At 33.1% G+C, this 144179-nt stretch overlaps 2 protein-coding genes across 4 annotated transcripts; one reads left to right on the top strand and one right to left on the bottom strand.

The window, feature by feature from the left end:
• Positions 1-36916: 36916 nt before the first annotated feature.
• On the top strand, positions 36917-141935 carry LOC132748929 (protein MON2 homolog). Its single transcript, XM_060738600.1, has 16 exons — positions 36917-36979; positions 101012-101122; positions 102688-102863; positions 103381-103543; positions 104033-104305; positions 105212-105413; positions 105795-106390; positions 106897-107040; positions 109117-109245; positions 133024-133141; positions 135125-135191; positions 137105-137165; positions 138421-138547; positions 139047-139251; positions 139553-139635; positions 140266-141935. The coding sequence occupies exons 1-16, from the start codon at positions 36932-36934 to the stop codon at positions 140424-140426; spliced, it is 2664 nt and encodes an 887-aa protein (XP_060594583.1). The 5' UTR covers positions 36917-36931; the 3' UTR covers positions 140427-141935.
• On the bottom strand, positions 117667-125345 carry LOC132748930 (thyrotroph embryonic factor-like). Of its 3 annotated transcripts, none has more exons than XM_060738601.1 (2): positions 125104-125345; positions 117667-119610 (listed from the first exon to the last, which is right to left on the bottom strand). In XM_060738601.1, exon 2 carries the CDS (start codon positions 119522-119524, stop codon positions 118745-118747), a length of 780 nt encoding a protein of 259 aa, XP_060594584.1. In that variant the 5' UTR covers positions 119525-119610; positions 125104-125345; the 3' UTR covers positions 117667-118744. The 3 variants fall into 3 exon arrangements, with proteins under 3 accessions (XP_060594584.1, XP_060594586.1, XP_060594585.1); XM_060738603.1 differs by lacking the exon at positions 125104-125345 and adding an exon at positions 124892-125019; XM_060738602.1 differs by lacking the exon at positions 125104-125345 and adding an exon at positions 120741-121164.
• Positions 141936-144179: the final 2244 nt, after the last annotated feature.

Raw genomic sequence — 144179 nt, 5'->3', positions numbered from 1 at the left:
GTGTAATAATATGTGTCAACAGGAAACTTTGAATACTTACCGTATTGTAAGACAAGGGGCATTATTCCTACCCCAATGAATTTGGAGTTATATGCCCCTTTTAACTTAGTATTTAGTTAAATACACTTCAGCCTCATTAAAACGCTCATGTTGGGGTCCAATGTCTCAACACCGCGTTCTAACGAGGCTCTCATTAGAACGCTCATTGCGAAATTACCGCATCACCCCACCCACTGCATGTATATTTAACGCTGATTTTTTTACTTACTGTTCAATGAATATCGACATTATCTTTTTCTGAAACCATTCAATGATGTAAACATATATTATATTCACAAATAATACTAATTATATTTAAAAGAAAGGAAAAACTTTCGAAAGAAAATTATAAATCATGAATGTAGTGTAAAACAGGTAGCCATTACTGTAATGACGTTTTATTAACTAGGGGACACAACTAAAGCTGGACTGTAAATGACACTGTAATTTACAGTCCAGCTTTAGTTGTGTCCCCTAGTAAATCAAACGCCAATTACCACCTGTTCATGGCCGCTCTATTACAGTTGCAGGATTTTAAATTGATTTGGGCTTGTGGGTTATTTAATTCAGCGAGGTTTTACATGTCAAATATGTGTGTGTGAATTTTTAGTTTATTTTCATACTCACCACCGAATGCCAAACGTAACAGTTATTGATAAAATGAATTTGTTGAGATTTTGAAACAATTTGATGCAATGACTGATGGACAGGCTAAAACAACAAAAAGCGGAATAAACGCTTACCTGGGCATGTTTTTACACCTTTTGGCGATCATAAATGTTCCTAAATAAACAATTGTTTATTGTACCTTGCTTATCAAATTTTGAGCAAGCAGTTGCCCCTATTAGCGCCGCTATTAAATCTTAAGTCTACTTTAAAAAAAAAAATTTGGTGGGGGGGGGGGGGCGGAAGTTTTTTTTTTGTTGTTTTTTTTTGGGAGCCAAGGTCTATGAGCGCTCTACTGAGAGATTAGCGTTATAGCTGAAAGAGCGAGTTATCAGGCTACAGTGTTAGTACTTTTAACTTGGAATTTTTGTCAAAATTGCTTAAGTAAAATAATTTAAAAATAGCAAGGGTATCAACACAAACCTTTGAATACTTGATTATCATGACCAAGTGCAGTTTTGAGACAAGGGGCATGAACCTGAAAGCAATATTTTCAGAAGTCATGCCCCCTTTTGACTAAGAATATTTGTCAATGGTTATTGATTGAAAATTTCATGCGTAATTACATTGTACTCATTCTTGGAGTACTTGCAAATGGGGGCAATTATGCAACTTTTGGAAAAGCAGCTTTAAGTAGATTTAACAGTTGTACTAATATTATACCAGTAATTTAGGAAGTAAGCCTTATTGTGTGTTGAAAGTACAAAGTTTACTTGTATACAAGTAGACAATTTTTTGTATACAACATTGACTGTCCTTAGCAGTATAAATAAATGGCCATACATGAAAATATCACTATTTTTTTTAGGTCTAGTAAACTAATTGCTTAGGTCTTGTATATACTCTTAATTAGCAGTAATTAGTTTTATATTGCCCCTATGTATTGGTCTGTTTTATCCTGATATACATAAAATAAACAAAAGTGTCTCAGTGGGAGGTATAGAAACTATTAGCTAATTGCCTTGCCATTCTAGAACCTTTAAATTAGAAACATTGTGTATACCTAATGTGTCCATAAATTTCCCTAAGCATGGACAGTTTATTCCAAAAACAAACTAATTTGATGCAGAAGGCTTATCAGCAAGAGAAGATAAAGTTTCAAGTGTTGATAAACAAAACTTCAATATGCTGAATGTTCTTGAAAGTCAAGTAACAGAATATCAGGATTTTACAACGGCTGCAAATACAAACATGATATTTTGAAAAGTAGTTACGAAAACTCATATTTTCATTTAGCCCTTTTTATACGCCCATTTAAAAACGGGTCATATTATAGTTTCCCCACTCAGGCGGGCGGCTGGGCGGGCAGCGTTCAATATTTGTCCAGAGCATATCTCCTTCACCCATGGAGGAATTATAATGAAACTTCATAGAAATGTTCACCACTATGAAATGCAGTGTCCCTTGCATGAACCTGGTCTCTAGGTCAAAGGTCAAGGTCACACTTAGAGGTCATTGGAAAAAACTTCTACATGCATAGAGGAAATTCAATATAACTTGGCACAAATGTTCACTATTGTGAGGCTGACTGTCGCGCACAAAATTTAGGTCCCTGTGGTTAAGGTCAAGGTCACACATTGGGGTCAAAGTTCAGATAAAAAAATCACTAGAAATGATAATATATCCAGATATTTTCCAGATAGTGCCCAGAGCATATCTCCTATATGCATATCTTTAATGCCCACATCTCTCTGACAAAAGCTTCTGTGATGAGCTTATATTGCGACAATGGTGCCCTTAATTTTCTCATTATAGAGTAGGAACTCAGACAACTTCATTGATATAGCAGCATAAGGATTTCATCTTAAGAACTCAATTCATTTATAATAGACGCATGGGAATGTAATCATTTGAAACAAGCCATTATGAACGAAAAATTCATAAAATGTTAAAAATTATATTTTATTACCAAACTTATATAATTATAATTTTTTGTAATCTATCTGAAAGCTGTTAACAATTTGTGTTCATGAATAAATACCAAGCCTAATCTGTGTTCTTGAATGTCATCATGAACAAATCTGATTCCTGTTCTTGAATATTGTGATATTGTTGTTGTTTTTTTGTTGTCAGTAAATAATAAAATTGAGTTGATTTTATTATCTTATCATAGGTTAATGCACTTTCTGTTAGAACTGATTAATTGAATTCGATGTTGTTTTTGTTGTTTTCAAACTTGTATCAAACTAATTTAGCAAAAGCCTTCGAAATGAGTTAAAAATGCATTTAATGTAAATACGCTATTTACTTGCCCTGGTAAGTGTTAGGGGTAAGATAAGATTATTCAATAAGTTGTCAGATAGGGAAAATAGATTTTCTGCATAGAAAAAAACCTGCCAAACATTTGCATGAGCAAAGTAGGTGCAGATTGATTAAAGTAATCAGTCTTTTGGGTGCTTTTTTATTCTCTACAAATATTGAAATAACCGTCTGGCTTTTTGCGATGTCATTTCACGGTACATTCAACTTTCGACGGCTTTGTCTATACAGTCTACCAGAATTCTTCTGCATGAAGTAAAAGATGACACTGTTAAGTTAGATTAATATTTGTTGATAATAAATTATCTTTTCCTTTGTCATGGAATATTATCGATCATTATCATTGCCCCTTGTGGCTGAGGGATTGCCTTTAAAGATCCCTGCATGATCCTAAGACGATCAGATAACTAGAGTCTATGTATCTTTTAGTTTTGACCCCTGACATTTCTTTGAAGTTTGTAACGCCAAAATCATCTTTCCTGTTTTGGCACCATATGACCTAAACTTTGTTGGTGCGCCTTAAAACCAAACACAATTATTATTTATATCCTTACATATGCTTTATTATAAATATTCTCAGTGGTATGTAACATACATATTGTTCTTGTCTCCTAGACTAATAACAGTGAAACTTAAGTGTGATAAACTTAAAACACGCCCACTCGTTGACTTCAAGCCACTTGCCCCTCTCTGCTGTGTGTTCAAATCCTACCAAGGACTTTTGATTCTTTCATTTGAGGAAGCATCCAGCACATTTATACAAATTGGTCTGGTTCTACTCATTATGAATAAAATTATTATAAACTGATACCCTTATAACTGTAAAAAAATATTTGATTTCATCATGTCTTTTTCGATTATTATTATTATGTAATACATGTATACAAGAAATAGTATGAAACACTGGCTTACATCTCATATAGGAATGAGGGGAGGAGCGGTATGTCTGCCTCTCAACCCAGGGATCATGAGTTCAAGCTCTACTCCGGTCATGATCATGTTTTCAGTACTGGTATTAAAGTTCCAGGAAGGCGACTCTGAAATGATTTAATTATAAGATGCAAGAACATGTTTCACAATCGAGCTAAAACAAAAAATAAATGTTAAAACCAGACAGGAATATCAATTTTTAGACCTTTTGGTAAATGTTTAACGGAAACTAAATGGTTGAGCTATGTTACCACGTACCTTACAGTTACCGTCAAGCCAATGTACTGACATTGAGTATGTAATATTTTTACAGGCTTAAATTGATTTCCATACATTCTGCTGAAATTGCCGTTATCATTAAGTCTAAAATCCCCCATTTTTCTCATTTGTTAAATGACAACCAGTAAGCTTTGCTGTACTTCTATAATAATATCTATAGAATAATCTAACAATATCAGACATATATCTTTGGTAAGTAACCGTCTCCAAAGATATAGTCAGTTAGTAATTTTATGAAGTAATAGATCTGTCTCTGTCAATAAGCCTTCATTGTCACGTAATGTTGTAATTGTCTCACGATGGTCTTGGCAGAATTCTGAAGAAATCTGTCTATTTCTGACACATTTGTGAATGAAAATGAAGTACTTTGTTTCTCTGGGGACGTGCCCAGACAACACATGTCAAAAAGGTTTAATCTCATAGGAGTCCTTCTTTTTTTTTTCATCATTCTTTGCATGTTTACGTTTGGAATTTTATTGTAGTTATCTTTCATTTGTGGTTTTCATACCTTGAATTATAGTCCATATTTGTTTGAGCATTTTTTTTTTCTAGGAGAGTATGAAATAGAAAAAAAGTTATAGAAATAATATTGGGTAGACAAGGACGATTCCAGTGAGATAAAATTATAATGGTAAATTGTAAAAAAGTCGCCTACTCATGAATACAAACAATCGGAGCTTTTGGATCTAAGACAAAACATTTTGACAAATCTGTAACTTCAATTTGTTAATACAAATTATATCAGTGATTTAGTTGCTATTGACCTCAAAACCTGTGATGATTAAAGAAAACTTATCATGGCTGTGCAAATATACATACATTTTCCTCCCAGGACATTTACCCCACCCCACACCCCTCTTTCTCCCCTCCCCCTCACACACCCAGTCCAAAAAATTCCCTAATTGGACATAATTGCTCCCACCCCCCAGTTGAGATAGAAGTAAACGTGTGCCTTTATGCGTCACACCCACCCAACATCCCTTGCCTGGCTCTTTGACAAGACCATATAAACATCTTTTACAATATGTTTCTTTAATTCTAGAGAAGTAGAAACGCTTATATTAAGAAAAATAGTTTGCTGTCTGCTGTTTATATTCCAGGCATTAAATGTCTTACAATTCCATAAAGACATTATACTTAAAGGCAGTGTTAATGCTATTCATTACCTAGAAATTTATTGCAGAAAATGATCTCTTTTCATTCCTGAAAATCTGCAATCATCCATTTATTGATAGGTAATTCAGTTTTATTGGCCACAGTATGCACCTTCCATCTTGAAATATTACAAAGTTTTAGCTCTGTCAGGACAACATAAAAATATTTCAAGGATATTGAAGATGGCTGATTTAGGGGTAAAGAACAAATTTTCTTTTAACAATTTTCAGCTTGTCTGTTTCGAAGACATTAGATATAGCTTGATACCTTTTATCTCATAGTATTTTCTGTGCAATGAATTTTATGATGACTTTTGAAAACTTCATGTGAAATTAATATTTTAGATATAAAAAGATTGTAGCATGATACTAAGAGTATATAAACAACATTTGAGCTGCGTCATGACAAAACCAACATAGTGGGTTTGCGACCAGCATGGATCCAGACCAGCCTGTGCATCCGCACAGTCTGATCAGGATCCATGCTGTTCGCTTACCAATTCTATTACAAGTGATAGCGAACAGCATGGATCCTGATCAGACTGCGCGGATGCGCAGGCTGGTCTGGATCCATACTGGTGGCAAACGCACTATGTTGGTTTTGTCGTGATGCGGCTCATTTTTAGCTCAGTTTTTCTGAAAATAGCGAGAGCTAATTTACTTATTCCCAGGGTATCCCGGATCGGCATTGCACTTTGTTTAAATTATTGCATACAAGTTTTAAATTATTGCATACAAGTTGATATCTCCAAAACAACTGAAGGGAAAGGGTTGTGATTATCTAATATGATAGGCACAGATCCTATAAATTTCTGTTACCTTTTTACAGAGTGATGCCCCTTTTCTTATTGTCAAACACACAATAGTTGAGTGTGTGTTTTACTGGCAGCTCTTGCTGTCTTTACTGGAAGGTCTTGTTTATAAGATTACAGAAATTATATGTATATGTTTATACAAAGTTTATCTGTTTGGAATAGCTAACACAATTTCTTTATTTCCAGTTTTTTTTCATGTGGTTCCTTGATATAAGGTTGTATCATTGATGCATTATTAGCAATTAAACCATGTTTAACCATTTGAATAGTGAATAAAAAAAACCACCAGCTGCCTTATGTCCGGTTGCCACAATAACTCACTTAGGACATTGCTCTTACATAATTCACCTGCATGCTGAGTTGTAAACCATTTTGTTAATTATAACAAATTAATCTGCCGGGTTGCTGCCCTATATAATATTATAGGAGATGCAAGAAATGCATTTTATCAATTGGAATCAATATTACTGGAAGAAAAGGAAGTCTAATTTTGATTAATTGAATATGGTGTTTTTCCCTAAATTAATTATTGATGATCTAATATTTGTAATGCACCAGTTAATTTTAACCCATGCCCCCTACCTCCATTTAAGAAGCTCTTGACACTAATTAGTCAATATAGTAGCTTTGTGCAGATGCACCATAGTAGTGAATTTGTTTAGGCGGTATTTTACCATATGACTCTACACAGGGCATTGCTTTACAAAGGGTTTGATATTCTAAAGGTTTAAGTTTCCCAATTATTTGCTGGCCATTCAAACTATTAAATTTGTGTGATCAAAGATACCTCCCATCCAAAGATACCTTCTTTCAAGAGTCAACCATAAACATTATGGAAGCAATATCATTAATTTTAGTAAATAAATTTTATAAAATTATTTTATTAGATATAGTTATACATTTTATACACGTTCACAAGTGTTTTTTGTACAATTCATTTTTGTCTACAATAAACAAATGACATTAAGTTTGTATGATCAAAGATACCTCCCATCCATAGCCCTCCCAAGAACAAAAAAAGACCTATTTCTCATAAAATAAAAATAATTTTATAGCATATTTGTTTTCTATATTATTGCATATTAGAAAAGAAAGAACTGCATTGTATTTAAGTAACAAAGGAAATAATTCTTTATAGAAACTGTCTGTGTTGTATGAACCATTAATATTCCTGTTGTGCGAACGATTTCCGCTTGAATACTTGAGTGCACTAAGGCAGAATTTGATACCGCAATCACTTTGATACCTGTTTTTCTCTGAGAGCCTTTGATGCCTGTATTGTAAGCGAACATCAAATAAGCAACAAACAATTAAACACAAAACTCTATCATTCTTGCAAGAAGTTACACAAGGTATTTGAAGTGCACATCTGCCGTGATAATAGGGTTCTACAAATTTTATGACCAGAATTGTTCTACAATTTGCATGAACTTGGCATAAATGTTGTGTTTGGACTGACATAAAGTCATGCTCTGATTGAGAGCACCATATACCATATTTAGTAGATTTTAAATATTTATTATTGAGAAAGTGTGAGATATAAAAACATTCTTATTTCTAAATTCTTGAAATGGACTTGTCAAGCTTGCAATCTGCATGGACAAAACCATTAATCATTTTAGGGGATTATTTCAAAATAAGTACTTACTGAATAATGCAAACCATAATCAGAGAGCAGGCAATAATTATGGTAAAATAAATTCTTTCTTATATGATTACATAATTATTTATTTAAATATTTAAAATGTAGAATACTGACAGGAAGCTGTTCTCTTAGTGATTTTTTATCAATTATTGTCTCTGAGCATTATATGTTGTCCCACTGATAAATGAATTTGACAAATTAGATGACAATTTAATAAAGTGATAAGAGATGTTTTTTAGAGATTTCAAATTAATATTTCTTATCTTGTCTCTCTAAAGTGTAATTTAAAGAATTGAAATAAATTTAGTTACTTATAATGATTTAGTCGGCCATCTTTTTTGGTGACCTGTGGCCGTTTAAGTAAAGAGCAGTGCATTGAGGGTTATCTTCAGTTCCCCTGGTTTAGCTCAGTAGGAAAAGCAACAGGACTGGTATTATCACAGACATTGAGTCTGTCTGTCATTTGCCTCTTATGGGAAACAGACAAAAGCCATACCCTCTAAAAGTGACAAGATGGACAAAAGCCCTCCCATGAAAATGACAGGGCAGACTAAAGCCTTCCCATGATTTAAATGACTGGGTGGACAAAAGCCCTCCCTTGAATTTAACAATATGGACAAAAACCCTCCCCTGAAATTAACAATTGGGACAAAGGCCCTCTCGTGAAATTAACAATACAGACAACCCTCTCGATTGTCAGATTATTGGTTAATTGGTCACTTGCAGAGAAATATTATAACCAAATAATGGAATTGGTCTGATATTTTTTCCAAATACTGCTAGCTGGCAATTACAAATGCTAGCAAATTGAACCTGCATTGAAGAGAGAAAAAAACAAAAACAAAAAAAACATGAAGAATTTACTCAGATATCTTATTTTGTAAGTTATGCATGTAGAGAGATATTAAAACTTCAGTTTGATGCACATCTTGTGAAACAAAATAATGCACGAGATTTATGCACAATTAAATATGTCATCTTATCAGGAAGATTATTTCTGTGTGGATTTCTAAAAATGCTTCATTTTCATTAAAATATTTGGAATAACTACATAGCTCAATCAGATTAGGTTGATGAAATTTAATCAACAGTGGTCTTAATAGATTAATGCCAAAAATTGGCATATTTGTGAAAAAACTGAAATATTTTTTTAAAAATCTGTCTTCTCGAAAATTTGTCTTCTCCAAAAGTGCAAAACCTTCCAAGTTTTGATATTTAGCATTGTGCCCCATTAAAGCTGCATGCCTCCAGATGAGCCAAAATATACTATATACTAAGAAAATCAAACTTGAGAAAAATGTACTTAGATTTAAAAAAAAAGGTAAAAAGATTCAAGATATAAATTTTATAAAAAAAATATTTTTTAATAGATATACTGTATATTATCTGTTTTATAACTTTTAAAATCGAACAAAAACAAAAAAAAAATGTCAGTTTTTACTTCTCTAGTATATTGCATCCTGCTGATAATTAAATGTGTTTGGTTTCTCAAGATTTTCTGCCATTGGATAAAGACAGAATTTAGTTCCTTGATGAATTGACAAATTAAATTTTGATTTTCTCTTTTCAAGATGTGGATTTTTTTTGATTTTTTTTTATAGCTGATGAATTCAATCACTCAGAAAGTGTTTTTTTAACGATTAACTTTTGTTTATTCAAATAATCAACTTTTTCTTTCAAAGAAATGTGTTTAGAGGGGAAAAAGCAACAACAAAAAGGGAGGGATAAAAGAAACAAGGGGGAAAAAAGGAAAAAAAAACAAGAAGGAAAAAAAAAACAAGAAAAAATCAAGATATTTTTTTCTTTTTTTATCGTAGAACTTATTTCTGGTCTTTTTGTAAGGAAATAGCAGTAGATTGGCAGGTAATAATACCATTTACTTCTCTTAGCATGACTGCAAATGAGGTAAGATATTATAAGAAAATGTTACCCGCAGTTACAGGAAATAGATTTCTTTTGAAAACACTGACTGTCCTTGGGGCATTTCTGGAGTGATATTTTTTGTTGCCAATATTAAATGGCCAGTCTAGTCAGTACTATATTTGGAGTTGGAAAAATATGTTTTTAATCAAGACATGCAAATGACAAATATAACTACATTATTAATTCCAAGGAGACATTAGACAATATGAATGTCACTCATCTTTACATGTAGCTGATACCATTATATTTGATTATAAACGCTTCCCTGATTCGGAGTGGGTGGGGGTTGCATTACATTTTCCCAAAACGGGGGATGTTAATTAAAGTAAAATAAAAAATTATTAAAATCGTCAAAATATGAGGAATTTTAAATTACTGATTTTGAGTTATCTTCTGCCAGTTAAGAGTTATACTGGAAGCATATTTGTTGCTGTGTTATTAAATTTGGATTTATAATGAACAAGTCAACTTTATGATATTTCCTAAACAAAAAACAACCCTGAACCCAATATTTATTAGTCCTTGCAATCAGACTCATCTGCACTTTCATGCAGTCTGCCCTACTGTTCACTAACCTTGAATTAAAAAATTTTGTCTAAAAACACCAGAAGTCTTCTTTCACAAGAAAAGGGGTGTGACTGTAAAAGCTAACCAAAACTGTAATATAACTCTGGAAATAAGGCAAAAAAAATCTCTAATACAATATAAATACATAAAATTGTCTTCAACCTGCTTTTATATTCCAGACATGAAAATGATCGGCAATTTCTGAGACATTTATGCTTCAATTACAGCCCATAAAACTATCATTTCCTTGAAATGGAATATAGTCAATTACCTCTTTTATTCCTGAAAATTTGAAATTAAGATTTGAATCAAAACGGATCTTTAATATAACTCGCTGATCTACTGCTGGCAGCAACAAGACAGACCTGTAAAAGAATCGGGCTAGAATCATATCTGTACAAAGACATGCAATACGATAGTTGTAGGCTATGTAAAATAAAATTGATAGAAATCTTGTAAATCCAAAATATGACAGAGCTCCTTGGGACTGAGGGGTTGCTTTTAATGCATGATCAAGGCATAAGAATTGCAGTCAAAGTTTATCCCTGTGTGATTGAAAGTCAGGCAAATAACTGGAGTCTATGCATCACTAAACTCCAACAGGAGAGGTGGTTTTGAATTTTTTTACACCCAAGGCAGCCAAAGTCATTATTCTGTCCCATATTCAGGCACCGTATGACGTTAGAGTATACTGTGTTGGTGCCTTGTAAAACCAAAGAAACAAAAATGAGATTCATCCAAACTTATTTAAATTTGGTATAATTATATCGATAAAGCTTTGAAGCTTTGATGGTAAAAGTTTGTTTGTAACAAGGGATTAGATTTTCCAATTTTAAACCACATTTGCCAAGCCATTAATTTTGTTATATCGCACAAGCCCACACAGCCTTTACTTTTGAATATTTAAATCAGACAGACTAAGTTTTGCAGTATGCTGTGGCCAGACGCCCTTTTCTAGGTCTGACCACTCGGGGAATTAGCTTTAAATCTTAACTTCACAATTGCTTTTGAAATTCATAAAAACTTTGATATAACTTTATATAACAACAAACTTTAATTTCCACATTCAGTTTCTTTTATTCCATATGATTCACTAAATCTTTTACACCAGTCCACCTTATTATTAACTATCAATTATCTATTACAATATCAAATTAAATCCTTTTATTCACTTCTAATCTTTCTACTCAATGTATTTTCTTTTCTTATCCTAACCTTCTTAACCTAGACTTAAACCTCAAAACTGACCTAACTTTCCCCCCCAAATCTGTATGTCCAAAATTCTATCCAAACCAAAGTATCTGCCCCCTTTTTGAATTTATCCAATCAAATAATATATTTTTTATCTTTAATCTGTCTATCATAATTAATATTACATTATCACATGTGCATTTGACCAGCTTCTAAGTTTTTACATCAAAGGATTTCACACCTACGTGATATTGCTTTGGGAAGCTGAAGAAGCAGACCAAAACTAATTTCAGTCTATCCCCCTCAGCTTTCCAAAGAACCAAAATATGTTATTAGATCACATATTAGCATAATATTAGGTTGATCAAAAACATAAAACAAAATATTGCCTGGCTACATTATCTCGCCACCCAGCTAAGTTTGCTCTGTCAAACTTTATACATAAACATATAAACATATCAATGAACATTTAACAATAAGACAAGTAAATACAATTTAAAATACTACTAAGCAATTTACATATAAATATACAGATAAGGTGGACTGGAAAACTTCAATGTTTCAAAGTATATAAAACACAATTTAAAATGCAATACAATGTATATAATCATTATGCAATCAACACAGTTATCAATGTAATTATAGGAAATAGTATGCTCTTTTTAAAGTCTTGATATTCTTAATTAACCACAGGAGATCTTTATATAATTATGTTCATAATTTCCATGTAAATCCATTGCTCTGATATCATGTCACCACAAAACTTCCATTTATTTCCATTTCATTTTAGTTCTTTTTGTCTGGTAAACACTTGCTTGTTTGATTTTAGTCTTATTTCCTTTGCATAAAGATAATTGTATTTACAGTTAAACACACATGTTTTTCACATTTTCACTTCAACACTGTCATTTCACTGTCATCTTTGTCATTGTAATCAATTAAAACACTTAAATCACTCATATAATTTTTCAATCACATATTGCATAAACTTATGATGATTCAACCATATTTTTCAATCATGTCATCGCAATAAACTTAATTCAATTAAACACCTGTAGCATTAAACATACAAACTTCTGTATTTACCACAAAGCATTTTGTAAACTTAATTTATGACTGTAAAGCTTGAAAGATGTGAAAAATAGCAAACTTAAAAAAATAAGTTTATACAAAAAATGTAACAATAACATCTTCTTTTTGCTTTACATATAAAAATATACAATAATCATATACATAAATGTAATACTCAAAAAATTTTTGGGACTTGACTATTTTAAGCTTCGCACAGCTCAACAGTAACAAAGATTCATAAACTCACATTTTATCTCCCTTAAATAAATGCCTTTTTGTCCATCATTATCCCCAAGTAAAATTATACAAATTCTAATAGACTATGATAATACAGCCAGTTCATCAATTAGACTTACACATCTATTTTTCTCTAAATCACCTCAACTCTATACCTATGTATATAACATTATATTGGACATCAAAGTCACAATAACCTCCGAATTTGTATTCTAATATTAACAAGGGTATCACATTTACGTATACCAATAAAGAACAAAGTTGAAAATAGTAAGAAAGGTTATATTCAGATTTACCATGCCAGTATAAATGTTGCCAACAAAAAAAATCGAAACATAAAAAAATTGTGCGCATATAGAATTTGAATTTAGTTACACATGACATAGAAATTTATATGAGCCAGACTTAACCATTTAACACAATGCCTAAATGGAAATTGCAGTGAAAGGACATCACATTTTTATTCACCCCCAACAACAAGAATCTTAATAAAGTTACCAACAATGCTCTCATAACTACTTTAAGCAGTTTGATAATTATATAAACTCCCTCTTTTTTTTTATACTATATTTTGCTATTTTTATATTTTTATTTTTTTTACTACAATTATATCTCTCATACCACTCTTAATTCTCACATACTGGGTCGCTTTCGCACCGTGCCTGAGAACGTGTACTTAATGTGAAAATTCTTTCTCACATCTTCTGGCAAATCTCCACTATAGCGCCACTCGGTTCGTGTTCTCCCAGTTTCATTACGGTATCTTACCAAATATACCAATCTACCTCTGTGATAACTTGCCTTAACAATTTTCTCCAAATCAACGTTATCTAAATTTGAAACATCAGGTATATCTTGATCATTAACTGATGAAGACAGGGGCTCTGTCTCATCCTTTTCTTGGTCATCCATCTCCAGCTGTTGTATTCTGTCTGGCAACCCTGATGGATTTGTCGGTCTTAGAGCTGGATTGGTGTAGGGTCTCAACCTATTTGCATGTACAACACTTTTGACAGCTTGATGCGTGGCTAAATTTCGTAGACGAAAATTGACTTCACTTAACTTTTCAGAAATGTAGTATGGCCCAGTCCATTTTCTTATCAACTTTGGTGACTTCCCAGGTTCTGTCTTTGGGTTATACAGCCATACATTGTCTCGAACCATAAATTTTGGCGTTGCTGCTGTCTTATCATAATACCTTTTAAACTTTTGTTGAGCTTTTAGTGTATTTTCCTTCACCAGCTCCCGACATACTTTCTGATTTTCGATAATACGTCTCAAGTGTTGTTCATGAGTTGTTCCAGAAGTGACAGTTGGAATAAGTGCTGTATCAAGGGGAAGCCTGCATTCACGACCGAACATTATATAGAAAGGGGAGTAACCTGTAGAATCTATAGCAGGACTGACTCTATAGCTCATCATAATACTTGGAAGAAGTTGGGCCCAATTAGTCTGTTTGTCATTACAGTAAACCCGCAACTTTTGCAATATGACAGAATTCATCCTTTCGGCAGTAGAATTTGTTGCTGGATGATAACTACTAGTGCTAATTTTACTAATTTGAAATATATTACAAAGTTCCTTCATTAACTTTGACATAAAATTTGACCCCCTGTCAGTCAAAATAGAATTCGGACAACCAAAGCGACAAATAATTTCATCATACACTTTCCAAGCTACAGTTTTTGCCTCCATGTCTTTCAAAGGGAATGCTTCACACCATTTACTGAATGAATCAACAATCAAAAGAACATATTTAAAACCATCAGCTGTTGTCGGCAATGGCCCTAGAATATCTAAATGCAATCTTGAAAATACTTCACCTATAGGCAATGGCTTTAAGTAAGCCTTATGTTGATGAACATACCTTTTCGACATTTGACAAGGCTCACAAGACTGACAATATTTCTTAATGTCATTATAAATTGATGGCCAGAAAAAATTTTATACGTATAGCTTCGTAGGTTTTCTCAATACCATAATGTCCTCCTGTCAAAGCATCGTGATACTGCTTAAGTAATACATCCCTGTATTTAAAAGGTACTGCAAGCTGTTTCTTGACATCCACCAATTTTCGACTTCTAGCTCTTGGATGATACATGTGATAAAGGACACCATCTTCTATTTCATAATGCTCTGCTTCTGCAACCAATCTTCTAGCAGCTGCCACATCCTCTGGAACTTTTTGTTGCTCCTTATACTCAAACATAGGTCTGAAGTCTGGATCTTGTATTTGCTCTTGCCTCAACTGTGCAGCAGACAAATTGCAGACTTCTTGAATAAGATTGGCAGGATTTAAATTTTCATAGTCATCCATGGCATCTAACATCCCAGAAAGGGTATCTCTTTCTTTACTTGGGGTCACCATGTTGACCTTTGCTGTGACGACTTCTTGGTACTCTAGTTTATACTCCATGGTTGTTGACGTGCATTCTATGGAACAAACCTGAGGGTGGATATGAATGTTGTCGCAGTCCATGTCTTTGTCTTCTTTCACTTGCTCAACATCATATTCTCGGCGACTCAATCCATCAGCATTGGAGTGAAGCTTTCCTGCTTTATATTCTACCTCATAATTGTAACCTTGTAAGTATACAGCCCATCTCCCAAGTCTACCACTAGCCTTATTATCTTTCAAAGATTTTAACGCAATATGATCTGTTACAACAGTAAACTTGCGGTCAGTCAGATATGTATGATAATATCGAATACCCTCAACTAAAGCTAAGCCTTCCAAATCTGAAATACCCCAGTTTTTCTCAGCAGGACGAAGTGATCTCCCACCATACGAAATGACATGTTCACGACCATGCTCATCCTTTTGACCCAATATATAAGAGATAGAAATACCACTAGCATCCGTGTAAAGAATGAACTCTTTTTCAAAATCAGGAAATACCAAAATAGGAGCTTCTGTTAGTTTTCCCTTTAGAGTGTCAAAAGCATTCTGGCACTGCTCAGTCCAGATAAATTTTGAATCTTTCCGCAAAAGATTATGCAAAGGCTTTGCAATACAGGAATACTTCTCAATAAAACGTCGATAATAATTTGCAAGACCACAAAAAGAGCGGACCTCAGTCTGATTGGTTGGTGTCTTAAAATCCCGAACTACCTTGACCTTATCTTTATCAACACAAATACCCTGTTTAGAGAAAATATGCCCAAGAAATTTTACTTCCTTAGCTGCAAAGAAACATTTACTTGGTTTAAGCCTCAAGGATGCCTTTCTGAACCTATTAAAAACTTCAGACAAGTGCTCTAAATGTTCATCAAAATCCCGTGAGAAGAGTAAACAGTCATCAATATAAGTTAATGCATACATGTAATTTATACCTCGTAGAACCTCGTGCATTACCGAACTGAAAGCAGAACTACTGTTTATAAGCCCGAATGGTAAACGATTGAATTCCCAAACACCCTGATGTGTAACAAAACCTGTGCGATCCTTCGTGGCGGGGTCCAAACCAATTTGAAAAAAACCTTGAGCCATATCCAAAACACTAAAGATAGTAGGTTTCTTCTCCCCTACTGCATCAGTAACATCATCAATTTAAGGTATAGGAAAAGGTTCAAATTTAATAGATTTATTTGCAGCCCTGTAATCTACAGCAAAACGATATTCACCTGAAGATTTCTTAACAAAGAACCACAGGACTCTTGCCATTGTGTAGTAGAAGGACTTATAATACCATTTCTTTCCATATCTTCACACTGCTCCTCAATAACTTGCTTCTGGGCTGGCGACACCCTATAAGGCCTCTTTCTAACAGGAGGGGCATTCCCAGTGTCAATCTTATGAGGGAAAATTGTACAATGACCCAACTCGGCTGTATTAGAAGCAAACACATCTCTATTCTTACCAAGAAAAAACAAGCAACTTGTATTTTTGTTCATCAGTCAAGTCAGAATTAGTAAGATCAATGCCTATGGACCTAGCAATCTCAATGTATTCACTGTCTGATTTCTCATTCATTTGCATTTTCTCACCAGTATGCAACTCATTCTCACAAATATTCATCAACACTAATTCGTTCAACTCTCGCTACTGGTTCATTTGGCCTTAAATACATCACTTCACTTGTTGGATTTAAAATTTGTATAAAAGTTCTATTACCCTGGACATTTGAGATTGACCTAGCCCCTATAACCTGAACCTTGCTTGGTAAAGTTCTTATAGGCTGAAATAACAGATAAGCCATTTTGATTTTGCCCTTTCACTTTTAACTTTTGCTATTACACAAGATCTAGCTGGCACTGAAATTTTATTGACAAGTCTTGCTAGACTGGACTTAGATGGAGCCCCAAACATTTTTACAGCTATCAAACCCTTCTGAATGCTTTAAAATGTTTTCACCAAAATCAACTGTAGCATTTTGCTCAGTAAGGAAATCTTTTCCTAGAATAAACAGACTGATTTAACTTTTTAAAGACATAAAATGTTTGTACTAAAGTTAATCTGCATATAGATATAGGAACAACAACCTTGCCTATGATTTTCATAGATGAGCCATTGGCACATTGGGCACTTGGTAAATCTGAATGTAAAAGATCAAATTGATTACTCAGACCACTTCTTTTATACATATCATAGGTTAAACAGCAAATTGATGAACCACTGTCTATCATACCAGAAGTAGAAAAATTTCCTAATCTTACATCAATTAAATTTTTCTCATCTCCAATTTTATATGTTTTCCCTATAGATATATTCTTATCCTTTTTCTTCTTACCCATGTTTTGCCCATCCCCCAATTTTTGTGAGACGGCTCGCACCCCTAACTCTTAAAACATTGACTTTTAACATGACCCATCTTATTGCAGGTAAAGCAACGTTTATTGCGATAACAAGAAAAAGAAACATGGCCAAACCTTCCACATGTGTGACACTTTAGTCCATCTTTTCCTTGCTGACGCCCTCTGTATGGTCCTGTCTTTGTTGCCTGGCTCTGAAAATTTCCTCCCTGCTCCTTGGATTGTACGTCACGGTATGTTGTTTGTCACGATAATCCTTTTGGAATGGATACTTCACTTAATGTTTCAACATCAGATGCATGTAAAGTGTCCAGTTTCTTCGCAAATTCGATCAGCTCATTGATACTGGTTATATCTCGAATAATTATTTGTTGTTTAAGTTTATTGTCCAAACCAAATATCACTCTGTCAATAATTTCATCCTCTGTTTTTTTAAGTAACCTCCCTAACGTCTCCACCTCTTCTATGTATACAGATACATCTCTTGCCATCTTGTTTTATTTCATAAATTTTGCATACAAGTTAACTCTGTCAGTCTTATGGGAAAACCTGCTTTTAAAAGATTGTTTTAAAAGTTCAAACGATTCTTTCGTTTCTCTATTTAAATTTAGATACCAAGCTTCAGCACTTTGGTTCAGAGTTAAACAAAACTGAACGCACTTTTCTTCGTTGCTCCAATTATTTAATTGTCCAATTTTCTCGAATTTCTCCAAAAAAAAGTCTACATTATCATTTTGTTCAAATTTTGGTGTTGCTATCAATTGTTTATTTCTTGACATTATAATTTAATAAAAGTTCTAAGAATACCCGGATTCTCCACCATTATGTGGCCAGACGCCCTTTTCTAGGTCTGACCACTCGGGGAATTAGCTTTAAATCTTAACTTCACAATTGCTTTTGAAATTCATAAAAACTTTGATATAACTTTATATAACAACAAACTTTAATTTCCACATTCAGTTTCTTTTATTCCATATGATTCACTAAATCTTTTACACCAGTCCACCTTATTATTAACTATCAATTATCTATTACAATATCAAATTAAATCCTTTTATTCACTTCTAATCTTTCTACTCAATGTATTTTCTTTTCTTATCCTAACCTTCTTAACCTAGACTTAAACCTCAAAACTGACCTAACTTTCCCCCCCAAATCTGTATGTCCAAAATTCTATCCAAACCAAAGTATCTGCCCCCTTTTTGAATTTATCCAATCAATAATATATTTTTTATCTTTAATCTGTCTATCATAATTAATATTACATTATCACATGTGCATTTGACCAGCTTCTAAGTTTTTGGTGTAGGGTCTCAACCTATTTGCATGTACAACACTTTTGACAGCTTGATGCGTGGCTAAATTTCGTAGACGAAAATTGACTTCACTTAACTTTTCAGAAATGTAGTATGGCCCAGTCCATTTTCTTATCAACTTTGGTGACTTCCCAGGTTCTGTCTTTGGGTTATACAGCCATACATTGTCTCGAACCATAAATTTTGGCGTTGCTGCTGTCTTATCATAATACCTTTTAACTTTTGTTGAGCTTTTAGTGTATTTTCCTTCACCAGCTCCCCGACATACTTTCTGATTTTCGATAATACGTCTCAAGTGTTGTTCATGAGTTTGTTCCAGAAGTGACAGTTGAATAAGTGCTGTATCAAGGGGAAGCCTGCATTCACGACCGAACATTATATAGAAAGGGGAGTAACCTGTAGAATCTATAGCAGGACTGACTCTATAGCTCATCATAATACTTGAAGAAGTTGGGCCCAATTAGTCTGTTTGTCATTACAGTAAACCCGCAACTTTTGCAATATGACAGAATTCATCCTTTCGGCAGTAGAATTTGTTGCTGGATGATAACTACTAGTGCTAATTTTACTAATTTTTGAAATATATTACAAAGTTCCTTCATTAACTTTTGACATAAAATTTGACCCCCTGTCAGTCAAAATAGAATTCGGACAACCAAAGCGACAAATAATTTCATCATACACTTTCCAAGCTACAGTTTTTGCCTCCATGTCTTTCAAAGGGAATGCTTCACACCATTTACTGAAATGAATCAACAATCAAAAGAACATATTTAAAACCATCAGCTGTTGTCGGCAATGGCCCTAGAATATCTAAATGCAATCTTGAAAATACTTCACCTATAGGCAATGGCTTTAAGTAAGCCTTATGTTGATGAACATACCTTTTCGACATTTGACAAGGCTCACAAGACTGACAATATTTCTTAATGTCATTATAAATTGATGGCCAGAAATTTTTTTATACGTATAGCTTCGTAGGTTTTCTCAATACCATAATGTCCTCCTGTCAAAGCATCATGATACTGCTTAAATAATACATCCCTGTTTTTAAAAGGTACTGCAAGCTGTTTCTTGACATCCACTAATTTTCTACCTCTAGCCCTTGGATGATACATGTGATAAAGGACACCATCTTCTATTTCATAGTGCTCTGCTTCTGCAACCACTCTTCTAGCAGCTGCCACATCCTCTGGAACTTTTTGTTGCTCCTTATACTCAAACATAAGTCTGAAGTCTGGATCTTGTATTTGCTCTTGCCTCAACTGTGCAGCAGACAAATTGCAGACTTCTTGAATAAGATTGGCAGGATTTAAATTTTCATAGTCATCCATGGCATCTAACATCCCAGAAAGGGTATCTCTTTCTTTACTTGGGTGTCACCATGTTGACCTTTGCTGTGACGACTTCTTGGTACTCTAGTTTATACTCCATGGTTGTTGACGTGCATTCTATGGAACAAACCTGGAGGGTGGATATGAATGTTGTCGCAGTCCATGTCTTTGTCTTCTTCACTTGCTCAACATCATATTCTCGGCGACTCAATCCATCAGCATTGGAGTGAAGCTTTCCTGCTTTATATTCTACCTCATAATTGTAACCTTGTAAGTATACAGCCCATCTCCCAAGTCTACCACTAGCCTTATTATCTTTCAAAAGATTTTAACGCAATATGATCTGTTACAACAGTAAACTTGCGGTCAGTCAGATATGTATGATAATATCGAATACCCTCAACTAAAGCTAAGCCTTCCAAATCTGAAATACCCCAGTTTTTTCTCAGCAGGACGAAGTGATCTCCCACCATACGAAATGACATGTTCACGACCATGCTCATCCTTTTCTGACCCAATATATAAGAGATAGAAATACCACTAGCATCCGTGTAAAGAATGAACTCTTTTTCAAAAATCAGGAAATACCAAAATAGGAGCTTCTGTTAGTTTTCCCTTTAGAGTGTCAAAAGCATTCTGGCACTGCTCCAGTCCAGATAAATTTTGAATCTTTCCGCAAAAGATTATGCAAAGGCTTTGCAATACAGGAATACTTCTCAATAAAACGTCGATAATAATTTGCAAGACCACAAAAAGAGCGGACCTCAGTCTGATTGGTTGGTGTCACTTAAAATCCCGAACTACCTTGACCTTATCTTTATCAACACAAATACCCTGTTTAGAGAAAATATGCCCAAGAAAATTTTACTTCCTTAGCTGCAAAGAAAACATTTACTTGGTTTAAGCCTCAAGGATGCCTTTCTGAAACCTATTAAAAACTTCAGACAAGTGCTCTAAATGTTCATCAAAATCCCGTGAGAAGAGTAAACAGTCATCAATATAAGTTAATGCATACATGTAATTTATACCTCGTAGAACCTCGTGCCATTACCGAACTGAAAGCAGAACTACTGTTTATAAGCCCGAATGGTAAACGATTGAATTCCCAAACACCCTGATGTGTAACAAAACCTGTGCGATCCTTCGTGGCGGGGTCCAAACCAATTTGAAAAAAACCTTGAGCCATATCCAAAACACTAAAGATAGTAGGTTTCTTCTCCCCTACTGCATCAGTAACATCATCAATTTAAGGTATAGGAAAAGGTTCAAATTTAATAGATTTATTTGCAGCCCTGTAATCTACAGCAAAACGATATTCACCTGAAGATTTCTTAACAAGAACCACAGGGACTCTGCCATTGTGTAGTAGGAAGGACTTATAATACCATTTCTTTCCATATCTTCACACTGCTCCTCAATAACTTGCTTCTGGCTGGCGACACCCTATAAGGCCTCTTTCTAACAGGAGGGGCATTCCCAGTGTCAATCTTATGAGGGAAAATTGTACAATGACCCAAACTCGGCTGTATTAGAAGCAAACACATCTCTATTCTTACCAAGAAAAACAAGCAACTTTGTATTTTTGTTCATCAGTCAAGTCAGAATTAGTAAGATCAATGCCTATGGACCTAGCAATCTCAATGTATTCACTGTCTTCTGGATTTCTCATTCATTTGCATTTTTCTCACCAGTATGCAACTCATTCTCACAAATATCATCAACACTAATTCGTTCAACTCTCGCTACTGGTTCATTTGGCCTTAAATACATCACTTCACTTGTTGGATTTAAAATTTGTATAAAAGTTCTATTACCCTGGACATTTGAGATTGACCTAGCCCCTATAACCTGAACCTTGCTTGGTAAAGTTCTTATAGGCTGAATAACAGATAAGCCATTTTGATTTTGCCCTTTCACTTTTACTTTTGCTATTACACAAGATCTAGCTGGCACTGAAATTTTATTGACAAGTCTTGCTAGACTGGACTTAGATGGAGCCCCAAACATTTTTACAGCTATCAAACCCTTCTGAATGCTTAAAATGTTTTCACCAAAATCAACTGTAGCATTTTGCTCAGTAAGGAAATCTTTTCCATAGAATAACAGACTGATTTAACTTTTTAAAGACATAAAATGTTTGTACTAAAGTTAATCTGCATATAGATATAGGAACAACAACCTTGCCTATGATTTTCATAGATGAGCCATTGGCACATTGGGCACTTGGTAAATCTGAATGTAAAAGATCAAATTGATTACTCAGACCACTTCTTTTATACATATCATAGGTTAAACAGCAAATTGATGAAACCACTGTCTATCATACCAGAAGTAGAAAAAAATTTCCTAATCTTACATCAATTAAATTTTTCTCATCTCCAATTTTATATGTTTTCCCTATAGATATATTCTTATCCTTTTTCTTCTTACCATGTTTTGCCCATCCCCCAATTTTTGTGAGACGGGCTCGCACCCCTAACTCTTAAAACATTGACTTTTAACATGACCCATCTTATTGCAGGTAAAGCAACGTTTATTGCGATAACAAGAAAAAGAAACATGGCCAAACCTTCCACATGTGTGACACTTTAGTCCATCTTTTCCTTGCTGACGCCCTCTGTATGGTCCTGGTCTTTGTTGCCTGGCTCTGAAATTTTCCTCCCTGCTCCTTGGATTGTACGTCACGGTATGTTGTTTGTCACGATAATCCTTTGGAATGGATACTTCACTTAATGTTTCAACATCAGATGCATGTAAAGTGTCCAGTTTCTTCGCAAATTCGATCAGCTCATTGATACTGGTTATATCTCGAATAATTATTTGTTGTTTAAGTTTATTGTCCAAACCAAATATCACTCTGTCAATAATTTCATCCTCTGTTTTTTTAAGTAACCTCCCTAACGTCTCCACCTCTTCTATGTATACAGATACATCTCTGCCATCTTGTTTTATTTTCATAAATTTTGCATACAAGTTAACTCTGTCAGTCTTATGGGAAAAAACCTGCTTTTAAAAGATTGTTTTAAAAAGTTCAAACGATTCTTTCGTTTCTCTATTTAAATTTAGATACCAAAGCTTCAGCACTTTGGTTCAGAGTTAAACAAAACTGAACGCACTTTTCTTCGTTGCTCCAAATTATTTAATTGTCCAATTTTCTCGAATTTCTCCAAAAAAAAAGTCTACATTATCATTTTGTTCAAATTTTGGTGTTGCTATCAATTGTTTATTTCTTGACATTATAATTTAATAAAAGTTCTAAGAATACCCGGATTCTCCACCATTATGTGGCCAGACGCCCTTTTCTAGGTCTGACCACTCGGGGAATTAGCTTTAAATCTTAACTTCACAATTGCTTTTGAAATTCATAAAAAACTTTGATATAACTTTATATAACAACAAACTTTAATTTCCACATTCAGTTTCTTTTATTCCATATGATTCACTAAATCTTTTACACCAGTCCACCTTATTATTAAACTATCAATTTATCTATTACAATATATCAAATTAAATCCTTTTATTCACTTCTAATCTTTCTACTCAATGTATTTTCTTTTCTTATCCTAACCTTCTTAACCTAGACTTAAACCTCAAAACTGACCTAACTTTCCCCCCCAAATCTGTATGTCCAAAATTCTATCCAAACCAAAGTATCTGCCCCCTTTTTGAATTTATCCAATCAAATAATATATTTTTTATCTTTAATCTGTCTATCATAATTAATATTACATTATCACATGTGCATTTGACCAGCTTCTAAGTTTTTGGTGTAGGGTCTCAACCTATTTGCATGTACAACACTTTTGACAGCTTGATGCGTGGCTAAATTTCGTAGACGAAAATTGACTTCACTTAACTTTTCAGAAATGTAGTATGGCCCAGTCCATTTTCTTATCAAGACTTTGGTGACTTCCCAGGTTCTGTCTTTGGGTTATACAGCCATACATTGTCTCGAACCATAAATTTTTGGCGTTGCTTGCTGTCTTATCATAATTACCTTTTAAACTTTTGTTGAGCTTTTAGTGTATTTTCCTTCACCAGCTCCCGACATACTTTCTGATTTTCGATAATATACGTCTCAAGTGTTGTTCATGAGTTGTTCCAGAAGTGACAGTTTGGAATAAGTGCTGTATCAAGGGGAAGCCTGCATTCACGACCGAACATTATATAGAAAGGGGAGTAACCTGTAGAATCTATAGCAGGACTGACTCTATAGCTTCATCATAAATACTTGGAAGAAGTTGGGCCCAATTAGTCTGTTTGTCATTACAGTAAACCCGCAACTTTTTGCAATATGACAGAATTCATCCTTTCGGCAGTAGAATTTGTTGCTGGATGATAACTACTAGTGCTAATTTTACTAATTTGAAATATATTACAAAGTTCCTTCATTAACTTTGACATAAAATTTGACCCCCTGTCAGTCAAAAATAGAATTCGGACAACCAAAGCGACAAATAATTTCATCATACACTTTCCAAGCTACAGTTTTTGCCTCCATGTCTTTCAAAGGTAATGCTTCACACCATTTACTGAATGAATTCAACAATCAAAAGAAACATATTTAAAACCATCAGCTGTTGTCGGCAATGGCCCTAGAATATCTAAATGCAATCTTGAAAAAATACTTTCACCTATAGGCAATGGCTTTAAGTAAGCCTTATGTTGATGAACATACCATTTCGACATTTGACAAGGCTCACAAGACTGACAATATTTTCTTAATGTCATTATAAATTGATGGCCAGAAAAAAATTTTATACGTATAGCTTCGTAGGTTTTCTCAATACCATAATGTCCTCCTGTCAAAGCATCGTGATACTGCTTAAGTAATACATCCCTGTATTTAAAAGGTACTGCTAGCTGTTTCTTGACATCCACCAATTTTCGACCTCTCGCCCTTGGATGATACATGTGATAAAGGACACCATCTTCTATTTCATAGTGCTCTGCTTCTGCAACCAATCTTCTAGCAGCTGCCACATCCTCTGGAACTTTTTGTTGCTCCTTATACTCAAACATAAAGTCTGAAGTCTGGATCTTGTATTTGCTCTTGCTCTCAACTGTGCAGCAGAACAAATTGCAGACTTCTTGAATAAGATTGGCAGGATTTAAATTTTCATAGTCATCCATGGCATCTAACATCCCAGAAAGGGGTATCTCTTTCTTTACTTGGGTCACCCATGTTGACCTTTGCTGTGACGACTTCTTGGTACTCTAGTTTTATACTCCATGGTTGTTGACGTGCATTCTATGGAACAAACCTGAGGGTGGATATGAATTGTTGTCGCAGTCCATGTCTTTTGTCTTCTTTTCACTTGCTCAACATCATATTCTCTGGACTCAATCCATCAGCATTGGAGTGAAGCTTTCCTGCTTTATATTTCTACCTCATAATTGTAACCTTGTAAGTATTACAGCCCATCTCCCAAGTCTACCACTAGCCTTATTATCTTTCAAAGATTTTAACGCAATATGATCTGTTACAACAGTAAAACTTGCGGTCAGTCAGATATGTATGATAATATCGAATACCCTCAACTAAAGCTAAGCCTTCCAAAATCTGAAAAATACCCCAGTTTTTCTCAGCAGGACGAAAGTGATCTCCCACCATTACGAAAATGACATGTTCACGACCATGCTCATCCTTTTGACCCAATATATAAGAGATAGAAATACCACTAGCATCCGTGTAAAGAATGAACTCTTTTTCAAAATCAGGAAATACCAAAATAGGAGCTTTCTGTTAGTTTTCCCTTTAGAGTGTCAAAAGCATTCTGGGCACTGCTCAGTCCAGATAAATTTTGAATCTTTCCGCAAAAGATTATGCAAAGGCTTTGCAATACAGGAATACTTCTCAATAAAACGTCGATAATAATTTTGCAAGACCACAAAAAGAGCGGACCTCAGTCTGCATTGGTTTGGTGTCTTTAAAATCACCCGAACTACCTTGACCTTATCTTTATCAACACAAATACCCTGTTTAGAGAAAATATGCCCAAGAAATTTTACTTCCTTAGCTGCAAAGAAAACATTTTACTTGGTTTAAGCCTCAAGGATGCCTTTCTGAACCTATTAAAAACTTCGACAAGTGCTCTTCTAAATGTTCATCAAAAATCCCGTGAGAAGAGTAAACAGTCATCAATATAAGTTAATGCATACATGTAATTTATAACCTCGTAGAATCCTCGTTGCATTACCGAATCTGAAAGCAGAACTACTGTTTTATAAGCCCGAATGGTAAACGATTGAAATTTCCCAAACACCCTGATGTGTAACAAAACCTGTGCGATCCTTTCGTGGCGGGGTCCAAACCAAATTGAAAAAAAACCTTGAGCCAATATCCAAACACTAAAGATAGTAGGTTTCTTTCTCCCCTACTTGCATCAGTAACATCACTCAATTTAAGGTAATAGGAAAAGGTCAAATTTAATAGATTTATTTGCCAGCCCTGCTAATCTACAGCAAAAACGATATTCACCTGAAAGATTTCTTAACAAGAACCAACAGGACTCTGCCATTTGTGTAGTAGAAGGACTTTATAATTACCATTTCTTTCCATATCTTCCACACTTGCTCCTCAATAACTTGCTTCTGGGCTGGCGACACCCTATAAGGCCTCTTCTCTAACCAGCGAGGGGCATTCCAGTGTCAATCTTATGAGGGAAAAATTGTACAATGACCCCAACTCGGCTGTAATTAGAAGCAGAAACACAATCTCTATTCTTACCAAGAAAACAAGCAACTTGTATTTTTGTTCATCAGTCAAGTCAGGAATTAGTAAGATCAATGCCTATGGGACCCCTTTAGCAATCTCCAATGTATTCACTGTCTGATTTCTCATTCATTTGCATTTTTCTCACCACCCCCCCCCCCCCCCCCCCCCCCCCCCCCCCCCCCCCCCCCCCCCCCCCCCCCCCCCCCCCCCCCCCCCCCCCCCCCCCCCTGTATGCAACTCATTCTCACAAATATCATCAACACTAATTCGTTCAAACTCTCGCTACTGGTTTCATTTGGCCTTAAATACATCACTTTCACTATGTTGGATTTAAAAATTTGTATAAAAGTTCTATTACCCTGGACATTTTGAGATTGACCTAGCCCCTATACCTGAACCTTGCTTGGTAAAAGTTTCTTATAGGCTTGAATAACAGATAAGCCATTTTGATTTTGCCCTTTCACTTTACTTTCTGCTATTACACAAGATCTAGCTGGCACTGAAATTTTTATTGACAAGTCTTGCTAGACTGGACTTAGATGGAAGCCCCAAACATTTTTACAAGCTATCAAAGCCCTTCTGAAATGGCTTAAATGTTTTCACCAAAATCAACTGTAGGCATTTTTTGCTCCAGTAAGGAAAATCTTTTCCTAGAATAACAGACTGATTTAACTTTTTAAAGACATAAAATGTTTGTACTAAAGTTAATCTGCATATAGATATAGGAACAACAACCTTGCCTATGATTTTCATAGATGAGCCATTGGCACATTGGGCACTTGGTAAATCTGAATGTAAAGATCAAATTGATTTACTCAGACCACTTCTTTCTATACATATCATAGGTTAAACAGCAAAATTGATGAAACCACTGTCTATCATACCCAGAAGTAGAAGAAAATTTCCTAATCTTTTACATTCAATTTAAATTTTTCTCATCTCCAATTTTATGTTTTCCCTATAGATATATTCTTATCCTTTTTTCTTCTTACCATGTTTTGCCCATCCCCCAATTTTTGTGAGACTGGCTCGCACCCCTAACTCTTAAAACATTGACTTTTAAAATGACCCATCTTTATTGCAGGTAAAGCAACGTTTATTGCGATAACAAGAACAAAGAAAACATGGGCCAAAACCCTTCCACATGTGTGACACTTTAGTTCCATCTTTTTCGCTTTGCTGAGCGCCCTCTGCTATGGTCCTGGTCTTTTGATTGCCTGGCTTTCTGAAATTTTCTCCCTGCTCCTTGGATTGTACGTCACGGTATGTTGTTTGTCACTATAATCCTTTGGAATGGGATACTTCACTTAATGTTTCAACATCAGATGCATTGATAAAGTGTCTTCCAGTTTCTTCGCAAAATTCGATCAGCTCATTGATACTGGTTATATCTCGAATAATTATTTGTTGTTTAAGTTTTATTGTTCCAAAAACCAAATATCACTCTGTCAATAATTTCATCCTCTGTTTTTTTAAGTAAGTAACCTCCCTAACGTCTCCACCCTCTTCTATGTTATACAGATTACATCTCTGCCATCTTGTTTTATTTTCACTAAATTTTTGCATTACAATGTTAAACCTCTGTCTAGTCTTATGGGAAAACCTGCTTTTTAAAAATTGTTTTAAAATGTTCAAACGATTCTTTCGTTTCTCTATTTAAATTTAAGATACCAAGCTTCAGCATTTTGGTTTCAGAGCTTAACAAAAAACTTGAACGCACTTTTCTTTCGTTGCTCCAATTATTAATTGTCTTCCCAAATTTTTCTCGAATTTCTCCCCAAAAAAAAGTCTACATTATCATTTTGTTCAAATTTTGGTGTTGCTATCAATTGTTTATTTCTTGACATTATAATTTAATAAAAGTTCTAAGAATACCCGGATTCTCCACCATTATGTGGCCAGACGCCCTTTTCTAGGTCTGACCACTCGGGGAATTAGCTTTAAATCTTAAACTTCACAATTGCTTTTGAAATTCATAAAAACTTTTGATATAACTTTATATAACAACAAACTTTTAATTTCCACATTCAGTTTCTTTTATTCATATTGATTCACTAAATCTTTTACACCAGTCCACCTTATTATTAACTATCAATTATCTTATTACAATATCAAATTAAATCCTTTTATTCACTTCTAATCTTTCTACTCAATGTATTTTCTTTTCTTTATCCTAACCTTCTTAACCTAGAACTATATAAACCTCAAAACTGACCTAACTTTCCCCCCCAAATCTGTATGTCCAAAATTCTATCCAAACCAAAGTATCTGCCCCCTTTTTGAATTTATCCAATCAAATAATATATTTTTTATCTTTAATCTGTCTATCATAATTAATATTACATTATCACATGTGCATTTGACCAGCTTCTAAGTTTTTGGTGTAGGGTCTCAACCTATTTGCATGTACAACACTTTTGACAGCTTGATGCGTGGCTTAAATTTCGTAGACGGAAAATTTGAACGTCACTTAATTTTCAGAAATGTAGTATGGCCCAGTCCATTTTCTTATCAACTTGGTGACTTCCCAGGTTCTGTCTTTGGGTTATACACCATACATGTCTCGAAGACCATAAATTTTGGCGTTGCTGCCTGTCTTCATCATAATTACCTTTTTAAACTTTTGTTGAGCTTTTAGTGTATTTTCCTTCACCAGCTCCCGGACATACTTTCTGATTTTCTCGATAATACGTCTCAAGTGTTGTTCATGAGTTGTTCCAGAAGTGACAGTTGGAATAAGTGCTGTTATCAAGGGAAGCCTGCATTCACGACATCCGAACATTATATATAAAGGGGAGTAACCTTGTAGAATCTATAGCAGGACTGAACTCTATAGCTCATCATAATACTTGGAAGAAGTTGGGCCCAATTAGTCTGTTTGTCATTACAGTAAAACCGCGCAACTTTGCAATATGACAGAATTCATCTTTCGGAGTAGAATTTGTTGCTGGATTGATAACTACTAGTGCTAATTTTTACTAATTTGAAATTATATTACAAAGTTCCTTCATTAACTTTGACATAAAATTTGACCCCCTGTCAGTCAAAAAATAGAATTCGGACAACCAAAGCGACCAAATAATTCATCATACACTTTCCAAGCTACAGTTTTTGCCTCCATGTCTTTCAAAGGGAATGCTTCACACCATTTACTGAATGAATCAACAATTCAAAAGAACATATTTAAAACCCATCAGCTGTTGTCGGCAATGGCCCTAGAATATCTAAATGCAATCTTGAAAATACTTCACCTATAGGCAATGGCTTTAAGTAAGCCTTTATGTTGATGAACATACCTTTTCGACATTTGACAAGGCTCACAGACTGACAATATATTCTTAATGTCATTATAAATTGATGGCCAGAAAAAATTTTTATACGTATAGCTTCGTAGGTTTTCTCAATACCATAATGTCCTCCTGTCAAAGCATCGTGATACTGCTTAAAGTAATACATCCCTGTATTTAAAAGGTACTGACTATGCTGTTTCTTGACATCCACCAATTTTCGACCTCTCGCCTTGGATGATACATGTGATAAAGGACACCATCTTCTATTTCATAGTGCTCTGCTTTCTGCAACCAATTCTGTCTAGCAGCTGCCACATCCTCTGAACTTTTTTGTTGCTCCTTATACTTTCAAACATAGTTTTGAAGTCTGGATCTTGTATTTGCTCTTGCCTCAACTGTGCAGCAGACAAAATTGCAGGACTTCTTTGAATGAAGCATTGGCCAGGATGTTAAATTTTCATAGTCATCGCATGGCATCTAACATCCCAGAAAGGTGTATCTCTTTCTTTACTTGGGGTCACCATGTTTGACCTTTGCTGTGACGGACTTCTTGGTACTCTAGTTTTATACTCCATGGTTTGTTGACGTGCATTCTATGGAACAAACCTGAGGGTGGATATGAATGTTGTCGCAGTCCATGTCTTTGTCTTCTTTTCACTTGCTCAACATCATTATTCTCGGCGACTCAATCCATCAGCATTGGAGTGAAGCTTCCTGCTTTATATTCTACCTCATAATTGTAAACCTTGTAAGTATACAGCCCATCTCCCAAGTCTACCACTAGCCTTATTATCTTTCAAAGATTTTAACGCAATATGATCTGTTACAACAGTAAACTTTGCGGTCAGTCAGATATGTATGATAATATCGAATACCCTCAACTAAGCTAAGCCTTCCCCAAATTCTGAAATACCCCAGTTTTTCTCAGCAGGACGAAGTGATTTCTCCCCACCATACGAAATGACATGTTCCACGAACCATGCTCATCCTTTTGACCCAATATATAAGAGATAGAAATACCACTAGCATCCGTGTAAAGATATGAACTCTTTTTTCAAAAATCAGGAAATACCAAAATAGGAGCTTCTGTTAGTTTTTCCTTTAGAGTGTCAAAAGCATTCTGGCACTGCTCAGTCCAGATAAATTTTGAATCTTTCCGCAAAAGATTATGCAAAGGCTTTGCAATACAGGAATACTTCTCAATAAAAACGTCGATAATAATTTGCAAGACCACAAAAAGAGCGGACCTCAGTCTGATTGGTTGGTGTCTTAAAATCCCGAACTACCTTGACCTTATCTTTATCAACACAAATACCCTGTTTTAGAGAAAATATGCCCAAAGAAATTTTACTTCCTTAGCTGCAAAGAAACATTTACTTGGTTTAAGCCTCAAGGATGCCTTTCTGAACCTATTAAAAACTTCAGACAAGTGCTCTAAATGTTCATCAAAAAATCCGTGAGAAGAGTAAACAGTCATCAATATAAGTTAATGCATACATGTAATTTATACCTCGTAGAACCTCGTGCATTACCGAACTGAAAGCAGAACTACTGTTTATAAGCCCGAATTGGTAAACGATTGAATTCCCAAACACCCTGATGTGTAACAAAACCTGTGCGATCCTTCGTGGCGGGGTCCAAACCAATTTGAAAAAAACCTTGAGCCATATCCAAAACACTAAAGATAGTAGGTTTCTTCTCCCCTACTGCATCAGTAACATCATCAATTTAAGGTATAGGAAAAGGTTCAAATTTAATAGATTTATTTGCAGCCCTGTAATCTACAGCAAAACGATATTCACCTGAAGATTTCTTAACAAGAACCACAGGACTCTGCCATTGTGTAGTATAGAAGGACTTATAATACCATTTCTTTCCATATCTTCACACTGCTCCTCAATAACTTGCTTCTGGGCTGGCGACACCCTATAAGGCCTCTTTCTAAACAGGAGGGGCATTCCCAGTGTCAATCTTATGAGGGAAAATTGTACAATGACCCAACTCGGCTGTATTAGAAGCAAACACATCTTCTATTCTACCAAGAAAAAACAAGCAACTTGTATTTTTGTTTCATCAGTCAAGTCAGAATTAGTAAGATCAATGCCTATGGCGACCTAGCAATCTCAATGTATTCACTGTCTGATTTCTCATTCATTTGCATTTTCTCACCAGTATGCAACTCATTCTCACAAATATCATCAACACTAATTTCGTTCAACTCTCGCTACTGGTTCATTTGGCCTTAAATACATCACTTCACTTGTTGGATTTAAAATTTGCTATAAAAGTTCTATTACCCTGGACATTTGAGATTGACCTAGCCCTATAACCTGAACCTTGCTTGGTAAAGTTCTATAGGCTGAATAACAGATAAAGCCATTTTGATTTTGCCCTTTCACTTTTTACTTTTGCTATTACACAAGATCCTAGCTGGCACTGAAATTTTATTTGACAAGTCTTGCTAGAACTGGACTTAGATGGAGCCCCAAACATTTTTACAGCTATCAAAAACCCTTCTGAATGCTTAAAATGTTTTCACCAAAATCAACTGTAGCATTTTGCTCTAGTAAGGAAATCTTTTCCTAGAATAACAGACTGATTTAAACTTTTTAAAGACATAAAATGTTTGTACTAAAGTTAATCTGCATATAGATATAGGAACAACAACCTTGCCTATGATTTTCATAGATGAGCCATTGGCACATTGGGCACTTGGTAAATCTGAATGTAAAAGATCAAATTGATTACTCAGACCACTTCTTTTATACATATCATAGGTTTAAACAGCAAATTGATGAACCACTGTCTATCATACCAGAAGTAGAAAAATTTCCTAATCTTACATCAATTAAATTTTTCTCATCTCCAATTTTAATATGTTTTTCCCTATAGATATATTCTTATCCTTTTTCTTCTTACCCATGTTTTGCCCATCCCCCAATTTTTTAGTGAGACGGGCTCGCACCCCTAACTCTTTAAAAAACATTTTTTTTTTGGGGGGGGGGGGGAAACTTTTCAACATGATCCCATCTTATTTGGCAGGTAAAAGCAACGTTTATTGCGATAACAAGAAAAAGAAAAACCATGGCCCAATAAACCTTCCACATGCTGTGACACTTTAGTCCATCTTTTCCTTGCTGACGCCCTCTGTATGGTCCTGGTCTTTGTTGCCTGGCTCTGAAATTTTCCTCCCTGCTCCTTGGATTGTACGTCACGGTATGTTGTTTGTCACGATAATCCTTTGGAATGGATACTTCACTTAATGTTTCAACATCAGATGCATGTAAAGTGTCCAGTTTCTTCGCAAATTCGATCAGCTCATTGATACTGGTTATATCTCGAATAATTATTTGTTGTTTAAAGTTTATTGTCCAAACCAAATATCACTCTGTCAATAATTTCATCCTCTGTTTTTTTTTAAGTAACCTCCCTAACGTCTCCACCTCTTTCTTGTATACAGATAATCTCTGCCATCTTTGTTTTATTTTCATAAATTTTGCATACAAGTTAACTCTGTCAGTCTTATGGGAAAAACCTGCTTTTAAAAGATTGTTTTAAAAGTTCAAACGATTCTTTCGTTTCTCTATTTAAATTTAGATACCAAGCTTTCAGCACTTTGGTTCAGAGTTAAACAAAACTGAACGCACTTTTCTTCGTTTGCTCCAATTATTTAATTGGTCCAATTTTCTTCGAATTTCTCCAAAAAAAAGTCTACATTATCATTTTTTCAAATTTTGGTGTTGCTATCAATTGTTTATTTCTTGACATTATAATTTAATAAAAGTTCTAAGAATACCCGGATTCTCCACCATTATGTGGCCAGACGCCCTTTTCTAGGTCTGACCACTCGGGAATTAGCTTTAAAATCTTAACTTCACAATTGCTTTTGAAATTCATAAAAACTTTGATATAACTTTATATAACAAAACAAACTTTAATTTCCACATTCAGTTTCTTTTATTCCATATGATTCACTAAATCTTTTACACCAGTCCACCTTATTATTAACTATCAATTATCTATTACAATATCAAATTAAATCCTTTTATTCACTTCTAATCTTTCTACTCAATGTATTTTCTTTTCTTATCCTAACCTTCTTAACCTAGACTTAAACCTCAAAACTGACCTAACTTTTCCCCCAAATCTGTATGTCCAAAATTCTATCCAAACCAAAGTATCTGCCCCCTTTTGAATTTATCCAATCAAATAATATATTTTTTATCTTTAATCTGTCTATCATAATTAATATTACATTATCACATGTGCATTTGACCAGCTTCTAAGTTTTTACATCAAAGGATTTCACACCTAAGTGATATTGCTTTGGGAAGCTGAAGAAGCAGACCAAAACTAATTTCAGTCTATCCCCCTCAGCTTTCCAAAGAACCAAAATATGTTATTAGATCACATATTAGCATAATATTAGGTTGATCAAAAACATAAAACAAAATATTGCCGGCTACAATGCCACAATATTTACCAAAATAAATTTTGTACAATTTCCCTCCCCCCCCCAAAAAAAAAAAAAAAAAAAAAAAAAAAGATTTATTTTAATAAAATATTAATAAATTCTAACTTAAATTTCTTATTCTGCAAGTCATGCATGCTTAAAAATTCTTGAAACTTCAACTTACCAAATCATGACAATAAAGTTTACAGAGTTAATTGCTCCATTATAAAGTCCCAAACATGTGTTTTGCTTATTTCAAGAACTGTTAAATATTCATTAAAATGTTTAAAATTCCGAAAATTCAAGACCTAATTAAAATGAATTGGTCTGTTATACCATAAATAATCATGTTGTTATGTAATTTAGTATTATATGCAAGGACAAACGAAGAAAGATTTTTATATGGATATTGTTTGTGTGAGATACATGATATTATATATATGTATATCTATAAATACCATAATATAAAATGTTCTAGAACAAAATGTTATTATTCATCATATAAATGTTCATACTACATCACTTAGAACTTTTATCAACAATATTTTTTTTTTTTCAAGAAATATATTAGTAAGATATCAAAATGATACATTTCTTGTGTTCAAAATTCATGTTTTAAACTAAGAAGATTATTCATCTGTGCTAATATTTTCATATTATTTTCTCAAGAAACTAAAAAAGATTACTATTATGTCAATATTCACTTATCATTTAACTAAAAAAGATTTCATTTATGTCAAAATTCACATGAATTTATTTTATATAAAAGTTCTCGCCAGAGAGAAGGAAGAAGAGATATATTATGATAGATTCACCATTTCATTTTTCAAGAATCTGCACTTTGTTCTATACATGCACTCATTGTATTACCTTTATTTACAGGAGCATTGTTACTTCAGTTACAGATTGTGTAAAAAAGATAGGAATCTGTAAATAAGATAATCTAAATGTTTTGTCTTTAGGAAGAGTAGAACAAAGGCAAAACAAACAAAAAAACCTTGTTAACAAAGTAGATAAGTGATTTAACATCTGTAAGAACAACAGACTTTGTTGTAATTATAAATGATGTAAAATGTTATGTGTAATCTAATGAATTTAACAGTTTATTAAAAAATAGAATCATAAATTTAGCTTTCTGATGACCAGTGGTCCTCACTCGGGTGCTGAGTGACTTGACTGAAGTTTTGTATCTTTTATGTCTACATTTATGAATATCTTTTACCACTCACTAAAGCCCCGCTCTGATTGGCCGGTTTAAACCTTGACATCACAAGTCCAATTAATGAAGTGTAGAAAGCATAACGACATGTAGATAGGAGCATACGTTGCTCTTGTTTATGAGTATATAATAATTATATATCTATTTAAATGTAATTTGTTGTTTGTATTTATTGCATATTTATTTTTTTATATTTTCAGGTAAGAGTTTCATATCAGGCTGGTGGTATGTACATTTTGATTCAGCAAAAATCTATTGCTGTAATATATCGTTTTTGTCTATAAATACAGGTTTTATTTTTATGAAATGGTATGAAAATATTTCATCAGTGGCTGTGGTCGCAAAACCTGAGTGAAATATGATAATTTTCATATCACAAAATGAAAATAAATCCTGTATTTATAGAAAAGACTTGATTTTTTGACAACTTCTTTAATTTTTTGTATTTGTTGAATTTAGAAGAAATTTAGAAGACTGAATTCCAACCAGACACCAGTGAAAATGTGGAAAATAATTATGATTCACATGAAGTATAAGTATCTAACTTGTTAAAACATCTCCTGTTTCTTTGAAGGAATATATAGATCCAAAGGGTTTTGATGTATATGATTCCAGAGATTTTCTGCCATTGATTAAATTCAAGATACCAAACTGTTGTGGGGTTTGTTTTATGCCTAGATAACATTAACAAATACAATTTTGATTTCTCTGGTACTAATTTTTTTTACAACAAAAAACACTTTCCAAACAAAAATCTTTCATGCCAATCTTGTTGTGTTTTTTTTTTCTGCCAAGATAAAGTTGACAAATACAATTTTGATTTGTTTTTACTGACATTTTTTTTTACTATTACTTAAAGACCTTTCAAACAAAAGATACCAAAGTGTTTTTTATGCCTTAGATAACATTGACAAATATAATTTTGATTACGCTTCAACAGTTATTTTTTTGTTTGAAGAAATAGAATTTTATTTGTACTTTTTGCCTGTCTTGGATCATTCCTAAATCCTTTATGTAGATAACCATCATTTTGTTGTACGTCTTTGATTTGAAAACAGTTCTGGTAATTCATCATGTGTTGGACTGACAATCTCTATAACTATGTTTTTAATGGGATAAAGGTTTGTTGATGTTGATGTGGGATTTTGTTCTGTTTTATATTAGAAAAAAAAAAAGAGTTTTGAAGCATTAATTTTTTTGTGGGTTTTTTGTTTTGAAGCATTTTTGTTTTGTCAGGAATACTTGAAATGTTGTTCCAATACTTTCATGTTTAAGTATAGGGGTTCAATATTCCCTGTGAGTTTGTAGATAAGACAAGATAGTTTGAAATATTGTCACATAAGGAAAATAAGTGTGATAATTGTAGTGCAATATGAGTACAAATTGCAGAAAATTTAGTTCACTGTTGAGAAATGGATAAATAATTTTTTCAAAGTATAATGCTTTAAAAATAAATCTTTAAAAAAATGGTTTTGAAAAAGTGTCTTATAAATTACAAGAATAACTGTAAGAAAGATTTCCTTACTAATAATCCATCATTATAGATTGAAATTTAGTTTCCTCAGTAAAGATGTAGTATGGAAATTTTCAGTGGAACATACTGTAGTTTCTTGTTTGACCTTCATGCCATCTTAAACTACCTTCTTTCCTTCCTTCAACCATTTTGTGTCCTTTCTTCCATCAACCCATATAGCATCCTGACCTCCCTTCCATCCTACTGTCCTTTCTTCTCTTCTTGCCTTCTGAACTTCCTTTCATCCTTCTGTCCTTCCTTCTTGCCTTCTGACCTTCTTTTCATCCTTCTGTCCTTTCTTCTTGCCTTTTGACCTTCCTAAATCCATCCTTCTGTCCTTTCTTCTTGCCTTCTGACCTTCCTTCCATCCTTCTGTCCTTTATTCTTGCCTTTTGACCTTCTTTTCATCCCTCTGTCTTTTCTTCTAGCCTTCTGTTCTTCCTTCCTTCACTCACCTTCCTTCCCTAACTGTCCTTCCTTCCACCACTCTGTCATACCCTCCATCTTTCTGTCATGCAGTCTGTCAATCTTTCGTGCCAATTGTCAATCTGTACTTTCATCCATTCTAAACTCTGTCCTGACTTCTGTCATATAGCACCCTTTTATTGGTTGAGTATCAAATATTTGGAGCATTGGTACCAGTGCTATGGTTAAAAAGTACCCTTGCTAGGGATTTCAGGTCATTTGGGTCAAGGTTATTGTCCTGAGGCTAATAATAAATTTTGCAACTTTTTCTCATAGTGATGTTAGGTTTCCTGCTTTTTTCAAATAAACAACAGGAACATCAGTTGGTATTACAAATATTCTATGTTTTGTTATTATAGGACTAGGTGGTTTATGACTTTAACCAGACATATTTGTGTACTTTTGGCATTTATGTACTTTTGACTGTGTTTGTCAAACTGTGATCTGGCAATAAAGACAAAATTGTGTCTTAGAAAAATGTCAAATTTTACATGCTGTGATTCTGAATTCAATATTGGACAAGTCCAATACACAAATTCAGTGGGATAAGAGTCAGAATTTGCACACAAAAAATATGTATATGTTTAATTTAATAATATTTTATTTTATACATATATTCGTGTAAGGTTACATGATTAATACAAATTATAACAACATACCGGGCAACAGCCCTACCTAAATCATCAATGTTTTTATATATCCTTTAGAATTTATTCCGAAACTAATTTTATGCAATTATTTTTTAATTGAAAAAAAAAATTGTTTTTAACTTATTTATATACAAGTGCACAAGACCAAGCAGTTTTTTTTTTTTTTGGAAAGAAATATAAAAAGTAGTGTAAATATGACTTGTTGGATTTCTTATGGTGTTGAATTGGCCAGCCCTGACTTTTAGGCCCTAACAATGTAGTTATCCTCAAGACTATGGATAATTCTGTTACAGATTCTTTTATAGTGAATGTGCGTATTCCTATGATATTCCAAAGGTGAAGGCACTCCAAAAAAGTACATATAAATCCTGTTTGGAAGATATTAAGATTATCTGAAACATGCCTGCAATATTATATTGAATGCACTCTGAGGGAGAGAGACAAGTTTTGAAATGATATTGTGGGGAAAATTTATGACATTAGAAAACTTGCAGGCCCGGATATGTTGTCTCCATCATGTCTAATTAAGTAGCATGATGTGTTTCAAATTGGGTTTTAGATGAAATTTTATTGGGTAATAAAAGATATTGTTTCCTCTCCATACAATGAGAAGAAAATCACACTTTGTTTTGATGAGATTGCTATATTAAGCTCTGTTTTGATTGTTGTTTTCTTGCATTTATGCCGCACATTTGAATCATATATGTCAGTTCTGATTTTAGTCATCTCAATACAAGTCAGTTTCTGTTTCAATATATTTGTGCTGATGTGACACAATTTAGATTAAAATTGAAGAGGAAACTTTTTTTTTTTTTTACTTGCCCGACTAAAAAATGTTGGATTGGGGCTGTGTCCGTCCCTGAACATGCTTCTTTCCGTAGTTGATCTAGAGAATTTTTCTTGACCATGATGCTTATTGTGATACAACATTTGAAGATTATAAATGACACATTCTGCCTACACCAAGTTCTATACTGTTGGCTGACCAACTTTGTAATGAACAGTTTCCAAACAAGTCTGTGTAAAAAATCAGCAGGTCAGCTTTGGCTATCCCTCTTAAAACTTTATTAGATTATTAACAGCTAAAATGAATCTAGAAGTTATCATCCGAATATTATTCACCAGACAAACTAAATTACACAAGGAGACATTGGAACGGTATAGACCCTTACAGAACTGTCTAAAATAGCCATATCTCAATCAAAAGCTCAGTCTTTGTATCATGATGAAATATCAATATTGTTTTACCTTTCCAGACATGTTTTGTTTATACTGACAATAAAAGCGACATAAATAAATAAAACATGTTGATTTAGCATTAAGAACTATCCATATATCATTTGTGTAGCATCACAACAAGTTAATATATATACTGTTTTGGCATGTCTCGGTTGACTTATGGGACGAAGAAAAACAACATGAGATAATATACAGTTCATATCAGATTGCTTACTCACTCACTGTCAAAAAAAGCATAGCAGCAGTAAAAAAAAGGAAAAAAGAATTGTTTTCAGATATTTAAACTACTTTTCCTGTATATATGACCTGTTGTACAATACTGTGGACATTATAATCTGGCCTATTATGTATTGTTGTGAGCATTTTAATCATCTGACCTGTTGTATATTGTTGTGAATTATCATCTGGCCTATTGTATATTGTTGTTGGCATTATCATATGGCCTATTGTATATTGTTGTGAGCACTATCATATGTCTATTGTATATTTTTGTGAGCACTATCATCTGGCCTATTGTATATTGGTTTGAGTTATCATCTGGCCTATTTTACAATGCTGTGAGAGCTATAATCTGTAATCTATAATTATTGTTTTGACTATTATCACAATCATGGTCTTTAGTATAATGCTGTGAAAGGTATCATATGGCCCTATCGTACAATGACATGAGCCTATTGTATAATGCCATAAGAATTTTCATCTGGCCTATTGTATCTTTCAAGATTGACATAACTGTTCATTATTTTTTAGGGAAATTTGTAAAATATATGCTTTTCTAAATAGTGGTCTGTGCTGACCATGACTAGACGGCTGGCTTGTGGTCTGCACTGATCAAATAGGATAAAACCCATTGCCTTCAGCAGGCTAACAGACCTCAATAGATAAACAGTTTCAATAAGATGGACCATTTCATAGTTTATTCACTATGCCAGTAAGATTTAAGCTCGAAAACAACTTACAGCCTTGATTTATTCTATTTCTGTATAAATCCTAATTTAAATTTAATTTAAGAAATTTAAGGGAACAATTTTGGAATACAAAACAGTTGAAAGGTGATATATCACTCCTAGGCATATAAGACCTATCAGCTCAGCTTCAGAGAGATCATTGCGCAATCTTCTGAAGACAGTTTGATAGTTGGGTTTTATGGTGAGATAAAATTGACAGATTTAGCTTTAATTTGTCTTCCTCTGATTTGCCAATTTGCTCTTACTGATAAGATTCTTCAGCTGTTCTGCTGTGATTAGTTTTTATTTGAAATGAATAATCACATATTTATCATCATCTGCCAAAAAAAAAAAAAAAAAAAAAAAAATCATCAACCTGAAATTGTTTGTTTCCTATTTTTTCTGTTTCCATTGCACATAAACAATGAGGAAGCTATAAATGCTGAGCTGGGTAAGTAATGGTCTTAAAGTGACTTTTAACAGAATTTTAGGTGACCTGTTAATTAATCAGTGGTCATAATATTTGTTTCCTGAACATTAAATTGATGGTAGGCCAACATAGTTAAGAATTTTAATTTTTTTTTCTTGGACATTGTTGAATCGTGAGACCAATATAGGTAAAAATATTGCTGTTTGTGTCTTGAAAAATATAAATATTAGGCAAACTTATATAAGAATATACTTGTTTGTGTCTTGGACATTCAATACTGTTATTAGGCCAACATAGTTAAGGATATGGTTGTTTATTTGTTAGACAATATTGATATTAGGCCAACATATTTAACAATACTGCTGTTTTCATGCCCCCACACAGTGGGGTGCATTAAACGTAGCACTTGTCCGTCTGTCCATCCGCACTCACAGGACAGTAATTATGTGGCTAGAGGGACAATAGGTAACTGTTCTTTCTCTTTGATGTCATTCATTCCGTAATGCTTTTATGTGGCTATTTTCTTTTGTGTGGCTAAAAAGAACAATAGAGAGAACAATAGAGTAGCCACATAATTACTGTCCTGTGAGAACGTCCGTCGGTCCGTCCGTCAGTCCGTCCGTACGTCCCGAAATCTTGTGAACGCAACTCCTCTCAAACCAAATGGCAGATTTTGCTTAAACTTAAGGGGATGATTAACCTTAATGTGTGGATGGTAGTAAAGGAAGGAATTTTCGCTGCGACCAAATTTAACAGAATTATGGCCCTTTGTTGATTTTTTCACTATATACTATGTAGAAATTTTGTGAACGCAACTTATCTTAAACCCGGATGGCAGATTTTTGCTTAAACTTCCAGGGATGAACAACCTTAATGTGTAGATGGTAGTAAAGGAAGGAATTTTTGCTGGGCGGACCAAAATTTAACAGAATTATGGCCCTTTGTTGATTTTTTCACTATATACTATGTAGAAATTTTGTGAAGCGCAACTCCTCTTAAACCGGATGGCAGATTTTGCTTAAACTTCCAGGGATGAACAACCTTAATGTGTAGATGGTAGTAAAGGAAGGAATTTTTGCTGCAACCAAATTTAACAGAATTATGGCCCTTTGTTGATGTTTTCACTATATATCATATATATATGTTGTCAGTGGGGGCATCCGTGTCCTTTGGACACAGTTCTAGTTTTCTTGTTAGGCCAACATAACTTAATATTGTTTTACTTCTGTACAATCAGATATAGTCTCTATACCAAAAATTTTGCGAAATATTTCAGCTTTATTGACAAGTACAGTACATCTGTTAGCTGGCCTGATTTTCAAATTTCATCTTGATATCCCTAAATTGGACAATAAGCAGTTCCTAAATGGAAGGTGGACAAGTCCATTTAAGAAATTCAGCAGTTTAAAGGCTGTCTTTAAGTATCAAAAATTTTATTATCAATAAATGTTTTATTTTCTAAAGTAGGTCAGTAGCCCATAGCATCTGAGATATGCAGGTTTTTTTCTCTCAGGAAAAAACTGTTTTGTTTGCTTTCCCCATGAAGATGATGTTTAAGACAACAAAGCCGAATAATTTACATTTTAAAAATCAATACAATATCAAACCTTCTGTTTGCTTTTAGTTATTGTTATTTCGCCTTAACATGAAGAATACATTAGAAGAGATCATTTCAGACTTAGAAACATTTCACAACCCATGCAGGAATTATCATTAGAATGAGCCAAACAAGTTCTAGTCATGTTTTTTGTTATATTGCAAAAAAACATGTTTCCGGGCCACCATGCCGGTTGTTCATTGACTTCTTATCACATTTGTGCCCTACACTGCTGTGGGTTCGAATCCTACAAGAAACTGTTGAGTCTGTTATGTGATGAATCTATCCAGACTAGATTACAGCAGGAAGACTGTTTGCATGTTTGTTGATTAATACATTTATAACTCTGATATAACAATGTGAATTGCCATTTCTGGAAATTTATAGATATGTTTTAATGCTCCATTGGTTTATGTTTAATGTTACACTAGGTCATTGTAATAATAATAAAGCTCTTTCAAATAAAAAATCTTCCTCTAATTCCCAGTGTCTATGACAAGACGGAAGTTCAAAGGTGTTTTGGTAATCAAGTAAGTTTTTGTCTGTAAAGTGTTTGACTTTCCAACCATTTAGGCAATTTACTACATTAGTACACAATTATTCTCTCAGTTTGACAGACAAATTTCTGTAATGTCTGTGTATAACCAACTGTGAACTGGCAATTTACGGAAAAGTGCTTCTTTATAAATCTTTTTATCGTTTGTTCTACGATTATTGCCTTCATGCCTCTCTCTTGTGCAATGTGTTTGACTTTTTTCTCTATTGTATGGCTGGAAAGGAGGTTATTTATTATTGACCTTCACATGCATTACAAAAGAGAGGCTGAATATAGGGTCTATTATCCAATTCAAAACTGTAAAAGATTCCAAATAAAATCATGAAAAATGAAAAAAAAAGTTATAATTTTCCTCTCCAATAGGTCAATTTTAAAGGCCTGCAGGGCTTACTTAGTAATTAATCAAATGTTAATAGACGCTAAGAGACACAATATTTGAAAGAATGTAAATATTGAAATACTATTAGACTTGTCAGAAGTTTACAAAATTCAGGCCTCCTTATTGCTCATTGCTCATTGGATCAAAAAAGTCAGGCAAATAAAGGCATTGGTTGCTGCAAGAAAAAAAAAAAGAATGAAAAAAGTTGAACAAAATTACTGTATACAGCCAAAGATACACATGTATGTTATATAAACTTCCATACTCTTATGGAGTTGTTTAACAGTGATAAAAATGATTGGTTTTGGCTCTGACAAGGTGTTATTAAAAGCCTTAGGCATGCAACAGTGGACATTTGGTTCACAGGAAATTAACTCTGTATACAGAATATATCATCCACAGATATATTGGTTTACGTATGCGGAAATTACCTTTCTCCTTTTACTGACGTATGCCAGTTTTTACCCCAATATTTTGGGCAGAAACCGACTTATGATAACTTGTTTACTTCTCTTTTAAGGCATGAAATAACTGTTTTATGTATATGATGAATACAAATGTATCACGAAAAATATCAGAATAATTTTCTTTGGCATTAAGCTTCTAGAAGCTTTTTGATTCAGTGGCAGAAAAATTAAATGTTTTATCACCGAATAGAAGGGTACTGTAAACATGTTACAGTTCCATGAAATGTTGTTGTTAATGATCAAATTTAGGGGTGTCTGTGGTCAAGTAGTTAAGGTGGTTGACTTTAAACATTTCTTTCTCACCATTTTAGGTGTGAATCTCGTTAGAGACTTTGGATTCTTTCATGTGAGTTAGTTATCCAGCTAAATTAAGGAATGGTAGAATCTTATGCATGTGCCAGTTTGGGTGCAAGAGCTGCCTTAGGTTTTTCTCCACCACTAAAGCTGTAGAATATTATACTGAGTAGTTCGGACATAAAACCCAATAAAAAATAAAATTTTATAATTTAATTGTTTTTGCCACACGCTTTCATGCCATTCGCCAATTTTCACAATTACAAATTTGGTGTGTTCAAAAGAATGAGTATAAAAACATTGATACTGAATTCCCATCATCTTAACACTGAAAACTGATGGATGGACAGTTCTAAAGAATTAAAGATTGCATGGCTTGTAAAATTATGAAGGCAATTCTGTTGGCAGAAATTTAAAGCAAAAAAGCTTCTAAAATTTGAGGTTTTTTTTCCTGCTTCAGGTTTTGAAGAGGAAGACATTTTAATGTTTCATTTATGGTAGAATTGCATGCCATGGCTGTTTGGTTAAAAGATTCAAATGAAAATTTTTCGTCAGCACATTTATTAAACTTATAAATTGTGTGATATTGTATTTAATAAATCTTTGATGCAATGGTCAGTAATGGCATTTCTTATGAACTACAGTTGACTCTCAATAAGTCAAAATCGCTTTACTCAAAATTCCGCGTTAGTCGAAGAATTTCTAAAGTCCCGTCAAATTTCCTTCTTTATCTTTGTATTTTAACTCCGCTTAGGTCAAATTTTGACTTACCGAGACTCCTGTTTAGTCGAAAAGAAAATTTGGTCCCGTCAATTAAAGTCCAACATATTTTCATTTCAATTAGTCGAAGTGTGAAAACAGACGACTGATCAAAGGTCGGCGACATCAAGGTGAGATGTTGTCACTCGTGATTTACACGTTTCATATATTTTTTTTAATTGGTCATCATGTATTATTAACACATCGTATAAGTGGCTTTAATCCGTATCAGCACTTAATTGGTTTTAACAGTTAGATAACTAAATTATAATTTAATTACATTTCTTAAGAAAGGTGACTTGTGCCAGTATGACGGGTGTTAGTCAAATAACAGCCAAGGTATTGATGTGTGTTATCAACGTAAATGACATTTGTATAATTAATGTTCCCGTCATTTTGCATACATTTTATTTGTACTTCCGGTTCACGATAGTTGCTACTTTCGTTTTCGTCCGATGATCAATTAAATCAAATATAATTGTATGTTTATGTTTTCACTATTTATATACTGTATTAAAATTTTGAATGATATATTTTTGTTCATTATGATTTGTAGTTGTAAGTAATTTACCGTCATTTCAACGGTAAATATTGCAGCATTGCCGCTAACAACAATAACAAACCTACTTCTTTTCACATTTAATCAGGCACATGCTGTATATATAACATGGTACGACTGTCAACGTAATTGCGGCAGTTCCACGTTACTCGAATTCCGTTTCTCTCGAAGTAAAATGCCCAGTCCCTTGGATTTCGAGTAACCGAGAGTCAACTGTATTTTTTAGATCATTGCTGTTTTGATTACATTTTCGGACATTGTTTATAAACCAGTTTTGTGGATATGGTGACGATTATTTTAAGTTTAGGTCAGCCAACACTATAAAGTCTGGTTGCTGGCGCGACTTTACACCGGATGGCATGTGTATTCACTTTCAGTTCCAGCGGGGTAAAGTTTTGTTAGTTATTCCTAAAGTGCACCATTTAAACCATTAGATACTGACAAAAGCTGTTGTTTCAGTTAAGAATATACTGCATTGTCATGTAATGGTGTAGAAATACATATTTCTTTAGAATAGTTTTTTTTACTTAATTTATTTGGGATTTGAAAATCATAACCTTTGCCTTATGATTTATGAGGGAATCATATCACTTCAGTTTCTGTTTTTCTTTAGTTTTTATTTTCATTTTGAGTAAAGTCAGTGTCTGGAAAGGTAAAACAATATTGATATTTCATCATGATACAAAGACTGAGCTCTTGATTGAGATATGGCTATTTTAGACAGTTCTGTAAGGGTCTATACAGTTCCAATGTCTCCTCCCGTAATTTAGTTTGTCTGGTCATGGTTATTGGAAATATTATTTATGGACTTATTTCTGGTATAATGGAATTGTCATATTATAAAGCATGATCTTTATATGCGTGATTCCCATAGTACGGTCCACTGACTCATATAGGGCGAGTATCGAAATTTTTAATCCAGAGGTTGCTGGTTTTATACATGCGCAAGGCCAGATTTCTCTGTGATAATTTTGATCTTGGACATTTAGTTTAATGGTCATTTGTTTCTCAACTGCTGATTCAGAAAACATACTGGATTAGTTGCCTGCCACTTGCTGATAAATTACTGGTTAGTTATCCAGTAAAGATGATTAGGTGAACCATCCACAGCACTTGCTGATAAATTACTGGTTAGTTATTCACAGAGATATGATAAAACTCGTGTTTAAATCTGCATTAAAACCAAAAAGAAGCATACAACTTGGACAATTTGACAATGAAAATCCATAATGCAAACACTTTGCTATCATCCATGTTCTTTTGGGGATTAGGCTCGTGAGCCAATACCAAGAAAGAAGGAGGCATACTGGCTCGGACTACACCAGACTTAATGGTTTTAACATGTTTTATGTCTTATTTCCAGTTTTAGTTATATTTATCATATAATCATTCATTTGGTCTGATGTTTCTTAGCCAGTTATGCCAAAAATAAAGATTTATAAGTCTATCACTTGTTTCGTGGTTTTAATTTGATTGAGTATAAATTGAAGTTTACGTAGTAAACGCGGTTTATGCAAGATCTAAATTAATTCTACTTTCGATTTGATGTTTACATCGTCGGTACTTGACCTATATCCGGTTTCTAATACCACGTGACTAAATTCAGCTCCCTTATCAACAAAGTAGGACCCGCATCAGCAGCAATACGTATGCAGCCTCTCGATTTCCACAGCGCTCTTTGTTCACACGCACATTAATTTAGAAAAATAATTTTACACCACCATCCATCCCCGCCTCTCACCTTGAAGAGCAATGCCATCTGGTTAAGATCTTGTCAGTATGCCTCTTATGGGGATTAGGCTCGTGAGCCAATACCAAGAAAGAAGGAGGCATACTGGCTCGGACTACACCAGACTTAATGGTTTTAACATGTTTTATGTCTTATTTCCAGTTTTAGTTATATTTATCATACAATCATTCATTTGGTCTGATGTTTCTTAGCCAGTTATGCCAAAAATAAAGATTTATAAGTCTATCACTTGTTTCGTGGTTTTAATTTGATTGAGTATAAACATGTTGTTAAGGTTGCTCATTTTGACTCACTGCCCTCTCGCCTCTTTAAATCACATCACACAAGGGACTTTTAACAGGTGTTATCTTGAATTTTGCAAATGTGGGTTTTCCTCATCTAACCCAAGTGATTGAACCAATCATTGTAATAGCAGACTTTGATTGAAATTCAGCTTTTTGGATCAATCATTGTAATAGCAGACTTTTATTGAAATTTAGCTTTTTGGACCAATCATTGAAATAACAGACTTTAATTGAAATTCAGCTTTTTGGACCAATCATTGTAATAGCAGACTTTTATTGAAATTTAGCTTTTTGGACCAATCATTGTAATAGCAGACTTTTATTGAAATTCAGCTTTTTGGACCAATCATTGTAATAGCAGACTTTTATTGAAATTCAGCTTTTTGGACCAATCATTGTAATAGCAGACTTTTATTGAAATTCAGCTTTTTGGACCAATCATTGTAATAGCAGACTTTTATTGAAATTTAGCTTTTTGGACCAATCATTGAAATAACAGACTTTAATTGAAAATTCAGCTTTTTGGACCAATCATTGTAATAGCAGACTTTTATTGAAATTCAGCTTTTCGGACCAATCATTGTAATAGCAGACTTTTATTGAAATTCAGCTTTTTGGACCAATCATTGTAATAGCAGACTTGGATTGAAATTCAGCTTTTTGAACCAATCATTGTAATAGCAGACTTGGATTGAAATTTCTTTTTGAACCTGAGTCAGTGTAAATAAGCAGTTTGACAAGGCTCTATCCAGTGAGTTGGCTGACCAAATTCCAGTTTTGATCATGATATATCCGGAAAATGATAATGTGCAGTCCTAAAAATGGAATCTTGACAAGAAAATGACAAGGCCATTTATAAAATAAAGCAGGATGAGGGTCACAAACTGGGCAAGTTAGTATTTTAGCTAGTGATACAGTTACAAATTTGACTGAACAGATGCATGGTTTTGTGTCAGAATCGAACAATATAATGCACATAGGCAGACAGGAAATTAAATTTATATATGGAACATATTATCCAGAGAAATATCAGTTTACTTACATAGGAAATTACCTGTCTCATATACTTGCATATACTTCTTCTTGTAATTTACTTTTATTAACCACATCCATCCTTTATGTCTGTGACTTACTTTTTATGTCATCCTTTTCACTTTGTGTCTTAAATTTGGGACATTGAAAACATTTTGTTTATTGGGTATGTTTGTCTTCCATTTTTATTTGTTTTGAACATTGCTAATCCATTTTTGGAGGAAATTTTTAAAAAAATGGCATTTCATTCTGTTATTGCATTATTTTTTGAAATGCATGACCTGTTACAAAATGTTCATTATGTTTTAAAGACTATCTGTACTTTTTGAGTCCAATTTAAAAAAAAAATCATTGTAATTGAATGATGAGAGATGTTTATGAAGCAGAAGTGGTCTTGCTTAGTTCATAATGCAAAGCTACTCAATCTTAGCAATCAAGGACCATAGCGTACTTGCTATTTTATGCAAAGGTTACCTTAAGGTGTGCAAATGTAAGACCATTAAAGCATTCTTGCTTATTTATGCAAAGGTACTCCATGTGAGCAAATATAAGACCGTTATAGCATTCTTGCTTAGTTATGCAGAGATTCTGTAAAGGTGAGCAAATATAAGTCCATTAATTTAGGCCTATTTATGCAAAGGTACAATTTACATCAAAGTGTTCTTGCTTTGTTCATAATGCAAAGATACTCAATCTTAGCAATGAAGGACCATCATAGCATTTTTTGCTTTTTTATGCAAAGGTTCTCAAGGTGTGCAAATGTAAGACCATTCTAGCATTCTTGCTTAGTTAATGCATTTTAGGAACTAAATGTGTGCAATATGAGCAATATAAGACCATTATAGCATTCTTGCTTGGTTGTGCAAAGGTACTTAAGATAAATAAAGAATTGTACCCAGGGTGAGCAGTTTAGGACTTCTGTAACACCCTTGCTAAGTTTTAATGAATGAACAGTTTTGATAAATTTAACATGATGACATAAATTATGAGATTGAGGAGAAGATTGTATTAGAATATGTTTGAAGAATTGATGTGATCTGTGTGATAGGCCATACATTTGGCAGGAACATCAAACTATGATGCATTTTAAATGTTAATTTCAAAATCTTAGATCATCCTATGACATAATGCAATATCTGTCATGTTATGTCTTGTATTTTGTATTATGGAATCTATGATTTTATATGAGATTTCTTGTACTTTTAGAAATAATGCATGATTAATGAAGGAAATGCATAGAGTTGCATTGCTTGTTTTTGTTTTTTTTATAAGTTATTTTTGCTACACATTTATATTTTCACTCGTTTTTAGTTGACAACAGACTGAAATGCAGCTGTATTCACATTAAAAACAGACTGACAATAAATGTAGCTGACTAACAATACACTGAAATTTATAGGCAAAGACTCTTCCAAGAAAAACTCTAGTTACATAGGCATGTAAGCATTTACAGAGTTAATGCATTTTTTTATCCATTTAGTTCTTCATCCATTTAGTTGGGATTGTTTTATTATATCAATGACTAATTTATGCTATTTGAATAAAGAGATTAAGAGTACTTTTGTAGTTCTCATGGCATTTATATTCTTTTCTTTCTCATTAAAATTGGATGCGACCATCATATTTTCCCCATGCGACCATCATATTTTACCCATGGCACCATCATATTTTCCCCATGCGACCATCATATTTTACCCATGCGACCATCATATTTTCCCCATGCGACCATCATATTTTACCCATGGCACCATTATATTTTCCCCTTGCGACCATCATATTTTACCAATGCCACCAGCATATTTTACCCATGCAACCATCATATTTTGGCCATGGGACCATCATATTTTACCCATGTCACCATCATATTTTACCCATGTGACTGTCATATTTTACCCATCCGACCGTCATATTTTACCCTTGCGACCATCATACTTTACCTATGTGACCATCATATTTTACCCGTGCAACCATCATATTTTACCCATGCAACCATCATATTTTACCCATGTTACCATCATATTTTACCCATGCAATGATCATATTTTACCCATGTGACCATCATATTTTACCCATGCAACCATCATATTTTACCCATGTGACCATCATATTTTACCAATGCGACCATCATATTTTACCCATGTGACCATCATATTTTACCCATGCAACCATCATATTTTACCCATGCAACCATCATATTTTACCCATGCAACAATCATATCTTACCCATTGGACTATCATATTTAATAACCCATGCAACCATCATATTTTACCCATGGGACCATCATATTTTACCCATGTGACCATCATATTTTACCCATGCGACCATCATACTTTACCCATGCAACCGTCATATTTTACCCATGCAACCATCGTATTTTACCCATGCAACAATCATATCTTACCCATTGGACTATCATATTTAACCCATGCAACCATCATATTTTACCAATGCGACCATCATATTTTACCCATGCAACCATCATATTTTACCAATGCGACCATCATATTTTACCCTTACAACCATCATTGTCCTCATATTGCTACAATTCATACCATGTTTTCTCTCTGTTTTCACAGTTTTAAAAATACCTACAATATTGTTTCAAGAGTACATCACGATTTTTATTTCCTTTGACCTGGAGCTGTCAAAAATATTGTTATTTTTATCGTATGTAGTCAGACTATATTTGATATAGATTATATCTTTTAATGGCATTATGTCATAAATTTTGTAAACTGATAGGAATCTTTTATTACAAGAGGGATCCGCAGTTAATATTGTTTATATGGTATGAGATAGAATTGTGTCTTACTTTTGGATTGAAACACGAGATGTCGAGAAATAGGAGTATTTTTTATAAAATAATAATTCACAGTCATGATAATGCTCTTTGTTTGACATTTTAAGACAAGAAATTTGAGCTTTTTCACAATTTAAAAATACAATGTTGACTTTAAATGCAATGTTGATGCCTTGAAATTTGTCCTTTTTTTTTTAGAATCATTTGCTAATAGCAGGCAAAGAGTTGTAGTATTTCAAATTTCAAGGACGTTCTAAATTACTAAAAGGTTGTTGAAACATGCATAATTATATACATTTATCATGTTTTACATTATTTGCATGCATAAATTAATCTATATTAATCACAAAGGGTGATAATTATGGTTATTATATAATGTAATTTCTTAATGCCTATTAAAAGGTCTGTCACAGTATGTATATTGATGGTATTATGAAATACCACCAGTACCAAAAGCATTTAATGTTGAATTAATGTCTTCCGCTAATTGATGAATACATTATCTCATTCTGTTCCTACCTTGTTTGCATACAACACTAATGAATATAGATAAGTCTCGTTCCTTTGATCAATGTTTTCCTGGAACACTCTTGTTAATTGTTATATTTAAGTAATTGTTTGTGTTTCTGAAGCGTCAAATTATGATAAAATGCACAACAGTTTTACACTGTAGCCTCGATAACTCGCTCTTCACTATAACGCTACTCTCAGTAGAGCGCTCATAGACCTTGGCTCCCAAAAAAAAAAAAAAAAACTTCCCCAAAAAAAAAAACTTTTTTTTTTTTTTTTTTTTTAAGTAGACTAAGATTTATAGCGCGCTATAACGCTTGCTCAATTTGATAGCCAAGTACAATAAACAATTGTTATTAGGACATTTATGATCGCCAAAGGTGTGAAAAACATGCCCAGGTAAGCGTTTATCCGCTCTTTTGTTGTTTTACCTGTCTTCAAATTGTTTCCAAAATCTCAAATTCATATCATAACTGTTACATTGGCATTCGGTGGTGAGTATAAATAAACTTAAATTCACACACATATCTTTGACATGTAAACCTCGCTGAATTAAATAACCCACAAGCCCAAAATCAATTTAAAATCCTGCACTGTAAATAGAGCGGCCATGACAGGAAGTAATTGGCGTTTGATTTACTAGGGGACACAACTAAAGCTGGACTGTAAATTACAGTGTTATTTACAGTCCAGCTTTAGTTGTGTCCCCTAGTTAATCAAACGTCATTACAGTAATGGCTACATTCATGATTTATAATTTTCTTTCGAAAGTTTTTCCTTTCTTTTAAATATAATTAGTATTATTTGTGAATATAATAATTATATGTTTACATCATTGAATGGTTTTAGAAAAAGATAATGTCGATATTCATTGAACAGTAAGTAAAAAAATCAGCGTTAAATATATATGCAGTGGGTGGGGTAATGCGGTAATTTCGCAATGAGCGTTCTAATGAGAGCCTCGTTAGAACGTGGTGTTGAGACATTGGACCCCAACATGAGCGTTTTAATGAGGCTGAAGTGTATTTGGAAGATATATTGGCATGCATTTGTTGCTCCTTTGAGAGTATTGAAAACATTCAAAGCTTGATTGATTTGCATGTATACTTTACTTCTAGTTAATTTTTTTAGGCATAAATTACTGTATTCAAGGCTGTGCGAAAGCTCAGAGTGGCTAAGGTCATTGAATTAAAACCACTTGCCCCTCACCGTTATGTAAGGAAGCTATCCAGTTAGCTTATGGAATGTCAGTGGCTCTACTCAAGTGTTTGTTTGTGCCTGGAATAATGCTTGGAAGAGCACGGTCCAGAGGTTTTCTACCATTAAAGCCTAGGGAAGTTGCCATATGATCTATACTGTATTGATGAGACATTAAACAACCAAAAAAGAAAATAAAACTACTGTATATGGCCAGTAATCTAAAAAGACCGTCCTTTCTTCAAGAGTTATAAAGAAAGACTCTAAAAAGACCATGCTTCCATCATGCGTTATATATAAGGGAAACTTTGAAAAAATAAAATTACCATTCTTGCATCAGTTATATGATGATAGCTTTCATTTAGTTCATAGTTCAGGCAGAAGAAATTTGTTCAGATTTTGTAGCGGAAAATACCTCAATAATAGAAATTATGAATCATTGGGAAATATTTTAAATAAACAATGTTTATGACAGACAATGGCATTGATTTTAATAATGTTTTATTAACAAATTGGAGAAACAACTATCAGATTCCATTAATGAAAAAGGGTTTTGTTACAGATCAAAGAATATTTAATGAAACATCCATATGCATTGTCTGATATAACTGCACTGAAGTTTTGATGAATTGCAAATACATAGTAATATAAGTTGACTTTTGCGCCACCCCCCCTGAAGTTGTCCACCAGACGGAAATTAAAATTAAATGGAAATAATATTTGATCAGTTAAGTAAGTAACCCGCTACTTTAAGATGACTGTTACAAAGTTTCCCCCCTGAAGTTCCCAGTCAGACAGAATTAGTCTAGAATTAAATGGAAATAATAATTCATCAGTTAAGTACAGTAGTACCCACCTTCTTGCACCACCTTTGTCAAAAGCATTATGAACTAGGTCAGCCTGCACATCCAGACTCTGACCATTGGTTGAATATCTTTTGAATTTTATTCTTGATATCTTCAAAAATTAATAACTGACAGTTCCTAAAAATGGAAGGGGCTGCGTCCTGTGAACATTAATTGCCTTTGCCTTGTTGATCTTTATTCTCATTTTTGATTACAAAGATGCCAAAAAATTAAAAGTGGAAGTTACATTTTGTGTGTAGAGAGAATTATATTGTTTCACAACAGATTTATGTTGAAATGTATTTTCTCAGCAATTTCAGACATTATTTATTGCATGTCAAAAATGAAGATTCTAGAATTGTAATGACTTTGTTTATGCATTGTTTTGAAATGTGCTGATGGCATTTAAAGATGTTAGGAAAATGCTTTAGCATAAATAACATAACAAATTAAATAGAAGACAATAGATGGTTTTGTTTAAAGAGCAATCAATCAGCAATGAAGTTTGATTTGCAAGATCAATCAAAGCAGTGCAATGAGAGAAATGTTTCAGAATGTTGTTGGCACTGTCAGCCAGGTTTTTAGTGGTTGATTTTCGTAAATATTTTAAGGGACTAGTTAATGCTGTACCGAGGGTTCTTCTTCACTGTTTTTGCAATGTATTTTAACTGAGTCCATTAGATGCATAAGAATTATGTATTATTTTATCACTGATATGTACTTTTCTACGTTAAATCTAAATTTAGAATTGACATTTAGTGCTTGAGCAGGCTTTAAACAAATTTTTTGCACTTTTGCTTTCTGTTCAATAAATTTAGTGGTTATTGACCTATGCTAATCAGGTTTGGTGGATTATACAACAATGTGAAGTAGCTTATTTGGAAATCTAGGCTTTCGTTGCTTTTTATCTCCTTTTTTGAACACTGTCAAAGAGTGCAAAACCTTGAGTAAATTGGCATCCTATATTTGGAAAAAAAAAGAAGAGGAAAAAATCTTGCACTTTTCAATAAATTTTGCCAATCATGTTTGTTCATTATCATATATTTCATTCAAGTATGAACCTGTCTATTATATGCCCTTCCAGGCACAGCGAGGAATAAAATTTGAATACGAGACAGACAAATTATACAGATAGTACATATTTGTGACTTAAGAGAAAAGGGGGAAAAATGTTATTGACTTTACAAGTGTTTTCATATATCTAAAGATATTTGTTTTGTTTGTAGCAAGTAATTGATAGTTTGATTTAACTGAAGGAAAGTGTTGTAATTCTGTTGTTTAACCATTTGGTGGTTCCACTTAGGTGCACTTCCGTGTCTTGAATAATGCACAGAAGGGTATCTGAGGTCTTCCTGCACTGGTAAAGCTGGAAAGTCGCCATATGACCTATACTGTATTGGTGGATGTTAAACTCAACCAAAAACAACAAAAAAGTGCTATAATTTTATCATTTAACTATTTGTATAATGAACTTGTCATGCATTGAATTTACAACTTTCCATTGTTATTTTAAGGGTTTTTGATGTATTTAATTAAAACCTTAAATTTAGCAGCAGTCTGTATGAAGACTTTAAGTGTCAGTCTATACAAATGTGAGTACTGACCCTGTTGTACTGGTGCCATACACAAGTCCTTGTAGTCTTAATAATCAAAGAGTTTCCTTTTATTGTGGATAGCAATTATCTCATTTTTTAATAATTTTCTTTATCTAAGACACTTTATCTTTTGAAATGAACTGAAGACATGCAGTTTCTGAGCTTTAACATGGCATTTAATGAATGGTTACTTTTTTTTACAGGCATACATTAAACTCATTAATGTCAGAGTAATGCTTAATTTGTGTTTCGTATAAAAATAAAATTTGATTATTGAGATTTGTTGTCAAACATTCAGCATGAATAACTAACTTCCCATGATGCAATTTGATTGGTAATCGCAACATGCAAGAGCCATTTAACGTTTCATGCAATGTCTGTCATATTACGTTTTCTTTTTTACAAAACTAATGATTTTATTTGAGTTTATTGTAATTTCTAGTAATAACGTATCATGTGTAAAACAACGCATGACTTGGTGTTCATCAACTTGCATGCTAATTGATGTTAAACTGCTTTATTAGCTCGACTATTCAAAGAATCCCTCATGCGCTAGGGTTGACATGAGCAAAGGTTTTAAGTTACAGTTTTATTTGCAGGTTCAGAATCTTATTAACTGCTGCTGATGATTTTTTTCTAAGCTTAATCATGCGTGTATTCTAGATCGAAATTGCAGGCCGTTGACAAAATTGCAGGCCATTGACAAAATTGCAGGCCATTGACCAAGACTTGATAACTGTTACATTGATTTTAATTGATATATTATGTACCCATTTGTGAGTTTTGGGTGCATCTGTTAATCCAAAATTCAAGCTAGATTGTTTAGATATCCAATATTCATGGGGGTATTTATTTCTGCAAAAACCGAAAGGGTGGCAACTTTATCGTTTGTTCTGGCCACTGTCCTACTCTTTCTAGAATTAAGAATTCAAAATTGCCACTCTTTCAGTACTCATTTTGCACGACTTTCAAACTTTAAATAGTGGTCTGATTGGTTCATATAAATTTTAGTAAATACCCGATTAGTTTTAGTTTTCAAAGATTTTGTTTACATTGCATGAGGGAGTTTTCCAGAACTCACACAGACCTTATTTACAGTAATTGTTTTCATTAGAATTAACTTCTAAATTGTTCTAAAGATTTCGATAATTACAAGATTGAAAATGGAATTCCCATCTTTATTTATTTGTTTCTATTTAATTGGCAACCATTATACGAGCAAAATGTGTAATTTTAGAAAAAAAGGTAATTTGTGTGTATTTTAATTGTGAAATACTGATTGCAAAGGGCATGGAAAAAAGTGATTAAATTTAACCAAATAATTTTGAAGCGAAATAAGGGTATTCTATTCATTTATCACGGAAATGATCTGTTTTTCTTCTTTTTTTTTTAGCAAAAAATATTTGAATTAATGGGCAGATAATTTGAGAAATGAGATTGGCGACCCACAATATTTTTATGGCTTTAAATGTTTCTGTTATCATAGTCTAAGATCCTTTAAAATTCAAAAATTCTATGAAGGAGTTTCAATTATTATAGCTATGTTGTTCAGGCCTTGAAAAATATTTTCAGAGTCGTTCGTCCTGCAGGATCTCCAGTGTGCAGGCAACATCTTTTCTGCTTGTCTTTCATAGAGTTCTCTTAAATTCTACTTGTAAGTATGAGCGGATGCTAGTGGAATTTTCGATCTCTTTTGTTTATATGGATGAAACTAGAAAATGTCATTACAAAAATTGTGAATTGCGAAACTTGTGAAAATTGCGTGCCAAATTGAAGATGATGTTTCTCTGAATGTCTTGTTTATATAGACTGTTAAGATATGTTACAGTTACTGTTAAAAATGCATAGAATTTGTCTGGGTATAAAACGTTTGCATAATTATTGTTATTTCTACCAAAAATAAATGTTTTGTTTGAAAACAATAGAACAAAAAAATGTTGTTTTGCAAGATTTCAAAGCATTGAATCCCTCCGTTAATAGTACAAGGTATTTTTGTGTACAAAAGATGTTTTTGTTTTGTTTTTCTCAGGAAATAACTTGTTTTCATTAGGAAATTTCTTGTTTGTTGTTATCTACTGTTGTTGACAAGTATAGATATGAGTAAGTCATCAAAGTAAGAATTTTACTTTCCATAGACTGGTACCATATCTTGGTTATTTTTTGTGCAGTTAGACTACATACTTTTCTACAACCAGTCAACTTTACCAGCATATTCTTATGATGAAATTAAAAAGTAATGTACATTGCAAAAATGAGCTTTGCTGTCATATAAATTTAAAGAAGAAACATAAATAAATAAATGAAAAAAAAAAAAAGAGTCCAAAACCTGTTTCCTTAAATCTCAGATCTCAGAAAAGAGATGATTAAATATTTTTCTATAACATTTATCCATGTATATAAGTATTGTTCAAAACTTTTTCTTTTACAAGGACCATTTAAGATTCTGCTTCAATCTTAAACCACACTAAATATCTTGAAAGAATTCCTGACCATTAGGTCCAAAAGCCTAAAAACTTGAAATTCTTACATAGACCGACAGGGGCACTTAAACAGGGAGGTATTAAAAAGATAAATAAAGAAAAAGTGTGCTATCCTTAGCCTGATTTGAGTGCTTTTCAATTTTGGGTCAATTAGAGTAATTATTCTGGAGAAACATTTGAAATTTTGAACTCATCAAATGGAACACGTTAATCTCAAAAAAAAAAATCCAGTCTTGTGAAGTAAAAAATCCACCGTTAAGTGTCTTTAAAATAAATGGACATGTCTGTCTTTCAATATAGACAAATCTATTTATCATATTTAGGGAAAATTTCAAAATATTTAGTGACTGAATAGGGAACACTTGTAGACCATGATGATGATAGAAATCACAAAACCAACATAATGTGTTTGCAACCAGCATGGATCCAGACCAGCCTGCGCAGCCGCTGTTCAGTTTCTCTACATGTAACAGGGTTCGTAGCAAACAGCATGGATCTTGATCAGACTGCACGGATGCACAGGCTGGTCTGGAATCATGCTGGTCACAAACACATTTTATTTGTTTTGTCATTGCGCGGCTCATATCGTCAGATCATTGTCTGCATGGTGGCATGGAATAAACCTGGTACCTGTACATGTACATTGTACCAACAGCAGACTAAGGGCTCATGGTGATGGAGGGAGTGTTATATGAATTCATATTTCCACTGACGTTCAATCAAATGAAAACATGATCATTAATTAGGCATGCTTTGCATATTTTATTTTAGTCACAATATTTAGTACATTTGTACTTTATAGTTTGTATTTTTTTCCTCACCAAGAAAAGGCTATCCTTTATATTAAAATTGCTTAAGAATGAAATCCTGATATTAAAACTGCATAAGAATGACTCAGCAGATTTTATGGTTTATTTATCATAGAAAACATGATACTGCATGTCTTAAAATGGAACCTCAGACATTGTCTTGATGAGAAAATATCTACGATCAATTGTTTTAATTACAGTTTAATATTTAGAAAGTGATATTTGAAATTTGATAACTTGCTTGGTTGAAAAGTTCTGTTATTCTAATTGATTATCTTATACTAAACGTGTTTAAATTACTGCTTTTGACTTGAGGGATATTGCACTTTTTCATAATGATCCCTCAGGTACAGACTCAATCGAGGAGCCTCCAGTCTTCAATTTTCTTGTAATTTTGCTGATTTTAATGCTACTGACGGATCTTTTTATTTTCCAGATATTTTACCTATTTTGTAAAATATTATGTCAGTATAATAATTGAGCCGCGTCACGACAAAACCAACATAATGGGTTTGCGACCAGCATGGATCCAGACCAGCCTGCACATCCGTGCAGTCTGATCAGGATCCATGCTGTTCGCTAACAAACCCTATAATACGTAGATAAACTGATAGCGAACAGCATGGATCCTGATCAGACTGCGCGGATGCGCAGGCTGGTCTGGATCCATGCTGGTCGCAAACCCATTATGTTGGTTTTGTCATGACACAGCTCATATTTCTTTCTTGTTTATTTTATCAAAATTGAAAAAAAAAAAGCTGGTTACACGTAATTGTACAAAAACGTTTTACAATATCATAAATACAAATCTCGCCAATTTGGCATTAAAGACATATTCATCATTTTAGAATCTGTTAAGTATTTTCAGTCTACTGAATGCAGTCTGATAGGGTAGAGTTTTATGGTTCGGAGATAAAAATGACAGATTTAGCTTTCATTTTGTCTTACTATGATTTGCCAATTTGTTTCGACTGGTTATCTCTTCAGCATTTATTATAATATAATAAGATTTAGATTTAGAATTAATATAGAATTTATTTTTAGTCAGACTATGTTAGAAGCTTTAAAGCCTACAGAAACACTTTTGAATCTGTTTCTGGAACCTGAACCAGAACTAAGGCAACATGCGTAGAGTTTCTTGCTCAATGAAACAATTGCTAGCCTATGACAGGGTTTGGACCTATAATGCAGCCAGCAATACTAAGTGTGACATGTTCAACATAGCACTTAATCACTCATTCTACCAATGAAAACAGGTCAATTTTGTTCTATAGTGGTGAAGACATTATTAGGCTGATAGTCTTGGAAGTGTCAGGGTAATAGAATTATTTTCATGATTTTGTTTTATTCCGTTTGTGCTGTGATAAAATTATTTAAAACTAATGATAATTTAAAGGAACTCCACTGAGGTCAAAAAAGCCTATAAACATATAATTTGAAATTCATTTAAAATCAAGTGAAGAACTTGAAATGGAAAAATCTGCATAGGATAATAAAGAAATATATACTCGAATTTAATTGTATTATGACTTTTTTGTGTGTTTCTTTAGCCCGATTTTAGTAAAATAGTGTTAGTATTCCCTTTTCAGTTTTAGGTCAATTTGCACAATAAGATTAATCATACAAGGGAATGATCTGAAGATTTACACTCACACTATATTAGTCCAGACCCACATCAAATGTAATACAAATCTTGGACAAATATTTCCAGTCCCGTCATCTCTAAAAACCTCAGTCCAGTCCCTTTAAGATACAAGCTTACAGCCTTGAACATGGAGGAAGATTTTTAAGTTTAATGAATTCTGGTTTGCAGATTTTACTGCAGATATTGCCCTCTCTATGATGCATTTCATGTGTCTAATATTCTTTTATTGCTTTATGCAATATTGCTGTCATGTCATGTAATCAGATATAAAAAGACCTACAATTTTATTTGAGATTATTGTAATATCTAGAAATCTAAAGCTGCATCATGTTGAATACATTGCATGACTGAGATTTTCTTCTGGCTGAATGCTAATTTGTTCTAAACATTTCATTTAAAATTCCAAGCTTTATTCCCTCTGTTTGAGCACAACTTTTACGTGATCATTATTTCGCTGTGAACCTTGTTTTGTAAAGTTTTTGCAAAACTTTTGTCTTGGGAATGAAAACAAATATAACATGAATATAGTTTAATTTAAAGTAGCTATAAAATAACAAACTTTCTTTTTAAATAATAATTTTACTCCTTTGGACTTAATTTTCAAAAATGCATTTTTGAATGTTCATATATTTTGACTGGTAATGCATTTTTCTTAGTTTGATGTTTTGCTTCTTTGTTTTTAATCATCTGGAGGCATGTATCTTTATAGCATTTACCTCGCTATACCGAAATTTCCATGTGCGTATTTCACTCTGGACAAAACCTGATGATATTAAATGTTTATAGGGAAAAAAAAATGATTTACTGACTGAATAGCAAACATTGAAGGCCATGAAGATAATGGTATAGATGTGCATGCTGATAATGGTGTGCTCGGATTACATGGGTCTAAACTTTTGCCACTAGCGAGTTAAGGAATAAAGCTGGGATTGACGACACCAAAACTATCAACTCAATACAATAGAATAAAGAAATACAGAATCCCTAAAGAAAGCCCAACACGACAAAATTGAAAATGTTGCCGGCTCGGTTTGATTGAGCCTGTTCATGGACGGTACTGAAAAGTGCAAGTTACCGTCCACACCCCCTAGCACCGGCTTAAGCAGAATTCAACATTTAACACGAAAATGGTGAAATTTTGAACTTAGAAACATCCGCAGATGTGTTCATACGGCGGTTACGATGGAACCTTCAATGTGACACAGAAGTGCCATTCAATGAAAAGCGGCGTATGGTCCCCAAGTAAAAGAATGTTTTTGCCCTAAACAAGAAAACAATGGGCGGAACTAAATAAAATGGAATTTTGAAAGGGGATCTGAGGTTATGAAGCCTTGATGTTTGACCAGAAAATGTACAAAAAAAATAATAAACTGAAAATTTTCTAATCAAGCAGCTCTATAACCTTATCAACATTTAACACAGAAGTACAAGAATACAATGCACTATGTGCAAAAGTCATTGTTTCTTTGTTCTTTAATTTGTTCTTTATTGTTGTTGTCAATTCCCTTTAAGAACTTTTCACATCCATAAAGTACACAATTCATATAAGAAGTGTTTGATGTATTTTTGTCACTTAATCCTCTCAAATGGCAGAACAACTATGTCACATGTGACTATTCCCTCCTCATACATTTCCTGGCACATCTGAAATGAACTTATTATAACATGCCAGAGGCATGGTACGGTGGACATAGATATACAGGAAATTAACTCCTGTCCGCGCCATGTATTATTGCCATGATATATCTGATTGCCACTAAATGGAGTTTGTTATTTATTTTTCTAAATTACCATGTTTTTCAGTATGTAACATGTACTAGATGGTCCATATATCTACATTATTTATAAGCAGTGATCTGCAGTGCTTATTAGCAAAAATATGCTCTAGCTAAACTTACTAATAAACAGTTACAAAAGTGTTATATGATTGTATTTTGTTATGTTTGCCATTCAATGCACAGAGCAAAGCCAAATCATATAAGCAATGTCAGGATATTGTAAAATGAAAAAAAAATCAAAATTTATGCTTTGAATCCTAATCTGTCAAGGCTAAAATGAAATTATAATGTAGAAATTGATTTTAGAAGTTTCTAAAGTCAAGGAGAACAAGTCATTTATAAGCATATTTATTTTACCTTGATTGTGTGATAAAAGCTTAAAACTTTTGATAATAAAGCAAAAAAAAATATCTAGGATTGTTTTCAATTCTATTCAAGGCTTTATCAGATTTATTTATGAGCAGATAACTATCAGTTTCACTGAAACTGTGTGAGAAGAATCACATGGAATGTATTCTCTTAAGTTCACTGATATCATGTAAAAATGCATACCATTATTTAACAAAAAAGTTACAAATGAAAATGTTGAAGGTTGTTCAAAATAGTAAATTTGGGATGTTGCTTAAGCACAGTTTGATTGTTCCAGTTCCATCCTTACCTGCTAGCATTCAAACTGAGTCCTTGTCCCTTAGCATTGCCCCCTGACACTCAAGTTAGTTTGTGTCTTTGCCCTCTAGCAACCAAACATAGTCCTTGCTCTCTAGTACACAAACAAAAGTTCTAGCCCATAGCACACAAACAGATTTCTTGCCAATTAGCACTCTAACAGAGTCCTTGCCCTTAGCACTCAAACAAAAGTTCTAGCCCCCTAACACACAAACAGATTTCTTGCCCCTAGCACTCTAACAGATTCCTTGCCCCTAGCACTCAAATAAAATACTTGCCCCCCCCTATCACTCAAACCCCAGCACTCTAACATAGTCCTTGCCCCTAGCACTCAAACAAAATTCTTGCTCCCCCTGCACTCAAACAGATCCTTGCCCCCCCCCCCTAGCACTCAAACAGAGTCCTTGCCCCTAGCAGTCAACACAGAGTCTTTGCCCCCTAGCACTCAAACAAATTGTTGCTCCCCCTGCACTCAACAGAGTCCTTGCCCCCCCCCCCCTAGCACTCAAACAGAGTCCTTGCCCCTAGCAGTCAAACAGAGTTCTTGCCCCTAGCACTCCTCTCTGACACTCAAACAAAGTTTTTGCCCCCTAGCAAACAAAAGAGTCCTTGCACTCCAGCTGTCAATTTGAGTCCTTGCCCTTTAGTGCACAAACACATTTCTTAGATTCTCAGATTTCTTACCCCTTAGCACTCAGAGGCCTAATGCTCTCTGGCGCTCTAACAAAGTTCTTGCCCCCTAGCAAACAGAGTCCTTGCTCTCAAGCAGTCAATTTGAGTCCCCACCCTTTAGCACACAAATAGATTCTTAGCCCTTTGCATACAACAGACATCTTGTCCCCTAGCACACAAACATATTTCTTGCCCCCTAGCACTCAAACCGAGTCCTCACCCCTTAGCACTCAAACAAAGTTTTTTCTCTAAAGCATATAAAGTGAGAGCAAGTCAGACTATAGTCTGTTGACAATTATTTTGCTTTCACTACTAAGTATATTGAATAATGGCTTGCTGTTAAAGCAAAGGAGGAAGTAACACAAGTAAATGTCAAATAGACACAATTTTTGTGGTGATATTAATGGTTTGTTAATGACACTGCATGCTATGATATGATATCAAATTAATGGTTTTTCTTAATTGCTAGATGACTTTAACAGGTCCGATAAAATTTATCAATTGTAATTAATCAAAACGTTTGTCTTTGATCAGCCCTCGCATGAAACATGGCGTAAAACAATACATCATGCTTGCAAACTTGGGGAATACTACTGTAAGTAATGTTTGTTTGTATATGAATATACAGCAGTTTTGCAGGAAGTTGTACATAAAAATATTTTGCAATACAAATTAGCAATGATTTGATGCATATGCCATTACTGTATGTAGATGTTATGATAAGTGGTTCTGTTAGCTGTCTTCATTTATGTTCTAAAAGTACAAGATAATAAGAGGTGAAAAACTGATTTATTTTTTTAATTGATTACCAATGACTTTGCAAAATATTTGACAAATTTTATTTACAATTTGTGTTAAGTAAAAATTAATTTTGATGCTATTTTAAAGCAAATGTAACGTACACGGAACATGTTTGTCTAAATTTTTCCATCCACCATGAGTTTTTTAAAATTGTGCTATTCATCAATAGCTGTTAAAATTTAGCCATGCATGAAAGCTTGGTTATAATTCAGCCATCCACCAATAATGTTCTGTTAATATTTTAGCCATCTACAAAATTCAAGTGTGTATAAAAATACATCCATCCTCTTATGGAAAGTTAAAATTCAGCCATACATCTTTAGAAATAGCCTTTTCCTAAAGTTAACATCTTTTCTTTTACTTGAAATGTTTGAACATTTTCGTTTTCTTGATTACTAAGATGATATCTAATAATTGTTTCAAGAACTCTTTAAGGGATTCAAAATGTTTAGAATGGAAATGGAAATCTTAATCTGATTTATTTGAAATAACTTCATTGAAAACATTTCTGAAACATAATCTTAATGCGCTCCTGAAACTTGTAGCCTTGAGGCAAATAGTATTCCTAACTTTAATAAAATATTTCATGGCTTTAGTTTGTACGCTTCTTGAATTGTTCTCTTTCTGTCTTTTCTTTCTTTCTTTCTTTCTTTCTTTCTTTCTTTCTTTCTTTCATTCTTTCTTTCTTTTCTTTCTTTCTTTCTTTCTTTCTTTCTTTCTTTCTTTCTTTCTTTCTTTCCTTCCATGTATTTTTCCTTCATTCTATCCTTTTTATCATTCATTCTGTCCATCCATCTTTCTGTCCTTCATTCTTTCTGTTCTTTTCAACTGTCCTTTCATTCTTTCCCTCCCTCCTTTCTCCTTACTGTCCAGCCATCTTTCTGACCTTCCTTTCTACTGTTTTTTCTTCATTCTGTCTTTCCTTCCTTGCTTCTTCATTCCTTCATTCATTCCTACATTCTTTTTAACTTCCGCTTCTCATTAAACCTTTATTTATTAAAAAGGTTGCTTTAAATTCTTCTTTTGGACCAAAAAACATTTTTGAAGGGTTGTTTCAGGCAAATTTAGGTCAAGGTCACAAATTACGCTTCTTTTAGTGTTGGGAGAGCATCTGATTTGTTTTTAATTGCTAGTGTTGATACCACTTAAAACTGACTTAAAAGCAAAGTAAAGATATTATGAAACTGTCTAGAAGTTCTGTCTTCCATCAGAATACCATTTTAAGATTCCATGCACAACAATGTCTAGTGAAATTCCTTTTTTTGTTCAAATATATCACATCTCTGATATGTAAATTTTATCTCTCAGTTTTGATAAGTGCTTTTCTGTTGAGTTGGTTATTTTCTGAAAGCTGCTTTAAAAGATTTAATTAAAGACAGCCAATTATCGGAGGGGATTAGACTTTCTAAACGTATTAATTTCTCGGAGATTGTGAATCGACTTAAAATTGGAATAGGCTTAAATGCTGACTTGCGAAATAGAACAGGCAATGTCTCAAAGATAGATTAAATGCTGGGTGATATATTGAAATAATTATGTAGGGTTTTTTTACATAACAGTTTTGGAATTTGGATTTTGAACAGTTGATTGAAATAAATTTAATTCCAACAGGTTGAGCGTAGAATCATTAAGGAAACATTAAGAAAACTTTTCAGATATGATTTAAATGATATTAATTTTTGTGTTTGTTTGAATCAAAAATGTATTGTCATACTAGAGTCATGGAAAAAAAATTGATGACACATGAGTGATTGCAGCAGTAATTACCAGCTCTTACAACAACAACAACACCAACAGCAGCAGCAGCAACAACATTTATTGCTTATTGCATTGTTTAATGCCAATAAAGAGCAAGTTCAGTGTTTTTATACCCCCAAAAATGAAGTTTGGGGGGGTATATAGGAGTCACCCGGTGGTCGGTTGGTCAGTTGGTTGGTTGGTCGGTCGGTCGGTCCAAATGTCCGTTGCATTTTCCTTGTCCGGAGCATGACTTGAAGACTAATGGTTGGAATTCAATATAACTACATACAATGGTCAAACACATTGAGAGGAAGTGCAGTGCACAAGAACCATAACTCTATCTTGACTAATTACAGAGTTATTGCCCTTTGTTACTTTTCCTTGTCCGGGCATAACTTGAAAACTACTGGTTGGAATTCAAAACAACTTCATACAATGGTCAAGCACAATAAGGGGAAGTGCAGTGCACAAGAACCATAACTCTATCTTGACTTATTACAGAGTTATTGCCCTTTGTTACTTTTCCATTGCTTTCTTTTGTCCGGACCATAACTTGAAGACTTATGGTTGGAATTCAATATAACTACATACAATGGTCAAGCACATTGAGAGGAAGTGCAGTGCACAAGAACCATAACTCTATCTTGACTTATTACAGAGTTACTGCCCTTTGTTACTTTTCCTTGTCCAGAGCATGACTTGAAAACTACAGGTTGGAATTCAAAACAACTTCATACAATGGTCAAACACAATAAGGGGAAGTGCAGTGCACAAGAACCATAACTCTATCTTGACTAATTACAGAGTTATTGCCCTTTGTTACTTTTCCATTGCTTTTTTTGTCAGGAGCATAACTTGAAGTTTAATGGTTGGAATTCAATATAACTTCACACAGTGGTTAAGCACATTGAGAGGAAGTGCAATGCACAAGAACCATAACTCCATCTTGACTAATTACAGAGTCATTGCCCTTTGTTACTTTTCCTTGTCCAGAGCATAACTTGAAAGCTACTGCTTGGAATTCAATACAACTTCATACAGTTGTCAAGGACTTTAAAAGGAAGTGCAGTGCACAAGAGCCATAACTACATTTTGACAAAATGCAGAGTTACTGCCCTTTGATACTTTCCCTTGTCCGGAGCATAACTTAAAACATACTGTTTGGAATTCAAAACAACTTCATACAATGGTCAAGCACAATAAGAGGAAGTGCGGTGCACAAGAACTATAACTCCATCTTCAGTATTTATAGAGTTATTGCCCTTTGTTCCTTTTCTTTGTCTTTCTGGAGTTATTACAGAGTAATTCAATAAAACTTCATCAATGGCCAACCAAATTGAAAGGAAATGCAACATACAAGAACCACAACTATCTTTAATTGCCCACAACCATAACTCTATATTTCAATTCTTTTACAAGGTATTCTGTTACTAGTAACATCCTCATTTCCGAAGCAGTCTTGTGGGGGTATTAATCACATTTAGTGATAGTTCTAGTTTCTTATTATTGAAACAATAAAAGATACCTGTAACAATGAACTGTTTGATTTCAAAGCTAGGCAAGTCCATAGTATGTCAATTAAGATATTACCCCTATTATTATAAAGGCTTATAATTCATAGGGTTCTTATTAAACTGAACTTTCTCTGGAATGTAAATTCCTCAGATTTTATTGACTTCTTGACCTGGAATATTACAATTTGTACACATAACAATTATAATAAGAATAAAAGAAGCTTATTTAGGCTTAGAGATGTTTTATTAATAAGATATTTGCTTAAGGGACTAAAGCACTATGAAGTTGATTTGGGGTTATTTAGGACAATAAGGTGGTCATTAGCTGGTAACAAAAATTTCTCAATCAAGTTAGCACTATGAATCTATAGAAATAAAAATCCTATAATTTAACAGAAACATATTAAAGGGTTGACCAGAAAAATGGACTTCACACCACTTGCCCCTCACTATTTTGATTTTGAATCTTGCCAGAGACTTTAATCCTTTCATTTGAGGAAACTATTTAGCTAGCTTATGGAAGGTTAGTGGTTTTACTCAGGTGTCTGTAAGTGCCTGAAATAATGCACAGAAGGACACCTGGAGAAACTTTACAAAGTGTCAGTCTGACATGAATTAATCAACAACAACAAAAACACCAGTCTGAAGCATTATGAAAAACAGGAAATGCATGATTTAAAAGAGCAAAAATAAAAATTATGTGGCATATGGATATTGTACTGAACCCATTTATTACCAATTAATTGTATTATGCATGTCTGTTTCATGGTCACATGACTTGATTATGAGGTTGTGTGATTTTACAGTAAGATTTTCTTCTGACTTGAAAGTCAACAGTTCAAATAGTTGGCAATTCAGACCAGAAACAGTGCACTTGTAAGTTGCCCAATGTTTGTGAAATTAAACAAATTTAAGATTATTTTTTATCATTTCAAAGTTGTTAACCCCTAGTTTCATAGGCTAAGTTGATAAATTATGAAAGAATTTAAACATGGGTACATTTTCGTGAATGTTTAAATAATTTATTGTCATGAAATTCCTATGTGAAGCATGAAATGTTATAGAAAAAGAGAATGTCTTTGGACATGATTAATTTTACATAGAAAAAAAGGGAAATTCTGCAGAAAAAAGTTATGTTGAGTGTGAATCTGGACAATTTAGGACTGTAAAATGCTTTAATATCATGTTGTCAAAATTTCATGTTCTTTTCATGCTCCTTTATTGGGGGGCATAGAAAGATTGAAAGATTGCCCTTTCCGTCTGCCACACTGTCTACTTAAGTGGAATGTTGGGGTATCCATTGTACTGTGGGCACATTTCTATTTACTATAATAGTATGAATTCCCTAAGGGATTAAATGATTCATGAATCTTAGCAAAAATTATTCGGACACAAATAAAACCGGATTGACAGTATTCAGTTTGTGTTCATTCTATGTAATGGCTAAATTTTGTTTCTAAGATAATGTTACTTTTCTTCACAAGCTAATCATTATCCATCTTCACATAAAGGCAATTAATTATTGAAATTATACAGTCAAACAGTGTAATATATATCTGACTAGATATTTTTATTTTTCTGAGAAATGTTTTGTTTCCTCTCTGATCATGATGTTGGAGCATTGACCATTCTGCCTTCCCAGAAGGCATCAGTATGTATTTGACATTTACATCTTTATAGGATTATATCCGGTCATGAAAACGCCTATAGCTTATTTATTTATTTATCCTATCAACATAATTGACTTTGATTTTATTCAGTCATTTGAATGGCGCAATATACTTGTAGGAAAAAAGTGCAAAAACATTCTGTCAGAAACAGAACAGGCTCACACCCTTAGCCTGCTGGTGGCAAACAATTACACCAATGCACAATTGCGAATAATGATTAGCCTGCAAAATTGCATGGTCTGTACTGTTTACTATTCAGTCAGTAACATATTTTAAAAATTAAAAAAAAAATAATAGGTTATGTAAAGATTGAAAGATGGACAAAACAGATCTCCTTTTCTTGTCTGTACCTTCTGTTCACTGTGTCTGTGGCAGCTATCACAAAACAGATAGACTGAATTATACTCGATCAAAATTACACCCATGTTTAATTTTTTTTCTTTTTTTGTTTAAATTTAGTAGAATGGAAAGACACTTGTCAATATTCAAGACAGCCAAAATTGTATAACTGAACTTTAGCATTAAATTCTATTCCGGGATTGATCCTGAAGTCTAGTCTGAAATTGACGACATATTAGAATCATTTTTTTCTCTCTCTTTATCTTGCGGCATTGCTCCCAAAGGAGTTTTCCTACTCTGTGACAATCGGTAAAAAAATCACCATTGAGTAATTTGTCAGGATTTATGAGTGAAAGGCATATAGCTTGTCGGACAACAGGGGGAAAGGGGTGAAGTTTTTTGTCATTAAAGCAAATAAAAAACACTTGAAGTGAAAAATAATGATGGAAATGGATAGGCTATTTTGATTTCATTTTTATCTGTATATTATAGTTTCACTAGCGATTATTGCGAGGCTAAATAGGCTATCAATATAAAATCAGACATACCTTTATTTCCATATCATTCAAAAAGTGATTAAGTTATGCATTAAAAACAACACTTAAAATGGCTTTTAAAAAAATTGATGCACAGTACCTGAATCAACATCAATTTTGGTTTATTTCAGTAATATTTTGATGTTAAAAGATAAGTATTACCTTTTCCCACTTTGTGTACATGGATGTTTCTGCTTTTGGCAACAGATTCAATCCATGTGACCATTGCATACCTTGATAATAGCTGGCAAATCTGTGCCATCTGATGATGATGATGATGACACTGCACTGTTCGCTAGTGTTTACTGGGTTTATTGTATGAAGAACTGAATGATTTGTATGGTAAGGTATGTAAGAAAAAAAGATATTGTTCAGATCACTTTACTGTTCTTCTATTCTTTGGGAAGAATGTCTTTCACCTGTTACCATGTATCACAGATGACAATTTTGTGTGTTTGTTTAATCAATGTTTTCAATACCTGACAAGAGGAGGAAAAACAACATCAGAGAGATGGTTTGTGTGGAATATTATCACATACCAGTAGTTCCACTTTTTTATATCCCTTATGCATTGTGAAACAATATATCAGATGGCAAACTGTGGGAATATATTACCCAAAAAAACAACCTTAAACATGTTTTTTTTAAAGAACAAAAATGTATAATAAGAAAAATAATAACAAAAAAATCAATTTATGCTACATTGAGAGTGCCTGTCTTTGGCAGTTGCCTAAACTACATGTAGATGATAGACAAAAACAGCTACTACTGCAACTTCTACAACAGTGTAGATTTGGCATTATCATGCTCCCAAACTGTTATAAAATTTAATTAAACAAATTGTCACCATTACTCTTTGAATCACTTAGTCTGCATCTACCTTGAGATATATTCACAACTTTGATCAAAGTTAGACTTGTTAGAAACAATCAACAAACACTGGTGCAGGCTTTGTGTACTATGGCAACACTGATGCAGATTTTGTGTACAATAGCAACACTACTGCAGGCATTGTGTACAATGACAACACCAGTTCAGGCTTTGTGTGCAATGACAACACTGGTGCAGGCTTTGTGTGCAATGACAACACCAGTGTAGGCTTTATGCAGGCTTTATGTGCAATGACAACACTGGTGCAGGCATTGTGTGCAATGACAACACTGCTGCAGGCTTTATTTACAATGACAAAACTGATGCAGGTGTTGTGTGCAATGACAACACTGATGCAGGCATTGTGTACAATGACAACACTGATGCATGCTTTGTGTACAATGACAACACTGATGCATGCTTTGTGTGCAATGACAATACTGGTGCAGGCTTTGTGTACAATGACAACACTGATGCATGCTTTGTGTGCAATGACAACGCTGATGCAGGCATTGTGTACAATGACAACACTACTGCAGGCTTTATTTACAATGACAAAACTGATGCAGGTTTTGTGTGCAATGACAACACTGCTGCAGGCTTTATTTACAATGACAAAACTGGTGCATGCTTTGTGTGCAATGACAAAACTGGTGCAGGGTTTGTGTGCAATGACAACACTGGTGCATGTTTTGTGTGCAATGACAACACTGGTGCAGGCTTTGTGTGCAATGACAACACTGTTGCAGGCTTTGTGTGCAATGACAACACTGGTGCAGGCTTTGTGTGCAATTACAACACTGGTACAGTCTTTGTGTGCAATAACAACACTGCTGCATGCTTTGTGTACAATTACAACACTGCTGCAGGCTTTGTGTGCAATGACATAACTGGTGCAGACTTTGTGTGCAATGACAACACTGGTGCAGGTTTGTGTGCAATGACAACACTGTTGCAGGCTTTGTGTGTAATGACAACACTGGTGCAGGCTTTGTGTGCAATGACAACACTGGTGCAGGCTTTGTGTACAATGACAATACTGGTGCAGGCTTTGTGTGCAATGACAACACTGATGCAGGCATTATGTACAATGACAACACTGATGCATGCTTTGTGTACAATGACAATACTGGTGCAGGGGTTGTGTGCAATGACAACACTGATGCATGCTTTGTGTACAATGACAATACTGGTGCAGGCTCTGTGTGCAATGAAAACACTGATGCAGGGTTTGTGTGCAATGACAACACTAGTACAGACTTTTTTTTACATTTTAGGCCAACATTTTGCCGTCTTGTGCACAGTGGAAACAATTGTGCAGGTTTTGCGTATGATGAGTACACTTTTGCAGGCTTTGCATACAAAGGCAACACTGCAGGGACCTAAGATGTCATGATTAGAATATTTCAAAAGATATCTGTTTTATATGCAAAATTATCTGTAAAATTGAGGGAAAGGCATGACATTGTTTTTTATAAGTCTTTGAAATACTGAAAGCCGCTTTTGAAGGAAAGACATGACATTGTTTTTTATAAGTCTTTGAAATACTGAAAGCCGCTTTTGAATTCAAGAGATTTAATTACTGACAACCAACTTACTGTGGGGGTTTTAAATTTGATTTTGTAATCTACCAATTCATATAATCTTCAATAAAAAAAAATCCTCTTAAAATATTCATGACCACGGAGACAGTTAGTGGGCAAGAAACTTTACAGGCATTGCTCTGAGTACATGTTTTGGTCCAGGAGCAGATTTTAGAGTTTGTCTTTAAATCTGATAACTTCCTACACAAAAGAACTAAAATAAAGTCTGCATGTATGAACTTAAACCCACTTGATTTGTAGTTAGACTGTGTTTTAAACTGGACCCGTATATCCATTCCTATGACTACACAGATGGCATTAGTAATAATTACTTCCATCAAGGAGTCTATAATAAATATAAGGGACCATTCCATATATTTAAAAGGGAAAGGTAAAATACTGCCAAATTCTTTTACTTGATAGTATAGAATTAATGTGGCTATAAGATGTTATATAATTTGCCTATTCCTTGACTGCCCATGGGTTTTAAATTAAATTAAACACTTGCTGGACCATAATGTCTTCACTTCTTTCATGAAAGGATGGTATTGCCATATGAGATTACATACACAGTATGTGGCTCCACCAGAAGAAAAATAATCAAAACTTGAAAAAGATGTTATTCTGTATAACTAAACAGTCAACTTGGCAGCATGTAAGAAAAGTAAGATATTGCAATTTACTAAAGATATTGCAATTTACCAAGTACTCTTTTTATCAAAAGCTTAGTTTCAGTAGATAGATAACCATTCTTTTGTAGTTTGCTTGAAGTTTGAACGTCGTTAGGAAATAATTAAAATGGAAAAGTAAGAGATAATGATAACTTTAAGGAAATATCAAACAAAGGACATCCTTTCGATGGGACAATTTAGCAACAGCTTATAAAGGAGCATCTTCAGCCATTAAAGAGGAAAAGTGCATCTTTAATATTTACCTAGCATTATAATTTGTACTGAAAATGAACTACCGGTCACTTTTATATTTTAAAAAAGCTGACTTTTGTATTTTTGTAGACAGACACTATCTAAGCCAATTTGATCTAGCCTTAGAAGACTTCCATTAAGAAAACAACAAAAGTTCTTATAAATTAAATCTTAGAATTAATCATTAAAACTTTTTTGCACTTTTGTGTCATTTTCAATTTCTGTGTATAGTGGGTAAAGACAACTTATTAATACATCCTTTATTTGACCTGATGAAAATTCTTTACCCATTGTTAGTATAATGACACAAAATTTTCTATTATTACTGCCCTTGTCTTGAATGATGAATTCAATCTTATCAATTTAGCCTTGTTTTCATTTCGCAAGTTCAGAAATCCATATCAAATGTATATTGTCCTCCATCAAGTCTAGTTTTTATTTTGGAGTCCAAAAATTCCATATCAAATATATATTGTACCCTGTCTAGCCGCATTTTCAATATTTTCATATCATATCCGTATTGTACTTCTTTAGCTGACTTTTCATCCAGTATCAAACATGTATATGGTACTTTCTTACCTTGTTTTCATTGTGTGAGTTCGAATTTCTGTATCATATCCATATTGTACTTCTTCAGCTGACTTTTTATCCATTATCAAACATGTATATTGTACTCTTTCTTGTTTTGTTTTTATTGTGTGAGTCCAAAAGTTCCATGTCATGTCCATATTGTACTTCTTCAGCTGACTTTTCATGCAATCTTAAACTTAATGTAAGTGACAGCATGTTCCCTGTGTCTGATCAAATAAAACTTAGTAATTTACGATTTTCCTGCAGATTTGCAAAGTGTAACTGATATAAGGAGACAGAACTTTGATGGTAAGTTATAGTCATACAAGATTTCAGTCTTCCTGTGGAGATATTAAATACAGTAAAATAAATTCCCATTAATATAATGGCAAGTTTTCAAAGCAGGATATCTGGATGATTCTGAAAAACAGGAAATGCATGATTTAAAAGAGCAGAAATAAAAATTATGTGGCATATGGATATTGTACTGAACCCATTTATTACCAATTAATTGTTTTATGCTTGTCTGTTTCATGGTCACATGACTTGATTATGAGGTCATGTGATTTTCAGATATTTTTGCATGTGTGGTTCTTTGTTTTCTTAATTTTTTATTTCTCAAGTCGATTCAGTTAATATTTTGCTAATTTGATCAATTTTTTGTACATAGAAAATAAAAAAATTGACTTCTGAATTGTAAACACTGTAAACAAGATTATTGCATAGCCCTGACAATGACTAAATATAAGGATGACTTTAAAGCAATTTTTGGGCGTGGCCGATTAGTTTTAGGGACATGGCTGATTGATTAAATCAGAGACTTTGAATTTTTCATGTTAAAGAAACTGTCCAGTTTTCTTATGGAACGTCAGACAGGTCCTGGCTTGTGCTTGGTTTTGATTCATGGAGGGGCACTTGAGGTCTCCTTCCACCAGTACAAGCTTGAAAGTCACTATAAGACCTTTAACCTTTAAGAAAAATGTCAGTGTGACTTAAAATACACAAACAAAAAAGGAATTATGGGTTAAGTTGATAACTAAAAGAAGACGTGCCTCAATACATTTTTGAGATGGAAAGTTGATTAGTAATTTCTACCATAATCTGGTATTTGTTGTGGGTTTCAGAGAAAATCATTTTGTAATTAAAATGCGGTAATCTTTGACATTCTGTAGTGATTCTGTTATCAGCCTTAGAATAGAGGGGATTTATTACCGTCTGATTTCTCCCAAATGTCCTAATGGCCATTGAACTGATCTGTTTTGATGCCTAAAATGTGCCTAGTATTGAGAGACATAGGTCATAATTACCTCACAATAATGTGAAAATAATGTAGGAATTTTGCAGTAGTTTCAGCACTTCTGTGCAATTTATGGCTGAAACGTCACTAACATGCAATACGGGAAGTAAATGAGCCAATATATTTTTTCTTCCAATTTGATTTAAAATGAATAATTGAATATATATGTTTACTTGTTTACTCTACCATGTTGCTTGTTACGGCAAAGATTCAAAATTTTTGCTGTTGCAAAAAACCTGTTATTATTTTCACATTCCTGCGTTATATTTTTATGCCCCCGGGGTATATTGTTTAACTAATGTTGGTCTGTCCGTCAGTAGACCACAAGGTTTCCGCTGATTATCTTAAAAACTATTTATCACAAAGTCTTCATATTTCACATAGTGATTGGTATTAACTTAAGTAGATGACCCTAGTGATTTTGGAGTCACTAGGCCAAAGGTCAAGGTCACAAGGGCCTTAAATGTCAAAATGGTTTCAGCTGATTATCTTGAAAAGTATTCATCACAAAGTCAATATATTTCAAATATTGATTGGTCATAAGTAGTAGAGGACCCCTATTGATTTTGGGGTCACTACATCAAAGGTCAAGGTCACAGGGGCCTTAAATGTCAGAATGGTTTCCGCTCATTATCTTGGTTACAATTCATCACAGTCTCAATATTTCACATATTGATTGGTCATAACTATTAGATAACCCCTATTTATTTTGGGGGGTCAAAGGTCAAGGTCACTGGGTCTGAATGGTAGTATGATTTCAGCTCATTATCTTGTACGATAATTTTCACAAAGTCTTCATATTTCACATTGTGATTGGTCATAACTAGTCAGTGACCCTTATTGATTTTGGGGTCACTAGGTCAAAGGTCACAGGGTTCTTAAATGTTAGTATGTAATGTTAGCTTATTATCTTGAAAGCTCTTTATCACAAAGTCTTCATATTTCTACTATTGATTGGTGATAACTATAAGATGACCCCTATTTATTTTGGGTCATAAGTTCAAAGGTCTAGGTCACAGGGGCCTTAAATGTCTCATTATCTTGAAAACTATTTATCACAAAGTCCTCATTATTTTTTTCTTTTTCCCATTTTATTGAACACTTCCATGTACCCGTTTCTATAAGAAAATTACCAATAATGTGAGTCAATGGCTAGAAAGGGGGCATATGTGTCATTCGACATTTCTTGGTATGCATTGGGTATGTCACCAGTCAAGTGATTTGCCAAGCCTGTCTACAATTCAATGAATTTGGACCTTATTTTACAATGTTTACTTTTTGATATTAAAATCCCTTAACCTGTTGCCTTGCTTAATATATATCTAAAATGAACATGTCCATCTTTCAGTTTGGACAAAACCATTGATGATAATCATTGAAACTTTTTAGATTTACATTATAATGTTTGCGCTTTATAATTTAACAGTGGTGGAGCAGATTAGGTTTCTGAATTTTAATAACTAATTGCCTCTGGCGTCTGTGACTGTGTTTGTATCCCACAAGAACTTTAGATTCTTTAATAAGAGGTATTTGGCTATTCACAGGGTATTTGGTGAAATTTATGCCCCTGTTTGCTTGAAATAATGAACAATTTAGAGGCACCAGAGGTCTTACATTAAGAAGTCACAATTATCATATTAACAATTATAGGGTCTGACTTAAAACTTTTAAGAAAAAATTTGTGATCACCCAAATATTATTTTGTCTTGATCAATGTGATGAATAGTTTTATAAGTTATCGTTTGACATTTTTGGTTCTTTAAATTTAAACAGACCAAAATAGTTCAGTTATTACCAGCCTGTCTGCTGTGCTAGTCACTTTGCAGTCTTCTTGCTTGCCTGTCATATTTAGGCTGTCTTCTGCATGTAAATTTTTGTCATTTGATGTTTTCTAATTGTGGAAACAATTAAATGCTTGAAAAGCATCTCAATCTGATTATGTTTAATTTTATTCCCTCATTTACATATTGAGTGAAAGAGGTGGAGGAAAGTGACATTAGCTTCTGTCAGATTCAGAGCAGACTGTGACTTGTTCTGTTTTTGTTATGCAACTCAGACATAGAAAAAATTGGTAAACCAGTCACATTTCCTCAGGCAAATTACTGGTTTTGATAGTATAAGGTAATGTCATAAACAGCCTGGTTTTTCTGAGAAATGAAGGAAGTCTACTAAGACAAGAGAAAAAAGTATCCTAAAGAAAGCATTTTGATAAAGGTCAAGTCACAATGTTCTTGTATTTCATTATTTATGTAATTTAGAATTCTTCATAAATCAAGGAGGTATTGTTAGTGAAACAGCAAATTTGTCATGACATGGTTTTAATATTACTTAGTAGCACAATCATATATACATGCTAATTTTCAAATCATAACTTTTCTTGATTTGAATTACATTTTAACATTCCAGAACCTAAATTGTTAGCCTTTGTGCCTCTCATGATCGGCTGTATTTTCGGTTAGCCAATTTTTATGCCCCCCTTCGAAGAAGAGGGGGTAAATTGTTTTTTTATGCCCCCCTTCGAAGAAGAGGGGGTATATTGTTTTGCTAATGTCGGTCTGTCTGTCTGTCCGTCGGTCTGTCGGTCTGTCCGTCGGGAGACCAATTGGTTTCCGCTGATTATCTTGAAAAGTATTTATCACAAAGTCTTCATATTTCACATAGTGATTGGTCACAACTAGTAGATGACCCCTATTGATTTTGGGGTCACTAGGTCAAAGGTCAAGGTCACAGGGACCTTAAATGTCAAAATAATTTCCGCTGATTATCTTGAAAAGTGTGTATCACAAAGTCTTCATATTTCACATAGTGATTGGTCACAACTAGTAGATGGCCCCTATTGATTTTGGGGTCACTAGGTCAAAGGTCAAGGTCACAGGGACCTTAAATGTCAAAATAATTTCCGCTGATTATCTTGAAAAGAGGGTATCACAAAGTCTTCATATTTCACATAGTGATTGGTCACAACTAGTAGATGACCCCTATTGATTTTGGGGTCACTAGGTCAAAGGTCAAGGTCACAGGGACCTTAAATGTCAAAATAATTTCGGCTGATTATCTTGAAAAGTGTGTATCACAAAGTCTTCATATTTCACACAAAGATTGGTCATCACAAGTAGATGACCCCTTTTGATTTTGGGTGTCACTAGGTCAAAGGTCAAGGTCACATGGGCCTTAAATGTCAAAATGGTTTCCGCTGATTATCTTGAAAAGTATGTATCACAAAGTCTTCATATTTCACATAGTGATTGGTCATCACTAGTAGATGACCCCTATTGATTTTGGGGTCACTAGGTCAAAGGTCAAGGTCACATGGGCCTTAAATGTCAAAATGGTTTCCGCTGATTATCTTGAAAAGTATGTTTCACAAAGTCTTCATATTTCACATAGTGATTGGTCATCACTAGTAGATGACCCCTATTGATTTTGGGGTCACTAGGTCAAAGGTCAAGGTCACAGGGGCCTTAAATGTCAAAATGGTTTCCGCTTATTATCTTGAAAAGTGTGTATCACAAAGTCTTCATATTTCACATAGTGATTGGTCACAACTAGTAGATGACCCCTATTGATTTTGGGGTCACTAGGTCAAAGGTCAAGGTCACAGGGGCCTTTAATGTCAAAACAGCTTTGGTTGATTTTTCCATAATTGAACACTTCCATGTACCCATTTTTGGCAAGTTTCTGTAATAAAATTACCAATTATGTGAGTCAATGGCTAGAAAGGGGGGTATATGTGTCGTTCGACATTCTTGTTATTTGTTTGGGTCGTCAGACCAAACAAATAATGGTAGCGAAATTTCAGACTCTAATGCTGTTAATTGCAATTGCCGAAAGTAGTCCGCTTATTTGAAGCGGTTACTTCCCTTTATATGTACACTAACGCCGAAAAATTAAGGGGAGCTCACTGCGTAAAGATGGTCAAATGACAGGCGCATTAATTTTCAAGCAAAATAATTCCCGAATGGTCGAAGATTTTTAATATTGTTTAATTCTTTATAGATATACATGCTTATAGTAAGCTCCATGATTATTTACATCTGTGTTAAACAACAGTTAGCGTCGTTACAAACCCTAATTTAGAATAATTTAGTTTTATTCAGGCCATTAACATATAAATTCACCGTGGCCGAGGGGTTTGCGCGCTCGCTTTCGAAGCGAGCCAGGTCTGGAGTTCAAATCCCAGTTAAGGCAACTCATTTTTTTTTCAAATTGGCACTATACAAAAACAAATTGGTTTATAAACTCACAACCTTCACCTTTCTGACATTCTGAGACCCAAACAAATTCAGCGCCTTCTGTGCTTTGATTGTATAATGCTATTAAATATCAATTTTAGGAACTCCACTGAGGTTTAAAAGCCTAATAAACATAAAACTTAGATCAGCTAGGCAAATTAAAACAGAGAGATTTGCAAAAGATGATTAAGAAATATGCTCAGAAATAAACTGAAAATTGAATTTTTTCATTATTCTTAGCCCAGTTTCAGTGTAAAGTGTTGCAATGCTTTCAATTTTGGGTCATTTTTCACAATCTGGAAAAAAGGAGTGACTGAAATTTGTCTGAAATTTTACACACAAGTTATTGGTCTAGAACTACATCAAATGGAACATTAATCTTAAAAAATTATTTCCTGTCCCCTCATGTTAAGAAACCTCAGTGGAGTCCACAGACTGTTCCAAATTAAAACTAGGAAATGTCCATAAATTTGTTGAGGCCATTTCATAAATTCTACCGAGTAAAAGTTAATACCCCATCTTGATACTATAAAATCCCAGGAGTGAATGAAGAATGGCACGGTTTAACTTGGAAACCAGTTTCAAATCAATTAGTTTATCCTTATCAGTGTTAAATCTCTCCCAGCAGAACATTTTCTACTCCATGACAATCAGAAAAATGAGGACAGGAAAAAACTTCAAGTCTTGAAGTAATTTGTCTGCAAACTATGTAAAATCAGGCTGACATTAAGGAGAAAAGGTTAATTCCAATAAGTTTTTTTGTTTTGTTTAATGTTTTAAACAAATGGGGAAAACAATAAAATGAGAAAAACTGATGAAATTGAGGAGGAAATTTATGTAAAGCAATTATACTTTAAATAGATGCTTTGTTTTCCATAAGAAAAGGGTGATGTTATATTAAATATATTTGTCTTTTGTATTAGAAAAAATATATATATATAATTTTGACAGGACCTTTTGAAGAAAACATTTATTTTTATTAGAAAAAGATAAATAAAAAAATGGAATTTTATAAATCAATGAATGTTGTTGAAATTGATGACAGAAAACTGAATTTGAGTTATTGAACAATATTATCCTTGAACTCTGAAGTGAAAGAGAATCCTAAGCTCTGTTGATAGATAGGATAATAATATGGCTTGATAATTAATGCTTTTAGCCCACGTTTGCTATGTTCAGGAAAGTGAAAAATGAAGAAATTTAAGTAGTAGAACATGTTAGTGGCATTTCAAGATATGTTTCACTTTTTCTTAAGAAAAAAAAAACAAAACCAACAAATATAGTATTCACTTGTTTTCCTGTGACACTACAGGATGAATTAAAGTGTCCAAGGCTTTTCAAGGATAATAAGCCTTAGCCCCCATTTAGGCTTAGGGTAGGGGTATATAGATTTGCCCTTGTCCTGATGCATCTTGCTGTTCTTCTTTAGCTTGAGAGAGAAAACAGTCAAATATGGGGGTTAAATCAGTGTGTCACATAGACTACATGTCTTTTTTCTTCTTTTTAGCTCACCTTGCACAAAGTGCAGGTGAGCTTTTAGGATGGCCAACCAAATGGCGTCCGGTGTCCGGCGTCCGTCCACATTTTATTCAAACGACATCTTCTACAATACCACTTGGCCAATATTAATGAAACTTGGCAGGAATACTCATTGTATGAAGCTCTATCAAGATTGTTCAAAGAATGCCATTCCATGCTAAACTCTGGTTGCTATGGCAACTAAAAGAAAAAACTTAAAAGTTCTTATACTTCAAAATGGAAAGGGCTAGGGCTTAGATATTTCTCACAAGGCATTAGCTTGTTAGTTCCTACAAAGTATATTCAAATTATGGTCTAAATTTGAAAATTGGTCTCTATTTTGGGAGTTAAAGGGTTTTTATTGCAAGACTTTCTTTGTAGGGATAAATTGAGACAGTGTATCTTGTATTTTTTGTCTCAACAGACATTGTTATGGAGATTTTTCTTTTAAAGCATAAGAAGGATGAAAAGTTTGTTGAAAGTGAATGTTAATTCAAAACAGAGTCGATCAGAATAGCACAAATTTGAGAGCTACAGTGAAGTTGATTTCCCCATTCAATAATGGATTCTTCCATTAATTTCGTAATATCATCAGAAAGGAAGACTGTGTCATTTCTGAAATACAATGTAAAATATTTCGGTTCTTGACAATGACTTGCACATTTTATTGTGTATGAAATTGCACAAAGAAACGAAATCGAACAAAAAATGTTGTTTTTTTTTCCACAAAAATTAGTTGATTAAGATAAAAGTTTAATTTACCGTACGGATATTACATTTTTTATCCTTCCGGTTTGCGGGAAAAATCATATAGCTACACCGCACCTACTGATGAACGAATTATGTCATAATATTTCATTCTGAGAACAAACATACGATTCCATGCAATCATTAAATAATGCATACCAGCAGTCAGTCTATAAAAAAATTGCCTCAAAAAACATCTGTATCAACCTGACCTCAGGTTGAGATTATAAATTATACTAAACCGGAAGTACATGACAAAACGTCTGCCAATCAAGAAATTTGAAAAATTTTGTAACAAACTCGTATTTCATAACAAAGAAGTGAAGATGAATACAATTATCGGTGTGCTTAGTTGAAACAGGTATTTTGTTAACTATTTGTTAAGTAGTAAGGCATGACATTCTGTATTTATGTAAATATCACCTCCCGACGTCCCGTGTTATGATTTATAAAATTATACATGTACACGTGTTATTGACCTCAATAAATGTTAGTGAAAATGGAAAAATAATTATGGCAATTATCCATGGTGCTAGTAATACTTAATTATCTTTATCATTTTGTTAACTTAGCAAGAAAAATACGTAATTTTAAAATAACTTAACCTCACAATATTATCAATTTATACTTGAAAATCTTCTCAAACAGTAATTTTTGAATTCATTATTGAAACATGAAGATGGTTCATGTAGAGATTAAAAGAGAAGAAAAAACTGAAATGACTCATGAAAATTTTGGTCAAACAGTCTGCCACGTGAAATTCTTACCTTCCTGAGATCCCTGCTGTTTGTTGTTGTTGTTCTTTTTTTTAGAAAGGGTTTTCTAAATTATGATAAACCACAGATGCTTGGGCCAACATGATACCCATGAGTAAACACTATCAAAAAATATTTTGATATTTAAACACTAATGGGATATCTGTTACAACTATAATACTGGTTTTCGAAAAAAAAAAATCATATATGAAAAAAAAATACTGTTTACCATCCTGTATAATGAGGCTTGATTCCGGGCAGGCAGGCGAATTGGTTGGGCTATTTTTCGTAACAGTTTTCTCAACAACTACTTACCAGAGCCTCATGATATTTAGTATGCAGCATTAACACATTGTCCCATACCATATGAGATTCGATTTTAGGTCTGTCGCTCATCCACTTCATGTTTACTGACTAAGTTAAATTCATAATAATGGTCAATGGTACAAATTTTTCGTAACAATTTTCTCATTAGTTTAATTCATAATAATGGTCAATGATACGAATTTTTTGTAACAATTTTCTCAGCAACTACTTATTACAGCCTCTTGATGTTTGGTATACAACATTGATATGATTTCAGGTATGTTGCTCATCCACTTTAAGTTTTCTGACCTAGTGAAATTTTCAGCATTAATTGTAAATGGAAGGAAATTTCCGTAACAGTTTTCTTAGCAACTACATATCACAGCCTCTTGAAATTTGGTATTGTGACTGCAAAGTTCAGGTCTATCGCTTATCCTCTTCCGGTTTACTGATTTAGTTAAATGTTCGATATGAATGGTCAATGGTAACATCACAGCCTCATGAGTCATGTTATTTGGTATACAAATGCAACCTGGCCATTTTTGTCTTTGACCCATTTTTATTGAAGTATTATCCAAATTTGTACTTTGTCTTGTTAATTATGATGTCATTGTTAAAATTTTCATGATGTAAACACGCCACAGGGAGTGTATTTTTTAGCAACCTGTACTTTAAAGAAAAGAAAAAAGAGGTATTTCTATACACTTGTTTGCATTCCTGTTGCTGTCGGCCATAAATACATTACATTTGACACTAACCTTTAAATGACATTAAAGAAATTTATAAACCTGTTGTTTTTTTTTTAAAAAGAAAAATACTTTATAAAATCTATTCCTTAAGGTGAGCGATATAGGACCATGGTGGCCCTCTTGTTTTTCAATGTTTGAGTTGTTATTTTTTGTACTTTTTGTACTATTACATATAGAAAGATTAATGTTTTTTTCCTGAAGACTTATAAATGTTTCTATATATATAAAATTAAGCAAATAACAAAAATGGAAATGAAGGGTTTGATATGATGCAGTTAGAAACATATTATAACATTTTATAAAAGAAAGCATAGAAGTATGGTGTAATGGTTATCCATTAGAATATATTTACATGGGGCTTCTCTTTTGTAGGAATATTTAATTATCTTATTAACCCTTAAAACAACCCAAGTATCTTAAATGGACTTGCCTATATTTCAATCTGGACAAAACCATTTATAATTTTTGGGGTAAATTTCATGATAAGGACTGACCATGATCAGATGATCTGTTACTACTGCCAGCAGGTTAAGAGTTACAGGGGCTCCACTGACGTTTTTTTTACATGATGGGACTGGAACTAATTTTTTCGAGATTTTTACTCCAGGTGATGTAGGTCTAAACCAACAACTTAATGGGCAAAAATGACCCAAAATTGAAAAGCATAAATCTACTGAGAATAGCCACAAACATATAATTTTCAATGTATTTCTGACTATATTTCTTGGTCATCTTTTGAATTTATTTCTGTTTTTAAGTGCTCCAGTTGATCTATGTGAGAAATTAAAATTTTATGTTTTTAGGCTTTTGGACCTGAGTGAAGTTCCCTTAAGGTCAATGCATTATAGAATGTGACTAAATGTTGTTGTTGGCATCCAGGCACAATTTTTTCTATCCAAACGAACAAAAAAAAAGCTTGCAAATAAATTCTTTTTTCTCTAGAAATTGATGAACATTCATGCTTACAATGTAAGAGAGTTTCTATATAGATAACAATTTGCTTTTTTTTTCTGTTCAAAAAGTGCTATGAAAGAGGTCCCAATAAGACTTGACCAGAGAAAATTATCTTATTTAGCTAATAATTTTGTTTGTCAACCGGCTAATTTTAAGAAATTTGGCCAAATGCAATTCCTTTTTTTTTCTAATGTAATAAGACAGATTGAATTTTCCATTGCGAGGCATTATAATATGAGGGTTTTCACCTGTGTACTTTGAGAGATGTTGTAAAACTGTAAGAAAAATGTCAAAGATTGTTTGTGAAGGTTCTATCAAAAAATTATTTGTGGATATAAATTTTACCTAATTGTCCTACAAAACATTTTTAAGATGTGAATGTTCCCATCTGTTCCATAAATAAAAAATCTTTGCATTGTCTTTGATTTTTACAAGGAGAAGTTCATTTATCTGTAAAGTAGTCTTACTGTAATGTCTTTCCGCCAAAAAGTTTCTAACATCGGCCAAGTCGTAATTAATCTGTCTTTTGGGGAATGTTTTTTTTTTCACAATATTCAGTATTCAATAAATCTTCACAATTTATAATCTGAATTTAGTACATATCGATAAGGAATTAGTGATTGTAAATATAATCTGATACCCAAAATTTTGAAAAAATAACGTTCTGGAAATAACCGATTTGCTACGATATTGGCCGATGTTAGAAATTTTTGGTGGGAAAGCATTACAGTAAGACTACCTTAAGTTTTAAGAATGAGAAAAGGAAGCATGAACATCATGCAATAATGTCAAAATTATTTACCCTTGCTTCACTGACTTTATGTAATAGACATGTGATATGAAATAGTAAAATGTTCATCAGAAATGTAATGGTTTGCAGCATCAAAATGCCTAACTTAAGCATCCAGTCCGACTGCATGAATATAATCATTTCTGAACTTTCCGATATATGTACATTGAAGCCAACTGGTCTTCTCCTCACATCAAACTTGAGATATATAGATAAGTTTTCCGTCAGAAACAGTGATTCATAATCCTCTTGAGCTTTGTTAGTGAATGTCAAATGCCTATCTCCTTCCCAAGTACACTAAATCCAAAGCCAGTATATTACATAATGCAAGATTATTTTTTTGTAAGAGCAAGAACATTAATTAGTTTAAAGATGACTTTTTAGCTCACCTGAGCTAGCTCAGGGTCAGCTTTTAGGATCGTTGAATGTCCGTCGTCCATCATCTGTTGTCTGTCGTCCATCATCCGTTTACATTTGTTTGTTAAAACTCTAGTGGACAGATTTTTTACTCAATTGTCATCAAACTTGGTCGGGATGCTTGTCTAGTCAACGGATGAGTTTGATGGGTCAGGTGAGCAATCTAGGGCCATCTTGGTCCTCTTGTTTTTGTAAATTCAGAGAACAAGAACATTAATTAGTTTAAAGATGACTTTTTGCTATTGCCACCTGTCCCTGTCAGACTGATCTCTGGCAATAATCTGGTAATATCTGGCAATATCAGTGGCAGGTAAACTTTGTAATTACATCATTTATTCTTCACATTGACATGTGTCATTCAACAAGGTTACATGTTTACATTCTTGCCTTTGTCTATCGTACATAATTGTTTTGTTATATGGGTAATTGTGCCAAATTATTTTCTGTTGTTTTATTGCGGAAAAATATTGAGAAATTCTAATTAAGAAAGAGAATACTTTAAATTTTTGGATCATATGAAAAATCAAAATTTAGGAGAAGGGAAGGAAGATTTTTAGTGATCTGCTCTGAAAAAAAACGTTGATATATTATGATTAATGCATTATCATCATGGTTGTAATTCAAACACTTTAACTTTCAGTGGGGTTAATTTAATGTAAGTTTCATGTTACCATGACAAATTAAACAACTATGTCTACTTTATTATAAATTTCAAGTAGAATCTGAAAGAAAAAATGTGCAATTCAGCCCAGGCTTTCTGGCCTAAGGGAAGCTACCTGCATGTATTTGTAATGCATAATTGTATGTAAAAAACTATGTAAACACTTAAGATTTGATACAATGTATAATTCCTCCGGAATTGTTCATTAATCATAGTTATATAGATTTAAATTTGTTCCCAATACTATTTGTTTTACATTGAAATAAAATAGACAGTTCTAAAATTGATACTTTTCTTTTTAGAAATTGATTGTTCAATTGTAATTTGATAATTAAGAAGTAGGATACTCGCCTTTCCGTGTTTATTTTTGAGACAAATTAGTGTCCACAAAGGTGGTTATTTGAAACCATGTGATCTCTTTTATCTGTTTTCGTTTAATTAACATATGCTGGTGTTCCCAACCTATTGTAAAAGTTAGCTAGAAAAAGTGTCCTTTCTTAACAGAATACAATGTTTCTGGTTATATTGGAACAAACAGCTGCAGTGAAGTATTAGGGACCTTAATATAACTCTCAATCGTTGATAGCAGGCCCCATCTTTTAAAAATCTGCACCTCAGTACCCTTGCAGAAATTACTGGTAATTTACCAGGATTTTACTAGGATTTTAGTGGGAAATCCCAGGAATATTTACAGGGATAATTCCTAGGAAATGCAAGGAAATCTGAGGAATTTCCAGTTACTGGCTGGCGGTAATTGGAACGACTGAAAACTACTGGTAATAACTAGAAAAAAAATGTGAAACCAGGAATGCCTTAGATCGACTTGTACTGGAAAATCCTAATTACTGAGAATGACCTGCCCACGGTATTTGGCACATTTTTCTAGTCAATCCCAGGCATTTCAAGGCATTTCAAAGACCTATGATAATACCAGTAACTCCTGGTATTTTTATAATCTTAGGAATGACTGAGAATGACCTGCCCACGATATTTGGAACATTTTTTCTAGTAATTCCTTGGCATTTCAAAGAACTTGGATATCCCAGACGTTCCTGGTATTTCCATGATCTAAGGAATGGCTGGAATAGCCTAGGATTGCATTGTACTGGAAATTCTAGCAACTGGGTATGACTGGACCACAGCTGAATTACTGTTACTAGGGCCACCAAAGGATCATTACGATTAAAATCAAATAATCAGTTTTGTAGAACTTAGAAGATATCATTACAAGAAATTTCTGACAATACAAGATGCCATTGGACACAGGGCAATCACATTACTTCACATAAGCACATTGTACTGATGTGAACTAAAATGTGCACTTTTAAATCCAGTTAAATGACAAGCAGTTCAACATCAGTCATAAGCAAACTATTAAATTTGATAAAAAGCATGATTGCATATGAAACAAAGTATTTTCCTTACAGTTTAATTGTTTTTGTATTGTTTAGACACACTTCTTTAGATATATCATTGTAGATACTGGAATGCAATGAGCTTTGGCAATAACACTTGACTTAAGATTCCTTTTTTTAAAACAGTGTAACATGTGACACCTCTTTGAATTTAGCACTAAAAGTTAAAACATTATAATACTTGACTAGGTCACTCCTAGATTTTAATTTGCTTTCATCATTTTCTTAACTGATTGAATGAGGGACATCACTTAAACAGTACAAAACATGAAGCAAGAAACCTCCAGTATTACATGCAACTCCTACATTTTCTATTGCTGTCTTCTGAAATGAGTAAATCCTTGCTGCAAGATCCAATTTTTGCCGGTTTAATAATTTTCTTGTCATCAAATCTTTCATACTGAGAATCTCAGTAATCCACTGAATTGATGATCTCTGGTAATCAAATGAAATGTTGATCTTTGGTAATCCGACGACTTCTTTGCATTTTCACAGAATATATATATATATATATATATACAACAGATAGGGAGCTCTAAAAATAGATAATAGTCAGATTCAGACCCACAATCCTTTGCAGGCTTTGGTGATATTTGGGTTTTCTCGATAGTCTCCAATTTTCGCACTCTCGTTAAACTTGGACGATATCCATGAATTATTGTTTACATACCCCGACATAGATTTTCATCAGAGAAATATTTGTATAGAAAAGTGTGTATAGTACCTTTTACAATAAATAACTATTGCTTTTTATTTAAGCAAAAAAATGTTTCATCTTCCTCCGGGAATTCAATATGACGGTGTTTTGGCTATTTTTACCCAGGATGCATCAAATCTCTGAAAATCCCGCAACATATGATAACTTATAAGAACACAATTCTGCCAATACTGAATTTAACTGTGTGACATCACAGTTTCTTCTCCATGTATATTTAGCTCCATGGCATTTTGTACAACTTGCCCTCTTTCAATTAACTGAAGAATTTATTTTTCTATATCAAAAGTTTTTGACCCGTTTTATAGATTTAAGCTCTCACTCTCCTCAGCTTTGAACATCATCCACAAGTTAGTTGAACTCCTCCCTTTGTGGCCTAGTGGTACCAATTCTTATCTGAAATCAAACAAATACATTTCTCTACATATGGAAATATTACAAGATATTTGAATACGAAATAAATAAAAATCACTTGGCAGGACGTGAAGTGGATGCACACTTGGTTCAAGCAAGTAAAATCATTGCAAACTTGACAAAATGGTTTCTGTGTCTTAAATATTTACCAAAACTCTCACATATTTTTTCAGGTAAGTGGGTTTGTATGTTATTTGATTTTTTTTTTTTAAATGGCCATTCATGAAGGAAGTGTTTATGACACACTCTGTTCTGGGCCTCAGATTTGTAGCTTTTGGTTATACAAAGCTATTGAAGTTATAAACTGGTCATGTACATATTTTGAAATTTGATAAGTGAAAATCCAGGGCGGTTTTTATGCTCATTTATTCACATATGTAAGTTTTGAAGTTCACCAAAAAAGGCAAACTAATGAAAATATACTGTGTATTTTTTTTATTATTATTTATTATCATTGTTATTCCTGTAATTTAGTGATGTTGATCATTATTTCTGTAAAGTTGGTTGATTCTAACTCAAGCACTCAAGGAACAAATAACACAACATAATGAAACGGTTTTTACGTAGTCAAGGGAAATAACTCTACAAATACGGGATAAATCCACAAGCGGAACCCAAGGTGCACAACTACATATGCTGACCAACCTTCCCGTAAGGTTTAATGACTCTATGTCAAATCCTTTTTGATTTACATGCGACAAGTTGAAAATTGCAAAAATTTTCAAAGTCAAGGTCAATAACTCTAAAAAATAAAATAAATCCACACGAAAATATCCAGTGCACAACTTCACATGCTGATCAGCATTCCTGCAAAGTTTCATGACTCTGTGTCAAACCCATTTTGAGTTAAATGCGACACAAGTTGAAAATTGCTAAATTTTACTAAGTCAAGGGCAATAACTCTAAAAATACTATATAAATCCAGACAAAAATACCCAGGTGCACAACTACACATGCTGATCAACATTCCTGTAAAGTTTCATGACTCTAGGTCAAATACTTTTTGAGTTACATCCGACACTAAAGAGAACGGACGGACAAGGGTAAATCTAAATGCTCGCCACTTAAGTGGGGCCACAAAAATATCTTGTTCAAGCGTGTTCAACCACTTCACGTTCTGCCCCCTAATACAATAACAGATTACAGTCATCGAATTTAGCACTGGCCCAATGGCCCATGACCAGTGTAAATTTTAAGAGAATTTAGTTAAATATATAGTAGAATAAATTCAAAACTGGAATTCTGACGAGTATATTCAAAAATCTTAAATTCAATGAGATTATGGCAATGTATTCAGGTTAGTGCTTAAAGTATGACACTGTTTGTGCTATTTTTGTTCTTTGCAAATCATCATGTGGGATTTATTTTAATGGACCAGTATTCAGATTCTCTAGTATACTATAGGCTTAGACAGTGTCAAAGACAAACCATTTTAGCTAGGCTGTCACCTGGACCACTGACCGATAAATTTTGGTGGCCTAGACAACTTTTTAGTGGTCCAATAATTCCTATACATGCACAGAAATCTAGAGATTAAATCACACACAAACACACACATACAAATAAAAAACAAACAGAAAACATGATTTCTGTTTCAAATAAATTTTTGGAGGTATCTTATTGTGATTTAAAAATACAGTCTGTCAGTAATGTGTTATTTTAAAATACAGACATGATGTAGGCTTATTGAACATCTTGTCGATCTTGTTTATCATATTCTAATATAAAACTAGATCTAGATCTACATAAATTAATGGTGATATAAAAATATTGTTTCATTATGAAAAACTTTTTTTTTCTAATACAAGTTCAAAATTGTGAACTGTCTGCATACTAGGGTATTGAACTGTCTTGGGGTAAAAAAACTTGTTACCATGCATTTTTCAAAACAATATTTTAAACTTTTAGAGGGCATAAGCAAATAATTTCCTGCAGGGAAGCAGAGCCATCTTCAACGATGCTTTGTTTTTTTTTATTATTATTATTATATCTTTCCTGTTCAACAAAGAAATAATTAAAAACAGGTCGCGAAAATATGTGACAAATGTCCGTTTACTCATTTTTTCCAGTAAGGTTTAAGTATCTTAACTGTAACTAGGAATAAGCTGGAAATACAATTATTATTTCTATTGTTTCAGTCGGCAAATTGTTACAAAATAATGCTTTTAGAAGTGAAGAAAGGTCATTAAAATAATCTCTAGACTCTTCATTTTTTCTAGTAGTGGTCATAAACACGCTGGCTCTGTTTGGGAAAAAATCAGTGCATTTATGATAATACTCACAGTGAATTTCACCGATTGCAGCTTTGAAGGTCTTCTTCTGATAATTTGCTTGAGCTATTTCACCTTCCTCTTTGTATGTCTTTATTGGGGAGACGATATCAGTTCACTGTTGATATGAGACGAAGTGTCTGCCGTCTTTGAATATTGCGCGCACAATAAACCTGTGTTTTACGTAATAAACCTGTGTACTACGTCAGTCACATGTGCTTGATTCGCTTAATTTCGTGTAATTCCGTTGTTTTTGTCGTCAATACAATGACTGAATAATTTCAATTACCGTATACGTGGTTTTTTCTGCGGTGACTTTATTTCTGCGTTTTCTGCGGTCAGTTTCGGCACCGCAGAAATAAAAACCGCAGAATATTTCTCTTGCCTGCTACGATATGTCTCCAACATTGTGACCTGTTTCGTCTAAAGTAATAACGACTAACAGATTATAACGGTTAGCGGGTTTTCGAGTTGTATAATATTGCTGTCGGCTTAGTATGTAATCTGTGTTTGTAAGGATGTACTTATTGTTAATTATGCTAATTTAAGAATAAAGATATTTCAAACCATTCCAACCATTATACTGCTAAATAATCGTTGTACACTTTAATTGTCATCTGATTTACGGTTAACGTCTATCAATTTTATTAAATTAAAGATACTACCGGGGTATATTTTTCACACGTCATTTCACGCTGATCAAAGATGTATACCTTTCTATTGTTGCGCATTATACTTGTTTGCAATCAACCAATATATTTGTTTGTAATTACTATACAGTTTTGCGGTGACGACGATAAACAAATGCGAACGTGTACATACAAATATAATAGATAGGGTAATGTGACTTAGACTTTGATAAGACGAGTTGCAGAATTTAAATCACGTTTTGTCCAAAGAATGTGCCGCAGAAATAAAGTCCGCAGAAATAAAAACGTGCCAAAATTGGGAAAAACCGCAGAATTTGGAGCCCGCAGAAAAAACCACTTATACGGTATATCGTTGAATTTTATTTCACAAATCTATTATTTTAAGCACAACAAGCGCTTGAATTTCATACAAAGCTACAGTAGTTTCCAAAACAATTGTGTTGCTACGTCATCAGAATACGTATCCAATACGTCATGAAAATATGCTCGTCTCCGTTAGCGTAAATATACGGATATTGCTCGAGTATAATCGTAAAGGTTCGTTGGTTAAGTAAAGACTAAGTTATCATCGTTAATTTCCGTCAGCATAAATATGACCTGCCACATATAGGCCTACTTTTATTCAGGACGGGGATTCGGGTTTTGACTCGTGAAAATTTGGAAATGCACAAATTTGACACGTGAAAAAATCTGCACAAGAGTCAATTTGCCACATTGGATTTTCAACTATGCAATAATAATCACCTTACTGTAAATCCACCCCTAATTAGATCTACATATGTTCAAATCACACTCAATAAAAATGTCAACAGGCAGTTTAAGCCGTGTATAAAGTGGTTTATACACACAGCCTGTGCACTGAAGCATGACATCAGTGGATGCAATTTGACAGCGCTAAAAATAGCTCTACTGTACACAACTGATAAAAATTACATACATCAGATGTCAATTATTGATATTTTTTTTTAAGGTTTATAATACGTCTTTGATTTACTTGGAGTGCCTGTACATTTGTTATTTCTTTTTGGATTATATATTCCTATTATCTATTAATTAAATGGCCAATGATAAAATTGTCATAAATGCAGGTTGACCATTAAGGTCAATTGATTATTAAATTTCAATTAAATAATAATAATAATAGTAATCCTAGAAAAATATTATTAAATAGATCTAGATCAGTATGTTGTTTTATTTTAAAAAAGAAAGAAAACATTTTTATTTTCAATTTTATTGTCTTCCTTCTTTTTTATTAGTTGTTTACTTTCAACAAAGAGAATTCCTAGTCTTTAGGAATTTATGTAAGATTCTAGGAATTTAGCACAGATGTTAAGGATTTTGTTCTACAAGATAAATTCTAAGTAATTCCTAAAGACTAGGAGTTTTGCAAAATCTTAAGTCTTAGAAATCTCAGAAAATAAATTACAATTCCTAGAATAACTTAGAAATTGATGAGTTGTTTAAAAATTATTAGAAATGCCTAGTTCTCAGTAACTGGTATTTCCTAGGCCATACTAGAATAGCCAAGACTGGTTTTAACATTCTGGAATTTTCTAGGATAATAACTGGGAAATACTGGGACTTTTTAAATACCAGTATATATTTCTGCAAGGGTAAAGTTATATTTGTTGTTTCCATAAAATATGGTTGATTATTGAAAACGCTATAACAAAGAATGTTATTGAACTCTCATGTACAAGAAAAAAAAACAAGATGTATCTTGTGCCCACGATATACGGTCTTATCATGTCGACATGCAAATAAAATGAATAAAATATTGCGGAACAAAATATTATGTTGCTATCTTAAGTACAGTTTTAACCATTTCATGCATGTGTCATTGGCTTTTAAGGTAATATACAATCATAATATCTTTTTCATACAAGAAGTATTGGAAGTTTTCTTTTTGAAGAATTTGGACTTCAATTTTTGCAGCAGATATATAGCTTTATACTATTTAATGATCTGAACTGCAACTTTGAGGAATTATCATAATTAAGGGTTCAACTTCCAATTAACACCTCCGGCATTTACTTTACACTTTCATTATTTAAAGTACAACATATATTTAATTAACTTAAATGTTTAATAACACAAAATAATGCCAAAAGCTTGTACAGTTTCATTTGATGAGATGAAGATGAAAAAGGTGCAGATACATAAAGTTTGTACAGTAAATTCTATGCACACAATATTTTATATGTACACGAAAAAAAAACACAAGATGTATCTTGTGCCCACGATATACGGTCTTATCATGTCGGCATGCAAAGCTTTGAATTTCATGTCACTCTTTTTGTTCCTGTATGCGTTCTTAAAGTACCCTATATAATTAAAACTTTCAGATGATAACTTTTAAAGCTTTTAACTTTAAAGTCAGTCATTTCCTGCAGGCAATATAATCTATTAATGACAGCACTTTAATCCTCTCCCCTATCAAAAAAGTTCAGTACTCATAAAAAGCCGACTTTCATCATGGTACAGGATTGTTTCATTTAATAACTTACTGAATGTCAGCGAATCTTTACTAAGGTGCATTAGTTTGTGCTTAGATGAACTTCCTATAGAAAAAAAAGTGATTTGTTGAATCTTACAAAAATTTAAAATTCGAAATGTTGGGGGCTTGAATGGCTGTGCTCAGTTGCCGTGCTATTATATACATTTTCCACGACCCTAGTTTGCCAAATGACCTCAATTTCGTCAATGATGAAAAGAGATTATTATGTAACTTCCAAACTCAGCAAAATGAATGTTGCTTTTGTCCATCTAATCCTGCGGCATTAGTAACTACAATTTTATAAATAAGTCTAACATGATGGTCACTCTGTTTTGAATGGCAGTCCACCATGAAGCTTTAATGTTAAAAGTTTGTTTGTGTACCCCATGAGGTTAAGACCAAACAAACCTAGATTTGGCGAATTTGGAAACATTCACAAAATATAGGTCATTTGGCAGGTCCTTTTTATTGTCCCCTAATGCCATGGCCATTTCCAAAAATAGAAACTCCAGACATTAAGACTTAGTCTAATTTGTTCAAGAGTTTAGAAATGCTGGAGTTAGACTCTGGTATTGTGATTAAGATCATAAATCTTGTTATAATGATACTTATGTCATAGAAAATCAAAGTTGTTTGGTTACCATGGTTATTTTGGTGTCAGTTTATGACACGGTATAGTGAAATGACATCATGTCAATGAGGGATGTAGATAAATGCGGCAGTACAGCCCTAAATGATACTGAGAACTTGTCTGCTGTAGAGATGAATGAAAAATGAACTTTGAATATCCTTGAGTAAAAAAAAATAGACAAACCATAAGTGATCTATTACACAACTTATCATTTTTCAGAGTTATTTACAAATTGTTGTCTGCAAGCTTTTGGCAAAAGTTATTATCTCTGTTTATGGCCTCGTGCTAGTAGACTATATGGCTATACTGCAAAAAGAATTAAATCACTCCATTCTTATTTCCATGGAATCAAATTAATGCCAGAGTAGTTTAATCCCAGTCGACCTAAATACCTATATATAATGCAAATCTGTCCTGGTTATCCCTATCTATGGTGAGAGATAGTGTACATGGTGACCATACTATGTATAAAATGGTTAAAGCCATTCCACAAACCTATTGGAGTGGCCATACACATGTATGAAATGCTGTAAGGACGTTTTGGAAATGTCATTGTTTTACATCTAGTCACACTGCAAATACAATAGGGTCACCATTATTAGTTTAACAACATATATGTGATTAAACAATGACTATGCTGCATCTACAGTACATACCTAGTACATGTTTGAGGTTTTCACTCAAAAGAAAAGCGAATTTTGGAGAATTGCAGACTAAATAGCAAACAGCGCACACCTTGTTCAGACGGCACAGAAGTGCTGGTTGATCTTCAAACAGGTCTGCACAGGCAACATGGGTAGAATTTGTTTGCCACTTAAGCAGGCTAATGGTTGACATAATAAAAGCAAGTTACTTTTAAAGTACGCAAATCTTAGAGATATTAAGGTCAATGGAATATATGATATACTAAGTATAGCAAAATTAAAATAATCTTAAAGCGTCATTTCCAGGACAGTCATTTTTCTTCTCTTCTCTTAAATAACAGAAATAGACCCACTTAGGACATTAACTTTTAGCACTGTATATATTGACAGAAAATGGCTTCAGAGTGTCTGGTCATATTTTTAAATTACAAATGTTTTGTAACCTTTTTTCTGGACGCAAGCATGAATTTTGTCCTCTTTTTTTATCATCCTGATTGATGTGACCAATAATCGATAAATTTATGAAAAGCCCTACCCCTTAACCTGCTGGAGCTAAATGTGATAATCCATTGCCACCAGAATAGAGCCAACCTACAAGAAAGCTCTCTAGTGACCATTATTCATTTAGTGAATCCATTATTCCAGCCCAACCTTGGATTATTCCGGCCTAATGCTCTGCCTTTTCCTCTGTACAGCCTGACCTGAGGCTCAGTTCTGTTCTGTAAACTCAATTCAATGATATTAAGATAAGGGCCTTTAAACTTAGAATGTATCTGACTCAAAGCTTAGCAAATCCATTACCCAAATCTAGCACTTAAGTTTAAGGTTAAAACATATCTGGCTTCCAGTGTTTATATGGACATTTAACCAGTTTCTGGACAAATAAACAAGAGCTGAAAATCTTTTTAGTTTTGGCTGATCTGAACTTAAATCAAGCAATTAACTCGATAATTAATGTGTCCACTGGACATTAAAAACCAGAAAATGTTTCAGAGATAAATTAATGTGGTAATTTCTATTTAAGTGATAGATAGCCATTAAATAAAGGACATTTCTAAGTGAAAAAAGTTCAAGGTTGAAAGTCTGATCTGTAAAAACATTAGCATGACTTTCAACATTATACAAGTGCTTGTTAAGGAGATAATGGACGTCTTGGACTCCAGCTGCTTTTAGATAATATCTGAGGCTTTCTGAGAAAGGGCTCTCTGATAAAGAATGTCAATGCTTCATTGTTCCAGTCCATTAGGTTTCTATAAATACTTATTTTCTGTTTGGTTTTAAGTCATATTTTTAGCTCATCTCATTTTGTCGCCAATAAAAAGCAATTTGGTCTTCGTCATGCAAAATCTAAATGAAGCTCAGAATTTAAACATTTTCATACTAACATGAAACTTTAAATGCTTGTTTCCCAACACGCAGTTTAGTTGTAAAGCGGTGGGCATTATTCTGAAACCTACATTTTTTGGAGTTATGCCCCTTTTAAGCTCGTCCATTTTAAAGAAAAAGTCAAGTTGATCATGATTGCGTCAACGGTGGGGTAAACTTGTAGCGCAGCAAAAACTTTCGAGAAGCCAATTATTCAAACATTTTAAAAGGTATCAAAATGAAACTTGGAATACTTGCTTATCATAACAAGGTTCAGTTGTGATACAGGGGGCATAATTCTGAAAGAGTTATGTCCCTTTTTAACTTTTTGTCAAAGTAATTCATTTAGTAGAATGATTTTAAACATTGAAGGGTATCAGTATTTAACTTGGAAATTATTGATTATTTTGACAGGGCAGAGTTGTAAGACAATTAAGGGGCCTTAAAATGATTGGAATATACCTGTCCTGTGAATCGGGTGACCCAGGTTTTGATTCCCAGACTGCACAGGTCACTTTCATTGTGATTGATCATGAAATCCTTTCTACAGTCATTGGCACTATACCTCTGCTTTTGCATGTACAGAAGTAATCAGTTCCTTTCGAAAGTGAAGGCAACTTAAGTACTGGTAAACTACTTGACAGCCTGCCTAGGAACAATGCGGTGGCTGAACTGTGCTCTGGTAAATTTAATGTGGCTTTACTGCCCTGATTCAGAGTGAAAACTACCAACACCACGGCCAAAATAATTTGGTCTGTTACTGTAACACTTCCCCTGCAATAGTTCATGAACTTTTCATGAATTATTCATGAACAGTAATGGTTCATTTTGCAGAGGTAGAACCAAAAAATACTAGCCTTTGCTACCAGTTAAGAGGCAAGCAAGCCAACACATCTGTGCACTCTTGAGAGTCTATATTGTAATTGGGTGACAAAATTTGAATTTCTATCTTGATAGCCCTAAAATTGATAATGGACAGTTCCTAAAATGGAATCTGAACAAGTCCATTTAAGAAATTTCATCTTGTTTAGGGTAACTGAAATGATTAAGTCATTATATTAAAAAATTGTTAAATTTCTGTAATGAAATTAAATCCTTCAATAAATTGTAATTGTAATTTCTAAATACAAACTTTGTTATATTTCTAGAAAAGTTTATGGAATTAGATTAAAATTTTCTAAATTTGAAACCAGAACATTTCAATACAGAATTTGAATTATATTGGTTAAAGTTCATAGGAAGTTAAATCTCGTTAAAGTCTATTTTGAAAGTTTAATAGATTCTATTCTAGTAACAAAATGTTGTTGAATTTAATAATTTCCATTGATTGTTACACAAATTTCAACTTTAAATCACATTATGTAACAGTTATTTATATCCAAATTAGGAAATGTTTAATTATTTGTGTTCCAATATGGAAATTTTGAGCAAATTATAATGAGTTTTTGGAAGTTGTTATAGTAAAATTTCAAAGTAGAGTTAAGATAATTTGTTAAAGTTTTGAAATAAGAGAGAAAATTATCATTCAATTTCTGCTCAGGTTACCTTTAAGTGAGGACACTTCCAACAGAGCACAATTTTACAATGTAGTGAACACACATAGAATGCAGCAATGTAACTTAATAATATTGACCAGTGAGCACATTGTGAACACAGTACTGTATCATTTTCACTGTAGTGCATTCTGTATAAAATACAATTAACATAGTAAAGAGAGGATGTTATCAACACAATTTACACAGTCATGAACACGGCACAACTTACAATGTAGTGAGAGCACCATTTGACTGCAGTACAATTTATACACAATATTCAGAGCACACTGAACACAGTACCATTTTCACTGCAGTAATTTTTGTATGCAATACAATTAACAAGGCATTGAAAACACCACCAACAAAGCACAATGTGCATAGAAGTAAGCCCACAGTGTGAGCACAGCAAAATTTACTTTGTAAAGTGCCTACAAAATTATACTTAAATACACAATGCATCAAAGAGCTAGAAAGTTATTTTCAGGGGCAGAAAACTCAAAAAGTCGGATGGTGACCCCCAATATTTTTGTTATCATTTTGTTTTAATTATGATTCCCTTTTATCATGCAAAGTTTAAGAAAATTATCTGCATTAGTTAAAATTTTCCTTCATTGTGATGTATTGAACAATATTGCTCACGTCTTAAAGCAGCATCAATGATAAGCCTTATTTGAAAGCATAAACAAATCATTATTCAAAAGGAAATAATCACCAATAGAATTACTTAGTGAGAATGACCTTCTTACATATTTTCTGTATAGTTTTGTTACCACATCTGGCATTTTAGCCAATGTCATAAACCAATTCAGGGCCCATAACTCCCTGGAGTCATCTGAATTCCTGTACAAAAGTGTAATTTCTGAGAAATTTAGCATATTTATATCTATTTCTTACAGTATAAGTACAAGATGACAGTTGGCAGTGAAGTTAAGATTCTAATTAGCGCTAAGAAAATAAAAAAAAAAGTGTTACAGTCTTGGTTGCTTAATTCTTTCAAATTTGGTAATACTAGAGGGACTGACATTTGATGTAGGTCTGGCCCAATAACTTGTGTGGAAAACTTCAGAACATTCGCTTGAACATTCCAGAATAATGATTTTATTCTGCAAAATTTTCAAAAAATAAAAAGCTTTGAAACATTGTAATGTTTATAACTTAAAAATCAGGCTAGGAATTGCACCAGGCTAGGAATTGCAGCAAAAAAAAATCAGATTAAATTAATCTGTATATATCTTTATTCTTAACTTGTGTATATTTTGTTTTTAAGATGCCCAATTGATCTAATTGTTATTTTTAATATATTTAGGCTTTTGAACCTCTAACTTTCTTTAAGTGCAAGCCAATGGAGGAAGTGCATTGTGTTTCTAAAATCTAGGTTCCTTGTCATAGATTTTCTTGTCATTTTGTCTAATCTAAGTTACAAAATAATATAATCTGTTGAAATTTGAAGTTATATTTATGTTGTATTCACCACATATGTACAATTTAATGTCAGTCAGAGATGAGCTGTTTATTATGTCATGCAAAAGTCAACATCTTAAATTATTGGTTTAAAATGTCTCTTGCATTTCAACCTTTTCAAGAAGTATAATTACTGACATTAAGTTGTTCAATTCTAAATGGCTGGTTTGAAATATTGTACGTGACTGATGACAGACAGACATTTTATTCCAACCTTTTAAAGCCGGCTTCAGTTGTTGTTGTTTTTTTAAGGTTAAATATATAATTTTAGTTTTATATAATTGTCAATTGTGAACAATAGTGCACAGTTGAGATATGTTTGTACACCAGGATTATATTTGGAAAAGCTTACATTTGCCAAGTTTCATATAATATCTGTTAGAAAGGTTCACTATTTTTCATGGGTATTGCACTGTCATCAAGTTGTCGTGAAAGTGAATTGCTGCAAAGGTTGGTTGCAATGCAGCCAGTAGTTGCTTTGTAAACACAAGCAGATCAAAATTTTGTGAATTTTGTTTTCCATGCTAAGCATTTCTTCTAATTATTATGAATGCTAATGTCTTTGCAGTTGTATCTGTGTATTGTAAGAGAAGTTAATGGTAAGATAAGTTAATCGTTAAATTGTAAAATGTAATTTCACAAAGAATATGTTTATATATTTTCAGGTGAGTCAACATCCACATACAGGTTTAAGGAATTGGGGAGCCGAGGCTATCACACATCTAGTACAGTCAGCACTGGCCTTTAACCACCAACCACCATTACAACAGAATCTGGTAAGTTCCCTTAAACAAAATATTATAGGTTCATACCTTATCCCCACCTCCCCCCACCCCTATCTTAAATGGACTTGTCCATCTTCGAATTGGAACAAAAAAACATTCATCTTTTTAAGAGAAAATTAAAAAATAGATTTCGAAATAAGAACAAGATGAATACTTAGTGAACAGTGCAGACCATGATAAGACAGCACAAATGTGACAACTACAGACCTGGTTTTTTTTTTTTTTTTGGCAAACACTTGTTTTATTGAGTCTTTTCATGAGACACTGTAATATGCTTGCTTTAACACATAAGTATATCTGCCACTAATAATGGATGAATTTTTAATTGTCATCTTGATGTGTTTTAAATAATTGATGAAATGAAGAGGGCGTAATCAACTCTCAGAGGAACCACATATTATTAATGTTTGACTGTCTTTTGCTATATACTATGTTTTTCAATGAAATAGAGAAAAACGGAATCCCTAAAGAAAAAGCCCAACATAGCAAAATTAAAAAATGTTGCAGGCTCGGTTTGATTAAGTCTGTTCATGAACATTACTGGAAAGAGCAAGTTACCGTCCAAGCCCCCTACACCAGCTAAACCAGAATTCAACATTTAAACACAAAAATGTTGAAATTTTGAATTTAGAAACATCCACAGATGTGTTCATACATTAAAAGTAATGAAAGTCAAGTATAAGTCTTCTTATTAGAGGTGAATGTTTTTCATTACCATGGCAATACCCAGTATCAATACAGTCATACCTTATGTATCATGATGGGTTTTATATGACAGGAAACATTTATTGTTTTGTTGAAAATATGTAAGAAAATTAAGTAATTTGTGTCTACGAATCCACTAGCAACAAATGTTATTTACACCTCGAGGGTTGACCACAAAACTGCAGTAACTTATATGAAATAAAGAAGGTTTTGTGGTCAACCCTCAACCTATCATGACAAAGTCACATCAATTTGTGTCACAGAAGGTTCGTTTTGTTGTACAATGGCAAGATAAAAAATATGTAAAATGTCTAGAAATACTTGTCTATCTTTACAATTTCAATCCAAAAATAATTTTTCTGAACACAGGTGGGGATATTAGGCTCACATTTCTTACCAGAGTATAAAGTCCTGCCTACCTATATCTGTGCAGTTTTAGTCTGTCAGCTTAGCTTGGATTAGTTATTTAGGTTTGATCCTGAGACAGACAAACAATCCTTGCAGTCAACCTTACAGTCTAGCTTTTATGACAATGTTTTTTTTTTTTTAAACAGGGAAAATTCTTTAATGACCAGAATTTAACCAAGATAACAATAAAGGGAGAAAATCAATATAAGACTTTAAACAGGAAAAGTATTGAAGAGTTACGTTTCTTTATATGACAGAAGGTTCTGCATTACACTTTAAATTGACAAAAACACAGATTGTTATGTAAGTTTCAGTCAGACGTGTGTGATATAAATCTGCATGATTCGAGTTATTTTTAACAAAAACTTCACTTGCTTGCTTGATTATTATAATAATTCTGTAGAATAATGATGTTAAATTTTTGGCCAACTTGTTTTTTTCAGAAACTACAGTCGAGTATTTTAGCACCTCTTCAAGACCTCTCAACAATAACACAGCCTGACATCCGACAGAAGCAGCTTCAGTGTGTCTTCCAAATTCTCCATGACAACGGTGATTCACTCAACCATGGCTGGCCCTTAATTCTGGGTGTTATAGGCGCTGTTACAAACGATCAAGGGTAAGTGATTAGGGCAGATGATGTGCATGGACTTTCATAATACTTGCCAACTATTTATCCTTTTACCTTCTGAATTTGTGTACTTGTTCTGACCGGATTTGAATTTCAAACAGTCTAATCAAAGTTCAAGAGATTTCTGTATCAAAATATAACAAGAGCCATCACTGGGGCAACATTTATCCAAAAAAAATTAAAGCTACAATTGCATATCCTGATTCAAATGGTTATCATTCTATGAAATGAGTTTTAACAAAATGCTTTCTTGTTATTTAATACACATATGAATGAATGACATATGATAACAGATAACATTGGTTGATATTTTATTGTTTTCTGTTGCCAGTTCTAATCTATAAAACTCCCCACTGATATTGCAGTAACTTGTACATGTTATAGAAAACAAGTAGTGTCAGTTATAAACTTTGCAGATTGATTTTATCGTTGCCATTGATCTCTACCTTAACTTTGGCCACTACCATAATTAAGTAATTTTCATTTTTGTAATACTTTATTTTAGGGAAAAACTTGTGCAGACGGCATTTCAGAGTTTACAACTAGTTGTGACAGACTTTTTACCCATAATTCCCTGTTGTTACCTGGAGGATGTGGTTGATGTTGCCGCAAAGTTTGGGCTTCAAAAACAAGAACTGAATGTCAGCTTGACAGCTATTGGTTTGCTGGTAAGTTTAGCACTACTGTGGTCACCAAAATGGTGGTTAAATACCTGGTAATAGTCTCCATCTATTGATAATATTTTTTGTTCAGAGCGAAACTCAAAACGTATTAAGGACAGGTATTACGGATATAAATTTGAAACTTCATAGAGGGATAAATGCCATTGTGGAAGTGAGAGAAATCTACCCTTCATACATTGTTAGTAATGATTTTGTTATTTTTTGTGGATTATTTTTTGTCTGGCCCATAATGTGAAAAATATTTGAAATTCATAGATTTGATCATCACTTAGAAATATGTTACTACAAATTTTTATGCAGCTGTCACAAATTGATGTGAATAAAGGTTTTTAACAATATTGTTATTGTTTTGTAAGAAGTTTACTTTATGCCATTAACAATACATGACGTACATTGTTATGTTTGATTGGCAAAAAGGTATTTGTATATACTTTTCCGAGACATCATTCTTGATTGCTGTTCTGTCTTTTTCAGTGGAATATATCAGACTATTTCTATCAAAATCGAGAAAGAATCAAAAATGACCTTGAAACCAGTCCGACTGAGGGAGAGGTCAAGGTCACAGAAAGGTCAGATGGAATGTCATCATTTGATGGGTTATGGATGTGTTTATTTTCTGGTCTCGGAGACCTGTGTGTAGATTCCCGGCCTGCTGTAAGGAAGAGCGCAGGCCAGACTCTGTTCTCTACAATATCGGCCCATGGCGGCCTACTGCAGCAAGAATCATGGAAGAAAGTTTTATGGAAGGTTGGAATTTACTAAATATTTTTAAAACTTAAAGTATAGAAAGTGAACGTTTATCTTGGAAATTTTTAGTTCGTTGAAATTTCAAGCTTTGGCTGCATTGTTAAAATAATATATTATTTGAAATAATGCATTTTTATTATTTTAATTACAGAAATAAAATAACATGTAAACTTTCTGAAGCAACAATTTTTAACATTTCCTCAGTCATTTTAATGATTAGTTTACATACATGTTGTGTAAAAAATCAAATATGAAAATAAAAAAGTCGGTCATTTAGCTCAATAGGGAGAGCATCATGTATTTATAATTCCGAGGTCACTTGTTCGATCCTAGTGCAGGGTTTTGTTTCTCGGTTGCAATTGACCGCCTCCGTGGTCGAGGGGTTAGAGTCGATGACTTCTAATCCAGCTACCTCTCTGGCGTGGGTTCGATCCCCGGGAGATGCTTTGGTAGTTTAGCGCGGAGGAAGGTAGTCTAGTACTGGTGTAACTCTCCAGGAACGATGGTTAGGAAACTACCCGCCTATATGACTGAAATACTGTTGGAAAAGGGCGTAAAATGAAACAAACAAACAAACAAACTCAGTTGCAATTAATTGATGTGTGTATCTCACCACTGATTTAAGATTGTGTGGGATAAAAAGGCTTTCACTTGCAGAATAATTGGTAATTACTGGTTAGTTTTCCAGGAAAACCTCTAAGGTAGACCAAACAATGGGTATCACCAAAATTTTGTGGAACTTGGCTAGAAAAACGAGATAAACAAAAAAAAACATGAAAATTAAAAAATGATAAAAAGATTTTTTATAAATACAAAAACTAAAAAAAACACACAAAAAAACAACTCTTATGCTATTGCCATGTGCACTGACTAATTCACACTTTACTACTATCCTTTTGTATTAAGGTGCTGTTCCCATTGCTGGACAATGTCAAGAAGCTGTCAAGCACGGCACCAACCACCAAGGATGAATCAACACAGGGCAATATACTTATACACCATTCTAGAGACACTGCCGAGAAACAGTGGGCAGAAACCAGGGTTCTCACCCTGGCTGGTGTAGCTCGAACCTTCACTGCACAACGCAAAATTTTACAAGGGTTTTATAGTAAGTTTTCTTTGCAATGTTCTCTTTGAAATTTTTTTTTATTACTATTATTTGTTATTACTATTATTTGTAAATTTAGTAATTACTCATTTTAAATTAGTAATCACTTATTTTAAAACAAGAAGAAAATTTATAGTTTTATTGTTTCATAACTTGCAGTGATAATTTATAGTATTATTGTTTCATTACTTGCAGTGAATAATTATCAAGGAAAACTATTTTTATTATTATCAGTAGTGGAATGACAGATATGGATTGTCAAGTAGTAAAGTAAATTTAATGCATTAAGATCTGCATTTTAAAATTCTCACTGAGGATTTGTGCAGTTTTGTTTTAAAATAAACAATGTATTAAGATGGTGATGTTAATTTTTTTATATAGAAGACTTCCCACATGCCTGGGCATTGTTGCTGGATCACATAGAAGGGGCTGCTCTGTGTCAGAATGCTGAAATCTCAATAGCTGCTATCAAGAGCTTTCAAGAAATGCTTCTTATAACTAAAGATGACACAAGCAGCTACATGATACAGACACTTCCTGTCAAGCCTCCAACTGCTGAGGCTATAAATAGAACAGGAGAACCTGCAGCAGACGACATGTCAAAATCTCAGAAAGAGGCTGAAGATGACACAACAGGAAGTGCTAATGATTATGACATTGCATTATGGTCTGCTGCATGGAAAGTGTGGCTAAATATAGGTTCACAATCAACCAAACCACCAGAAGACTCCTCGTCTCTTTATGTACCGTCACAACCATTTCTGACTGCACTAATTCAAACATTCCCACCACTTTTGGATCACATCAAAGTTCGTTTCTCAGTATCAGATCTGCAGAAGTTATCTGAGGTGCTAAAAAGGGCGCTTACAGTTCCGGTGCACGGTGACTCGTCACCGTTTATAATTCCAACATTCCCTGATGTATCAACTACACCCCTGCAAGAAGCAACATTACAAGCCGTTGAGGCTATCATTAAGGTATTATTCATTTACTTCTTAATAGTTCAATGTTGATTTAATGCAATAAATTTCTCAGGTTTTGAACTTGGGACACTCTACTGATAGTTTGGAGGATTTAAGTTTTAAAATGCTTATTATAGTAAAATATACATGCAGACAAAAGTATGGTGCTTTGTCAAATATGTTATAAAAAGAGATAAGAAAAATTGAAAATGCAATAATTCATATTTAAAAAAATTGGATGTAATATTTCTACTCAGTGATTGTTTTGTTGAAGTCACACAGACCCTGTAATGGTCTTATGGAGACCTTTCAGCTGTACCAGTTGAAGGCAACAAGTGCCCCTTTATAAATTTTTCCAAGGCATAAGCAGGCATCTACATAGAACCACTGACCTTCTGTATGCTAGCTGAATAATGTTCAGTATAAAGGCTGGTATGTACATTTAGTTTAAGCATGGTAAAATTTTATATGTTTTATTTGCTTATGTTTTAATATCATTGAAAAAATATTTTTGTTCACAGACAGTACAGGAGGGTCCAGATTCAATGCACGGCATGTACCCAGACATATACGATCAACTGCTGACCTACATAGACTACGGTGTACGAGTGCCAAAGTTTGGCAAGATAGAAACTAAACAGTTTGGATCTGTCAAAGGACCCACAGTATGCATACTTATTGTTCTTGAAATATGCTCTGTTAAATAGAGTTTGCTTTTCCTTCCTTGTCTTTGTTTGATATTTCGAGGGTTGATCGCAAGACTGTTGTAAGTCCTTGATACCAGTTACTTGATACCAGTTACTGCAGTTTTGCGGTAAACCCTTGATTTAACCCTTGATTATTTTAGTTTTTAGCTCGACTATTCGATAAGAATAAGTAGAGCTATTGCAGTCACCCGAGCGTCGGCGTCGGCGTAACCACTTATGTTAAAGTTTTTGTAATAGTTCAAATATTTTCAAAGTCCATAGACATATGGCTTTGAAACTTTGCACACTTGTTCACCATCATGACCCCAACCTGTAGACAGGAGGAGGTAACTCTATCAAGCATTTTGACAGAATTATGCCCCTTTTTCGACTTAGAATTTACGTTAAAGTTTTTGTAATAGTTCAAATATTTTCAAAGTCCATTGACATATGGCTTTAAAACTTTGCACACTTGTTCACCATCATGACCCCAACCTGTAGACAAGAGGAGGTAACTGTATCAAGCATTTTGACAGAATTATGCCCCTTTTTCGACTTAGAATTTACGTTAAAGTTTTTGTAATAGTTCAAATATTTTCAAAGTCCATTGACATATGGCTTTGAAACTTTGCACACTTGTTCACCATCATGACCCCAACCTGTAAACAGGAGGAGGTAACTGTATCAAGCATTTTTTTTACTATCAAGCACTAAGAATAGTCGAGCGTTGCTGTCCTACCGACAGCTCTTGTTAACCCACTTAACACGCTAAATATCTTAAATGGACTTGTTCATTGTCTAATCTGGACTACACCATTCATAATTTTTAGGGGAAAATTTCAAAATGATTACTAAATGAATAGTGAACAGAACAGACCATGAGCAGACGGCATCGATGTATGCTTCCCGGATGTAACTAATACTGGTGTCATATGAGGAATCATGGTTGTGACCCGAGAGTAGGGTTTGAACCCTGGTAACAATTTCTTAGGTTGAGAGACCACAATTTCCTTTGAAATATTTGAATATTTCATTCCAAATATACTATCTGTTGTGAGTAAAATATTTTGTTATACAGGTTTTTCTATCAATTAAATTAGTAAATAATCACTGGAATTTTTCCAGACAATATTTTAGTTATTAAATTTCTACTGGAATTTAGAAGGCTTGAGAACAAGGAAGGAGACGCTTCTTGCTACAAAAAAAACCAACCCACATCTTTTTTATTTCTTGTCTACTGTATTAGTGCAATAAGGAAGCCATAAAAATGGATAATTTTCTTATTTCTAAAATAGAAACTTAATTATAATGTCATGGCCAATTATGGAAACTGAACTTTTTGAATTGAAGATTCTTCTGTTTAGTGCATTGTCGTAAATTTAGGCTAATGAACATTCTGTGAGGAAAGCAAGTCATTTGCACTTCAAGAGCAAAGAATCATAATCAAGAGATTTAGATTTTAGATCATATTAGAGAAAGATATTAAGCCCCAATTTTTAAAAAGAAAATGAAGGGGGAGGTATTGTCAGGACCCACTGGTCCATATCAGGTTAACATTTTTGGTAAAGTTTTTCGTTTATGGCCAATGAATTCAATACTACCAAAACTATAAACTCTATATGTGGTTACACCTAGTTCTATGTGTCACACTGATTTTGAGATCACTGTGACCTGTAGAGGGTAATTGGCTAAAGTCCATTTTCTAAGAAACTGCCAGAGCTATTCACTTCAAAGTTGGTATATTTATCCATAATTAACATATGATGCCAAATCACAAGGGCAGATGATCCTAAAATTATATTTTGCAAAGTAATGTATTATGCCCCCTTATCGTCCTGGCTTTTAAGCTGAGAAAAGGGAAGTGTGCAGCTCCTCAGACAGTTCTTGTGTTTCTAAGGTACCTGAAGTAGACATCATAATGAAAACATTTATTGCACATATTGTTTTAAGCCCTAAGACACAATGGCTGTTACTTTTGAAATAGTAATGTTACGTTAATTCCTTACATTCTTTTTAAGTACAAATAATATCATAATTCAATATTTAATTCATTAGGTTGATTGGGTAACGATGAATTTTGTGCCATTTGCTGAACGCTGTGTGGAGCTCATTGTGGAAATGTACAAAGTTACAGCCAGCCAGACAGCTGTTATACAAGCTCAGGTCCTGCAGAATATCATCAAAGTAAGTCTTTTATACATTTACGCAGTTAGCCAGTCAAATAGTGAAAATACAGGCTCAAGTCCTACATAAAATTATATCAAAGTAAGTCATTTATACATTTACTCAGCCAGTTGTTTAGTGCCAGTCAAAGCTCAAGTCCTACATAATATTATATCAAAGTAAGTCTTTTATACATTTACCAAGTCAGTCAGTTACTGCCAGCCATAAAACTGTTGTACAAGCTCAAAAAATATTATCAAAGTTAGTCTTTTATACATTAACTCAACCAGTCATTAAGCGCCAGTCAAAAAGTAAAAATACAGGCTTAAATTATACAAAATATTATCAAAGTAAGTTTTTCATACAGTCAACCAGTCAGTTGTTGCAAGCAAAGCTCAGGATCTTGAAAATATGATCAGAAAATAGTGAATTAGTCTGGCAGTCCAAATGACATGCATTTGTCATGTTGACACAAGACTTGCAAACCATCAAAGTAAGTCATTCAGACATTCATATATTCTACCAGTCAGTCTATTTATTGCTGTCTGCTATGCAGCAATATTATACAGGCCAAAGCCTTACATAATAGCATCAAAATCAGGTAATTATTCAATAAGTCGGTCACAGTCAGTGAATAGCAAAATATTTTAAAGTAAGCCATAATATATTCATTTATTTTGTAAGTTTTTATGCCCCCACAGAGTGGGAGCATATAGCGTTGCACTTGTCCGTCCGAGTGTCCGTCCGTCCGTCTGTCCGTCCGTACGTCCCGAAATCTTGTGAACACAACTCCTCTTAAACCGGATGGCAGATTTTGCTTAAACTTCCAGGGATGAACAACCTTAATGTGTAGATGGTAGTAAAGGAAATATTTTTGCTGTGACCAAATTTAACAGAATTATGGCCCTTTGTTGATTTTTTCACTATATACTATGTAGAAATTTTGTGAACACAACTCCTCTTAAACCAGATGGCACATTTTGCTTAAACTTCCAGGGATGAACAACCTTAATGTGTAGATGGTAGTAAAGGAAGGAATTTTTGCTGGGACTAAATTTAACAGAATTATGGCCCTTTGTTGATTTTTTCACTATATACTATGTAGAAATTTTGTGAACGCAACTCCTCTTAAACCGGATGGCACATTTGCCTAAACTTCCAGGGATGAACAACCTTAATGTGTAGATGGTAGTAAAGGAAGGAATTTTTGCTGCGACCAAATTTAACAGAATTATGGCCCTTTGTTGATTTTTTCACTATATACTATGTAGAAATTTTGTGAACGCAACTCCTCTTAAACCGGATGGCAGATTTTGCTTAAACTTCCAGGGATGAACAACCTTAATGTGTAGATGGTAGTAAAGGAAGGAATTTTTGCTGCGACCAAATTTAACAGAATTATGGCCCTTTGCTGATTTTTAGTTTTCAACTTGTGGCACATGTAGTCCAAAAAATATTTGACCTAGAGTCATAAGATTGACAGAACAGTGGCGTGTGGGGGCATCTGTGTCCTATGGACACATTTCTAGTTCATTCACCTTCAGTCGTTAGTTAGTCTGTCAGTTATTCATTTAGTCAGTCAGTCTGTCTGTCATAATTTAGTCACTCAGTTATTCATTTAGTCAGTCAGTTAGTAAGCCAGTTATTCAGTCATTCAGTTAGTCAGACTGTTAAGTCATCCATGGTGCAGAATCTTTAAGTCCATCAAAATAATATCATAGTAAGTCATTGATATATTTGAGAAAAGAAGATGATAATTAATGAATATTCAACAGACGTTGTTATAATCACTGTTGCTGTCTCAAATAGAATTATTATTTAAAATCAACATATTTATCTATAGTATTTTCAGATAATAAAAAAATTTCAGCATCTTCGGTTTCTTTGCAAAGGGGAGTAATAAAGAAGATCTTTCCTTCTTTCGTTATGACAGAGTACAGGCTCTTGCATTCTATCAAAACCTAACTAGATATGTTTTCACTTTTGTCTGGAAACAAGTATCTAGCATGTATTTTAAGAAAGAGTTTTTCAACAGCTTTTTTGTGTTTTTTATTTGAACTTTCTGCTGACTTTGTATACTGGACTTAAATTTGAAACATCATTTATAATAATTTCACATGTTCTAAATCCATTATTACAACAGTATAAAACAGATGTATGCTCTTTCTACTGAAAGAAAAATGTATTCATTTCTGAGGAAGAATGAGGCTTAATGTGCCTAAAATACATGTCTGTTTTACAAAAACAAAGAAGGGATTGTCCACGATTTTACTTTTATATGTGATATAAATTTGTTTTATAGATCAATTTTTTGTATATGGTAAATTGTGCTTATAGTTTAAGTACAGAATATAATGTTTTTTTCCTCGAGAAATAATCAACTGGTATATTATTCTTTATATTACACCATTGCAGGTCCTGTTTAGATGGGAAAATTGACTTGAAATATTTTAATTGCGGTGCATAACAATCCATTATTCTTTTTAAAATACTTTCAAAATGACACATTCCATCAAACTGGACAAGTGTCACATGCAGTTTCTGCAAATGTTTGTACTGAATTGACATGGGACAACACCAGCACGTGCCAGAAATTACGGCCTCGCGATACTCCCACTTACACCCACTTAAACCCTGCTTTTCCGCCTTGTTTCATTTTAGCCAAATTACAGAGTGGCCAGGTGCCCCTTTCTTCTTGTGATTGACAGCATTGCTTTTTAATTTGGCAATTAGGACTAAAAGCCGGGGTTCAGCAAGGAGGAGCAGTTTGTCCAGTCCTATTAATGAAATTGTAATTACCACATAGTTTAGAGTAGTAGCACTACTATTATGCCAAAGGTGATTAGGCCAAGGTATAGTGTCAGGTTTCAGCAGTTTTGATTTCAGTTCCTGATGAGAAGAACAGGTGTAGTGACTATGAGTTGACAGTATCTATTGATTTTCAGATTTGGAAATTTTAAATAGGTATTGGCCATGATTGGCTTTTATTTAGATGTTTGTTTTATATAATTTTGCTCATTTTCATAAGTCAGAGAGTACTGCCAAGTTGGATTTAAGCGTGAAGCCAGGTTATCCCTGTATATATGTGCAGTCAGGCCAGTCCTTAACTCAAATTTCAACTTGAGTATTATTTTAACATGAGATGTCTGAAATGCCCAATTCAACAGTACATGATTTTTATATTTTGTATGTTTGATTTCTTTATCAAACTTGCAGTCTTATATGGCAAGTCATAATTAGTAAAATAATCTCAGTTCTCACTCTTATTTATCAATTATCTTGAGATTCCATTACAAATATTCAGTTGTTAACCCTTACCGCCTTAAATATTTTAAATGGACATGTCCGTGTTTCAATCTGGACAAATACATTTATCATTTTTAGGTAAAATTTCAAAATATATACTGACTGAAATAATGAACATAGCAGAACAAGAGGACATAACTGATCTCCCTTGCACTGGTCATATAGGGATATAGGCTTAAGGTATTTATATATGGAAAAAAGCTATGAACTAAGTAATAATAGTCGTTTTCTATAAGAGTTTATAATAGAGTAGGGACTGAAAATCTTATATTATTTTGGTAAGCCTTAATGAGGAGTTGATGACTGAAGTATGAAACGGTGGCTAGCTTAGGCTTCAGGCACTTAAGACCATCTGGGCTCTGTAAGGTTACAGAGGGGTCAATGGTTGGGGCCATCTTGCACCTCAAGTTGATGTGAGGTTATACTGAACATTTACTGCCCTATCTGTTCATTGTCCAGGCTCAATAGTCAACTTTACTAAGATTTACTTTACTTTGATTTTTATCTTGGATCTAAAATGGTTTCTACCGTACACTGACTTATTTATGTCACGGTTCAGAACTGTTCACCATTTAAGGGAGAAGATGTGTAAGCGGCCGGATAGCTTGGTCGGTAGAGCCGTGGTACGGTATTCCGAGGGTCCTGGGTTCAAGTCCCAGTCAGGCTGCACATTTTTCTCACCCTGTGACACTGATAATTTAGAATTTCTTAATTAAAACATATGGTGGATTTGTATAATAAATTTTTAATAATATATATTAATATTTACAATTGAGACTCAACAGTTTTAAAGCTGTCCCTGTTCATAGCATACTTTTATCATCCTGGTTAGCAAGCATTGAAATAAAGAAGAAAAAATTTGGTACTGATAAAAATTATTCTTTCTCTATAATCGGGTGGTCATAAAGTGGGTTTTTACTGTATTTTGTAACAATGGTTCCTTAGAAAAGTTAAACAATCGCCTAGATAATTAAGCATTTGATAATTAATTAGTAAGGTAAGGTGTCATAATTTTTGTGTTTCCAAGTATTGCATGCTGTTAGAGGGAAGAAGAATTTTAAAGCTGAAATGATACACTTATAACTGTGACAAAGCTAATGAAATATTTTAGCCCCCTAATTAGCATCATTTTCAAATACCAAAGGATTACAATCATGGCTATTAGCTTGTGAAACTAGCCAAAATAACACCCTGTATAATACCAGAAGTCATTGTTAGAAACAATATTCTGTTCTGACCAGGACAGGAAATACCTGGTAAGTTATCTAAGGGAGCTGTCAGCCCACCCACCTATCCCCTACACACGGACATTTAGTTCTCTTCAGCCACTCAGCCCCCTGGGAGACTTAATTAAACTGTTAAATTTAGCATGAATCCTTGTATCAGTATACACTAGGGAGCTCATGTCAGACACGGTAATCTGTTAAGATTCTGATTCAGCTACTGTCCGGGTTTATTAAGGGAACACCAGGGATCCTGGCATGTTTCACACTGTTGTAGATAATGCATTGAGTTAATTATGGTCTTTTGTAAATATAGGTTTTGGGGAGAGAGAAAATATTTTTAAGCTCTATATAAAGCTTGCAGGGAGAAAAATTATTTCTATTTTTTTGTGTGTGCACATGTGTATGAAACAAAATATGTATTTTGTAAGTCATTGTGCTCTGGTTTTTTTTCTAAATCTCTATTTATATGCAGAGAATGCTATAAAGGGTTGAAAAAATACATTATCTCAAATACTTTATACATGTATGTATCAAAATTAAATTCTCCTTTGAAAAAAATGTAAATTTTAATTGATTATGGTGATTGAATAATATTTCCTCATATGAAAGTGCCTTTTTACTTAAAAATAAAATGCACTAAATAATAATAAAAACTTGTATTCTGAAATTGTTTATAAATGCTATAACCTTTTACTGAAAATTGTCCATGGGTCAATTTCTAGACCACTTTTAAATGGTCGAGTAATGAGATAATGGCCTGCTTTTATGTTAATATACATTTTAAAATCTTTGTATAGTAAGACGTAAATAAGTTTTATGAACGAAATTAAGCATTATGGTCAATAAGCTTAAAATGCCAAAACAGCTTAGTGTTATTACAATAATCTATAATCTTCTGTAGATTTGGTTTGTAATCAAAACATGTAAGAACAGAAATAAAACCGTAATCAAGAGAGCAAGGTGGGAGGGAGTGGGGCGTATTTTTACATTTATATTATCTATGCCTTCAAGTACATACAATAGGATTAATAACGTTTTTGATTATCTTATCAAAGATGAGATAACAGGGGACAGAAAAGGTTTGTCGTACACGAGCAGGCGGGCTATTTCACATGCACTAACATGTGTAATCTTATAGATAATTCACATGGAGAGATTAATTTGAACTTTGGCCATTTTTGGACGAAATTTATCACTAATTTGACAACAACACGACTCGAACTTAAATGGTAACATTGTTGACGATATGTGATGATCAAAACTTAGATAATAATTGAAATATATTTCAACCTTTTGCACTTTTGTGATCCACTTTATATAAATATATCCATTGTAAATCAAATTGAAATTGGTAATTTAATAAATGGAAAGTTGTGTAAATTATTATTCAAAAGTTAAAAGTCAAAATTCTCTCCCTTTACCTGACATCAAAATCAATGTATTGTGTATCACAACACTAAATCTTGAAAAGTTTACATCTTTTGATGCCATAGCAACAACAACAACTTGCCTATACCAAAACAGTTTTCGCATGTTTGATGCATGTTCAAGTTTGTGCCAGCTAACCAGAGTGCCTGTCCAGTCAACTTCCTAATATTTGAACCCTCAACCTGCTGGAATCGAGTCGATCATCTTTGCTTATACAGTCTGATCAAGCTCAATACTATTGGTTTACTATAATTTTTTTTTCATTTTTCATGGTGATATCCCTAAAATTGATAATAGACAGGTCCAAAAATGGAAGCAGGACAAGTCCATTTAAGGAATTTGGAAAGTTAAGGCTAAATAATATTATGACAATGGACCGTTTCAAATTCATTAATTATTCAAATTTTGCAGAAGTTATAATAGTGAATGATTGTACTTAATCATATAAAAACAAACACGAAATAAGTTATAATTACATATTTAATGTAAAACAATAATAATATATACATATATTTATATATACCTGTTGCATTCATATAAGACAGTTATATTATATAACACTTTATACCCGTATCAACCGACTTGCTGGCCACTGAATTGAAATGAGCCACGTCATGACAAAACCAACATAGTGCGTTTGCGACCAGCATGGATCCAGAGCAGCCTGCGCATCCGTGCAGTCTGATCAGGATGTAATAGGGTTGGTAAGCGAACAGCATGGATGGATGCGCAGGCTGGTCTGGATCCATGCTGGTGGCAAACCCATTATGTTGGTTTTGTCGTGACGCGGCTCAAATGCCTTTTTATTAGTAAAAGATCATAATCATATAAGTTAATTGTACACACAATATCTTACAGTCAATCTTTCAAGACAGAAATGGATACACATGTATTGCATATTCAAAATTGAAATCTTACTAACTTTGGAAATTCAGTAAAGACTCAAATTGCATACAATTATTAAATTTACATGAGAAATTTCCACATGACAATGTTACTTTTATTGTTAGAAAAAGCAGAGAAGATGACATGACACTCTTAAGAAAAAGTCACATGACAGTCTCAGGCAGGGCTCACGCTGTCGGTCGCCATAGTCGCCATTTGCGATTATTTTATAAGATTGGCGATTATTTTTGCATTTTGGCTACAAAATCTGGCGATTATTTTTTACTTCCAACAGTGTTTATATAAGGTGTAAAAATCGATAATGAATGCAGAAGACCCAATTAACACCAGCGGGGTGCATTTAATTGAGTGTCAACTTTTTACCGGTCACGTGCTGCTAACTATATTGCCCGAGGTGATAAAATACATGCGAGATGTATAATTGTATAAGTACTTAAAAGATATTGTCCAGCATTTATAATAGCCATCAAATATCCGTCAATTAGCCACAAAAATCGTTTTAAAATTGATAAACTGGATATTGACTTACCCAAAATTTACCGTGAATTCCAGTAATTGCAAATTTTGATTTTTTTTTTGTTTTAAGCTACTTTACTAAATCGCCAGTGGAAAACAATGGTAAAATATTTAAAAAGTATTAAATTCCAAACAACTATTTGCACAACAACCAAAATTGTGAATATTTCTTGAGAAAACAGGAAAAATCCGATTGTCACATATTTTCGCGACACCGATAATTTTGATATTTATTTAAAGGTGAAATAAGCTATGTTCTGTTTAAAAATCTTTACTACTATTGCAGTAAATTTGTATTACATTGGTGATGATGATATTTTTCAGTTAATTATTCAGAAAAAAGGCTGCATTCTGTGAATGAGTTTGCAAACTTGTGTTATTTCTATAGGCTAATATGACCTAGATCTACTCCAGTTCTGTGTGAAATGTGGAAATTGACAGTGGTTATAGCTGACAAAATTTGATTAGAACAAACAAAAAAAGTTGTCTGATAACAGCATTATGTAAAGTTATAATAAATCTTTAATATTATTGTTATACAGTAATTATACTAATTATAACGTTTTTATTCTGTTCTATAATAACAATTAAAGTTGTGGTTCTATTTTTAAAAAAAGTAGTTATCAATATACACAAATGTATCAGTTTATTTGAGAATCCTTATAAAACTGAAAGATATAAATTTATGTAATGTTTATTTAATCAACTGCTTATGTTGTTAATCGCTAATTCATGAATAGTCCGCTGAACTTTTGGCTATTATTTTTTTAAGTTAAAATTATTGGCTATTATTTTATTTGAGCCAGTGTGAGCCCTGCTCAGGTAAAAGATCACATAACAATCTTAGGGGAAAAGTCACATGGCAAGCTCAGGACACCCTTAGTGACAATCTTCGTTAAACATAGTCACATGACAATTTAGGTAAAAAGGTCACATGACAGTCTTACAAAAATGATCAAATGACAATCATAGGGAAAAAAAGAATGCCCTTCCTTAGCAATTCTTACATTAAATTTATGTTAAATAACTTCCAGATAAATCTTCTAATTGCAGTTTTTGAAGTACATAATACACAATTTTTTAACATCTTTGGCATGAAAAGTAATTTTTAACTGTACAATTTTTCAAGAAAAAATGAAATAATTTATTTTTACTGACTTGAACTAATGTTTGGCTAGCTTTTACGTTAATTACAGAAATTTTTTAACATCTTACTGTAAACATTTATTTGATTTAAATAGCATTCATAAATAAATGAAATTACCTATATATACCAGTAATAAGTATAAATTATAATGCAAAGGGCAAAACGCTTATTACATAATGACAAACGGTGAAAAGGTGCATATATCCTGGTTAAAATGTTGTTAACAGTTTAATACAATATTACAATGTAAATTCAGAAAACAAACAGCATCATATGGCAACATAGAGATATTATTAACACAGAAAATACATCATCATATACATTACACACACTTGTGTTTACACACCATTGCAATTACACACAGGCATATTCTATTTATAGAAATTAATACTGGTAATGAAGACAAAGGAACAAATGCAACATAGAAATCATCATAAACAAAACAAAGTCACCGGGGGGTTTTCAATAATTTTTATAATCTCCAAAAGTTATGTATTTCTGTCACCAAAATGTATGTATACATTAGTCTGAACAAAATTGAACAAAATTTCCTGAAAAAACTTTTGGTCCAACGTCCCTGAGTTAAATTATATACTGGTACAAACTAGTACCCTTATGCCACTTTATCACTTTAGAAATTTCCCTGAGTGATTTGAGCAGGTTCCAAACTAATACACTGTTTTTTAATAAAACTTTTTGAGCATTTCACTTGTTTTTCACATCCTTTCACTTTGCTGTGTAATATTCAGCAACAAACAAGTACGAGGGAATTATTTTGAAGAGAAATGATGAATTCAAACCCAAACATTTCCACATTTACATATTAACCGGATTTGTTTTGTTTAACTTTTGATGTTCACTAGAAGAGCATGGCACTGTTTGGTTTTGTTTGTGTCTGTGATTGATTGAGAAAAAAAAACATGGACCGTATTCTCATCTTGAACCATATCAATATTGCCATAAGTTCTTTGATTATAATCATCCATATCTCTTAAGAATTATACAACATGCATCGTAACTTCTCAATCTCACTTTTTAAGAGGGACACCTCAGTTCGTAATTGGAGGTTTTCTTGCTCCAGGTACACGACGCGCAGAGCTATTTGCTCCTCTTTCATTCTTCTAGCCTCGCGAGATCTCTTTGCTGATTCATTGTTTTTCTTGCGTTTCTCCCAATAACAATCATCTCTTTGTTCCTCTGGCACGTTAAGTGCTCGCTTTTTTGGCGGAATCCCTGAATCATCTTCGTTTCCTGACTTGACCGAACCACTGTCACTGGATTCAGTTTTACAAATATCACCGGGAGACTGAGAGTGATTTGACATGTGAGAGTTACCTCCCTGACTATGACTTTCTGGCGACGTGCTGAGGCGACTTGATGAGGGGCCCGGAGATGATACTTCAGATATCGGAATGGAAGAATTCGGTGGCGATGATGCGTTCGGTGAAGTTGCTGTGTGTGTGATGGTGTGTGTGGTTGGATTTATACGCGACATTGAGTTAGAATTCATTGATGAATGAGATCCCATGTGTGCTGGTAAGGGGGAAAAATCTTGCGCCATTGAAGATGGCATTGTCATTGCATTGTAGAGATCGGAACCTCCCATAGATTGAGTGTATTGCAGACCGTGAATATAACTCATGTTAAAATTAGAACCGGCACTTGGTGGCGACTGGTTTGAGCTATTTGAATTCTGACGCTGCATTTGGTATGACTTGAAATGATCAGTTCTCTGCTGTGAGCTCATCATGGCAGAGTATGGATCCTGCATGATTTTGCTGCTAGGAGGATAGTTGCTATGGTAATGAGGTGATGGTCAGTAAGGTCACTTAGAAAAGAGTTCACTTTTTCATCATTCTGAAATAAAAAAGACAGAAAAACTTTTTGAAAAATATGATTCAAGATGTTATTGTAAATTATTCAATACATTGTTCCAAATGACTGTATTTCAATATTAAAAATACATCTCTGTTTAAGTAAATTTCAAAATAATAGATGAATTTACAATTGAAGTCCTAGTTGTCAGTACCCTGTAAAATCAATTTAATCAACTATTTAAAAGAATTTTGTTCATAGATTTTCAGGATATTGTCTTTATACATGTTTCATGGGTAATATTGGAAACCCTAATGCATCTGTATGTATAGGATAATTTAATATAAACATATAATTTACAACTGATTTACGCTAATTATGTAGGCAATGATTTATTGGTAAGTTAATTACAACCATTCTGTAACAACTAGACATGTTACACCAGCTGTTTTCTCCCTGGATACATCCATAGCTTATAAACCACATGGTACATTTTAAATGATTGTATATCTGGTATGTTGTGGTATGGTATCTCTTATATAGGTCTTATAACCAGGGTTATAAGATAACATAGTTTCTATGGCACCCCACCATGGTCTTTGTTGCACATTCCCCCCCCCCCCCCCCCAATTGTCTTAAAGATTAAAGATTTTTTATTTGAACAGTATTTCAATATACACAACATGACATCTTTAAACTTGATTTATTGATTTATGATTTTATTGGCACATTTCTGTTTATTAGTTCCATTAATTGGCACCTCTTGGACTTAAAGATAACCTTAATAAGCCTCTCTTAAAAATTAAGCCTCTCTTATTATTATAAAAGGCATTGTCACCCGATCATGGTTTGGTTTTGTGCCATGTTTTGAGGTTGTAAAATAAATGCTCAAAAACATGAGTATAGCTGCATATATACAAATCACATCATGTATAAACATAAGGTTTTTGTTGGATTTAAAAAAGACAATTTACTCTTTTATCCCTTGTGAAGGATAAATGTTCAAGTGACTGAATTAACCTGAAAGAAAATTGTAATTAATGTATCTGCATTGAAAGTGAATATCATGGTAATTTCAGAAAAAATAAACCATATATGTATTGTAATGTTAAAATAATCTTAAGAATGAATAAAAATATTACTTTTTTGTTCTTCACAATTGTAAACATTACCTTTTTGTACAAATTTTCTTGAGCTAAGATATAATCCAATTAAAGAATAATAACTAACACTTCAAACTGTTTATAGTAATGTAATGGATGCAATGTGAAGTCAACAGTTGCAATGTTAACAAGTTATTGGTTGAATCACAGTCATCAGAATTTCCCGATCTTGAGCTCTGACAACATATTGTGTATTGTACAGTGTATTTGGTGACATTTTGTCCCAATCAGTGTTTATTGGATATTGGATTAACACTCTTTAATTTCTCTTTATCTCCTTATAGTATTTTTTCTGTAGTTATGACATAATATGACATCATAGAATGGTTGTCAGGTTGTAACGTGACATCATAGTTGTATTGTAATACACAACCGCTGGCAACTTAGCAACTTTTGTTGTTGCTCTTGTTAAGAAATACTTTCAACGGTATTTGGGACTGAATAACTGTCAGAAATAATTGTGATAAAACTGTAAAAAACATTATTTCATGAGAAAAACCAAAAAGTTGTCTGGTCTAAAAAAAACACAATCATTAGTTTTCTATGTAGAATACTGTATAATACAATTACCAGTAACAAAACACAATTTTTACTTCAAATTTCTTGCTTAAAATAATAAAAATATTATTTTGTTATGGCCTTGGTATTTTATTTTAGTTTCCAACCTACCATTTCATTCCCAACGATAAGTTCTGTTTATCAAAATTTAAATTTGCTCAACAGTTCTATCATAAATAACATAAATGAGTCAAGGTGACACAAATATTAATATTCTCTTTTATTTCCAATATTTTCATCAATTTGTGTCTTTCCCAGAGAATCCATATATATATTCTCGTTTTCCAATATTTGCATCAATTTTTATTTATCCTTACATTAGAATCCATGTATAAATTCACATTATTTAATATTTTTATCAATTTTTATTCATCCTTTCATTAGAATCCATTTATATATACATGTATGTGTTTTCAAATATTTTTATCAGTTGGTTTCATTACATTAAAATCAAAATATTTATAAACATGTATAACAATATATTCATGAATTTGATAATTATAACCTTTACATTAAAAATCCATTTATATGTTCCCCATCTTCTATAATCTACATTAATCCATATCTCAATCTTACTGTATTAAAATCCATTTATTATCCTGTTTTCAAAGTTTTTATTTAATTCTTTCATCTGTATCTCATTAAATCCATTTCTGTTAACAATTTTATTTAAATATCTTTTTAATTTTGTTTGTTTTTAAGTAACTTCACTATATATAATAGTTAAGTATTTGCACTAAATGGTATGTATATATATTAGATTATTTTATCTAAATCATGAAGACATTATAGTTTCTTTATCAGTTTTTGTTTGGACTGTAATTTTCAAATTTCAGCTTAGTTTTAGATAAAAAAATTGTTTGAGCTTAATTCACACACAAAAATTTTATGGATTACGAATTTGTAAAACAAGCAATGTTATAAATCCAATCATTTCTGCAGATTGAAATAATTTTCTAACGAAAATAGATGTTTAAAAAAATGAATAACATAGTTATTTTATTTGCATGAAAATGAAAAGTCTTAACTTAAATGCAATTTTTCTAGAGAGCCAACTCAAATGTATTTTTTTTTTTTAATTAATTGAGTTTGACATTAATAATGATTTCCAAAACTGCAAACAATAATTTCCAAGTAAAAAAAAATATGTTGAAAATAGAATTAAATCCAATGTTGTTGTATCTCTTAAAATCACCTAGATAAATGGTGATAGAAAAGGCCACCATGGTATTTTTTTATTTTTTTTATTAAATTAAAAAATAATGTAGAGTTCTTATTTTCTGAAAAATTCAATTTATAAGAAATTGAGATTGTGTTGCAATTTTATTCACTGCAACATCTGTTTTACATTGATACATTATTGTTATAATTTTTTATGAAATACATTCTTAATGGTTAGAAATGCATGACAGTTTTATAGATTTAACGCTACTTCATTTAACTATTTAAATTTAACTATTAATCCATATTTCTTCTCTAAATAATAAAAATGAAACTCTTGAAAATAAAATGAATCAACTAGAATTATCCTTAGATGACCTTAACATTGCCTTACTCCAATGATGACTCCTTCAATGTTACATCAGGTTACTTCCATGTAAACAGTAGGATGTAAAATGATGTCATCATAGTGTAATTTGTGTAACATGACATCACAGATCATTATAAATGTAATATGACATCACACCAGTTACCTCCCTTTCATAAATTCACCCCATTTTCAAGGTTAGACTGGTTATGTAATATTGCCAACTTCTGCATCAGAATGGTTCTAACTGTAAAATGATGTAATAAGGAATAAAATAGTCACACTTTTATTTTGTGTATTGAAAACCTAATGGTCATTGAGAAAATAATGATGGGATAGTTAATACTGGAGTAATTTACCTAGGAAAAAAGTGCTTTGGGATATAGGGAATTAACATCTTATAAATTTTAAAGACATTTCAGAATTATTTATTAGAAAATTTTATCATAACATTATTTTTTTCAATGAAATCAAGAAAAATGTTAGAAACTTGTATGTTGGTAAAATGTTCATAATTTCATTATTGTAATATTATATTGGTTATCAGGAAATATATAAAAATCCATTATTCAATATTAGATATTACAAATAAGTAAAATTTGATTTAATGATTTTATTAAAATTTTATTAAAACTAAACTTTACATATTTTTTAACATGGATTTTTCACTGGCTGATGTTTTTATGATTTTTTTTTGTATGGAAACGAAAGAAAAACAAACCAGAAAATTTTATCCTACTTGATAAATTTTTCAAGCAGTTAAACAGCCTTTTTTGAATTTGAGCTTTGGTTAATTTTATTTAAAAGAAAAAAATCATTTTTGTGTTTACATAAAACACAATCATTTACAGTCTGTTTTGTTTTTTAAAGAAAAAAAAGATTATTTAAATAATGATTAAATTTGCATGAAATTTTCAATAAAACAACTTTTTAAGCTACTTTTTTAATTTACAAATGTGGTATTATAATAATATGTTATATTGAGCTTAGATAATGGCTATTAAGTAATGCATTTTTTATTTTATTTTTTGGTGAGGGAGACAAAAAAAATCTACAAATCTAAATCAGTGATTTTTTTTTTCAAATGGCATTTAACCATGTAACTTTATATAATTACAAAACATTTTTGATGTTTAAAAATTACACTTTTTTTTTCAGAGAAATTAATATTGTCAGACAACTGAACAGTAAATTTCCATATATAAGTACAAATTGTCAGTTACGAGAAAAGAAAAAAAAGTTAAATTAAAAGTGATTAGAAAATGTCAATCTAGTGTTAGGTATGTTTTGAAAATTCTTATGTGTGATAAATCAATTACTGTATTTGTCCAGTCAGGACACTTTGTAATATGATTGTATATATGGCAATCAATGTGCACTTTTTTACGGGACCGCTTATTTACAGTCCATTCATACCCCCAATTCTCACCTCTTGATTTTGACCATTGTCCGTCAATGTCAGATATGACATAACTTGTTTATTTCCTACATACCTTTCTTACAATATCTATACTTCTATCAATATCAGTGACAGACAAAAAATTGTATACTTCCTTACAGGTAAAAGTTTTAAAAAATCACTGATGCTTGACAATTTTAAACACTTTTTTTTTTCATGTTAATTATGAATAAAAATAATGTTTAAATCATGTGGTACACATGGAGAGTTTTTTTTCAGTATTTACTCACGAGGGGCTTGACTGAAAAAAGAAAGCTAGATTAATACAGATTTATAGTACAATTCCAATCAGTATATTTCCTTTTACATAAAAAAATGACTAATAATAAAAAATAATTTAAAATTGCAGGTTTTACAAAAATGATAAGTATACTAATAAAAATAGTTAATATATAAGTCAAAAGCAGGTCTGTTCTTGAAATATTGTTTGTGTTTAAAATGAATTTTTGTCAAAACTACCATAATTTACTGTGTTTGATGTAGAAGCATGCTTTCAAAACATATTCATCTCACAGGCTGTTTTAGGGGTAAAAAGGTACCAGCAAATCATAGTCTTTGAGAAGAAAAAGCAACAAAATTTAAATCAAACTTTTACTACACTAACTTATTCATTACCTCAGCTATGTTATATATTTTTATCTAGAATTACATCCAATTTCTCTGCTGGTCAGGTTGACCATCCCTAGTTGTAGACCTCCTTGACCTATGTACTACAACAAGAACTGGCATACTGCCCACTACTTTGTTTACAACTTACTGACTCATTAACAAGTCATCAATACTACTAAAAGTACAAAACAAAACAAGAATCTATATGTATACATTACCTTTACATTGTTGTACTAAATTCCATTTCCTTGAAACAAACTTGTGTTGGCAATTTACAAAAAATTATTTTTAAAAACACAGGATGCTATGTGTTAAAGTTAGATAATAATGCCCTTATCTCGTAAAGTTATGGTCAGTTATGCCCACTGGTCATTTACACATAAGACTGACCAATAGTTACTAGATCACTTGTCAATGTTACACAAACCCACTCAACACACATACACCAATGATTTTCAATGAAACTGACCCTATGACCTTGCATACTGATTACCTGAGCTGGTCATGTGACCAGTGTTATCCAATGTGATGTAATGTTACATAATCACACTGCACTGTATTGACTAATGGCCAGTAAGCTCTCTCAAGCATAATATCTGGAGGGTATAGTAAAGTCTAGATGGATAGATTAAATAGGAAATTTCCAATTAATCTTTTTTGGCATTGTAAAAATAACAATTGCAGATTTACACTGCACAATAGGGTGTGTTAGGTGTACATTGATGAAGTATTATTTGGCTGCAATGGAATTTGCAGATAAGAAGATCTTTTGACAGGCTTTCACTGAAATCTGCAGTAAATAGCAGATTATAATCTAGGAGTTTCTAAACATAGATTTACTATAAATTGATTTTATTGATTTTTTAGTGTGATGGCCTGAAAACAGGCCATTTAAAATTAAGGTGATCTATTATTAAGAATGAAAATCAGGGGTTTCATGCTTTATTTAAAGATTAAAGATTTGAATACCTTTAAGTACAAAAAGGTAAAAAACAGGCTATTTCAAATAACTACAGGAAAAGCGTCAGAGTGCAGTGCTGTTAGTGTTCAAACTTGTTTCTTTTATAAATTTTATTTAAGCTTTTTGTATTTCTAAGAAATTAATCAACAAGTTTCTGCTGGGGAAACTTTATAAAAAATTTAGTATCATTTAAGATTCGTAGATTTTCTTTTTCCCCGCAATTATTTACCAGAAAGATAAAATTGTAGAAAAATAAAGAAAAGAAAATAAGAGCAGTGCTGTTGTGGAGGGGGGAGGGAGGGGGGTTGCTTTGTTTAAGAGGTTTTGACCACTATTTTGGTCTCCAGAATTTTCTCGCTAACAAAATAATATATCATCCTGACATATAAGTAAAACAGTGACAAACGTAAGATATGTGCAACTGCGTATTTACATATACATTGTTTACATAGTAACAATCGGTAAACAAAAAAAAATTGTATTTTTCATTAGAGCTTACTAATTATTTATCATGACACGGACCCCTCCAGGCTGTTTTGTGTTTGTGTGCATTCCTTTATTGTAGTGCACATCTGTTATATCATGATTTATGGATGACCCGCTATCTATAAAAACATAGAAAACTTGAAAAATACATGCCATAATTGTCACATTGTAGGCAGGGGAAAACTTCTAGTTTGTGTTATAGCAGAAATATTTTGAAAAACCCAACATCACAACTTAATAATTAATTTAAAGGCCCTAATAAACTTTCCAAAAAAGTTGCTCATTTGTCTATAGATAAGGCCTATTTTGCTTCTGATGCTTTTTTGCACATAGGAAGTCATAGTGATTTTGTATGGAAGTCTATTAACGCTATTTTCTTTCATGTTCTGTATCCATTATATCAACATTATAAAACACTGGTACATTTTTGCACTTTCTACAGAAGAAAAAATACGGTATATTAATTTCTGAAGCGTTATGTGCCTTTAAATAAAAAAAATTTAAAGGAAAGCATGATAATTTGGACTTGAAAAGATACAAAATTTAACAAGCTAAAAAGCACCTTTCATCAACAGACTTCAGTCTTACTTTTTCAAAATTCTATGGGATGGGTTGAGGCAATGATTCAGTTATGTGACAGCCCATATAATATTTCGCCAAAGAATCATATCACCCTCTCAACACTCATTTACACCTGTGTGAAGTGTGGCAATTTTAGCGTAAATTTCTTGCTCAGTTTAAGGAAATTAAGTGTTTGTGATGAGATTTGAACTTGGCACCTGTTCATACCAAAACGTACCTGTTACTTGTCACTGGACTTTCTGCTAAACAGTCATTTAAATTAGTTGGGTTAAATGAGTGTGTTTTGCCTTTTTTCACATCTTTTAGTTCTGTGATAGTTGATGTAATTTAATTCTTTACAATAAAAAAACAGGTAAAATCGATTTAATTTTACATTGCTGGAACAGTAAGCTATTAGCCTTTACTTCCAAGCCAGCCCAGTCTGTTTATATAAGACCCTTATACTTTTGGCAGACTAACTTTCCATCATGATATTTTCATATTGATATCCCCGAAATTAATAGTGGTCAGTTCTAAAAATGGAAGCTGGACTGATCATTAAAGAAATTTAGTGGGCTAAGGGTTAAGTCACCTATACCTCATCATGGGGTAGATTTATTCTGACAGGTTCAATTGAAATAGGGAGACAAAAATCAGGCCGGATAAGATCTTTGTGCATTCATGGGAGAAAATTAAACTATATTTGCCTAGAGGGCTTATGAGCCATAGTAGATCAAAGCCTTGGATGAGGACAGTGTGAAATTGATGGCCATAATACCAGTGTCGATCAACTTTTAAAATCATTTCGCTCCACTTCACTGCACTGTTGGGTCATTGAAAACAGGAAATACAATTAGAAAAGATAAAAATTTTAAGATCTATTGAATTGCCTACAGAAAGTTAGTATGAAGGAATTTGTGACTTCTGACAAACTTAAGTAGGGTATTTGTTGAGGCTGTAAGTTTTCTGTCATTGTCAGTCTTTGATCTACTGTCTTGATGATTCATATTTAAAGGGAAGGAAGTCTGAAATTAGTATACAAACTATTTGAGCTGTCACTATCAGAGAATGTATGTCAGATTGTAAACAAGTCAATTTTAAGACTTGCATTATCCGATAGGGACATTGAGGCCAAGTGATTGTTTTAAGGCATCTTCCTGGCTGTCAAGGGTTTAAGCCATAAAAAAAGTTTACCAGCAGCAAAATAAAGTATCTGTAGGTTGTACAGTATTGAATTCTTTCAGGCATTGATGCTATCAAGCTAGCGTTTTAGAATGACACTAGTTTTCCCCCCGTATGTTTGAATAGTATCAAAAATAAGGTTGGGAGGTAGCTAGGTCTACATAAAGAAAATAGCTTTAAGACCGACCATATTATTGTCAATAAGATAAAAAGTTTAGCCACAGAAATGACAATATTTATGGTATCTATAGCCATAAGATTTAAATTTTTCATTCTTAAAGGTCTATTGTGTAATCCTGTCTCAAAGGTTTTTACTTTCTTTCTTAGTTTAAATTAGTACAATTATTAAGACTTGTAACTTATCCAATATAAATTATTTAATTCAGAAAAACCTTTAAGCTTTACAAGAAAACAAAAAAACAAAACCCCTAGTGATCACTTCCTGTATAAACAAGGCCTGTTGCTTGACCACTGGTCATTTAAGGTATCGTCTCCTGTAGGGTGGCCACATAATTTCAAATTAATGTCTTTTAGATAGCTTTCAAGTGAGGTATTGATGGGTCCTTAATGTCATGTTAAAGTGACCCTTCTCAATGATAATGTCACAGGGATATAATGAGTAATGAAATATAGGGATGTTAGAGGAACATACCCTTGCAAACAGAATGTAAAGTAAATGGTGTTTTGTGCTTATAATCACATTTTAGTATTAAGAAAACTGGGAGTAATAGATTAGATGTTGATTTAATCATAAACTGTTCAATATTATTTGCTTTATCAGTGTTTGTGCTATAGATTTTGCTGTAAGGACAGTATATGGCCGAGTGGTTAAGGTGGTTGATTTCAAACCACTAGGCCTTCACCACTGTGGGTTTGAATCCCAACGGGGACTTTGGATTCTTGTATGTGAGGAAGTTATCCAGTCAGCTTATGGCATGTTGGTGGTTCTTCTCCGGTGCCTGTTCATGTCTAAAAAAATTATAATGCATGGAAGGGTACCTGATGTTTTCCTCCACCAGTAAAGCTGGAAAGTTGCCATATGATCATTACTGTGTTAGTGCAACATATCAAAACTTAACCGAAAAATAATTAGGACAGTAAACATCTGTACATGTGTCTGTCTGTGTGAAGAGCTAGGGTGTTTGTGTGGTCCAGCAAAGTAAAGTTTCTTTATGTATAAAATGTATATATACTGTAAAACTTAAAAGCTCAACTGTCTCATGTTCAAAAGCCAAAAAACATAGAATATAGATCTGGTGAGACACATAAAACCGAAAAAACACTTTTCAGTTTTGGGTTGTTCTGCAAAATAGAAATCTATATTCTGGGAGCAAGTGGTCTGAAATGTTGCACACAAATTATTGGTCCTTAAGCTTCATCAAATAGTACATGCATCTCAGAAAAAAAAAAGAATTTCAGTCCCGTCCTGTCAAAAACACTCGGTGGAGTCTCTTTAAGTTTCTTTCTTGAAATCTGAAGTTTATTAAATTATATATTTATTACTAAGTAAACTGTGTACTGTAGTTTAGGGTCCATATAGACTATATAATTATTAGATAAGTTGACATCAATTGACTGTTGAGTGGACAATATGTTATAAGAGCTGATAAGATGCTATAGATGACCATTTATGTAGACATAGATAGGCCGATGATCTGTAACGTGGACGTTGGACAATTGCACCGATGGTCATAGTTCATATGGTTCAAAAATTGATAATTGTTGACACGAGAGTGTTGGAGTAGAGGTGGTGGGGACTGTGGACACAGACACCTTGATTGTGTAGAAGTTGTGACTGTTTTGAAATCTGAGTTAGGGCTAATTTATCCTTGGTCAGAATAACAGATTGTAACCTTGCATATATTTCAAACTAGAAAGATTACCGTAGCTTACAGATTCATAAATATTTAGATATTGTATTTACTATTTCATTGAAAATGTTTGCTCTAAATAAATGTATTAATATTTAAATATCAGATACTAAATACTGATTATACAGGATCATACAGGATAATGAAAAAAAAAATCTAAAACTGTATTTGCTTGTGTCGCTGGATAGCTCTTCAGGCAGCATTTTCAATTTTTCAGATCATATGAAAAACCATTGCAACATTTATATGGAAAACCAACAAAACAGTCACATGAGGACCTAACACAACAGTCATATAGATGAAAAAACCAACACAGTTGTATTATAATGAAACACAACAATGATATGAAAAACCAACAAACAATCTTGTGAGGGGAACCAACACAATTGAACAGACATAATAATTATGAGAAACCAACACAACAATCATATGAGAAACCAACACAACAATCATATGAGAAACTAACACAAAAATCATATGAGAAACTAACACAACAATCATATGAGAAACTAACAACAATCATATGAGAAACTAACACAACAATCATATGAGAAACTAACACAACAATCATATGAGAAACTAACATAACAATCATATGAGAAATTAGCACAACAGTCATATAATGGAACACAACACAGTTGTATGAAATTCCTACACAACAGAAGATTAAAAAATATATTTATTCATGCACAGATAAAGTATATCATATCACATTTGCTGAAGAGACCACCATAAAGGTCATCCTTAAAGGAAATGAGCATTTTTTAAATTGATCTGCATTTAAAATTTCATAAGTTAATATTTAAATATTGCAAGAAGTTATGGGACAATATTTCGCATTGAATAAAATTTGCACAAGGTTAGGTGTATATTTGTTTTTAAGGATTTACAATCGGAAGTTACCTGGCGAGCCATGACCTCAAATTAACTGCGCTATGTTGCAACATGTTGACCAATACCCCTCTAATATATTGTCACCAGAACAAACAAACCTTAATCTCTGGGATTATATCACACTATATTATACCTGTGCATATTTGGCCTTGTTTATTGCAATAGACCTGTGACCAATAACAAATCTCGTTACCGTAAACCGTGTACGATTTGTGAACTAACTGTTTTTCGTGCAAATTTTGATTGTTATTACCAGATGTATCCTGATGAATAAATCAGTGAGGTTTCTGTGTCCATATTTCTAGTTTTAAATTCTTTCATGGATTAACTAGAGCACTTTACAGAAACCTGACCTGTTTCTGTTAATTACTGTTATAAGCAATCACCTGAATACGGTGCACTACCTGTCAACCTGTTGCACTTATTTTCGAAGCTGTAACTGTAAAAGTCTGTTTGTACCTACGGATTAGGTGGGAAAAACCCAAAATATTCTTTATTCCAGAGTATAAGTCTATTCTGGAAAAAGTATTCTCCATGAAGTTCCTAAACTTTAACCTTAATTTGCATTTAATTGAAAAATGAATAGGGAATGGAAAAAAGAATGTTGCTTAAATTTAGAACTCAAATTTTCAACAGAATTTAAATCATATTACAGTTTGTTAGTATTTACAGTAGATGTAAATATTGACCGATTTAATTTAAATTGAATTTTAATCCTAACAATAGTAAATGGCAAGTTGTTGGCTTAGATGTTATTGTGCGAATAACTATTGTTTATTTTTAGTAACATTAAAATATGTTTTTGCCAATATCCAAGTCATTTAGTTTTTCAAGGACTGGTACAATGGATCTGTTAACCGTTGCACCAAACACTACCGGGAAAAGTTGAATGCGTTGTATTAAGTCTTGAATAATGTTATTTATTTTAGGTAAGAAAAAGATGATGCTTTTGATTTTATAAGGAAAATGAAAAACAGTTAAATAATGTTGTTAAATGCATGTAGGAGGAAAAATACCGTATATAAGACAAATTAACAGAGAAAATATCAAACCATCCCCAATTCTTTCTTTGTTTGGCCCAACCCTTTTTGTATATTGCATAAATATGATGTTGTTAACTTGAAGTTTATTTATAAATTTGATAAAATATTATTGAACTAAACTTTCCCTCTCTTGGTTAATATGTTAAAATGAAGCGAACTTTACTTAGTGTTAAGAATATTCAATGGTACAGTCAATGTTTTAACTGACAAACAAGAGTTCAAGGTTAAAGTCAATGTTTAAACTGACAAACAAGAGTTCAAGGTTAAAGTCAATGTTTTAACTGACAAACAAGAGTTCAAGGTTAAAGTCAATGTTTAAACTGACAAACAAGAGGTCAAGGTAAGTCAATTTTTAAACTGACAAACAACAATCAAGAGTTCAAGGTAAGTCAGTTTTTAAACTGACAAAGAGCACAAGGTAAGTCAATGTTTAAACTGACAAACAAGTGGTCAAGGTAAGTTAATTTTTAAACTGACAAATAATAGTTCAAGGTAAGTCAATGTTTAAACTGACAAACAACAATCAAGAGGTCAAGGCAAGTCAGTTTTGAAACTGACAAAGAGCTCAAGGTAAGTCAATGTTTAAACTGACAAACAAGTGGTCAAGGTAAGTTAATTTTTAAACTGACAAATAATAGTTCAAGGTAAGTCAATGTTTAAACTGACAAACAACAATCAAGAGGTCAAGGCAAGTCAGTTTTGAAACTGACAAAGAGCACAAGGTAAGTCAATGTTTAAACTGACAAACAAGAGTTCAAACTGACAAACAAGAGTTCCTGGTAAGTCAATGTTTTAACTGAACACCTGTGTCGCTTACATCATTCGGCTCTTATATCTAATTACCTTAGATTGTGCATTAATTAAAAAGTTGTAAAACATAATGTTGTTGATTTAATTTTAAACAATTTGTTTATTGGTTACTCTAACAGTCCTATTTATAGTTACAAATTCAATGAATTTAAATAGAAAACGAAAGTAGCATGCATTATGGAGTTGATACTGTGTGATAAAACTTTGAAGATCATTGGAAATCATCTGAGTAACCGAGTTATCAATCAGAAAAATTACCAGGTACTTGGGTGTAAGTTTTGGTATTCTTTGCCATCCCTATCTTAAAATAAAAATGATTTCTACTTTCAGACATTCCGTCAGCCATTGAGTTTGAAGTATGGTTGTCCGTCACAAAGTACCTGGATGCTTGTAATCAACTCGTTACTAACTGTGTTGTCTGTGGGATTGTCGGTAGCGAGGAAACATGGTAGGTTTATTGTTGTTATCCAGATCTCGGTAAATGTTGGTTCAACCAAGCAAATCGCCCCATACAAACAAACTTTTGCTGTTTCAGCTTCATGGTGAACCGTCATTTACAATAGATTAGTCAACTAGCTGCTCTTATTTTCAAAGTTCCCCAGATTTGCTGGGAGAGCCCCAAATTTTCCTACTTTCAGAGTATGTCTTATGGTACACAAGCGAAATAAAAAGAGAATATAAGCAAATCAAGGGAAGTAATCAGTCATTTAACAAAAATTGATTAGTAAGCAAGGGATGTAATCCAGTTTTCAAGAGCATTTGGTTGTTTATGTTTCATTACTGAGTGGTAATACTTATTGACTAAAATTTTGAAGAATTTCTGTATGTTGAATGGCAGAATGTTTACAAAGGAAGTAATATGGTGACTGGCAGATTTGTAATCAAGGGACATAACTTGGTATGTTGTAGGGTTTCAATCTCCACACAGTGATCTCCCCTTAATTCTTCGGCGTAGATCTCTGCCACCAAGGTCCCGATATATCAGAATTTCTGATATACTATATTTTTTCAAAAATCGTTTTATCTACTGCTTTTATCAATCAGATAAGTTTTCTCTCATTTATTTAACAATGTTTATGAATAAATAAATAAATAATATGAATATTTGGAAATAATTTTAAAAATTATGAGATTATTTTCTACCGAGACGATATTTTGATATTTTATATTTTTTAGCTTTTGAATTTATTTTTCGTTATTTTGTATACTTTCGATAATTTTTTGATAAACTATATCGAACGTAAGCACTAAAAGTTAAAAATAAAACAGAAAGAGAAAAATAACGTTAGATTTTCTTTGTAACGGTCGATATTTACATTTGAATTTCGACGTTACGTCATGTGACTTTCATCATCATGTGACGTCTTTGAAGGCAGTGATTTCAATTCTGCCAAGGGAGGTAATCACTGTGAGGAGTTTGGTAGGGTTTATGATGGGTTGATTTAGAAACAAGGGAAGTAATCTTATTTGTAGCAAGTTGATATTGTACATTGATTTTGAACATGGTAGGAAATTCTGTTTCTCGGAAAGATGCTTTAAAATTCAAGCAAGGTTTTTGAAAAATAAAAAAGTCTGTAATTAAATTACCTGAAATCTTCTTGATAAATTAAATAGAATGGTGAAAACTCAGTTCCTCAGGTTTAAAAAGGAGCTTCACTGAGGTAAAGTAGTCTGAAAGCATTAAATTTCAAAATAAATTCTTTCATAGAACAAGCAAAGTACTGTACTTAAAATGGAAATATCTTCAAAGGACAATGAAGAAATACCCACATTTCTCAGCCTGAATTGAGTGAAAAGCATTTTCTTTTCTTTTTGGTATTTTTGCACAATATAAACCAGGGTGAGGGAATGATCTGAAATAGCACACCCAAGTTATTGGTTCAGAACTACATCAAATATTACACAAATCTTAATAAAGTATTTCCAGTACTGTAATGTGAAAAAACCTGAATAGAGTCCCTTGAAGTGGTCTTCAAATCATTTGCCTAATTAAGAAAAGAGGCAAAATATTTCTGATGATGTAGCTAGATATGCTTGTAGCAGGTACAATACAGTTTATCGACTTGGTTTTACCATTAGATATGCCAGAAATGTGTAACAGTTGAGCAAGTTGTAGGGTACTGACTGGTTTCCCTTCATCACTTTGGCTGGTAAACATCTTATGATGACATACATCAGTTGTGTAACAGAGAAACATTTTCAATAAAGGTCTCTTTAAATTAAGGGAGGTAAATTTGCATGGTAACATTTGATGCAATACAGGTAGAATGTTTTGTTATGTCCCTTGAGTTAAATAGCTTAGTTTAAAGCATGATGCAGCGTTTCCTCAGGAAAGGCTGATTTTAGTTTTTATTTTGGTAAAATATGCATGATCGATTTATAGTAAGACATAATTATTATACATAATTATTATATACTTTGATTTTTTCAGAAAAGGCATTTCAGTCAATGTGGACAGAGTTAGGAACAACACTGGAAGAGTTCCTGTTCTCAAAAAAGTAAAGTATATTTGTTGAATTAGATATGTATGATTTGTTGAAACAGTTTATTGATCATAACCAGTGTAAATCAGCAACTATGGTCATTTAGTTTAACCCTTAATTTTGTGTAATGGATTTGTCCTGCTTTGAATTTGGACCAGTCTATTTGAAAATTGAGGGATTTCCATATCAAAATACACAAATTGAGCTACCTGTAGTTCTGAGGCTTGCTAAACTTCACAGATGTGTACTAGGCTATGAATTGAAAAAAATAATGCATCAAGTGCATCCAATAACTTCCGTCTACTTTCGTTTTCCAATGAACGGCATATTATATTCTTCAATCCTGTATTTTTGAAATGTTTTCAACACATTTCGGCATCTTTTTGACAAAATTTGACATAATATTCATTCCTGTCAAATGTACATTCTTTTAATTGTCCATTTGACCATTTTTCTATTCTTTTCATGTTGTATGCTATCCAATGTTATTGACGTAATGGCGTGCACCAAGTTTAGCAAAGGCTATAAACTTTAGTTCCAGCATGTTAAAGGTGAAAGGAACATACCTCTAGATGAAGGCCCATTCCTACCATACAAAATATACTTAACATTGGCACCTACTTAATGGGGGGTGGGGGGGGGGAGAGAAAAAAACAAGATAAAACTGGTATTAAAAACAAGGGTTTATGTTATTACTGTTATACACTGATTGTGTAAAGTGCTACATAAGCTGTCACTATTCACAATAACAAACAAACATTGATATATGTGTGAAATTGAAATAGTATTTCATTTTCTAAGATGGATAAATAAACCTTACTTATGAAGAACTGGTCTATGATGTCTCCAGTGTTAAAGCAAAGTCACACTTTGACTGAATACTTTAATATATATTTTTTTTTTAACTGGGATGTGGTTTTCTGATGAAGGTTGAAATGTCATATTGATACCGTAGTGAAGTGGCAGGTAAATCCTATTTAATTTCAATAATAGTTAACCCATAACTGCACTAATGGGAAGATATCATCAAATGACAAAAACAAAGTTAAAACTTTGCAGTCCTTGATTGTTTTGTAAAGGTCTTGAAAAACTTTTGAATTTTGATATGGAAAATATTATGGAAAATTCTTCTGATTAAAAACCTCAAGAAATTAACAGAATAATCTTGAATTTGAAATTTCAATTGAAATCCTTGAAATTCTTAAAAAAAAATGGAAAATTTGTATGAACCATGTTTAACTTTTATAATATTATATAATAATTATAATAATATTATTTTTAATTTATAATATTGATTTCAAACATATACATGTATATAAAATTTGGAAATTTACAATAAAATGTTAACTAAACTTTTAAATATGGACTATATGATCCATTTCTAAAAGTTTGTTCGGGGAGAATTCCTTAATGATTTACCTGCTGACTTTCCATAACAGATTCGCCCTACTTTTAATTTGAAACCTTGTGACTGAAAGGTCGCTGTTAAGGGTTGAGGGTTTGAGGCATCAGAATTGCAGCCACTGTTTATCCCTATGTGTTCAGAAGTGGCAGCTCAATGGGTTTAAATTACTGGAGTCTGGCACCTCTTAGCTCCAGCAGGTGAGGTTGTTTTGAACCCTGTTGTTGCTTTAAGGTTTGTAACAGCCAAGGTTAGCCAAAGTCATCATTCCTGTTTCGGCGCCATATGATCTAAATTGCGTCGATGAGCCTTAAAACTAAACAAATAACAAAACAAAAAACAGGAACAATCAATTCAAAGTGATCAGAGACTTCAGCATCAAAATATTTGAAATAGAGCTACAAACACTATAGAACTGGGTCAGACTACAAGGTTGTGCAGGCTAGCCTGGCTCTATACCGGCGGCAAATGCCAAATGCTTTTTGTTCAAGCAGTGTTTTATTGACTATCTTATTTGATTTTACAGCCCCACGCCACCTACGTTGTCTATAGAAGACTTTCAAAGAGATGAGGCCTTGGATTGTAAGGTAAAAACTGTGTTTCTATTAAAGTCTCTTAATTATAGTTATTTTCTATAGTTAATGTCATGTTACCAATATTATAAATATCACATTTTTTACAGTAAATGTCACTGTTCATTGATTTAGGAAAAAAACGCTATAACTAATGATGTCATTCTTGTAACATATAAATTATACAAACAAAGAAAACAACAACATATTTATAGCTTTGAGAAAGAAGATTTATCATTTTTCGTTTATTGTTCGAATAGGGATGGCAAAAACTATCAATAACAGTACTCTTCCTATCAAGAACTTGTTTACTAAGAAGATTTCTTAGAAATTTTTAAGTTTAAACCATATTCTATAGATTTTAAAAATACCTTTCAATTCTCTGTCAACCTGTTATGAGATCGAAGACAGCTATTTATAGTTACAACAAAGACCGCCCTCCTTTTCTATTTTGTTAAATGGTCAATGCAAGGAATGTATCTTGAAAATATAACATTTATTTGTGTGTAATTAATTACTTAATATCATATTATTAAAGGCAATAAGCCCATAAGCAGTTTTAATGTCAAGTACCCCATAACACATTTAAAGACGTTTTCGGGAGTTTTCATATAATTGGGGACACCGTTCTCGTTTTTAAGAAGTAGCCACTTTTTCTTTAACATTCGGACTGCCAAGATATGATCATAGACTGATATATTAAAATCAGCATAATAACATACCAAACAAACAAATTTTATTGCGATAATTTGAAATAGGGTTGTCATTGAATATCACAATATCGACATATCATCGATATTCATCATCCAATACAATATTGATACACACTTTCACATATTGATACAAGCTAAAAAAAAAAATTTTATTTCTGTAAGTGTATATACCTCTCTTTTTTCTAGTTTTCTTGGTTAAACCCTGTTTTCAAATGTCAGTGAAAAGAACAACAGAAATAACAAACTTTCTGTTAGTTTCTAGTATTTGTAATGTGTAATACAAGCATGCATAACTCCATGATTCCAATGTATGACACATAAATAAATGGTTTTCATCGTATCTACTGTCAAAGTCGATATATCGTCGATATTTGTCTCTCGATATATTGATACAAAAAACTTTCCATCAATGACAGCCCTTGTTTGAAACTTCCAATTTGTTGGACCTGTGGTTCAAAGATTCATAAAAAAAGATTATTATTAATTGAAGTTGGGATGGCAAGTGGTTCAAACTCTCGGTACAGTTTATATATACAAAATGTATATGATATTTACAGGTTGTGTTCTTGATAAGAGATGACATTCTACCATATGCCAACAACATGCCAAAAGAGTTTGTCGAACAGATCATGTCCATTCTTAACAAAGGATCCATACATTCCACATCATCTGACACTTTCATTGGTTAGTGTTTCTCATTCGTTTGGACCAATCAATTTTTGGTCTTACATTTTGATCTATGATATTTTCCTGTTTTTTTCTCCATTGACCAATCAAATTTGGTCAGAGACATTTTCAACTTGATATGACCAATTTTCTCAATAATGATTCTCATTTTGAATTATGTAATCAAAATATGGACTATAATAGGAAAGCATGTTGTTTACTGACCCCTAGATAAACCTTTACAGAAGAAGTCTAGAGATATATTTACAGTACAAATTAATATGATACTGTCTTAGTTATATCCAAACTTTAATAATATTAATTAAAAGAAAACTGACTCTTACTTGGTAATTATCATGACCAAAAAGAGCTTACACTCGCCAACTTTATCATGAAATTGGTTCGTTATATACCACTCCCTGTTGTTGTTTTTTTTTTCTTTCTTTGAAATAGAACTAATTTTTTAATAAATAAAAAACAAATATGAATTGATAAATGTTTTTTGTAATAATTTCAGATACCGATTCTAGTCGAAAACTGAGGGAAGAGTTTGCGAAGACGTGTTTTGAGACATTGTTACAGTTTTCATACATCAACAGATCAAAAACAGACGAGGGTTGTATAACAAAACTGGCGGTAATATCGTTGTTACAGCGTTGTCAGGATGTTGTCAAAAAATACGCAGAAGATGAAAAGTTGAGTGGGAAATGCCCGCTACCAAGGTACGCTACGCAGATGACTACCAAGTATTTCAACCACTGAGCTAATGTGATAATTAAAAATTTAAGATGAAATTAAACCAGGCAGGCAAATCAAATTCCCTATAACAAGTTTAACAATTATCAATTTCTTTGGGAGAAAGGTTTATAGATCCTAAGTGAATAAAAAAGTATGAAAAAAATATTAAAGGCACCCTCAACAGAGCAGGCACCTCTTTTTAACTGTTAACACTTGAATCAATTTACAAAAGCAAAGAAGGAAAATTTAAATTTGAATTTTAAAATTTGAGTTTGAAAATTTCAGACCGAGACTTGCAGAGATGGCTTCAGTGTTGAAAGCTGTTACCACACTGATTGCCTCCCTAAAGAGAGCACCACAGGCTAATGGTAAGTTAACAAAGGACCCTCTCAGCTCTACTTTCACCTAATGTGCAAGGGATGATAACATCTCATGTGTTGGAATTTGGATACTCCATTAGATTTAAGAAAATTTGAATGCCCATTTGGCAAGTTACTATTGAAAATGTCTTAGTTTTGTTATTTTGTCTGCTACTAGCTTACTTCAGATGTGTTGAATTGTTTCGTATAACTGTATCGCAATGCTACCAAGTTAGTGAAAAAGTTAACCAATTTGCTTGTAGAGTGTTAGTGGTTCTACTGAGGTGCCCTCTCATCCCTAAAATATTGTACAGGGGGATGGAGACCCGAGGTCTTCCTCCACGGTAGAGCTGGAATGTGACCACTAAGTTATCCAATTTGCTTGTAGAATGTTAGTGGTTCTACTCAGGTGCCCATTTGTGCTTGAAATATTGTACTAGGGGGGAACCCCGAGGCCTTCTTTCACAAGTTAAGTTGGATTGTCACCATATTATGTTTTGCGTTTGCATGACTAATATAAACCCAACAAACAAACATGATGAACTTATTTATTATATGCATGTATAGTCATACCAGGATAAAATTTATACCCTGGTAACACCCTGATTTCATTTTATATACATGTATATCAAATTTCAGTGGAGGCAAGTGTTTGGAAGCAGGTCATTCATCTTTACCCACACCTTGTAGACTGTACAACGTCACCTTCTCCCAGTGTGTGTAAAGCACTCAGAGATGCTCTCAAAGAATACAAGGAACTCCTTTCCCCACCCACTCTGGTTATGACAAATGGGAGATAACTCTTAGTGACTGCAGCATAAAGCTAAAGGGAGACAATTGAAAATGTGTGCATTGTGTAGAATTATAGTGCTATTTCCTGTCATGGATTAAGTGCTCAACAGCCAAATGACAGTGCATTAATAATCTGATTTTAGGTAATTGACATCGGAATTTTAGACTGTTCAGCAATATTTACACATTGTGTATTTTATTTATTAATTGTACAAAAAAAGAGTTGATGAAATTATGTATGAAAGTAATATGATTCAAGTGATATATAGAATGTAAATGACAGAAATTTAAGAGTAACTTCTCTTAAAATATTAAGCTTATTCATGGGTATGACAAATATACATTTACAGTATAACCTCTACAACATGGCCCTCTTCAGAGCAATTTCCTCTGGACAACAACAGTAATATTTCTCCCCAAAGAAATCATTTATAATAAATTTAACCTCTCTAAAGCAAACACCTCTCAATAGCAACCAAAATCTCTGTCTACCATAGGGTGTTGCCTAACACAGGTTATACTGTATGTATGTCAAAATATAATTATTCTTGTAGAAAATATATAGCATGTCAAACATATTTCTGCAGCAAAAGGTGTAGACAAATTGTATATAATATTTCTGAAAAAATGAAATGTTTGAAATATATTGGAGAATGACCTTCCATCTTTTATAATTGAGAAAACATTGATAAATGGGTTATTAAAATTGTGAACATCTGCAGGTGGGAGGGGCATTTAAACAATTTCTTCAGCGCATAATGGCTTCTTATCTCCTGGGAATTCAACCAAACTTTCAGTTTCACAGAACTATTGTGGTCAAGTACCTTGTTGTTTATTTGCCGGATCATGATTTAATAATTTTATTGATTTTTTCGCCTCTGTATTGTTGATGATCAGAAACTGGATTTTGTGAAAATTTCTTGTCACATGATTTCCTTAAAATAAGTGAATCATTTGGGGTCAGGTTACTTAGTAATTAAACAACATAAATCAATCTGAATCTTTCTAATGGATTTGATCAGGGGTTGTCTGTAGCCAAGTTGTTAATGTCATTGTCTTCAAACTGCTTGCCCCTCACCACCGTGACCATTCATTCTTTAAATTGCATCAGTAAAGCTTAAAACTGAAAACCCAAATATAGATTTGTAAGACCCTAATTTCTTTTACTAGTGTATGGAAAAAAAATCAGAATTACATAACATGTACTGTGTAAACTATAATACCAGTAAATCAGCAGCCCCAGATTTCTGAGCCATAATTCAACTACCGGTAAGTTTGTTATAATGAATGTGTGTTGGGTAAATATGTGGTTATAATCATTTTATCAAATTGTACAGGTATAAATTTGATGTATATACATAGTCAAATTATAACAAAAGGTATCACACTGTTATATATGTGTTATAATCATGTTATATGTACAGATGTAGTTTATTTTACTTCATTTATGTATGTCAGTAAAGGTTGAATTATTTGTACCAGAATTCATAAGGGAATAAAAATTTACAAAATTTAAATTTGGTTTTTGGTCCCTTCATGTGTCCCCCACGGTATACTATGCTTGGATTGATCAGTACTTACTTTCCCTCATATTTGATTAAATAACTTGAGAAAGAATAAACCTTGGTAGAGACAATGCTTATTTCCAGTAGATGACCCCAACTGATTTTGAAGTATTTAGGTCAATGTCACTGTGATCTTGACCGGACCATAATTACTTAACAATAGAGCAACAGAGATTTCATGTGCAGGTGGTCATGATGTGATGATGACCCTATCAATTTTGAGGTAATTAGTTCTGCTATTTTTTCTTTCTCAATAAAATAGTTTACAAAGCCTTTATAAGGTAACAATAATAACTGTCTTAAATATTTAGAGCCAGTCCGCATATCTTATTGGGTTAGAGCTTGATACTTGTAATCTCGACATTCTGGGTTCGATTCCGGGCTGGCCAACTAAAATTACTAATCAGTCTTTTGGATGAGACTTTAAATCGTGTAAGAGTGCTTTAGCACTTGGCACGCTTAAGAACCAGGAGAAGCTTCTGGAATTGGGGCATCTTTCTGTATCTGTGTGATACTGTTCTAGTGGACTCGCCCATACGGCTAATCGTTGGCGAGTATAAATAAACTCAAATACACACAAATGTCTTAAATGCAACATCATTTTATAAACACTCTATCAATATCCATTTGCATTCTTGTATTGTGCTCAGAATGAGATATTAAATGTTTATTTCAATAAGCGTATTATTGTGTGCCAAAAGTCAGAAGGAATATTCTGTTTACATCAAACTTATCAAAACAATGTGCATTCAAATCTGGAATCAAGTCAGATCTTTCGTATAAACTTCATATAAAAAATCTGTGACAATAGTCAGTGGCCAGGAATATTCCTATAAAAACATATGTTAGCGCTAATAGTTCAAGTATAAGTATATAACCTAAATAACATTAAATTCTTGAAAAAAAAAAAGCTGGAATGACTTGTGCATTACAAATCGACAGTCTATAACTACATGCCTCTTGATTTTTGTGCCCCCACTTTGGGGCGGGGGGGGGGGGGCATTTAGATTTACCCTTATCCGTCCATCGTCCGTCCGTTTTCTTTTGTGTCCCACGTAGCTCAAAAAGTATTTGACCCAGAGTCATGAAACTTTACAGGAATGTTGATCAGCATGTGTAGTTGTGCACCTGGTTATTTTTGTGTGGCTTTATTTTGTATTTTTAGAGTTATTGCCCCTGACTTAGTAAAAATTTGCAATTTTCAACTTGTGTCGCATGTAGCTCAAAAAGTATTTAACATATTAGTGCTGCAAATCAGCCCATTTTACTAGCCTATTTAGAGGGGTAACTGGTCTATGTCAGCCAACAGCAAGTTTCATATACCAAAATGTTCGTCTGGATCTGTAGTTTCTGGAATGAATATTCATTTAGCCCAACCCCGATGCGAAGCTAAGATATCCAAGATGGCGTCAAAGATGGCCGCCAAATCCCTAAATTTTCTAGTATATTTACGTTGGCTTATTTCCTTTTTTAGTTTTGTAAATCAATTGAAATTTTTCATAAAATTTCTTATTTTCAACTTACTTATGCTATAAATTTTCACTTTATTGATTTTTTTTCTAGTTTTCATCGACTAATTTAAACGAAAGAAGAAGAAATATGTTGCAAACTGGGTGTCCTCTTCTGAATATGTGTAACTTATTAGTTTTATTCTTGTTTAAACTGAATAACATTCATGATTTCGTTTAATACAGCTTTAAATCTATATCTACACATATTAAGAATAAGTTAGAATAAGAGGACTATGCCATAAATGTGTTTTATTGATCTAAATTTATATACAAAGTGGGTGGGGTATTTTACGAACGGGGAGTCAACTTTAAATTAAATACTTTTTTGTTTTATATTATTATAGTAATATAAAAAGGTTTACAATTTTATTTAATTGGTTAGTGATGAGACATCTTATCTTTCATAGAAAATGCCCTGCATGTGTGTCTAAATGTTGAAATATCTCTTTTATTTGTTTTATGCACACAATAAGGAACTATTTACTGACCTGCAATTCGGTATTTGCTTGCCTTTTGTTAAGGATTTGTTTGCAAGTTTTTTTCTCCTTAGCCATAAACATTCATTGTTAGTCTTCAAATGTGATTTTGATTATACTTGTAGGTCACTGTTCAAGACCAATAAGCTAAGCATTTATTAGGCAATAATAATAATATCTATTTATTAACTTACAGAATTTCTCGGACA

The sequence above is a fragment of the Ruditapes philippinarum genome, unplaced genomic scaffold (assembly GCF_026571515.1).
Source record: "Ruditapes philippinarum isolate M1 unplaced genomic scaffold, ASM2657151v2 ctg2091_1_1_1_1, whole genome shotgun sequence".
In the NCBI taxonomy this organism is placed as follows: Eukaryota; Metazoa; Mollusca; class Bivalvia; order Venerida; family Veneridae; genus Ruditapes; species Ruditapes philippinarum.
The sequence above is the reverse complement of the archived record's forward strand: the minus strand, read 5'-3'. Positions and strand labels throughout refer to the sequence as shown.

Excerpts from the sequence above, each read along its gene's own strand:
- LOC132748929 (XM_060738600.1), top strand. The coding sequence starts at position 36,932 with ATGTGTTGGACTGACAATCTCTATAACTATGTTTTTAATGGGATAAAG. Across the intron at positions 101,123-102,687 it reads CACCATTACAACAGAATCTG|AAACTACAGTCGAGTATTTT; the intron begins GTAAGTTCCCTT and ends TGTTTTTTTCAG. Across the intron at positions 109,246-133,023 it reads TCCTGCAGAATATCATCAAA|ACATTCCGTCAGCCATTGAG; the intron begins GTAAGTCTTTTA and ends TTCTACTTTCAG.
- LOC132748930 (XM_060738601.1), bottom strand. The coding sequence starts at position 119,524 with ATGCAGGATCCATACTCTGCCATGATGAGCTCACAGCAGAGAACTGAT.